At 46.8% G+C, this 121,896-nt stretch overlaps 6 protein-coding genes across 6 annotated transcripts; 3 read left to right on the plus strand and 3 right to left on the minus strand.

Annotated features, from left to right (window-relative positions):
* Positions 1–18,508: 18,508 nt before the first annotated feature.
* ATP2A2 (ATPase sarcoplasmic/endoplasmic reticulum Ca2+ transporting 2) lies at positions 18,509–58,539 on the plus strand. The gene is made up of 20 exons (XM_032229287.1): positions 18,509–19,171; positions 21,876–21,893; positions 21,991–22,073; positions 30,031–30,135; positions 32,441–32,579; positions 38,850–38,930; positions 39,426–39,511; positions 42,403–42,867; positions 45,962–46,050; positions 46,715–46,817; positions 48,287–48,418; positions 48,512–48,634; positions 49,573–49,791; positions 50,342–50,677; positions 51,263–51,483; positions 52,232–52,434; positions 53,961–54,046; positions 54,401–54,534; positions 55,153–55,270; positions 56,429–58,539. Exons 1-20 carry the CDS (start codon positions 19,054–19,056, stop codon positions 56,696–56,698), a joined length of 3,129 nt encoding a protein of 1,042 aa, XP_032085178.1. The 5' UTR covers positions 18,509–19,053; the 3' UTR covers positions 56,699–58,539.
* An 8,252-nt stretch (positions 58,540–66,791) lies between these two features.
* Positions 66,792–80,974, minus strand: ANAPC7 (anaphase promoting complex subunit 7). The gene is made up of 11 exons (XM_032229523.1): positions 80,765–80,974; positions 79,285–79,471; positions 77,598–77,717; positions 77,396–77,507; positions 74,460–74,613; positions 73,621–73,763; positions 73,097–73,214; positions 72,806–73,002; positions 70,388–70,612; positions 68,792–68,942; positions 66,792–68,032 (listed from the first exon to the last, which is right to left on the minus strand). Exons 1-11 carry the CDS (start codon positions 80,863–80,865, stop codon positions 67,843–67,845), a joined length of 1,698 nt encoding a protein of 565 aa, XP_032085414.1. The 5' UTR covers positions 80,866–80,974; the 3' UTR covers positions 66,792–67,842.
* A 1,833-nt stretch (positions 80,975–82,807) lies between these two features.
* On the minus strand, positions 82,808–90,439 carry ARPC3 (actin related protein 2/3 complex subunit 3). Its single transcript, XM_032229340.1, is given in 8 exon segments — positions 82,808–83,075; positions 84,432–84,526; positions 86,376–86,502; positions 86,752–86,820; positions 86,937–86,968; positions 86,971–87,011; positions 88,720–88,923; positions 90,435–90,439. Coding segments are annotated over 8 exon segments (636 nt in total). The 3' UTR covers positions 82,808–83,012.
* A 2,220-nt stretch (positions 90,440–92,659) lies between these two features.
* GPN3 (GPN-loop GTPase 3) lies at positions 92,660–97,643 on the minus strand. Its single transcript, XM_032229750.1, is given in 12 exon segments — positions 92,660–92,953; positions 93,658–93,676; positions 93,678–93,784; positions 94,386–94,399; positions 94,402–94,488; positions 94,936–95,044; positions 95,788–95,844; positions 95,847–95,923; positions 96,445–96,612; positions 96,878–96,941; positions 96,943–96,987; positions 97,596–97,643. Coding segments are annotated over 12 exon segments (858 nt in total). The 3' UTR covers positions 92,660–92,890.
* Positions 97,644–97,669: 26 nt separating this feature from the next.
* On the plus strand, positions 97,670–105,329 carry DENR (density regulated re-initiation and release factor). The gene is made up of 8 exons (XM_032229749.1): positions 97,670–98,023; positions 99,039–99,189; positions 100,191–100,210; positions 100,757–100,841; positions 102,287–102,370; positions 102,713–102,829; positions 103,692–103,831; positions 105,033–105,329. Exons 1-8 carry the CDS (start codon positions 97,760–97,762, stop codon positions 105,075–105,077), a joined length of 906 nt encoding a protein of 301 aa, XP_032085640.1. The 5' UTR covers positions 97,670–97,759; the 3' UTR covers positions 105,078–105,329.
* Positions 105,330–109,537: 4,208 nt separating this feature from the next.
* Positions 109,538–120,753, plus strand: CCDC62 (coiled-coil domain containing 62). The gene is given in 12 exon segments (XM_032229341.1): positions 109,538–109,543; positions 111,436–111,516; positions 111,518–111,622; positions 111,853–111,859; positions 114,169–114,335; positions 114,690–114,791; positions 115,436–115,607; positions 116,358–116,459; positions 116,717–116,805; positions 117,545–117,637; positions 117,739–118,403; positions 120,619–120,753. Coding segments are annotated over 11 exon segments (1,158 nt in total). The 3' UTR covers positions 117,973–118,403; positions 120,619–120,753.
* The last annotated feature ends 1,143 nt before the right edge of the window (positions 120,754–121,896 follow it).

A 121,896-nucleotide genomic window follows, 5' to 3' on the forward strand; every position in this document is an offset into this window, starting at 1 on the left:
CACCATTCTGGCTGGGGAATTGTGGGAATTGAAGTCCACCATTCTGGCTGGGGAATTGTGGGAGTTGGAAGTCCACCATTCTGGCTGGGGAATTCTGGGAATTGGAGTCCACCATTCTGGCTGGGGAATTGTGGGAGTTGAACTCCACCATTCTGGCTGGGGAATTGTGGGAATTGAAGTCCACCATTCTGGCTGGGGAATTCTGGGAGTTGGAAGTCCACCATTCTGGCTGGGGAATTCTGGGAGTTGAACTCCACCATTCTGGCTGGGGAATTCTGGGAATTGAAGTCCACCATTCTGGCTGGGGAATTGTGGGAGTTGAACTCCACTATTCTGGCTGGGGAATTGTGGGAATTGAAGTCCACCATTCTGGCTGGGGAATTCTGGGAGTTGAACTCCACCATTCTGGCTGGGGAATTCTGGGAATTGAAGTCCACCATTCTGGCTGGGGAATTGTGGGAGTTGAACTCCACCATTCTGGCTGGGGAATTGTGGGAATTGAAGTCCACCATTCTGGCTGGGGAATTCTGGGAGTTGGAAGTCCACCATTCTGGCTGGGGAATTCTGGGAGTTGAACTCCACCATTCTGGCTGGGGAATTCTGGGAATTGGAGTCCACCATTCTGGCTGGGGAATTGTGGGAGTTGAACTCCACTATTCTGGCTGGGGAATTCTGGGAATTGAAGTCCACTATTCTGGATAGGGAATTCTGGGAATTGAAGTCCACAAGTCTTAAAGTTACCAAAGCTGGACACCCCTGCTTTAGATTAACACGGATAGCCTCTCCAAAATGTATTGCTGCGAAGCCAGAATCCTCTTGGAGGTTTAGCGGACGGAAACCTCCATCCAAAGAGATTTCAAGCGGTCTGGGAACATAACCTGGGCATTGCGAGGATGTTCTGAACAGGTGGGACGTGAATCTGTCAAGCCCCGAAGTCTCCTGTCACCTGAAGAGTTGGCCGTGATCCAAAGCAGAAGGATGTGGTGGCAACGAAATCCTGCCCTTGTTTACTAGCAAGCATGCCCCCCCTTCCCCCTGTAACCATCAAGGTTTATGCCCCAACAATGCGTCTCCTCGGGGTTGCAAAGCCAAGGATGAACACTTGGCTGTTGCCAAAAAAAAAATCAGCCAATCTTTCGGCAACCAAAGTTGGCCAGATTTCTCCCTTCCCATTGCAAAGACGTTTCGTATCCTCTCACCGGTCCTAAAATTGTCCTTTTCTCTTCCCAGATAATCCGGTTGCCTGCAATTTGCTCCACTTGCCTTTTAAGGTCCTTTTGGATGTTTCCCTGTTCGGTTCTCATCTCTTCTGCAATCCCCCAGTGCCCTCCCAAGGACCGGGAAAGGGGAGGGGAGGTGGAGGGGAAGAGCCCGCCACATTTGTCCCAATCATTTAGATCAAAGTCCCCAATTAAAACAAAAAAGACAAGCGAAAAAAACAAACCGTGTTTTCCGTTAAGAGGGGATTTGGGGGCAAAGCTAAGGGAACATTCCCAGAGATACGGACTCTTCGCTGGGTTCCCTTGCAAAATGTGCTTGGTGGCTATTTTGGGAAGGTTTCGGATTTTACTTAGCTGGTGGTGGTGGTGGGGGGGGGGGGTATGTTTCTGTGTGCAGTTCCTGGGCTAATAATGGCCCAGTATTCCAGGCGCTCAGTTTATTGGGCCCTACTGCATGGCATACAAAATTATTTCCTCCCCCCCCCCCCCTCTTATGTTTTATTTGTTTTATTTATATTACTTTCCATTTCCATCAAACAGTGTGTGCGCTCTGGTAACAGTTATTTGAACGGTCACCATCCAACTTAAATAAGTTTTTATTTCTATTCTCTCATATATAGATCCAGGTATACATTCACAGAGTTATTGTTCTTGTTTATCTTTATGACTTTTGCATATTTATTTTTTCCCATATAAAGGGCTAAAATATACATTCTGGGTTGCTTTGCTTACCATCCAGTATATTTATTTTGTATTGTAATCACCCTATTTTTCCTTCTTTTCTCCCTTCTCTCTTCCTTCCTCCTCTCCTTTCCCTTCCCTTCTTCCCTTGCCTCTCCCCTACTCCTCTCTTCCTCCTCCTCCTGCCCTCTCTCCTTCTCTTTCTATCCCTTCCCTCCTTCCTCTCCTTCCCCTTTCCTTCTTCCCTTGCCTCTCCCCTACTCCTCTCTTCCTCTTCCCTCTCCTGCCCTCTCTCCTTCTCTTTCTATCCCTTCCCTCCTTCCCCTTCCCTTCTTCCCTTCTCTCTCCCCTACTCCTCTCTTCCTCCTCCTCCTCCTCCTGCCCTCTCGCCTTCTCTTTCTATCCCTTCCCTCCTTCCTCTCCTTCCCCTTTTCTTCTTCCCTTGCCTCTCCCCTACTCCTCTCTTCCTCCTCCTCCTGCCCTCTCTCCTTCTCTTTCTATCCCTTCCCTCCTTCCTCTCCTTCCCCTTTCCTTCTTCCCTTGCCTCTCCCCTACTCCTCTCTTCCTCCTCCTGCCCTCTCTCCTTCTCTTTCTATCCCTTCCCTCCTTCCTCTCCTTTCCTCGTTCTTCCTTCTCTCCCCTTCCCTCTCTTCTCCTCTCCTCTCTTCCTTTCCTTTTCTGTTATCGTGGTTGTCTCTTTTCAACTCTGAACTGGTGTATGTTCGGGATGGCATTCCCACACACCCTGTTATAATTTCCTGCATAATCCACATATTTGTTATTCTATTCAACACAGTGATGTTAATAATATAACTATGCATTCATATAATTGCGATAATACATCATCTTCATCGTCAAATTTTCCCCATGTTAACATCTCCTCTTTTTATATCTCCTCTTTCCTAACTTCGGTTTCTATTGTCTCACCATTGATAAAATACATCCCACGTAAGGAAATATTCCTTTTCTTCTTTATCCTTAACAATAAGTGTTGGTCTTGTCCATTTCTGCGCATTCTAGTATTTCCTTAATTACAGCCTCCTCTGACGGAGTCTCAAAAATGATTTCCTTTTGACATACAGGTGACAAGCACTTTCTGAGACAAGACAGGAAAGGACTCCAAAATTGATGCCTGCTACTCTAGCTGTGTGTGTTTGAAACAAGGACACAAAAGAGGTAAATTGGTTGGTTCAAAACAATAGACTCATGTCCTTCAACCGTGGCACAGAAGGACTTCAACTCCTAGAATTCCCCAGCCAGCAAAGCTGGCTGGGGAATTCTAGAAATTGAAGTCCACAGGTTTTAAAAGTTGTCCGGGTCTAAAGGAAACACTGAAGATCAACCCAGGAATTGGGACTCAATACTTTGCAAAATACCCTGCCAACAAAAGTGCATAAAGTCAAGCCTTATGGTTTTCCCAGTTGCAACGGATGGCTGTGGAAGTTGGACCATAAGGAAGGCTGAGTGCCAAAGAATGGAGGCCTTTGAACTCTGGTGCTGGAGAAGAAGACTCCTGCATTGAGTCCCTTGGACTGCAAGGCCACCCAACCGGTCAGTCCTAGAGGAGATCAACCCTGACTGCTCTTTAGAAGGCCAGATCCTGAAGAGGAAACTCAAATGCTTTGGCCACCTAACGAGAAGGAGGAAGGACTCCCTGGAGAAGAGCCTCATGCTGGGAATGATGGAGGGCAGAAGAAGAAGAAGGGGACGGCAGAGAAGGAGGTGGCTGGATGGAGTCACCGAAGCAGCCAGCGTGAGCTTCAATGGACTCCAGAGGATGGGAGAGGACAGGAAGGCCTGGAGGAACGTTGTCCATGGGGTCATGATGGGTCGGACACGACTTTGCAACTAACAACAACAACAACAACATAGATGAGATAGATAGATAGATAGATAGATAGATAGATAGATAGATAGATAGATAGATAGATAGATAGATAAAGATAGATAGATAGATAAAGATAGATAGATAGATAGATAGATAGATATAGATAGATAGATAAAGATAGATAGATAGATAGATAGATAGATAGATAGATAGATAGATAGATAAAGATAGATAGATAGATAGATAGATAAAGATAGATAGATAGATAGATAGATAGATATAGATATAGATAGATAGATAGATGATAGATAGATAGATAGAAAGATAGATAGAGATAGAAAGAAAGAAAGAAAGAAAGAAAGAAAGAAAGAAAGAAAGAAAGAAAGAAAAGATCGACTACAAGGCCATCCAAGCGGTCAGTCCTAGAGGAGATCCACCCTGACTGCTCTTTAGAAGGCCAGATCCTGAAGAGGAAACTCAAAGACTTTGTTCCACCAAATGAGAAGGAGGAAGGACTCCCTGGAGAAGAGCCTCATGTTGGGAAGGATGGAGGGCAGAAGAAGAAGAAGGGGACGGCAGAGAAGGAGGTGGCTGGATGGAGTCACAGAAGCAGCCAGCGTGAGCTTCAATGGACTCCAGAGGATGGGAGAGGACAGGAAGGCCTGGAGGAACGTTGTCCATGGGGGTCACGATGGGTCGGACACAACTTTGTGACTAACAACAACGATGTAAAAAAAAAACTGGACCATTTGCAAGCATTGATTGAAAGGGGTTGTCAGAAAAGCGAAACACCCCCCCCTCTTCCCTCTCCGTGCCCCCCCTCCCTGCCAGATTACCTCACCGTGTACCCAAGTAACCTCCCCCAGAACAAAATGTCAAAGGATGAGCCAGTTAGAAGCCGTAAAGATTATTATTAGAGGACGGTGTTTTCTCTGGGCTGGACTTGCCACGGGGACAGCCGGCTCCGGATCACCAGCCGAGGTGGCCAAGAGACCGAGCGGCCAACTGGAGTATCTCCTTTCCCTTCAATGTTTTTTCTACCACCACCCCCCACTCTGCCCCAATAGCTTAAATTCCCCTTGGAGGGGCGGGTGCTGTGGGAGAAGACGCAGCGAAGGTATTGTATTCCTCTCCCTGCTCCAGAGGAGCCCAACAAGGAGAAAAAGCCAAGCAGATGCTATTATTACTCCAAGTCTCCAGTGGTTGGGGGCCTCCACGACAGAAGACCTCTCCCCTTCCCCTTTTGTTCTTTCCCACCTAGGGAAGCCACAGGGATGGACCTGAGGACTATTTATAACAGAATGAGCAAACCTGAAATATACACCGGGGACGCCAAGCCTGTTTCAGATGGCTTGAGGTCAACACAGATTTGAGTTTGGCTTGTGAAACAGGATGTGGGAACCAAGCCACTGAAGAGCCCATAAGCAACGGGCGAGCAGATTTCACCACCTTGCATGCAGAACACATAAGTGGGACGCGGCGGCTCGGTGGCTAAGGCGCTTAGCTTGTCGATCAGAAGATAGCGGCAGAGTTCGGCGATTTGAATCCCAGCTTCTGCCAACCTGGTAGTTCGAAAGCACGTAAAAATGCAAGCACACATGTGCCAGTCGTTCCTGACTCTAGGGGGCGTTGGTGCTCATCTCCGTTTCATAGCCGAAGAGCCAGCGCTGTCCGAAGACGTCTCCGTGGTCATGTGGCCGGCAGGACTCAACGCACGGAACGCAGTTCCCTTCCCACCAAAAGTGGCTCCTATTTTTCTACTTGCATTTTTACGTGCTTTCGAACTGCTCGGTTGGCAGAAGCTGGGACAAGTCACGGGAGCTCACTCCGTTATGCGGTGCTAGGGATTCGAACCGCCGAACTGCTGATCCTTCTGATTGACAAGCCCAGCGTATTAGCCCCTGAGCCACCGCGTCCCTGTGGCTTATTGCTTAACATAAAACAGTTAACCAGTGGAATGCCTTGCCACCAGACATTCTGGATGTTTTATCACTGGAGGTTATCTGAAATGGAATAGGGTCCCTGGGACAGGAAATGGGGAGGGGTTGGGCTAGCAGACCTCTAAGGTCCCTTCCAGCTCTTTCCTGATTGACTGATCTTATACGAATCCAGCTAGTTTATTTATTTTTTATTTTATTTATTTATTATTCTTTATTGAAGAAGCCTTGGTTTAATGGGGGAGGTGTGTTAAGCAAACCAAGGAGCCCCCCCTTATAAAAGAAGAAGAAGGGGCCGACGTAGCCTGCGCCCCTTTTTACAACACACCAGCCTCGCTTCCAGGCACTTCCCATTGTGGGATAAACAAGAACAACACCTGGTGATTCCTTATGAAGCACACGATTTTCACCGCAAGGAGCATCTTACCTATGAAAGCAATGCCTCTTCTCTACAAAACACTTAAAAGTGTTTTTTTTTTTCTCTTCCCGGCTTTAAGAGATGCCTCGTTTTGTGACGAGGTGGATTCCAAATCAGACAGGGAGGGTGCACAGAAATTCAACTCCCCCCTCCACTCCCAGGGCCCCCCCACAGCAAAACGTGACCCGCTCGGAGTCCTCTCGCAAACGAGGTTTGGGATTTCCTGGCCGCCCAAATCAGACCCAGGTTCCCATTGTGAAAGCAGGAAATCCTAACTGCCAGCGTTGAAGAGGGACGGGCGAATTATGGTTTACATTAGTCTCCGTATTGCTCCGGGATCATTTCCGTTCGTGGGTCAGGTCAGCCAGAGGGGGCCCCAGCACGCACGAGTCCCCGAGGCCTTTGCAAAGCGAGACGACCTCTGCTCTCCTCCACGCAGATCCTCACATCGTCCAGGTGGCGATGGTCCGCAAAGATGCTTTCCCCCCGAACGGTTTCTTCTCTTTTCTTGAAAATGTTGTGCTTCTCGTTCAAGGAGCTTCTTCAGAAACGTTTTCAAGAAAGAAAGGGGAGGGGGAAACTAAGTTGCCTTTTGAGAAGCACCTTTGCGGCCTCATCTCTCCCAAGACCCTTCCTAAAATCCTGCAGGTTGGCAGGCTGGGTGATGGTCCTTGCCCCCACTTGGTTATTGTTCTGACCGAGGCTTCCCAAGAGCGGGAAGCAAACTCCTGATCCCAATAAAAACCCCTTGTATTAATTGTCTGTGAATTCTGCTCCTTCACCTCCAGCAAAGTCTTTCGTGGGAGGATTTATGGTCACAGACCTCATCTGGCTTGGAGAGCTGCCAGGCGGAGATCTGCAGAACTTGGCAAGGAGCCTTGGGGAGTCACGAACTAATTAAACGAACTGATGGTCTCCTGCAAACTCCACTCCCCTGTCGCTCCTCTTTTGTTTCCTCGGGGAGGGGCCATTCACGGTTCACTTGTGGCCTTCCTCCCAAGTCGACCCCTGTTCTTTAGCTGTTCCCCTCATCTGGCAATTCTGTGCATGCAGAGCGCTCGGCCACCACAGGTGCCCCTGACATGAGTGATGTCAAGCTGGCCACGCCCAGATAGCCACGCCCACCCCGGCCCCCCAAGGCCAAACACAACCCTGATGCAGCCCTCAATCGAGTTTGTTACCCCTGATGTAGGGAAAGGAGTGGCATAAGCTGGGGGTGGAGTGAAAAGAGGCACTAGCCTAGAATCCCCTTTTGCTCCTCTTTTATTCCCTCTGGGAGGGGCCATTCACCATCCACCTCTGGCCTTCCTCCCAAGTCGACCCCTGTTCTTTACCTGTTCCCTTCGCCCCGACACTCTACGCATTCGCACACTGGGAACAGGCTCCAGCTGTTCTTCTGCCTCACTGATGTCTGACTCTGAAGGCAGCTGATGACTGTCTGACGTCCCTAGCCCCCTCTCTGCCTCCGACACAGAGCCCTCATCAGAGCCCTCCCCAGACTCCAGGACTGGCCCATCTTCCTCCCCAACCCTCCTCACTGTCCGAATCTGCTGCCAGCTCCACCGGCGGGCCGCAACAGTTACGGAGGCTTTGCCTGCCACTCCTCCCATCCTCCGATTGTTAGTTCCATATACAAATAGGGGGGGGGGGGATGCATGGCATGGAAGAGAGATTATGGAATTAATTTTCAGGCAGCCACCCAGAGCTCCAGGGGGACAGGAATGCAATCAACTGGTTTTTCTTGATTGCCCCGACAGTTACGGTAATGGAATATTAGCAGCTTTGCATCTAATGATTTCCAAAACGGATCCCCCCCTCGTTCACACATGCGCCTCTGGATTCTTTCGTTGGTTTTTGCTGCTCGCAGTTTATTATTTTCTTTCTTAGCATACTTTTAAGTACCAAATACGTGTTTGTGTGTGTGTGTGTGTGTGTGTGTGTGTGTCTGGAAATTTTCAGCCTTAACTCTTTACTATGGTTTCTCCTCCTGCAACAGACTTAAAAGTTAAAGGTTCCCCTCGCACATCTGTGCTAGTCGTTCCCGACTCTAGGGGGCGGTGCTCATCTCCGTTCCAAAGCAGAAGAGCCAGCGCTGTCCGAGGACGTCTCCATGGTCATGTGGCCACCATGACTCAATGCCCCCGAAGGCGCACGGAAGGCTGTTCCCTTCCCACCAAAGGTGGCTCCTATTTTTCTACTTGCATTTTTCGCCTGCTTTCGAACGGCTAGGTTGGCAGAAGCTGGGACGAGTCACGGGAGCTCCCTCCGTTGTGCGGCGGCTAGGGATTCGAACCGCCGACCTGCCGACCTTTCTGATCGACAAGCTGAGCGTCTTAGCCCCTGAGCCACCACGTCCCACTGGGACAGACCTAGGATCTCCGAATTGCCCGTTTAAAAACTCAGCATTTCAGCTGGGTATCATTTTGCTGTGACCAGTTGAGAAAGGGCACCTGGAGCATTTTGGCCATCGGTCAACAGTTGGGCAAGCCCAGAAGAGGATCCTGTTCTTAATTTGGGTGCCTCGAGTCTTCTCCCAGCCCATCCCTCACTGTCAACCTCCCGCCAGCTTAAATTTATTGCCCTAGAGAGCTTCCCAAAGGGTCTGCAAACATTTAGCAAAGGAAGCGCCTAACCTTTTATCTCCGTCCGTCCGAGGGAAAACCTTCAAAGGTGTCACTTCTGGATGAACCCAACCTTTAAAACTCAATTAACAGCCTCCTTAATTTCAAGCTTGCTTTTCCATGGGGAAAAAAAATCACTTTTCAGCTTTTGACAGGGCCCAGGGTGGAAGCTTGGCTGGCAGACCCAAAAGCAGAGAGAATAGAACAGAATAGAATAGAATAGAATAAGGAAAAAAGGAGGTAGAATAGAATAGGAATAGAACAGGAGTAGAATAGAATAGAATAGAATAGGAGTAGAGTAGAATAGAATACAGATTTAGAATAGAATAGAAATAGGAATAGAATAGGAATAAGGAAAGAAGGAAGAAAAATAGAATAGAATAGGGAATAGAATAGAATAGGAATAAGGAAAGGAGAATATAATAGAATATAATTGGGAATAGAATAGAATAGGGAATAGGAATAAGGAAAGAAGGAGAATAGACTAGAATAAGAATAAGGAAAGAAGTAGAATATAATAGAATAAGAGTAGAGTAGAATAGAATACATATATAGAATAGAATTGAAATAGGAATAGGAATAGAATAGGAATAAGGAAAGAAGGAAGGAAAATAGAATAGAATAGAATAGGAATAAGGAAAGAAGTAGAATAGAATAGGAGTATAGCAGAATAGAATAGAATACGGATATAGAATATAATAGAAATAGGAATAAAAATAGAATAGGAATAAGGAAAGAAGGAAGGAAAATAGAATAGAATAGGGAATAGAATAGAAATAAGGAAAGGAGAATAGAATAGAATAGGGAATAGAATAGAATAGGGAATAGGAATAAGGAAAGAAGCAGAATAGAATAGAATAAGAATAAGGAAAGAAGTAGAATAGAATAAGAATAAGAGTAGAGCAGAATAGAATACGGATATAGAATAGAATAGAAATAGGAATAGAATAGGAGTAAGGAAAGAAGGAAGGAAAATAGAAAGAATAGGGAATAGAATAGAATAGGAATAAGGAAAGAAGGAGAATAGAATAGAATAGAATTGGGAATAGAATAGAATAGGGAATAGGAATAAAGAAAGAAGTAGAATAGAATAGAATAAGGAAAGAAGTAGAATAGAATAGAATAAGAGTAGAGTAGAATAGAATACAGATATAGAATTGAAATAGGAATAGGAATAGAATAGGAATAAGGAAAGAAGGAAGGAAAATAGAATAGAATAGGGAATAGAATAGAATAGGAATAAGGAAAGAAGTAGAATAAAATAGAATAAGAGTATAGCAGAATAGACGGATATAGAATATAATAGAAATAGGAATAAAAATAGAATAGGAATAAGGAAAGAAGGAAGGAAAATAGAATAGAATAGGGAATAGAATAGAAATAAGGAAAGGAGAATAGAATAGAATAGAATAGGGAATAGAATAGAATAGGGAATAGGAATAAGGAAAGAAGCAGAATAGAATAGAATAAGAATAAGAGTAGAGCAGAATAGAATACGGATATAGAATAGAATAGAAATAGGAATAGAAATAGAATAGGAATAAGGAAAGAAGGAAGGAAAATAGAATAGAATAGGGAATAGAATAGAATAGGAATAAGGAAAGAAGGAGAATAGAATAGGGAAAAGAATAGAATAGAATATGAGTAGAATAGAATAAAGTAGGGGTTTAGAATATAATAGAATAGGAGAAGAACAGAATAGAAAAGAAATAACATAGCATAGAATAGAACAGAAGAATAGAATAGAAATAGGATAGCATAAAATAGAATAACAGAGTTGGAAGGGACCTTGGAGGTCTTCTAGTCCAACCCACTGCTTAGGCAGGAAACCCTACACCAGACAAATGGTTACCCAAGAGGAACGGGGAGAAATTAAAAAAGGATAAAAGCAAACTTTCTTTTAAAAAAAAAGCAATTTGGAGGGAGGTGGGAGGAAAGCAGATTCCCATCTGGGTGAGCCGATCAAGGTTCCTCGTAGGCCCGCCCTGCAGGACCGGCGTTCCTTCCCACCACCACCACCCCGTCTCCTGTTCATCCGTCGGGAGAGCTTCCCCTCTGCCCGTCCGATTCTGCAGGTTTCGGGGTAAAACAGAACCAACGAATCTGAAAATATCCGCAGGAGCCAGGAAACCGGCTGGGTCTAAAATAGAAAGGGGGGAGATGGGGGGGGGGGTGCTGGAGGTCAGGACAATTTCTACAGGCACACAAATGCCTTTGACGTCGAAGGGAGCCCGGGAGAAGTCAGAGAGAAAATCAGGACAGCCTGCCTGGAAATAGTTTCCTCTTCGACGGGGGGGTGGAGGGGGCAGGATGGCTCAGTTAGAAAACAAATCACGGTTTTCATTATTATTATTATTATTATTATTATTATTATTATTATTATTGTTGTTGTTGTTGTACAATTGTATCACAGCGGCCAGTTGTTTCGCCGGATTTGGCATTGGTTACTAGTCGGGCCCCACCCAACTAATAATAATTATTATTATTATTATTATTATTATTATTGTTGTTGTTTTTATTAGTAAAAGAAAAATACAACAGCCAATAGATTGCCAAAGACAATACAACATCCACCACTGTTTTGCTTTACATTTGACTACATTTCGAGACATTTCCATAATAACAAAATCGTTATGGACATCAAAAGTTAGGCATCTTCTTCCCTCCCTCCCTCTTTCCTTCCCTCGTTTCTTCTCTCCCGCTCCCCTTGCTTCCCTCCCTCCTTCTCTCCTTCCCTCCTTTCTTTTCTCCTTTTCTCCTTCCCTTCCCCCTCCCTTTCCTCTCTCCTTCCCCCCTTCCTTCTCTCATACATTCCCTCCTTCCTTCCCTCCTTCCCTTCTTTCTTTTCTCTTAGATTCCCTCCTTCCCTCCTTCCTTCTCTCCTTCCTTCCCTCCCTCCTTCCTCCCCTCCTTGCTTCCCTCCCTGCTTCCCTCCCTCCTTCCTACCCCACTTTCTTCTCTTTCTACTCTCCTTCCTTCCTTCCACCTCTCCTTTCCCTTCTCTCCTTACTCTTCCTCCCCTTTAACCTTCCCCCCTTCTTCCGATTCCTCCCCTCTTTCCTACTCTTACATTCCCTTCCATTCTTCCTCTGCCTTTCCCTTTCTCCTATTCCTCTCCTTTCTCCTCTCCTTCCTGTCTTTCCTTCTACCCCTGCCTGGAAATAGTTTCCTCTTTGACGGGGGTGGAGGGGCAGGCTGGCTCAGTTAGAAAACAAATCACGGTTTTCATTATTATTATTATTATTATTATTATCATCATCATCATCATCATCATCATTTTGAAGGCTGGAATCACTGGAATTCGTATGATGTTGTTAGAATCATAGCGCTAGGAGGGACTCTGGAGGTCATCCAGTCCAACCCCCTGACGGAGCAGGAAAACCTGTACAATCGGAGGCAAACGGCGTTCCATCCATTCTTTCTTTCTTTTTAAAAAATAGTTTTTATTGAACATTTTCAAATTTTAAAAAAAGCCACAAGAAAGAGAAAAGGAAAAAAAATACAAAACAGATAAAAACGCAAACAACACAACAATATAGTTTTACAGCTCCCCGGCTCAGCATAAATATTCTGCTTTTGTAGTTTACTATTTTGATTATTGGCTTCTGGTAGGCTTTAACACTTCTAATACTAAACTAGTAATTATATTGTAATATGTCCTTTCTTACTTATTTCTTTATATATATATGTGTGTGTGTGTTTGTGTGTGTGTGTGTGTTGTATTTGTGCTGATAAATAAATAAAGGGAGACTAGTATAGATCTATTTCAAGGTATTTAGCTCTCATCAGCTAGCTGTACCCTTACTGGGATTAGATTTAGCTGATGAGAGCTAAATAGCTTGAAATAGATCTATACTAGTCTCCCTTTATTTATTTATCAGCACAAATGCAACACAAATGTAACAAAAAGGCAACAGTAAAAATATTGGGTTTCTGTCTGGATGGTCTCTTGTGACGAGCCGATGGACAGAGAAAGGAAGCAGTAGACTTCCTCCCATATTTGGGCATACCAGGGGTTGTGACACTAAATACATCTATATCTATATCATCTATATCTATATCATCTATATCTATATCTATCTATCTATCTATCTATCTATCTATCTATCTATCTATACAGAAATATACATACATACATACATACATACATACATACATACATACATATACATATATGTACACACACAATATATATATATATATGATTTACATTTATATTATGTATGTATGTATGTTCCAGCATAACTCTGGAACGCCTTGAGCAATTTCAACCAAACTTGGTACACAAATGTTGTACTCTCCGGAGAAAAATACTGTGGGGATAAGACACCCCTAACACCCCTCGGGGTGTGTGTTCTGTTTAGATGCAGCCTGTTGTGCCTTAAAACGGCTTCTACTGTACAGCACAGTGGAATTGCCATGGTAACGCCTTCACAGTACTCCACAAGGGGGCTCCCTCAGGTAAGTGGAGGGGAAATCCAACATTAGAAATGACGTTTGGTCCGGACATTTCCCCCTTCTAAATAAACACCTGGGAAATGCCGGACTATCAGCTAGTTTCCTTCTAAAAAACGCCAAGTGATGAAGCACTCACAACTTCTGGAGGGAAGACGGCCCACTTGTTCTCCCCATCAGGAAATGTCTCTCAATTCTATGGATCAGCTCCCACCCATTGCTTCCTGTCCTGCCCTCAGGTGCGACGGAGAAAAAATTGACGCTTGCTTCCCCGTGGAAGCCCTCCAAAGCATTGGGAGACTGCTATCACGTCTCCCCTGAGCCTTAACTCTTCGTTAGGTAGACACACACCTGTGGCTGCCCTTGAAGAGTGTTCGGAGACTGCAGTTGGTCCAGAATGCAGCCGCGTGAGCGATATCAGTACACCCGTGTTACACCTATCCTCTATGAGCTGCACCGGCTCCCTATTAGTTTCAGGACGCGCTACAAAGTGCTGGTGATTACCTTTAAAGCCCTACATGGCACTGGACCTGGATATCTGAGAGACCTCCTCCTGCTACACACCTCCCAACGTCCGATAAGAACTCACAGGTTAGGCCTCCTCCGGGTGCCGTCGGCCGGACAATGCCGACTGGCGACCACTCGGGGGGAGAGCCTTTTCTGTAGCTGCTCCGGCTCTGTGGAACGAGTTACCAACAGAGATCCGGACCCTTCCCACCCTTGCGGCCTTCCAAAAAGCCACCAAAACCTGGCTGTTCTGGCAGGCCTGGGGTTGCTGACTCAAATCAGGTTCAACCCCCAATTAAACCGGATGTATGTTGTGTTTTTAAACTGTTTGTATTGTTTGTATCCTCCCCCTGTGTGTTATTTTATTTCATTCGTATTTGTAAGCCGCCCTGAGTTCCCTGGGATTGGGCGGCATATAAACCCATTAAATTGCGGATTGCAAATTTCCCTCAGCCCTAAATTCAAACATCCGGCTAAGCCTGGCTGACTGAAGTTCGGCGTCCCAAGGAGATGCGTGTTCCACCAGAGATGATGGTCCATGGGCTTCCTGGCGTCATTTGGGTAGGCCTAGAACCTGGGCGGGAGATTTGGTCCATTCCCTTTCCCCAACAGCAGCTGATGGGCCTTCTGCTGTTGGAGAAGTTGAAGTTTAATAAACTTATATGCCGCCCAATCCCGAAGGACTCCGGGCGGCTTACATAAAAGACAATTTAAAAAGTACTAAAAAGTTTAAAACGTAACTCAACAAAGCAGGTTAAAAACACAACACACTCAACCGTAGTGGGGCTGGACCTCATTCAAGAGGTCAACAGCCCCAGGCCTGCCGGAAAAGCCATGTCTTGATAGATAGGCCGCGAGAGTGGGGAGGGTCCAGATCTCTGGGGGGAGGTCGTTCCACAGGGCTGGAGCAGCTACAGAGAAGGCCCTCCCCCGAGGAGCCGCCAAACGACATTGTCTAGTTGACGGCACCCGGAGAAGGCCCACTCTGTGAGATTGTATCGGTCACTGGGAGGTATGTGGCAGAAGACGGTCCCCGTAGAAGAAGACTTCATAGGCCGCTTTTCCCGGTCTCCCATTGGGTCCCATCAAGAAGGCTAATGAGCACCAAACCCATCCCGGACCTTCTCCTCCCACCCATCATGTCCTGCCCATCATCGGCCAGCTGCGCGACTTATCTAAGGGTTGGCACCGAGAAAGGGACACATGTTGTACAAGAACACAAGGAATCTGGACAAGAGAAAGGGGGACATGGGACATAGTGACTCCATGTACCCACCGTGTCCTACAAGGGGGCAGGTCTGATCAGTATTTCAGCCCTTGTCCCTGAGAAGGGACAGCAAAGTCCTTTCTGATGCTCAAATGACAGATCAACGTCTAATAACTTCAGGGCTATGAGAAGCATGGGGAAGTGCCAGTCAAACCTCTAGGACGCTCGACCCACAACGCCCTTTCTATTCTTACTCCACGCTTCCTCCACCTCCCAAACGAGTAGCAAGATCGTCTACATGTCGGTGGCTTTGTTTTGTATGTGGGGCCGCGTCATAGTTGAACCGGTTTGAACCTGGCAGGATTCAGACGTAAACACGTCACGGGTGTCTGAATCAACTCCCCTTAAGCCGAGACTGGCCTGGTCTGTTGTTGTTGTGTTCGAGCCGTCGCGACCCCATGGACAATGTTCCTCCAGGTCTTCCTGTCCTCCGCCATCCTCTGGAGTCCATTGAAGCTCACGCCGGCTGCTTTGGTGACTCCATCCAGCCACTTCCTTCTCTGCCGTCCCCTTCTTCTTCTTTTGCCCTCCATCGTTCCCAGCATGAGGCTCTTCTCCAGGGAGTCCTTCCTCCTTCTCATTAGGTGGCCAAAGTCTTTGAGTTTCCTCTTCAGGATCTGGCCTTCTAAAAAGCACTCAGGGTGGATCTCCTCTAGGACTGACCGGTTGGATAGCCTTGCAGTCCATCTTTTCTATCTATCTATCTATCTATCTATCTATCTATCTATCTATCTATCTATCTATCTATCTATCTATCTAATCTATGTTGTTGTTGTTAGTTGCAAAGTTGTGTTCGAGCCATCATGACCCCATGAACCACGTTCCTCCAGGACTTCCTGTCCTCCACCATCCTCTGGAGTCCATTGAAGCTCACGCCGGCTGCTTTGGTGACTCCATCCATCCACCTCCTTCTCTGCCGTCCCCTTCTTCTTCTTTTGCCCTCCATCGTTCCCAGCATGAGGCTCTTCTCCAGGGAGTCCTTCCTCCTTCTCATCAGGTGGCCAAAGTCTTGGAGTTTCCTCTTCAGGATCTGGCCTTCTAAAGAGCAGCCAGGGTGGATCTCCTCTAGGACTGACCGGTTGGATGGCCTTGCAGTCCATCTTTTCTTTCTTTCTATCTATCTATCTATCTATCTATCTATCTATCTATCTATCTATCTATCTATCTATCATCTATCTATCTATCTATCTATCTATCATCTATCTATCTATCTATCTATCTATCTATCTATCTATCTATCTAATCTATGTTGTTGTTGTTAGTTGCAAAGTTGTGTTCGAGCCATCATGACCCCATGAACCACGTTCCTCCAGGACTTCCTGTCCTCCACCATCCTCTGGAGTCCATTCAAGCTCATGCCGGCTGCTTCGGTGACTCCATCCAGCCCCCTCCTTCTCTGCCATCCCCTTCTTCTTCTTTTGCCCTCCATCGTTCCCAGCATGAGGCTCTTCTCCAGGGAGTCCTTCCTCCTTCTCATTTGGTGGAACAAAGTCTTTGAGTTTCCTCTTCAGGATCCGGCCTTCCAAAGAGCAGTCAGGGTGGATCTCCTCTAGCACTGACAGGTTGGATCTTCTTGCAGTCCAAGGGACTCAATGCAGGAGTCTTCTTCTCCAGCACCAGAGCTCAAAGGCCTCCATTCTTTGGTGCTGGTGTTGTGCTCTCTGGCCTGGTCTACCTTCAATTCAACCCCACTCGTTTTACAAAATTCTGGGCTTCCATTAGATTTCCCCGAGATTTCGCAACTCGGCCAAAGAAGTCGTATAGCTCCCTGCCAAAGCCAGAAGGACTCCTCCGAGGCGGCGTGGTGACCTCCTTTCCCACCAAGGTCCCACTTTGCATTCACGCCACTGAGTGTTGTTTTTCGCGTGGCCTCCCATCCTAATTCTTGCTCCATTTCCAGAGACAATTCATCTCCCCCCATAAACCCGGCAGCCTTCCCCGGTTCCCAGCTTTCCCGCTGAGGAGCCAAAATCACTGGTGAAAAGAAGCAAGTGCAGCTCCTGGCTAAACTGCTGAGAAGCAAACGAGGGGGGATCTTTTTTTTGGGGGGGGGATTCAAGCCTAGAGATGGGTACTGGGCCTTTGGAATGCGTCTTTACCCATCATCACTCACCCACCCCACCTCGCTGCTTTTTAAACCGTCCCTGGAGGTTTTCACGAAGAGACTGGACAGCCATTTGTCCCGAAATGCTAGTATAGGGGGTGGGGGTGGGGGAGATCCTGTTTGAGCTGGGGGGGGTTGGACTAGATGACCTCCAAGGTCCCTTCCGACTGGTTGTTTTTTCTGTTTCTATAAGTATCTGGGCGCATTCGATTAATTGGGGTGCTCCACATCCCTGGAGGTTTTCAAGAAGAGCTCGGACAGCCACTTGTCCAGTAGGGTCTCCTGCTCGGACAAGGGGTTGAGCTAGATGACCTCCAAGGTCCTTTCCCAACTCTTGTTATTCTGCATTCTGTTCTCAGATCAGCCTTTATTCTACGTTCTATAATTCTCTGGGTGGCCTGAAGATGAAATTATGACAAACTATGTTATTCTGCATTATGTTCTCAGAGCAGATAAATCCTGCTCCAAATTCAAGGAAAGCTCTTCAAATGGGAATTTTCCAGCTCTGCTTCTCGTGTGTGTGTGTGTGTGTGTGTGTGTGTGTGTGTGTGTGTGTGTGCAACCCCCCCCCCCCTATTTAAAACCAGACAGTGTTTTTGCATTACAGGCACAGTTTGATAGCCGATGATCCTATCATTTATATCAGAGTTATAACTGTTACTCATTTGCTGAATGCAGCTCTCTATGGGGAGTTTCCAGAAAGTGGAGGTTCCAGGACCTGGATTTGCAAGGCCGGACAAACCACAACTCTCCGAAAAAAGCAGATAAAAAAGGTGCATGTGCGTACGTAGATTGAGCTGTTCAGGTTGACCCCATTGAGGCTAAACTGTCATTCTAAACTAGAATTAATATGAGTTAAGCGAGTGGAAAACCCGGCCAATTCCATTGCTTCCCGCAATAAACTCAGATTAATCAACCCAGATTAATTTTGCCTGCAAATCTAATGGAAGCCCAGATTAATTTTGCCCGCATTCACACGTTACGAAAGGACACGTGTTGGTTTTTGAGAAACCGGCCCCATCCACACGCGTATCCGAGGCGGCCCGGCCCACGTGTCAGCCGCCGCTCCAGCACAAGCCCCGCCCATCCACCCCCCCACCCCTCCGTCCGTTAAACGCTCCGCACTACTCGGCCCGCCCACGCCTTTCAAAAAAAAAAAAAAAAGCTCCTTTAAGGTTTCGGCGCCCGCCCGCCCTTTTAGGCTGCCTCGCCCTCCCGAGCAACAGCGGGCGGGCGATTAGCATAAGAAACCCGCCGATCCACAAAACCAAACGCCGGCTCGGTCGGTCGGTCGGTTCGATTTCCTTTTGTCCTCTGTTTTTTTTTTTTTCATTTTGGGTTCCTCTCCCCCCCCCCTCCACTCCCTCCTCCCGCGGCGATTGGCGCAGGCTCCCGGCGGGGCGTGGCCGCATCCGGGTTCTTTCCCCCCTCCGGCGTGACGCGAGGGGGCGGAGCGCGGGCCGGCCGTCCAATCGGCGTCGTCCACATGCCGCGGCCGCGAGAGGGGCAGCGGCGAGTCTCCTCGGATAAATTCTATTAGAGCAGCCGCTGCCGGTTCAGCCAGCGCCGGGCAAGGGAGCGACTCCCAAGACGCGGGAGGGCCCAGGCCGGCTTCTTCTTTTTCTTCTTCTTCCTCCTCAGCGGCTTCTTCAGCGGCGGCTTCGTTTTTGCTTTTTTTTTTTACCTCAGGGCCGCCTTCGCCCCCCCCCCCCCCCCCCCCCCACAGGCGCCCCCCCTCACTTTTCTGAGGTAAACTGACCCCCATTTCGACGAACTTTTCCCTCACGTGAGGAGAAACCGACGCTTCCCCCCCCCGCCTCAAGACCGGGAGGAAAAAAAGGAAAGAGCCGGCGGGGTCGAGGGAGAGGGGGGGGGCAGCCCGAGGCGCCCCCCGTTTTATTTTTTAACCGCCCCCCCCGTATTGCTTCCCCCGCCGCTTCATTTATTTATTTTTTCCCCCGTTGCCGCCGGAGAGGAAAGGGGGGGCCTTCGCCGCCGCCGCGCCTCCCCCCGCCATGGAGAACGGGCACACCAAGACGGTGGAGGAAGTGCTGGGCTACTTCGGGGTGAACGAGAGCACCGGGCTCAGCCTGGAGCAGGTCAAGAAGCAGAAGGAACGGTGGGGAGCCAACGGTAGGCGTGGGCGGCGGCCCCCTCCTCTCCCACCTTCTCACCCCCCCCATCCCCTTAGGACAATGGAGGAGGAGGGGGGGGTCTTCTCCATCCCCTCCTCACCTTCCTCTTCCTCTTCGCGATCGCCCCCCCCCCCCGGTCCCCATTCATCCCTCCTGAAACCCCCCCCCCCAATATTCCTCCTCACATTCATATTCAGCCCCCCCTGAATCCATATCTATCCCCTTCCTCCTCTTGGCAATCCCCCCCCCCGTTTATTCCCCCCTCCCCCCCATCTATTATAACCCTGGGCTGGATGGTCCCCCCCCCCCCAATCCTTATCTATCCCCTTCCTCCTCTTGGCAATCGCCAACCCTCCCCCCCTCTTGTCTACCCCCTTCCCCACAAATCAATCCTGAGCCTGGATGATGACCCCCCAATATTCCTCATTACATTCATATTCAGCCCCCCCTCAATCCATATCTATCCCCTTCCTCCTCTTGGCAATCCCCCCCCCAGTTTATTCTCCCCTCCCCCCCATCTATTATGACCCTGGGCTGGATGGTCAACCCCCCCATCCCATATTCCTTTTTATGTTCATATTAACCCCCCCCCCCCGAATCCTTATCTATCCCCTTCCTCCTCTTGGCAATCACCCCTCCCCTCCTGTCTACCCCCTTCCCCACCCATCAATCCTGAGCCTGGATGATGACCCCCCAATATTCCTCATTACATTCATATTCAGCCCCCCCTCAATCCATATCTATCCCCTTCCTCCTCTTGGAAATCCCCCCCCAGTCTATTCCCCCCCCCATCTATTATGACCCTGGGCTGGATGGTCAACCCCCCCCATCCCATATTCCTTTTTATGTTCATATTAACCCCCCCTGAATCCTTATCTATCCCCTTCCTCCTCTTGGCAATCCCCCCCCCTGTCTATTCCCCCCCATCTATTATGACCCTGGGCTGGATGGTCAAGCCCCCCCCAACCCCATATCCCTTTTTATGTTCATATTAACCCCCCCCCCCTTTGAATCCTTATCTATCCCCTTCCTCCTCTTGGCAATCACCCCTCCCCTCCTGTCTACCCCCTTCCCCACCCATCAATCCTGAGCCTGGATGATGACCCCCCAATATTCCTCATTACATTCATATTCAGCCCCCCCTCAATCCATATCTATCCCCTTCCTCCTCTTGGAAATCCCCCCCCCAGTCTATTCCCCCCCTATCTATTATGACCCTGGGCTGGATGGTCAAGCCCCCCCCCCAACCCCATATCCCTTTTTATGTTCATATTAACCCCCCCCCAAATCCTTATCTATTCCTTTCCTCCTCTTGTCAATCCCCCCCAGTCTATTCCCCCCTCCCCCCCATCTATTATGACCCTGGGCTGGATGGTCACACCCCCCCCCCCCGCAATCCCATATTCCTTTTTATGTTCATATTAACCCCCCCTGAATCCTTATCTATCCCCTTCTTCCTCTTGGCAATCGCCACCCCCCCCCCCCCCCCGTCTACCCCCTTCCCCACCCATCAATCCTGAGCCTTGGTGATGAAATCCCCCCCCTATTCCTCATTACATTCAGATTCGCCCTTGAATCCATATCTATCCCCATCCTCTCCTTCTTGGCAATCATCTCCCCCCCCCATCTATCCTGGGCTGGATTATCACCCCCACCCCCATATTCTTTATTGCATTCAGGTTTAAACCCCCCCCCCCTTTGATTCTATATCCATCCAGACCCTCCATCCAGGAAGATGGAGATCACGCACACCTTATATCAATCTCTCCTCCCCCCCCCCCAATATGTATCCATCTATCCTGACTCTCCGCCCGGGAAGATGGAGACCACCCCCTCCTACCCCTATGCCTCTCACTCCTCCGGGACCATCCGCCTGCACCCCCCCCCCCGCCCCTGCCCCCAATCTGGCAGGAGGGAAAAAAAAGTGGGGGGAAAAGAAGAAGATGGCTGACTTGGGCATCGACCTCGTGTGTTCCCTTCAGCTGCTGCCCCGGGCTGTGCAACATGGAAACCTGCCGGGCACGTTCCTGAGAAAGGGAGAAAGACTCCGAATTTCCTGTGGGGTGGGGTGGGGGGAATCAGGGGTCTCCTCTCCCCCCTCTTCCCCCCCCCTTTGATTTCTTCTTCCTTTTTGGCTCGATTTGACCTTTGTTTTCTCGCCTTTCCTGCCTGGCTCTGTTGCTTGGACTTTCTCTGCTTGTCAAAAGCCACCAGCTCTGGAGCTCGCAGGATGGGAAGGTGGGGGTGGGGGTGGCAGGCTCTACCCTAATGGGCATGGGAAGATTTAAAAAAAAAACCTTCGCCCCTCTCCTTCCTCTTTCTTCGGAGGAGTGAATGGGGAATGGTGGAAAGCATGGAGCTGCATTAGGAACCACGGGGAAGAGCAGTGATGACTTGGCTGGATTACTAACCCTTCCGAGAGCGAGAGCTGGATGCCGAAATGTTCTTGACGTAAAATGCAGGGAAGCCTGCGCCCGCCCGCCTCTCTCTCTCTGTGTGTCTCATTGAAGGAAGCCTAATTAACTATTGCATTGCTCATCCCCTTAGAACATCTCTTCCCTCGGCCCTGGAGCCTTTAAAAGCTGAAAAGCTCTTTGATCTAGCTCAGGCACCTTTACATTTCTAACAATGGTTGTCTTTGATTTTTCTCCCCCCTCCTGCTTGACGTGGTTCCTGCGACTCTTTGGCTTGGCGTTTTGAAGAACTACCAGCTGAAGAAGGTAAGCCGGCATCTGTAGCCTTGGTTTGCTTGACTCTTCCCCCCCCCCCGCCCTTTTCTCTGCTCAATGTCTGAAGTCTGATTTTTTTTCTTGGCAGGAAAAACTTTACTTGAGCTGGTGATCGAACAGTTTGAAGATTTATTAGTTAGAATTTTGTTGCTGGCAGCATGTATATCTTTTGTAAGTATCTTTTTTGAACAGATGGCTTTTATCTTCATTAAAATCCAGGGTTGCTGGATTGCTAGTGACAGTTAGAAAATGATTTTTTGGGTATCCTTATTCTGTCTTGTCATTGGCTTGAAATAAATGCTTTCCTTTTGCAGCAGGGTTCAGTAGCTTGCACCCCAGAATCTTGAGCAAGTTTCTTGTAACAAAGACAATGTCAGGGGAATATGATGGGATGAGAACACACAGCAGTCTAAGCCAGGCGTACTTGAATATTGTGACTAGACATGACTGTCTCTGTGTTTGAAATAGGTTCTTGCCTTTTAACCTTGGCCCCAGCCAGAAGGTGAACTGCTATAGGGTGGCTCTCTTTTTTTTTAGCTGGTGGTTGATTGTTATGAAACTCACCGAGACTGCTGGAAGTCTTTTTTTGGATGCAATGCAAACTGTAAATAGAATTTGTATGGGGGGGAATATGCCAGTTGCCTTCTCTTGCTGATAATAGCAAGGTGACAGTTGTTGCTCTTGACAGTGACAAGAATGATGACAGCAATGATGGCACTGTTTTTGACCAAATTTGGTCACTGACCTTTGGGAAGCCTCTGGTAAAGTAAACTCTTTGCTCCCTGGGCAGAATGGGGTAGGATGAGGGCTGTGAAATCGAGTCGGAATGTTAAAATAATGTGTAAAAGGATAGGGTCGTGTTGCCAGGTGCCAAGTATGCGTTTGGAGATGGCCGTGAAAAAAATGCATTGTAAGTGGGATACAACAGGGTGAGCCTTGCAAAGTATCTCCCTTCCTAGACTGTCCTTCAAGGTTTCGTTATGACCAGCAGTGTGCAACCTTGGTAACTTTAAGACCTGTGGACTTCAACTCCCAGAATTCCCCAGCCAGCTGTCTGGGGAATTCTGGGAGTTGCAGTCCACAGGTCTTAAAGTTGCTAAAATTGGACACCTCTGATTTAGAAATAGATTATTGGAGTGTTAAGTTCTCGGGATGCTACTCTCGAATAGATTTTGAGGGCCCCTGGAAACTCTTGTGAAAAGAGAAGCTTCAGATATCCAGATTGGCTTGTAGAAGTTGTCTGTGTAACTCAGTTCTAATTCAGCGGTTATTGATACACAGGGAGTTTTCTGTGTCTCTGTCCTTAGAGACCTTAAAACAATGAAACTAATCGGTGCACTCTTGACTTAACTGGAGTGCAGAACCAGGAATATGATTTAAAAACACACAAATGAAAGAAGGATCACCTCCTTGAACCATCAGAGTGTATGGTTGCTGGTTTTGAGCCAGTGAGAGTTTCCAGTTTCATGCTACTCTCCAGTTGGGAGAGTAGATTTTTTTGTGTGTTTTTTTGCATAGATTTTCTTCTCTGCAGCAACAAGTCATTCAGTCATTGTGTGTCAGCTTTTTCTTGGTGACTTTGGGGTGGATGAATGTTTAATCGACAAGTAGCTGCTGGTGCATGATGAAGTCTAATTATGGTTGCCCTAGGTGTGGTAGACTGCTAGGGTGCCCATTCACTTTCTAGCATTTAAAATGATATATGAACTGTTGAGTCCTAGATTTGTCCCACAAGTCTCAATTCAGGAGAGAAATATAGGTAGAATGCTGGTTTTGCAGTTAATCGGTTAAAATGACGTCTTTATTATGGTAGACGTTTCGCAGGAAAATTGTTGTTGCATCAAAGGCTTCAAGGTTTCCTCCTCACTCTAAATTTCTACACAGAACAATGAGATCTGGCAATTTATACACAAAAAACATACCGGTCTTAAAGATGATTTGACATTCCAAGCCCAGAACACTGCTCTTGTTAGTTACCATGACATGAATTAGCCTAGAGAACGATTTCCAAAACATTTTCTGAATAGTAGCGAGTATCTCTTTGTGGCCTGTTGAGCTATTCCTGAGTTTAATTGAAAGAGTTGTTAATTCCACAGCAGTAAATAACCTTCCATTCTTTGCGGTCCTTTCATTCCTTTACTTTTAATAGTTATCATTACAATCTTGGGTTAAATTTGACCTGTTTGTATTATTCCATGTTTATCCATTGTAAGTTGTACACTGCTTCCAAACTTAATATCCTTCTGCTTCCTCGCTTTTTCCTTGAGCTTGGGTTTTGATGACAAAACAAACTTTGATTCTCAGCAGGCATGCTGGTACCCACAGCCCACTGTCCTTGCTTTGATGTGCCTCCTGTTTTACTGACCATGATGTCTTAATGAAATTCTCTGATTTGCTGGGGTTGTAAGAAAGGATTCCACCCCCCCCCCCTCTTGATTTTATGGTGTCTTAGAAGAGCAATGGGCTAGAGATTCCTATGCAAGGAATATTGCTAGATTAAACCATGATTGGAGACTTCCTGATTTGAGAATACTTTTTCCTGGCAAAACGGGACAACTAGTAACCTTATTCATAATGAGTCAAAATTCTGAAATGATGTCTGAAGCATCCCATTTCATGCTGAAAGAATTATGGAAACAACGTACTGAAATGCCCTGGTTGCTGACTTCTTGGCGATTTCTAATGAGATGTTAGAATGGAGGGTCATTAAATTAGAATAAAGCACAACAGTCACATGCCCCAAAAGTGACCCCTTTCTAAGCTATTCTGGATTAGAAAATTGTGGTTGTCTGTATATGACCATATGACTCAGCCTTCCCTCCTTCCGAGATGGGTAAAATGAGGACCCAGATTGTTGGGAGCAATATGCTGACTCTCTAAACCACTTAAAGCAGTATATAAGTCTAAGTACCTTTGCTATATGCCAGTAGAAGACGTTCAGGTGACTTCCAGTGTTGGGAAGAGCTTTCCTTGTTTTAGATTTGGCAGTTTTGTGGGTGCAGAGGGAAAGGACGAGTCATTAATGGAAGAAAAATGGCTTTCTGCTTCTAAGTGTGTTGGTTGAATCCGCAAGGCCAATCCCTACAATTGTTCTTCTGAGGCCGAGGAATAACAGATGCAACAGAGATAAGTTTCACTTATTGGAATATGAGGGATCATCTTACTCGTCTAACAGAAATAAAGTCGAATAGGCGTTACTTCACGCTAAGCATCCAGACACCACGTTCCACCTTTGGCATTATCTCTTTTCTCTGGGCTGATATTCAATCACTCCCTTTGTAGCAGCTTCTGTTTGTCACTCCAGCAGGACAAGAGGTTGTCAAGAGCGAATTCAAGTGAAACCTTTTCCCAGAGAGCTGTGCAGAGAGGGATTTTAACCTGAATCGGAGAAAACATCCAGCTAATCAGATATATCATGTTATATACCAAGTAGTGAAACTAAGTTCAGAGTTTTTCTGCTGAGAGTGAATTTAAAGAAGAAAAAGGTTGTGGATCCTTCAGAGAACTCTTTCTCAACCTTGGGCGTTTTAAGATGCGGGGATTTCAACTCCCAGAATTCAGCCATGTTGGCTGGGGAATTCTGGGAATTGAAGTCCATGCATCTTAAAACGCCCAAGGTTGAGCAACCTTATTTCAAAGGAAATTGCAATGGGCTGGGAAAGAAAGGAACATTTGCAAAGCAGAAATCCAGTTGCACAACATTAACTGATGCCTTATTTTTCATGTACATTTCAACGAAATCTTTGATTGTAAAGACCTAAACCTCAGTATAAAAACCCAAGAGGAAATATTAGTTTGGGTCTGTAAAAGTTGCTCCTTGCATAAAAAGATAAGATAATTTTTGTTGTGTTCCCTAGCAACTGGTGTGCATGTTCCCATCAATCTTGCCTTCAAAAGGCATGATTATTTCATTCCCTTAATTTATTCCCTGCCTTTTAAGCCCCCCCACCCGCCAAACAAAATCCCCGAGGAATAGCTGCTGATATTCCCCATCAGCAGAACTAAACGAGAAATGTACCAGCCTTTCAGCAATTCCAATAAAAGATTTGAGCTTCTTGTGCCCTTGAGTGAGTTCAGACAAGCGACAAAATAACCCATTAAACCCATTTTTAGCCTAATGCTATTCGAGAACGTGAGAATTTAGATACTTGCGCTGTTAGACAAGCTCCGTTATAATGGATTTCCACCCCAGGGCTGCAGTGGAAAAAATTGCAGACCTCTTAGAATTTGCATCATCTTTAAATGGTGCGTAGCCTTGGTGGTTTTCTTTATTCCAAAGATGTCTCTATATCTAATAGTTTGGCATCGTAGCAAATAGTTCCCACCATTTCCTTCTCTTTAATAGCTTTATCTTTCTCCAACACTTGTTAGGGAGAGTTGAGTCATAAAAAAACATGGGGATAACTTAGATGGATGGCTGCCAATTCCCCCTGAAGGATTTATATGGAATAATTTGTCAGGATTATTTATTCTAGGAAATATTTCTCTTGTTTTAATTTAAGTGAAATATGGGCAAAGTCGGTAAGCTCCTGAGGGAGCCAGATGGTCCTGCAGAGAATATGAAAAAGAGGACAATGTTAACATTTAATAAGCTCCTCCGAATTCATCAAACGGACCAAAACAAGCCGAGATGGAATAGAGAAAAACGAACTTTAGCGACTCCTTTAATGAAAGGAAAGAAGAACAGATGTTCCTCTTGCCTTTTGTTAAATGCCATTAGACATTATGTCTCTCTCTAGACTGCATAACAGCATTTAGTCCCTTAATATCACCTGGAGTCAAGTATTGCAAGGTAACTCAAAATTAGATCAAGTGCTTAAAGGTGGCTTCATGGAGCTCTGTAGCTTTTTTTCAGGATTGTAACTCTTTGCATGTTTACCTGGGAAGACCTCTGCCTTTACTTGCTGTAGCTGCATTTTGAAGAGACGGGTGCAAATTTGTATATTGAATTCGGAAGGAGAGGGCGGACAAGCAATACTTACCAGGCACATGAAAAACTCAAAAATGTAGCTCAGTGGAAGTTCAGGCAAAGGAGCTCATTGTCCTTGAAAATGCTGCCTCCAAGTCCATTGCGGTGTTAGATCAGTATGGCAGCTTGGCACACTTGCCGTTAAAGCCGAAAATCGGTGCTGCTGGTATCCTGAAAAATTCACTTGTAGCTTAGGTTTACAGTACATACGGAACCTGGAGCTTCCCGGCCCTGAAATATGTTGGCCTACCTAATGACACGGTATCCTGACGCGTGATTGTCATTTCAAAAATCGACGGATGTCCCTCCCCTTCGCCAAATGCTTTGTAGACTCAGCTGCTAAATTGCTTTGACCTTTTTACATAGCCAGTAACCAACACTGGAAAGCAAAAGCCTCCATTGTGTTCATTTCAGCTCCTGGATCGCCTGGTCTTCCCCATCTCAAAGCGACGGAGTTAGATAAGTCCGGTCCGTGTGCTTTGCAGTGGGAAGCAAAAGGGATCTTCCTGAACCAAAAAATCAAAAGGAAAACATGCATACGATTTACCTCTGGTATATATTGCCAGCACGGAGCGTGCTGTAAAAGAGAAAAATCAGTTGTCTGCATCAAAGCTGTGTTACTGGCATTTCAGGGGGAGTAAATGACAGTTGCTGCACCCATTTATTTTTTTTTACAGAACCTGGGAGTCAAATTTTGGGAGTTTAAGTTTGGTCAGAGGCTCTTCTGTTGTTTCAAGTCTGGATCAAGACAGGATAGCTGATTTCTAAAAGGTTCAGGACTTGCCTTTTGCTTGACTCTGTGAGGATCTGTGTCCTCAGTGCAAATTTCGAAATTGCGTTTTACATTGCGGCCCCAGTAAGAAAAAAAAAACCCCTGGTGTTTCCATTAACACATTTTGCAGAAGTATAACCGTATGTTTACTTTGGACTTGGTGCGCTTCGTAAATCAAGTCGGAAGGGACCTTGTAGGTCATCTAGTCCAATTCCCCCACCCAAGAGTTAGGGTTCATTGTGTTGTATGAATTCAGCCAGCTTTATGGTGAACCAGGGCACTATCTACCATTTTATCAAACAGAAAATCCAGATATTTTCTCCCGTTTTAACACTTTTTTTTGGCCATCCAGTCTCTCTAGGCTTTATACTCTTTTTCCCAATTTCCTCTCATCTGGAAACCCACCGCGATGCCCCTTCAGCGGTAGAGAAGCTGCTCTGAATCTCGAGCTCCCCCCGCCCCCCACTTCTTTTGTTGCTTCCTTTCTTTAAAAGAGATCTGAACAATGACTTGCTGCTGAATGACTTCCAAAGACCAATTTCAGCATTCTTCAAGTCAGTTGCTCTGTACTTCCTGTTGCTCAATATATCCCACATAATATTAGCCCTTTTCTTCGTGAATCATTGCAGCCTTTGATGCAAGCTACCAAGTCACTTTCTGTTACTCATAAGGCCTAGATTGGCATTTTGCGAGTCAATTGTGGTCATCACCCCATGTACCTTTTTCAGTAACATGATCCTTGGAATTAGAAAGTTCGGTGTGTGTGTGTGTGTGTGTGTGTGTGTGTGTGTGTGTGAAAGAATACATGGCATATACATTCTTTTTCTTAACAGTTAAATTCCTAATGCTGAGTAACTCTGACGGTTGGGGAAATATTCCAGAATTTTCAGCTAGTACAAAAAACCTGGGGTATAGGACTTCCAAAGTCCTTTGATCAGTGCTTTGTTCTAAGAGGAATATGTTTAACTTCTTTTTGAGTTTTGGAAATAATCATTGTACGAAGCCGTAATGGAGCTTGTGGAAATATTGACATGCTGTCAGGACAATGAGTTAGCTTCAGAGAGGTGTCCCAGATTTTAAGGACGTCTTCCAGAGTGTCTTAACATTGTCTCCTGAGATATATTTTAGGATGAGTTCCAAGATATCCAAATCCTCATTAAAGCTGGCTTGCTTACGGCTTAGACTGCTGTGTGTCCTCAGCCAATGGCTTCATACAAAATGCATCACGGTTAAGTAATCCATTATTTGGTGTGATGGGTAGTTCTTAATTAAAATTAACACCCTTTTTGTTGGAAATCAGGGAAGAATGAAAGCTAATTTTGAGTCCTGTTGTGGGAGAATCCCACAGTAATGGTTTCACGGATCCTTTAGCCTTAAATATTAATTTTCTTCGGCTTTAGATGTAGTTCCCTCTTGATCCGGGGGACAGTGAAGCTGCTGTTACTAGAAAATGATGGGATCATATATTGGATTAAGCCATTAGTTACTACAAGTAAGCTTGCTTGAGCCAACTCTAGTTGGCTGGAATAGCATACCATCAAATGATGGTTTCCTGGATGATCCCATACAAAGGACTTGGTGGCTTAGCACATGTTGTGAACCAGACAAAAACCGCTCCCCCCCCCCCCCCCCCAAAAAAAAAAAAAGATCTTGATGAGTCTTGAAAGGGAACAGAATCCTTTGCCATCAGGAGCACTCAAGATCTCGGAAGCCAGCCAGCCTGAAGTTCAAATAGAAAGGAGGTCTTCAAATAGAAGCCTCTCTCGGCTCCTGGAAAAGGTGCTGGGGTGAGTAGCAGACCATAACGATAACAGGGAGCCCCGTGGACAGATCAAATCTGTCTGCCATTCAGTTCTTGGCAAGATGACCAAGCATGAAAACGCTAGTGGAGAATTTGCCCTCTGTTAAAGCCACCCATGCTCTTATCTTTAAGTCACTCTCACACAGATTGCGTCTCCTGATTTTGAAGAGCAGCTCCTTAGATTGCCACGTAGGTTCTCCTTAGGAAGGGATGATTTATTAACGAGGAATGCAGTGGTGGTGTTCCTGTCGGCCTTATTCTAACCCAGATGGGATTTATTTACAGCGTGTTAATTTGTTTTGAAAACAAAAAGCGAAGGGCCTAATCTGATCTGCAAAATTAGTTTGAAAGCAGCCAGCTACTTGAAAAGCGCAGGTGAGGCAATTACTTCCTGGTAATCGAATTGGCTCCTCAAGGTGCGCTCCTCAAGGTGCGCTCAAGTGAGTCAGCGGACATTTTGGAATTGCGCAATCGAGCTGGGAAATCACCCACGGAATAAACGCAGGGCGAAAATTCAAGTTGATGTGCAGAAAGTGCCACCGAATCGTCCCCGTAACTTCATTGAGTTTTCTAATCTCTCTTGCAGGTGTTGGCTTGGTTTGAAGAAGGAGAAGAAACAATCACAGCCTTTGTAGAACCTTTTGTAATCTTACTCATATTAGTTGCTAATGCAATTGTGGGTGTGTGGCAGGTAAGCAGAGACATGCTCGGAAAAATTGAAAAGCCGTTGCATAATGTGTGCTGTTTCAATAGGTTGCTTTAAGTTGCTTAGAGCCACCATTATCGTATTTATTAAGAAAGTTGAAAGCGGAGGCTAGCTCTGAAATTAGGTTAAACCTTTTCCATTCTTAGAAAGTTGTAAAGATAAGACAGGATCCAAATAACCGTGCACCTAATTCAGTCCGGCAAAAAGACTTTGGACTTTTTAATGCTTAACCATCAGTTGTATCTTTCCTTAGTAAAGCAGTGGTGAGTTCCACTCTCTGCTACTCTCTAGAGCAGGACTCTAGAATGTCATTAATAGAAATTAAGGTTGTGTGGATTGGATTATAGGTTAAATCTATGGGAAACTGAAGAGCCACCAATCATTTTAATTTCTTTGGTGAATATTCTGTCTATCCAGTAAACGACATCCTGTGCAATTTACCCAAGCCAATGCAGCCACCAAAATATATCCTCCTATTAGGGCACAGCCCATGTTTGCCTTCTATTCCTACTCAGTTTTTCCATGAGAGGATATCAAAACAAGTTACCAGGGTAATGTATCAGAGCAGCATTTCTCAACCTTGGCAAGTGTAAGACATGTGGACTTCAATTCCCAGAATTCCCCAGCCTGCAGCCTGGGTTGACCTCTGCTTTCCCTTACATGAGGGCAGGTGGATGTGGCTTGCTGCCAACAGTAACTTGGGCTCTTGTTTTGTGGGACATAACAGTTCAGTCCTGTGGTTGAGTCCTTCCACTCGGTTATACAGTACTGAATATTAATAGCTTGCTTCCTAGATGCGAGTGACATTTCTGGCATGAATATGCCCTATTTGTTCTCCCCTTTTTCATCTTGGTCGCATGAGAAAGCCATAATTTGCCCATAATTCATCTTTCATAGCAGGGTATTGTTGCCATAGGAACTGGAGGGTGCCATCTAAGGTGGCATGGGAGCACAACAGAGAGGAAGTTTTAAAATGATGAAAATAATAATTAAAAAAAAAATGAAGTCCAGTACTGCCCATTAAATTTAGAATTTAGAGGGATTTAATTTACAGTTGGTGCATTGGAATAGCTGAAAGTTGAAAGGCTTTCCAGTTAGATGTACGTCTATTAAAAAAGACAAATTGTTGCCTTCCCCACCCCAGTAATAATATGAAAACAGCTTTTTAAAAGCAAGAAAAATTCTTGGAGCTGAGTGAAAAAATTCTTCCGGCACTCAGATGAAAATGTAGCTGTTAGGATAGAACAAATGCTATAAAAAGCTTTAATATTCACTAATCATCTGTCTGCTAATGTTGGTGACAGTTTAATGTTTCTTGCTTCTGAAAATGAACGGGGTGACTTAAAAAATGTATTTCTTAGCTTGAAAGGCAAGAGTTGTGATTACCCTCCTTAGTCTTTATCTCCTGTTTCAAGAGGTCTGTGACAAGCGAAATACCTGCGAACACACATTGCTTTCACATGGACATATTTCCCACTTAATTTGGGTTCCACATCTCCAAGTGCCACAGCAAAAAACAAGGGCAGATGTTTCTCATTTGGCTGCTGGCCTTTTCATGACAAACTCATAATTTAGCAAGGTTTTAGCAGTAAGGTACAGTTGTATTGACTCCGAAGCCCCTGGGCTCTTTCTAAAAAAAATCAAATTGTTCCTGAGGCATTGCAAAGGTTTTGGTTTAAAAATCCCAACCCTGCCACCGTGTTGTGTTGATAGCAGGCACTTTGTTAGCAAGTCAGGAGTGTGAAATGTGTTGAAGTTGTGGGAACAGTTGTCTCTCTCCCCCCCCCCCCCTTGCTATTTTGGCCTCTCAATTGGAACAATGAGCACACACTGCCCAAGAGGACCAAATGCTGCGGGAGAAAGAAAGTATGAAGGAACTTAATTGCCCAGTTGTAACTCTTTGAGTTGTCAAATTTATCAGTTACCCATTTAGTCAAGAAGTACACTTTGGATCTGAGTTATTTTAAGAGAGATAAGCATCCGCAGTTAAAAGGGATCCTGGCTGTTGGGTTATCTCCTTTTTGGCTTTGTGCACACCAAAAAATTGCGCATTTAGACTGTGCATTTGACAGTGAAATTTTGCAGGCTGCTCCTTTAGCTTAACTGCAGCAGCAATACGATGCCTCTGTTTCTACCAGCGGATGATCCTAGATTATTTATTAAATGGCAAACTTTGGTGGCTATCTATCTATCTATCTATCTATCTATCTATCTATCTATCTATCTATCTATCTATCTATCTATCTATCTATCATCTATCATAACCCCTGCTGTTGATCCTGCGTTTTAGGAGCGAAATGCTGAAAATGCCATTGAAGCTCTTAAGGAATATGAACCTGAAATGGGAAAAGTTTATCGACAAGACAGAAAAAGTGTACAAAGGATAAAAGCAAGAGACCTCGTCCCTGGTGATATCGTGGAAGTAGCTGGTGAGAACTTTTATTTACTACCTAATAATGGAGTCTCAAAATGCTTTTTTTTTTGTATGCGTGCATGTGTTTGTGTGTCGCTTCCATGTTTTGAGCCTGAACTAGCTCTTGACGTACCTTTAACTCTTAGAAAGCAAGCGGAAGAAATCAAAAGCTGGGTTTTGGCTGCATAGGATTCCCTTCTTTTAGGGTAACCCCTTTCTTCCAAGTTTAAGTGTCTACTTTCTCAAGCACCCAGGTCATGGTTGTCCCCCCAAAGGTGCTTTTTCCAAAAACATTGAAAACATTTGAAAACATTTCCCTTCTCACCCAAGAAGCTTCTTTGGTTCTTCAGTTCCGAACTTAAAAGTATTGTATTGATGAGTTACATCAGGGCTCTCCAAACTTGGTGACTTGGCAGGGCTGGCTGAGGAATTCTGGGAATTGAAGTCCACAGATCTCAAGTTGCCAAGTTTGGAGGCTCCTGAGTTACATGATCCCCATGCTAAGCTCGTGCCCTTAAGAGAGCCTGGCCCCTATTTATTGTTCCTCCATATGGCTTGTATTATCAGCGGGCGGTTTCTGACCGTGGCCCTTTTTCCCCTTCAGTACAGAAAAATAGCCCAGAGGGGCTCCTCCTTCCATTTCGCCAAACTTCTTTGACCCCAGAAGGTTTCACAGTGGCCTTTTCAGCTCTTCTGTGTAGGCTTCAGAGCAGTCTGGGAGGAGACCACCGCCTCCCTCTGTGCTCTGCTGCCCCTGGAGGCCTGATATGCCCTCTCCTCGCCTCCTCTCCCAGCCCACCCAAGTGACTGCCTTGGATATGGCCGACTGCCAATGCCATGGTCACCTGGCACATCTTGTGTGTAGCACAGTTGGTGGAGAGCACCAGTTGTGTCACCTTAAAAAAAAAAATGAAGCATCCGGAAAAAAAAAGGAACTGAGGGAAAGCGGTGACAACTTCTAGAAAAAGCAGGCTTTAGATTAAAGGATGGGGTTTCTTCCCCAGGGCAGGAGAAAGGCCTAAAGCAGACTTTTAAGACTTGTGGACTTCAACTCCCAGAATTCTCCAGGCAGCTATGCAGGCTGGAGAATTCTAGGAGTTGAAGTCCACAAGTCTTAAAAGTTGCCAAGTTTGGGGACCCCTGGCGTAAATCCTGCCTTCTAGCGAAGAAAAGTGGGCTTAAACCTTTTGTGTCTGCTCCATCTTGCAGTGACCAGATCGGTTCCCTGCAGGACGCCCGTCCATCCGCTTAGCCACGGACGCAGGTCATAGCTCTCCCAGGGAACAGACACCGTGTTCCATAGCTGATGTCAAGACTCCCGAGGTGTGAAAGACGGTGGGCATGCCTCTGTCATAAGCCTAAGCGCGTTGGATGGCCTTTGACATGGCGCCTGCCAGCAGAGGACCATATAGGGAAGCAGCAGAGCCCTTGGTCGGGGGATGCGTATCTGATGGCGGAATTTTAGGCAGCGTGCCAGGGACATTTGCGTGTCCAAACAAAAGCTCCACGCTATTGATCAGCATAAAAGAAACCAGGTGGCCACCATCTTCCCCCCCCTAAGGTCAGTGGGGCCTAACAGCCAGAGAGGGTTTCTACAGGGAGCAGAGGGGCTGACCCTATAAGGCAGGGGTCTCCAATCTTGACAACTTTAAGACTTGTGGATTTCAACTCCCAGAATTCCTCAGCCAGCAAAGCTGCCTGAGGAATTCTGGGAGTTGAAGTCCACAAGTCTTAAAGTTGTCAAGGTTGGAGACCCCTGCTAGAATGGGTTGCACGGGGGTTGATCTTAACCGAGAACTTCATCCAGACAAGGCACCAAATTGTGGAAAAACACTCTTGGGAAGGGAGCAGAAAATTCTGCCCGGTTCTCTTGCAAAGGAGAAATGCATTGTGGGATGAAAGGGCCTCCCGAGTTTCTTGTAGGACCTCGTAATGGAGTTTAGGAACCAAGGTCCATCCCGACAACGCTCGGATGACTTCCAAGCCCTTCCTTGGCGCTCATTCTGAAAACTCTTGAGCCACTGACCTGATGTTCTGAGCTACAGCGTGGTTTCTTTGCTTTGGTCAAACCTAACATGACTTGACACGGTGCGTGTCTTGAGCCAACTTTTATGTTGGATCAATTGTAGAAGCCTTTCGCCACGGGGGACTGCTTTAATTTAGTGGCTTGCCAAACGCTGGACCTACTTCACTTCGGTGGACGAAGTAGTAGAATAAAACTCTATTGATTGTAAATCGACAGTAGCCTTAATTCTGGGCACTCCGTTGTAAACAGGCATCAATTTTCTACAACTGCTTGTAACGGTGGGAATTTTGGGAGCTCATATTTGTGTTTAACGTTCCTGTTTAATGTCAGTGTAAATCCCTGTCAGGCCTTGAAACTGTGTGTGTGTGTGTGTTGTGTAAATATAAATGTATAAATTTAATAGGACTAGTTGGAAAAGCTGGGCACTGCGGGGTGCGCTTGGCTTTCAGCGTGACTTGGCTCCCTTCTAATCTCTCTTTGAGTCACAATGTCAAACAGCGTTTTGTGGGTAAGAAATATGTAAATACATTTACCCAGAGCTTTCATCCTGCTTTGATGCAGATAGTAGTTCTTAAGGGAAGCAGTTCAAAGCAAAATAAATCGTAGGCTCATGCCGTAACCCGTTAAAATCTGTGTCCCCGTCCCCCCCCCCAAAAATGGCCCAGAGTTCAAACCAGGACACTGCGTTTATTTCCAGAATTATTTATAAAAGGGTTGTTGCATTTGACCTCTTGCCACATGGGTCCTTCCCCCCCCCCTTCCTGTGAGTTATGGAAGTATAAAGCCTGCAGAATGCGAGGCCTGCTACTCTCATGCTTTGAATTCGCAGAATGGTTGCGATCTTATAACCTGAGTAGAACCCGAGAGGAATTTATTATTGGAACAAAAGGTACCACCGGGCAGAAAATTCTTGAACATCAAGATAAGTTGGCCACCGATGTTTCATTCTGATTTGGCAAATGCACTGAATCAGAGCACAGAAACTTCTTTTGAATTGACAACTTGGCTACGAGATCTAACGGTTGCCTAAACTTCCTTTATTTTTTTTGCTCCGGTCCTTGTTGCTTGGTCCAAAAGCTATTCAGAATGGTTTTCCGTCTGTAAGGAAAATGTATTTCTGTCTTCCAGTCGTGCCACCGCACAAGTCTTGGCAATTATATTTTTCTTTCTTGTCTCGGTAAAACCCTCCTTGCATAGTTATTGCTATAATTAAAGCCTCCGCATTATTTTCAGATAATCAGTTTACGATTCTTAACATTGGGACAGGGACAATTATTGTTATTAAAGAGATGTGGAGTAACCAGGTTTATCGGGGAAGGGAGCCCGGGAACCCCGCAGTTGGCTGATTCACCGAGGCGGCCGCAAGCCCCTTCGCTAATATTGTGCAGTTGTGAATTCGATTAGGAGCATCTCTGGTGTTACAGTCGCAGCGTAAGCCTGGCAGGAATCTGATGGCACCCGGCCAAATTCTGTTGTGGAAACCATTAATGTGTTTGTGGGGAGAGGAAATGCATTTACAGGCTTAGATAATTTTGGTTTTCCCCTGCATTGTTCCTAAATTAATATAGAACTGTGTTTGAGGATTGTGTCCAAGGAAGGTGAAGGAAATCGGTTAGCAGAGATTGCAGGTAGTCCTCGATGTTACAACTGAAACTGAGACCAACCTTTCTGTGGCTAAGCGAGATATTGATTGCTTGAGTTTGGTTCCATGATCCTTCTTGCCACGGTTGTTAAGTGAATCACCGCACCGTGTTCTAAATTAGTCATGCAGTTGTTAGGTGAATCTGGCTTCCCTGTTGACTTTGCTTGTCAGACGGTCGCAAAAGGGGAAATCACATCAAGTTGCCAAGCATCTGAATTTTGATCAATGGCCAGGGGGATGATGCTACATCGGTCATCAGTGTGAAAAACGGTCATCGGTTGCCCTTGTAGCTTTTGGACGGTCACTAAACAAACTGTCGCGAGTTGAGGGCAAGATACTGAATTTTAGTGTAGGAGGTCACAAAATTGAGGTTGCCCGTAAGACATTGTCATAGTCTGTAAGTTTGCTTTTTTGCGAGGGCCAAATCCCAGCTGGGCCAAGCCAGGGGTGACCAACTTTGGCACCTTTTGAAGACTTGCGGACTTCAACTCCCAGAATTCCCCAACCGGCATTTCCCCATAGCTGGGAGCAGTGGACCTCATCTGTCTGCAGGGGTGCCAGGCTTTGGATGGGTGGCATCCGATAGATCCAGCTGTCAGGATTTTTGGCAGCCTTCCCTCCTTCCTGACGGACTGATGGTCTTTTTTTATCGCCCGTTGCCAAGTCTTCTCCACTTGGAATTGTGACTGCCGAAAAGCAGCTGCTGGACAAGGAGCTTCCTCGCGACACCCATTGGGGGGGGGGTTAAGTGAGTCTGAATAGTTTGCCCATGTTTGGCGTTGGTCATTGTTTGTCTTGTACTATTTTCTCTCTGGGGCTGAAGGGCAGAGGGAGCTTAGAATGCCCCCCCCACCTATTTTTCCTCTTTTCTTCACTGTTAATGCAGTAGAAAAGGGAAATGGTGACCAGGCAATATAAATAGACCCAGTCAATAAAAGGCCCTCTAGGGGAATTTTTCAGAACGGGCCACCCCACTTCGCTTCCCATCAAAGAGTACCCATAAAAATTACAAATATATATAATTTAATTTGAGAGATTGTACAGGACAGGACAGTGAACGTGCAACAATTCATTTAGTGACCGTCTGAAGTTACAACAGCCCTGGAAAAAGTGACTTTTAGGATCATTTTTTTCACACTTAACAACCGTTGCAGCATCCCCATGGTTACGTGGTCTAAATTCAGATGCTTGGCAATTGACTCGTTTTTATGACGGCTGCACAGTGTCCCGGGGTCACGTGATCCCCTTTTGCGACTTTCTGAGCAGCAAAGTCAGTGAGGGAGACAGATTCTTTGAACAACCTGCAGTGATTCACCGAACAGCTGTGGCAAGAAAGAACGGTCGTAAAATGGGCCAAAACTCACAAAAGTCAACGGGGAAAAAACCAGATTCACTTAATTAACAAGCGGGTTATTAACGGAACAACTGCAGTGATTGTGGCAAGAAAGGTCGGTAAATGAGGCAAAATAACTTCGCAAATGTTTCACTTAGCAACCTTCATGTTGGGCTCTGTCGTGGTCGTAAGTCGAGGACTGCCTGCAATTGCCTTTCTCAAAGGCCAGGCTAGTCCCCAAAGTAGCGTCACCTTCACCGATGAGTAAAGGATCCCATTTTCATGGTAACGTTGCCAACTTAACCATGACTACACCATGGTTTTCCCTCTGTGTCTCCGGTTGCTGCCAGTTGCATAAGCAGTTCCTGCGGGGATTTAAGCAGCTTGAGAAATTCCCTGCGGGAAACCCAGTGGTCTCTGGGATAGGATCAGTCGTTTACGAGTTGGTGCCGCCTGGAGCTCTGGGAAGTGAATTCTGCATAAATATTCCATACAGACTTTGGGTGCGTCTTAGGAGCTCCTAAATCAGGGGTGTCCAATTTTTAAGACCTGTTTGACACCCCTTTAAAGACCTGGCCAGTTTAAGAGCGGTGGACCTCAACTCCCAGATTTCCCCAGCCAGCCACTTCTTCCAGTTGCCAAGGTTGGGCACCCTGTCCTAAAGGATAATAATGTTGGTTGTCAGATGCTGGTTACTGCCAGTCTTAAGAACAAAGAACTATGCCAAATTTTGGCTGCTTTTGTGTTATTTTTTAGCCGCCCCCCCCCCCCAAAAAAAAACAAAACCCTAACAGAATACAGCCCTGTTTTACTCCTTCCACTTGGCTGCCTGTTACTAAGAAGATCCATACTAGAACAGAGCCAGGATGGATCCTGATCAGGAAACCGTTCCCATTGTCTCAACCAAATGCCAGCGGGAATCTAATCAACCCATTAGCACCTTCCTCCTTGTATTAAGAGTGTAAATATGGCCTTCGCAATTACAGTAAGCTGGGCTTACAGAATGAAATTTCTCTCTGAATTTAAAGCCGGAACTATGAGACGTAACATACCAACTTCTTAGAAGAGAAACTTCCGCACAGTGAGGCTTCCCATCACACGGGTATAAAAGCAAAGAAAGGCATGGAATAATATTCTGGAGAGAGAGAAAAATAAACCGGCAAGAGAGAAGTGCTTTTTGAATAAACACCCACTATTATTGTGTTTACTCCGATGCCCATTGCACATCTGGAAAAATATTTGGATTTAAACTCACACTCTTTTTTTTTTTTTCCTCAACCCACAGTTGGGGACAAAGTTCCTGCTGACATCAGAATTACTTCCATAAAATCAACAACTCTACGAGTTGACCAGTCCATCCTCACAGGTAAGGGGCGTCTCGGGAGAAAAGTGATGCTTCTTGGGGTTGCAAACATCTGTCCTTGATGACAAAGTCCATGATGAAGATGACTTGTCTTATTGTCTCTCCCTCTCCCCTTCTCTCCCCCTCTCCCACCCTCCCTTTCCCACTCCCTCTTCTCCCTCTCTCTCCCCTCCCCATGGAAAGTTCATTCTGAATGAAAAAGCCCCTCCTATCTGGCTTAAATCGAAAAGTTGGACCCAGCATGTTGTCTCAGCTTTCCTCTTTTAGTGTTGCAGTTGTATCTGGCTTATTTTCATTGTTTGATTGCCAAAATGGCTTGTTAAAAACAGATAAATTATATTAGAATTCTAATATAATGGTTGCGGTTGGGGGGGGGGGAAACCAATGGGGGTTGTTTTGCTTCCAAGTTGGTTTGCTAAACACTCCAGGAAGTATGTGTCCAAAGTGCAAAAAGAAAATGTAACACTTCTGTGCTACGGCATCTGACCTTTTTTCTAGGTGAATCTGTCTCGGTAATTAAGCACACGGACCCTGTGCCTGATCCTCGTGCAGTCAACCAAGACAAGAAAAATATGCTTTTTTCGGTGAGTAAAATCTCGACCTGTGTGTTTTTTGTACATCATCTGGTGCTTGCTTCATTTAAAAACAAAATTAGCTTTTCCTCGCTCTGTTTAGGATGCCCTGACAACGTCGCATCTATCTCGATCATTTAAATCAGTGTTCTTCAAACGTGGCAACTTTAAGCCGTGTGGACTTCAGCTCCCAGAATTCCCCAGCCAGCCATGCTGGCTGGGGAATTCTGGGAATTGAAGTCCACACGGCTTAAAGTTGCCACGTTTGAAGAACACTGATTTAATGGTCACCTTGAACTTAGCCTTAAAAACTCAATATCTATTGTTAATGTCTGAACTGCTACAGGGTTGTTGTTGTTTTTTGCCTAAGCAGGGGGTTGGACTAGAACAGTGTTTTTCAACCTTTTTGTGCAAAGGCACACTTTTTTCATGAAAAAAATCACGAGGCACACCACCATTAGAAAATGTTTAAAAAAAATTAACTCTGTGCCTATATTGACTATATATAAAGTAATTTTCCCATGGCACACCTTACACTATGTCATGGCACACTAGTGTGCCGCGGCACAGTGGTTGAAAAACACTGGACTAGAAGACCTCCAAGGTCCCTTCCAACTCTGCTATTCTATTCTATTCTTTCATATTTTGATAATATTCTTTCATGATTCTATTCTATTCTTTCATGATTCTATTCTATTCTTTCATGATTCTATTCTATTCTTTCATATTTTGATCCTATTCTAGTCAAGCATGGTTTGATCCAAGTTTTTTTAAAAACTAAACTTTGTAGATTATCAGCCATAAAATGGAAAAAAATAATAATGGAAATCTCTTGCAAATGCCCAATGCTCCCCTCCTTATCTGTGGTTTCCTTTTGGGGAGAGTTTTAAAGAGTTCTCTTTGTGCCGAGAACAAGAGGCTTCTGGTGTTTGAGTGGGGAACTTCCACATCACCGATCAATTGCTACTCAAGAATGTCATAACTGGTGTCCTGGGCTATTTATCTGATTTATTATCCTGGCCTTAACCACTCCTGCTGTTCCTGCGTCTGGCAAAACAGCTGAGAACCATTCCCTCCCCCCCCCTTCCTTTCCCCTGCCTCTGTTCTGAGGCAGTCACCCCAATTAAAATTGATGTCCTCTTCACCCAGCCCCTGGATGAACTTCAGAAGCTGTTCCTTGAGAACGTGGAGTGAGTCCTCAGGAGTTCACAATATGTACACCGTCTTTTCAAATATTGGCCGGCTTGTGCCAGTTCACCGAAACCGGTTTGGTTGCTTTGAATGGGAAAGGGCGTTGTGTAAATACCATTGCTGTTTTGTTTTTTTTAAGAGTAGTGCTGGCACCTATAAACTCAGGTCCTCCTGTGGGATTCAGATCCTCTTTTGCACAGTGATCTCATTACAGAATCGCAGAGCAAGACCCCATCAAGCGAGCCTGTTTTTTTCAGGAGCTGTTAAGACATGTCTGGACCAGGCGTGGTCATATATTGTCTATAAAAACTGTATTATATATTTTATATATTCCTCTTCACTCTGTGGGCAGCCCAGGCTTGCTAAAAGATTGGGCACGCCTGGTCTAGTTTTTGATCTCATCCATCCATCCCTTCACCCGTCCAACAAATTTCTATACTGCCCTCCTCTCTTGGTCAGCCCTGATATCCGTTGCTTGTGTGTTGATTTCCTTTGCACACTTAATCGACGCTGCTGCTGGTGCTTAATACTTTAAATCATCAACACAGATTTTTTTGCAGTGCTGCAGAATGTGATAATGTACCAGAAGAATGAAGTAATGAATGGGGAAAGGGTCTTCACCTTAAAACTGCAATACTGCAATGTGCTCTACATGGGGCTGCTCTTGAAGAGCATTCGGCGACTTCAGCTGGTCCAGAATGCGGCCGCCCGAGCGATCGTGGGTGCACCTCGTTTCACCCACGTAACACCCATCCTCCGCGAGCTGCACTGGCTGCCTGTTGATCTCCGGGTGCAATTCAAGGTGCTACTTATCACCTACAAAGCCCTTCATGGTACTGGACCTGGGTACTTGAGAGACCGCCTACTGCCAATTACCTCCACTAGACCGATACGATCGCATAGATTAGGCCTCCTCCAAATTCCATCATCCAGCCAGTGTAGACTGGCAACTACCCGGAGGAGAGCCTTCTCGGTGGCTGCTCCGACCCTCTGGAACGAACTCCCCGTGGAGATTCGGACCCTCACCACCCTCCAGTTCTGCGCCGCCCTAAAGATCTGGCTGTCCCGGCTGGCCTGGGGTTAAGATTCTAACCCCACTCGAATTGTGTGACTGTTGTGTTTTTAATAATGATGTATTGTCTTTATGTTAGAATTGTTTGTCCTCCCCCCCCCCCCTTTTTTTTGAACTGTGAGCCGCCCTGAGTCCCCCCAGGGAAAAGGGCGGCATACAAATAAAGGGAAAATGAAAATGAAATGAAATGAAAATGAAAACCTAGTTAGGTTAAAGAGAGAGAAGCCATAGATGTGTATATTATTGTCTGCCTAAAAATTCCTGCTTTTAAACTGGGGGGGGGGAGGGGGCAGCAAGGCACCGATGAGGGCCAAAAAAACCCAAACAAGCATTTTTGGAGGCAGGAAGGGATTATATGCAGTATCAGCGAATTCTTTTGGTAAAACATGTTTGGTTGGTAAGAGGAATAAAATACATCAGATGACAATTACCTACCTCAAAGTCTGTTCCCAGTTGAAGAAGAAAATCACGTGCAAAACCTTGAGGACTGTGGCCTTAGGTTACGAGCGCTGAATTAGATCAGCTCAAATGAGATTCTTCCAGTTAAGACTGCACTGAAATAGTATCTGAAATAATGAACTTTGGGGAGCGGTGCGCTAATAGTCTTGGAATGCCTGAATCCGATGGTTTCCCCATCCAGGGTACGAACATTTCTGCAGGCAAAGCCATGGGTGTTGTCGTGGCTACGGGGGTGAACACGGAAATCGGCAAAATCCGTGACGAAATGGTGGCCACCGAGCAAGAGAGGACGCCCCTGCAGCAGAAGCTGGACGAGTTCGGGGAACAGCTGTCCAAGGTCATCTCGCTGATCTGCATCGCCGTCTGGATCATCAACATCGGCCACTTCAACGACCCCGTCCACGGCGGCTCCTGGATCCGGGGCGCTATCTACTACTTCAAAATCGCCGTGGCCCTGGCGGTGGCTGCCATTCCGGAAGGCCTGCCCGCCGTCATTACCACCTGCCTGGCCCTGGGCACCCGTCGCATGGCCAAGAAAAATGCCATCGTCCGGAGCCTTCCCTCAGTGGAAACCCTGGGCTGCACCTCGGTCATCTGTTCCGACAAGACGGGCACCCTCACCACCAACCAGATGTCGGTTTGCCGGGTAAGCTGCTTCTTTGGTTTCTGTGGGTTAGGAAGGGGGGGGGGTGGGAACCAGTGAAATGGGAGTGAACTGTGCCTCTTGGTCTCCGTGGTCCTAAAACTGATTTGATTTTTAATCAATTACTCTTGCGAAGTTAGGGACGTGGTGGCTCCGGGGCTAAGACGCTGAGCTTGTCGATCAGAAAGGTCGGCAGTTTGGCGGTTCAAATCCCTAGCGCCGCGTAACAGAGTGAGTTCCCATGACTTGTCCCAGCTTCTGCAAACCTAGCAGTTCGAAAGCACGTAAAAAATGCAAGTAGAAAAACAGGGACCACTTTTGGTGGGAAGGGAACAGCGTTCCGTGCGTCTTCTGCGTTGAGTCATGCCAGCCACATGACCACGGAGACGTCTTCGGACAGCGCTGGCTCTTCGGCTCTGAAACGGAGATGAGCACCGCCCCCTAGAGTTGGGAACGACTAGCACGCATGTGCGAGGGGAGCCTTTACCATTACTCTGCAAAACAGGGTTAGAGAAGCTGCCTTCATTTTGAGGTCATTCAGGAAAAGCTAAGATACAAGTTCTAATTTAAACCATAGGCTTTATTGACTCCTAACTTCTTTTTTTGGAGCCAGAAAAAGAAAGAAGTTAAAGTGCTTTTAATATGCTCCCTTCTTCCTATTAACCTAGCCAGTTCTGTTCACTTTGGGAAGGCTGGAAAAAAAAATCAGGTCTTAGTTTATAAAACCTAATGGTGGGAGGTTTGTTCTTGTCACAGGCAATTCTTTAGGGAAGATAATCAGAGCCACCGTGAAATATGGATTAAATTGCCTTTTTTCAAGGCAGTCCGGAGGGAAGGAAATTGCATTCTTGGGTAGCAAGGCATTCTGCTCCTTGAGAAGAAGAGACCTCCAGCCGTCCTCGGAGCAGGAGGATGTGGGGATGGCGAGGCGAGAGCCTCCAATGAGTCAACGGGCCATAAAGACGTCAATAGATTTTTCTGGGTCTTTTTCACGGCTGAAATGAATCTCCCTTCTGATGGGCTGCTTACCTATGCGCCTGGCTTCCTCGCCCTCTCCCGCATTTGGCTCGCTGAAGCGTAGCGCACAAAGAGCGCACAAAGCCGATGCTCATCTGTATTCCGAGAGAGGCGCTTTGCAGTGATCTTGCATAACCACCCACCTTTCAGTGGGTAGAGGCCGAGCAGCGGAATGGCTCCTTCACAAAGCAGCTCCCGAACCTTTTCTTCTTCTTCCAGAAAGCATCTTTTGGCAGGGCAGGAAAAATCCTTGCTTTGCCTTTAAAAAAAAAATAAAATAAAACAACTCCCTCTCGTCCTATAGTGTCCGATCCATCAGGCAATGCAGAGGAACATTTCCTGGAGATTGTGGGGCTGGTGAGGAATGGCCCTGCGTGTCAAAGCTACTTTATGTGAAAATATCTCTTCGGCAAAGCTTAACGATGCTGGGAAATATTTTTTCCTCCTTTAGGGTCTTTTGCCAAACCGTAGCTAGTCCAAGTGGGTGCAATTTAAATTCTAGAGACTTACACGGAGCTGAAGCCAGCTAGTAACAGCAAAGTGGTCCAAGTTAGATGTTGCTTGGCGAGTGGACTTGGGGGAGGACATAAATTAGGACCGCATCATCGTTATGTTCCTTTTCTACATTTTTGGATCCCCTAGACCTGTGGAAGTGGAGGGAAATTTCACATGCTTTTGCGTGCTTTTCATCCAAGATGTTTGCATACAAAATTAGAATAGAATAACAGAGTTGAAAGGGACCTTGGAGGTCTTCTAGTCCAACCCGCTGCTTAGGCAGGAAACCCTACACCACTTCAGACAAATGGTTGTCCAGTCTCTTCTTAAAAGCTTCCAGTGTTGGAGCATTCACAACTTCTGGAGGCAAGTTGTTCCACTGATTAATTCTAACTATCAGGAAATTTCTCTTTAGTTGCTTCTCTCCTTGATTAGTTTCCACCCATTGCTTCTTGTTCTGCCTTCAGATGCTTTGGAGAATAGTTTGACTCCCTCTTCTTTGGGGCAGCCCCTGAGATATTGGAAGACTGCTATCATGTCTCCCCTAGTCCTTCTTTTCATTAAACTAAACATACCCAGCTGCTGCAACCGTTCTTCGTATCTTTTAGCCTCCAGTCCCCTGATCCTCTTTCTTGCTCTTCTCTGCACTCTTTCTAGAGTCTCAACATCTTTTCTACATTGTGGCCACCAAAACTGGATGCCATATTCCAAGTGTGGCCTTATGAAGGCCTTATAAAGTGGTATTAACACATCACATGATCTTGATTCTATCCCTCTGCATCATTGGAAGAGCTTGCCTTTCAGCTGGTTTCTGTAAATTGAGCTGAAGCATCCTTCTGTCAGAGCTGCTATCCTTCCACTCACTAGATACCAGTCTACCATACGTTATGGGGGGGAGGGAGCAGGGGGAACCTGAGGGGAACTTGGGGGCTGCAGTGGGGAGATGGGGAACCTAAGACAAAGACCTGGGAAATCAAAAGTGATAGTTGAGACATCTCAAGTCCAAGATCCTAGGAATGGACCATCTAACCCATCCATCTAACCAACCCCAGCATGGACAATTACCAAAATATCTTCTCTGCATATGACTGGACAATTTGGTGATAACGGGGGTGGGGCAGGGAAGGAAAAGCTAACTAGGGAGATTTTCACACTCAAACTCTTAGTTCCGGCTTTGCATGCTGTAACCACTTGGCTTTAGTAAGAGAAACCTTTTTGTCACAAATGGGAGTCGAGGGTCTTTCTTTTCTAAGAGGCCAAGTTGGGGCAGGTCTGACACTGTCTGATTATTGAGGTGGAGCCCTCATTTTGAATGGTAGGAGCACAAGAGAAGGTGGCTTTGTGTCTTGTTCTAGTCAGATGAGAAGGAAGGAAGGAAATAGGGCAAGGTGTAATTTCAAGGACATCAGCTGGAAGAGCTTATAGGTGACCTGTATTCTCAAAAGTACAGCTGGATCTTGCTTTGAAGTTAAATGTGTTTAGTTCCTAAGGGCAAGCAGACTGATCAATTTTCCGTCTTTAATGTGAAAATATTCTAGCTGGCCTCAGCTAGTTGAGCGTAATCACACCCTTGTCTCTCTGACAGATGTTCATTGTGGACCGTGTGGAAGGGGACAGCTGCTGTCTGAACGAATTCACTGTGTCTGGGTCAACGTATGCGCCCGTCGGAGAGATGTGAGAACCTTCATCCTTTCTGCTTGCCAGCTTATCCATCTCCTGGTCTCTTTGTGTGCGGTGTGGCCAAGCCTCGAATGATGGGGCCTGGAAGGCAAATGGATGCCAAGAAAGAGGATTGAGCTTGAGATTTAAACCCTCTCAATCTGTAGATTGAAAAGTAACAATTTTCCTTTGGGAAAGCAGGAAAAGCTGCACATGATTTGAGACATATTATTAATACTTGCTCTCTGTCTCTTGCCTGGGCAGAATACGATAATTCTCTACTGTACCTTTTTATTATTACTTTATTTTTTTTAAAAAAATATAATCCAAAAGAGTCTTTCAGAGTTAGATTTTTGTTCTAGAAGTGTCAGGCCCACAAGTGACCATTCTGTTAATCTGATTTATTTGCTAAAAGCCTATGTACCGGAATCTTCTCGACTAACAGTCCTTTTGATGGCATTCATCCAATTCTGTAAAATTCCCAGCTCTTAAAAGCATTTTTTTCATCCATTTGCTGCCCTCCACGATTTTTATTTTTTTTATTTTTTTGAACTTGCTCCAATTTGTCTGACTCCTCCTAGGATCCAATCACTTCACCGATAAATGAGGAGTCCTTTCAATTGTCTGAAATTTCGTCTCTTTTCTTTTTCCTCCCTGATTCCTCCCCAACCCCAAACAGTCACAGAGACGATAAACCTGTCAAATGCTGTATGTACGACGGCCTCATTGAATTGGCCACAATCTGCGCCCTCTGCAATGACTCCTCGCTGGATTTCAATGAAGTGAGTAGAATTCATGAGCAAAACACCTTCTGTGCTCTTGCTTGTAACTTTTCCGTGCCCTTTTGGAACACGCGAGTGCTCATCAAGAAATCATAAGCCCGTTAAACTAGCACAGAGTATAAAGAAGGGGAATTGGGGGCAGACCTCTTGAGTCCTGGAAAATCTATGATAAAAGGCTTGGTCCCCCATGGTTCTCGGCTAAAACCTGCGTACACGCTTAGTGAAATTAACGTAACTCGGGACTTCTGATACCACTGCTTGTGTTTGCGTGTTTCCTAGGGATCCTATCTCACTCTTTCATGGACCTTAGGGATATTTTTACGAGGATCGTAAGCCAGTCAGAAATGCTGAAATGATATAAAATGTCAAATGGCCAAATAAACCTGAGATCTTCTCCTGATTTTTTTAATCGGCCAAAGTTACGTCCGATGGCACTTTGTCTTAGCATGCTTTTTTCCGAGTGTCATTTCCATCCCTCCCTCCTTGTGCCACATCCCGTCATCGGACATTGGCAATCACGTTGACGATCCTATTTTTATCAACGGCCGCACGAAAAAGGGCTGCTGAGTTTTGTCCAAACTGGTCCCTTCCATTTGGAAGCCATGATGGTGATCTTCTTCAAGGATGCCTGCAGTCTTTCCCTGGAGGATTAAGGGAAGGATGCCGTATTTTCCCGGGTGTCGCATCCCATGTCCAACCTATTCTTTCGCTTTTTAATGATTTTGATGATCTCCCTTGGCTTTCCCAAGTGCCTCATCCCCTCCTCATTTCCATCTTTGGAGTTGAGTTGCGAGTCCATGATGGCGAACCTATGGCACGCCTGTCCGGAGTGACACACGGAGCCATGTCGCCTGGCATGCGGGGTCATCGCCCGTTCCTCTTCTGGGTTTCTGGCACTGATGCGTGCGCAATGATCAGCTAGCCTTCAGTGCAGCAGTGCCGGGAATTGGAAGAGCTGGTCATCCGTTTTCCGGCGCGAGCATGCGCTGGTCGTTGCCAGCGCATGCGAGTCAGTAACCAGAAGACTAGCTGGCCGTCACGTATGTGTGCGCCAGAAACCGGAAGTTCGTTTCCCGGTGCGTGCATGCCCCTTGGGCAACTCCTCTTCCGGGTTGCGTCCCAGATGACTGCGGGCACAACACACGGTTTTCGGCACCCAGTGCCAAAAAGGTTTATAGCAATAGCAATAGCAATAGCAGTAGACTTATATACCGCTTCATAGGCCTTTCAGGCCTCTCTAAGCGGTTTACAGAGTCAGCATATTGCCCCCACAGTCCGGGTCCTCATTTTACCCACCTCGGAAGGATGGAAGGCTGAGTCAACCCTGAGCCGGTGAGATTTGAACCGCTGACCTGCTGATCTAGCAGTAGCCTGCAGTGCTGCATTTAACCACTGCGCCACCTTGGCCCCCGTCGCTGCTGGGGGATGGTGATATTAACACTAACTTTTTTTTGTTTGTTTAATTATAGGCGAAGGGGGTTTATGAGAAGGTTGGGGAAGCCACAGAGACCGCCCTGACCTGCCTGGTGGAGAAGATGAACGTGTTCGACACGGAACTGAAAGGGCTGTCCAAGATCGAGCGCGCTAATGCTTGCAATTCGGTCAGTCCTTGTAAAACGCTGGGCCTCTGGAGGGGGGTGTGTGTGCTTCCTTGCACGCTGGTTGCAACGCGCTTCTGCCTCCTCTCCATGCAGGTGATTAAGCAGCTGATGAGGAAAGAATTCACGCTCGAATTCTCCCGGGATAGGAAATCCATGTCCGTTTACTGCGTTCCAAACAAGCCCAGCCGGACGGCTATGACCAAGATGTTTGTCAAGGTAAGTACCCGAGGGGGGGAGAGACATCACTGAAGGGGCATCACAACAGATAGGCCAGATTGCAGGTAGTCCTGGATTTACAGTTGTTCTGACCGAGGCTTCCCAAGAGCATGAAACAAACTTCTGGTTCTGACAAAAAAGCCCTTTTATTAATTGGCTGAATTCTGCTCGTTTAGCAAAGTCTTTCAAGGGAGTCACAGACTTTATCAGGCTTGGAGAGCTGCCAGACGGAGATCTGCAACACTTTCACCAATGAAGTGAACTGATGGTCTCCTGCAAACTCCACTCCCCTGTTGCTCCTCTTTTATGTCTTCTGGGAGGGGCCATTCATCGTCCCCCTGTGGCCTTCCTCCCAAGTCGACCCCTGTTCCTTAGCCGTTCCCTTCATCTGGCAGCTCTGCGCATGCGCACACTGGGAACAGGCTCCAGCTGTTCGTCTGCCTCACTGATGTCTGACTCTGAAGGCAGCGGATAACTGGCGTATGACTCTGGTACCCCCGCTCTGCCTCCGACACAGAGCCCTCCTCAGAGCCTTCCCCAGACTCCAGGACTGGCCCAGGTCCCTCCCCAACCTCCCCAGCCTGCATTTATGACCGTGGCCGTGTTCCTGGGTGATGGGATCCCCTTTTGCGACCTCATGAGCAAAGTCTACGGGGAAACAGATTCATTTAACAATCACGTGACTGACTTAACACCTGCAGTGATTGACTTAACAACTGTTGTTCAAATGGGGCGGGGGGGGGATTCACTTAGGAACTGTCTCGCTTAGCGGTGGATATTCTGGGCTCCGTTTTGATTGTACGTTGAGGACTACAGTACACCAAAACACAACTCTGGGTTTAAGCGACACCTTCACCACCTTCGTGAAACAGCTCTGGGGTGATTCTGTGATGAAAAGAGTCTGCAGCTGAATCGGTTCCTCTTTCTCTCTCCCACAGGGTGCTCCAGAAGGAGTGATTGACAGGTGCACCCATTTCCGAGCAGGAAACATGAAAATACCTTTAACTCCGGGGATTAAGCAGAAGATCATGACCGTCATCCGTGAATGGGGCACCGGGAGGGACACGCTGCGTTGCCTGGCCCTGGCCACCCACGACAACCCACCCAGAAAGGAGGATATGAACCTGGAAGATTCCACAGGCTTCATTACCTATGAGGTTGGTCTCCTATCAGGACAACGTTTCCATTGTTGGAGTCTTAAACAGGTGGTTTGACCCGCTGGGTAGAAGTCCCAGATTGGATGGACAGAGCTCCTTGGAGTGAGCTGAGTCCCTGCGTACGAAGCTCTGCGTTTCATCATCTAGCTTGTCCCAATCATGCTATGCCCTAGACCGGGAGACCAAGATGAACTCTCCCTGTAGTCTTTGGTTTGGGCGGAATGATAAGTTCTCTAAAGGAAGGAGGGAGGGGGAGAGAGAGAAAGAAAGAAAAAATTAGTGGAGGGAGAGAGGAAACTTGGAAGAAGGAAGGAAGGAAAGAAAATTAGTGGAGGGAGAGAGGAAGGAAGTTAGAAGGAAAGAAGGGTGGGAAGGAAAAAGGGTTAAAAAGAAGGAGAGAGGAAAGAAAAGAAAAAAAAGATATGGCAGATTACATGTTTAAAAGTTGCAAAGTAATAAAGAGATCTACATTGTTGTCAATCTCCTGCGGGCAGTTTCCTTCTGACTGAGACCCTTTGACCCCCCCCCTCTGGCCTTGCTCCCCGTTCAGACCAACCTGACCTTCGTGGGCTGCGTGGGAATGCTGGACCCGCCCCGCATCGAGGTGGCCTCCTCCATAAAGCTGTGCCGGCAGGCGGGCATCCGGGTGATTATGATAACTGGCGACAACAAGGGGACGGCGGTGGCCATCTGCCGGCGCATCGGCATTTTCGGGGAAGACGAGGACGTCACCTCCAAAGCCTTCACCGGCCGGGAGTTCGATGAACTTTCGCCAGCCAGCCAGAGAGATGCCTGCATGAACGCCCGCTGTTTCGCCCGCGTGGAGCCCTCCCACAAGTCCAAAATTGTGGAGTTTCTCCAGGCCTTTGACGAAATCACAGCAATGGTAAGCGTGCGTGTGGGGAGTGCAAATGAGCAGCACAGATAAGCGTGTGATGGGATGTTGGGTCATACAGCTTACAGCCTTGGCTTACAACCTTTCAGTTCAAAGTGATAAAGACCTTGAAACAGGTGACTTACAACCGTTTCCCACACTTGTGGCCTTTGCAGCAATCCTGTGGTTACGGGATCAGAGTTTGGAGGCTTGGCAACTGACGTCATTATGACAGTTGCAGCATCCCGGGGATCATTTGATTCCCATTTTGCGACCTTCGGACAAGTAAAGTCAGTGGGGAATCCAGCGTCACTTAACAACCAAATTACTAACTTAACAACTGCAGTGATTCACTTAACTATTGCAAGAAAGGTCGTAAGATGAGGCCAGTTGACTCACTTCACAGCTCTCTCGCTTAGCAACAGAAATGTTGAGCTCAGTTGTGGCCATAAGTGGAGGACTTGCTTTTCAGGGGAATGGATCAAAATAGAATTTATTAATCTATTCTGAGACCCAGAGACTCTGCAGCCAATTCCAGGGGGCCCAACGCTAAACTCTTTGTCTGGGCATCCTGACCCGACCCAAAACGTCTCCCAGACAGGAGACGGCGTAAACGATGCCCCCGCTTTGAAGAAGGCAGAAATCGGAATCGCCATGGGATCCGGCACGGCCGTGGCGAAGTCGGCATCGGAAATGGTGCTGGCAGATGACAATTTCTCCACCATCGTAGCCGCTGTGGAGGAAGGCCGGGCCATCTACAATAACATGAAGCAGTTCATTCGCTACCTCATCTCCTCCAACGTTGGAGAAGTGGTCTGGTGAGTCGGCCTGTGTTTGCAACTAGGAGCAGAGCAAGGGCTGGAGGTTGTGAACTAGGCTTCCGCTTGGTCCCCAAAACCCTATTTTTATTTCAAAGGCTGTGAATTACCGTATTTTTCAGAATATAAGACGCACCGGACTATAAGACGCACCAAGGTTTTGAAGAGGCAAATTTAAAAAAAAAGTTTTTGCACTCTGCAAACCTCCCCAAAATGGCCCGTTTTTCGCAAAAACGGACCTGTTTTTTGTTTAAAAAAAGGGGGGGGGATTAGGAAGTTTATAGAGTGCTCCTGGGGGCTGGGGGGGGGCAAAATTGAGTAAAAAAATGGGCCATTTTTTCCCTCCCCAGCCCCCAGGAGCTCTCTAAAAGCTTCCTAGAGGCTCTGCACGGCCATTTTGGTGAAGGGGGCGTGGTTTCGGGAAGCCAAAAATGCTGTGTTCAGTGTATAAGACACACCCAGATTTTCAGCCTCTTTTTTGAGGGAAAAAGGTGCGTCTTATACTCTGAAAAAATACAGTATGTCCATTTGGAGTGAATTATATAAGAAGGGAACCCAGAGATCTCTCCCTATGGGGGACACTTCACCCTCTCAGGCAGGGTTCCAGCCTGCCTTTCCGCTGTCTGCTTGCCCAGCTCTGAGAGCGTGAAGAACCAGAGGCCAGCTGTGGTTTAGCTTTTAAGCATCGTAGCTTATTGGCAGGAACATGGCTTAACCTCTGCTCTTTCTTCTCTTCCTCCTCCTCTAGCATCTTCCTGACCGCCGCCCTGGGCTTCCCGGAAGCTTTAATCCCTGTCCAGCTGTTATGGGTAAACCTTGTGACCGACGGACTTCCGGCCACCGCCCTGGGCTTCAACCCCCCTGATCTGGATATCATGAGCAAGCCACCTCGTAACCCCAAGGAGCCCCTCATCTCCGGCTGGCTCTTTTTCCGTTACTTGGCGATTGGATGTGAGTGTTTTTGCCTGAGTGCCACGGAACTAGAGAGAGCAGAGCTGGTTCCCTTTCCCCTTAATTCAGTATTTCCCCCCCCCCCCCCCCCCAATCTTGGCCACTTGGACGTGGGTGGATTTCAATTTCCTGTGCTGGCTGGGGAATTCTGGGAGTTGAAGTCCCCCCCCTTCTTCAAGTGGCCACGGTTAAGAAAAACAGTACCATAATCAAACAGTCATAAAAATCAGTTTTGTAGCAGAAACCCATTTTGTAGCAAGTTAAGATAACAGGAGATTGTCTTTGGGTGCCAAAATCAGTTCCGGGGGTGGGGAGGGGGGCTGCATCCATTTCTCCTCCCAGTTGCAGTCAAGTCAGTGGTTCTGTCAGAGCAGGGCCTCCAACTGATCTCCTCCTGCAATTGCTTTGCGTTAAAACACAAATTCAAGCCTCGTTATTACACCAGGCACTGAACTAAGGATGAATGCAACAAGCATCCCAAAAGACAGAGGCCTCGTTGTAGCAGAGTCCCCACAACTCATGGCTTCATGCGGCAAACTCTTCTCACTCACACAACGTGGCCCATTCACTACGGACCCTCTTTAAATACCTTGGGGTCCGTGAACCGTGACCACAGACCACCAAAATTTAACTGAAGATTTACAGCATAGACTGCATCAAACATATGTGGGCACCCTGGACCGTTGCAGCTCCTCCCCCCCCCCCCCGATCTGCAGACCACAGGTTGAGAACCGCTGACCTAGCCACTTTCCTGGATTTGTTCTGAGTCAAGAGATCCAATGTGGGAAGGAGTCCACTTGTGAGGACCTTCATGTTCTGACCGAGGCTTCCTGAGAGCCTGAAGCAGACTCCTGGTCCCGACAAAAAACCCTTTTATTAATTGACTGTGAATTCTGCTCCTTCACATCCAGCAAAGTCTTTCAAGGGAGGATTTACAGTCACAGACCTTCTCTGGCTTGGAGAGATGCCAGGCCAACATGCTGCAGAACTTGGCAAGGACTCTTGGAGAGTCACGAACCAATGAAGCAAAACTAATGGTCTCCTGCAAACTCCACTCCCCTTTCACTCCTCTTTTATACCCTCTGGGAGGGGCCATTCACCATCCACCTGTGGCCTTACTCCCAAGTCGACCCCTGTTCTTTAGCTCTTCCCTTCTCCTGGCAGCTCTGCACATGCGCACACTGGGAACAGGCTCCAGCTGTTCCTCTGCCCCACTGATGTCTGACTCTGAAGGCAGCTGATAACTGTCAGACGTCCCTGGCCCCCTCTCTGCCTCCGACACAGAGCCCTCCTCAGAGCCCTCCCCAGACTCCAGGACTGGCCCAGGTTCCTCCCCAACCCTCCTCACTCTCCGAATTGGCTGCCAGCTCTGATGGCTGCTGGCGGGTCACAACACTGACCAATGAGAGCTAAGCCTGCTGAACGATGGCAGTGGGAGACCCCAGTAGCCGTGGCCCATTGGTGGGATGTCTTATTAATTCAGTGGCGCAAGACTTACCCTGCTTCTTCTTCTCCTCCTCCTCAAGGTTACGTCGGAGCTGCCACAGTGGGCGCTGCCGCTTGGTGGTTCATAGCTGCGGACGGGGGCCCGAGAATTACCTACTACCAGCTGGTATTTCCTTCTTGATATTTCGGTTCTTGGCAACTTGTCTTCCAAACGAAGCTTAGCGGGGTTTGGGATTTTTGTTTTTTTTTTGCAGCCTGCCTACATGGCGTGTCATCGGAAGGCTTAAAATCTTGTTAAAACCTATCCGCAAGTGTTGTGGAAAATCCTCTTCTTCGTCCCTGCTTAACAATAATAGCCTGATTAGAAACCTTTGTTTTATTAAAACAAAGCATTGTTCTTAGCGGTATTGTACCGTGAAGGGTGCTTTGATGAATTTGGGGTAGAGAAAGAGAGCGAATTGGCCCCAGGGTTTTGTTGTTGTTGTTGTTGGGATTAAGGTTGCCTTCTGCTGTGTTTCAGAGTCATTTCCTGCAGTGCAAAGAGGACAATCCAGACTTTGAAGGGGTCGACTGTGTGGTGTTTGAGTCTCCCTATCCTATGACCATGGCGCTCTCCGTCTTGGTCACCATTGAGATGTGCAACGCCCTCAACAGGTTAGGATGCCTGAAATGAGGAAGAGATCTTCTCTTCCTCCACCTTTTCCTTCTCCTTTCCCTTCCCTCCTCCTCCTCTTCCTTCCACTGTCATTCTCCTCCTGCCCTACTCTTCCCTTTCTTCCTCCTCTTCCCTCTTTTTTTCCTTCCCTCCTCCCTCCTCCTCCTCCTCCTCCTCCTTTCCCTTCCCCCCCCCTCCTCCTCTGCCTCATTTTCCTTCTCCTTTCCATCCATGGCTCCATATGAGCCACGATGGGACAGTGATTAGAGTGCAGTACTGCAGGCTAATTCTGCCAACTGCCAGCAGTTCAATCCTGACCGGCTCAAGGTTGACTCAGCCTTCCATCCTTCGGAGGTGGGTCAAATGAGGACCCAGATTGTTGGGGGAAAGAGGCTGCCTCTGTAAACCGCTTAGAGAGGGCTGTGAAGCACTGTGAAGCAGTATATGTCTTAAGTGCTATTGCTATCCTCTTCCTTCTGTCCTCTGTCTCCTCCTGCCCTCCTCCTCTTCTTCACCACTCCGTTTTCCATTAAAGCAACCTTCCCCTTCATAGGCCCTCCAGAGGGATTGAGCTGGAAGCCCTGTACCCAACCTTTTCTCTTTTCTCCCCCCCGCAGCCTCTCGGAGAACCAGTCCTTGCTACGGATGCCTCCGTGGGAGAACGTCTGGCTCCTGGGCTCCATTTGCTTGTCCATGTCTCTCCACTTCCTCATCCTTTATGTAGAACCATTGCCAGTAAGTCTCTGCAACACACACATTGGAGGGGGTGGGGTGGGGTGGGGGGGCGGGATCGGGAGCATCAGAAGCCCACTTGCTAAACCTTAGACTTCTTTCCCAGTTGCTCTTTGCAGAAGCGAAAGCAACTCGTGTGCCCTTCCGAGCACATCACCCGGTCATGTGTCACTCCACAAGCGAGCTATGGTTTACTGCTCCAAAGTCTTAAGGCCTTCACCCCATTCTAGGGTGAAGGAAAGGCAGAAGCCCATCCTGCCTTCGCCTGGTTCGCCAAGGTCTCCCCAAACATCTGGCTAAGGTGTGCTTCTCAAACCCGGCATCTCTTAAAATGGGTGGAGTTCAGGGGTGAAATGTTACCGGCTCAGAGCAGTTCACTCGAACCAGTAGGAAAAACGCCCCCCGTTTGTCCGAACCGGCAGTTAAAAAAAATGCTGCTGGTTTGGGCGAACCAGTTTTCCCGACAAGCAGCTGTGACGCACGATTTATATAGCTAGAAAAGCAAGATTTCTAAATTGCATGCCACAGCGGGTTCCTCCCCCTCGCTTTCTTTTACCTTTGCAAGTGGTGGGAAATAACCGGTACGCCCCAGTACGGGCGTACCGGTGCCTGCTGGGAGCACCAGATACCATTCCGGTACAGTGCTCTGGAGGGCCCGCCTGTCTGCCCTCCTTACCTGCATTTGAGCCGATTGGGGCTTTCGTGCATGGGGCGTACGGCGCCTGTGCAACACTCCGCCGAGCAGCTGGAGCATTGCGGGTGGTAGTACGCATGCACGTGGTGGACGCGGGGCCCCGTTGCAGCGTTTACCGGTCGCAACAGGATCCGGAACCCACCACTGGCGCCCGCTCACGTTGCTGACGAACCGGTAGGAAAGTAAATGGATTTCACCCCTGGTGGACTTAACAAGGATTTCCCAACCGTCACGGGAGGGGAGTTGAAGCCCCCACAACATCCAAACGTTGCCGGGATTGAGAAAAAGTTGACCTAGTGAATTCTGGGAATTGAAGTTCCCCCGTTTTAAAGATGCCGAGGTTGAGAAGCGTTGACCGTAACGAATTCTGGGAGTGGGAAGTCCACCCGCTCTAAAGACACCCCCCCCCCCCAGGCCCTTCACGCGAGCTCCCGCCTGACCCTCCCTCCGCCTTCTCTCTTCCCCAGCTGATCTTCCAGATCACCCCTCTGAACCTGACCCAGTGGCTGATGGTGCTCAAGCTCTCCCTGCCGGTGATCCTGATGGACGAGACTCTTAAGTTTGTGGCCCGCACTTACCTAGAGCCGGGTAAAGATATTGTGCCAGCCGCCACCAAACCACGTCCTTTGTCTGCATGCACCGAAGGGATCTCCTGGCCGTTCGTGCTGCTGTCCTTGCCGCTGTTGATTTGGCTTTATAGCACAGACACTAACTTTAGTGACATGTTTTTTTCTTGACCTAAAGTCCTCTAGCGGTAGCTGGGCAAGTCAGAGAGATGTTTAACTTAAAAAAAAAAGAAAAGGAAAAAAAAATCGGATTTTTAAAAAAACAAAATTGTTCCAAGCAATTTGTCTTATTCTGCTGAATTTTCACATGAACATATTTTGCCAGTGACTGAGGTTTCCATATTCTAGACTCTGGGTTTTCCCTCTTTTTCCCCCTTTTTTTCTTTCCTCTGATCCCTTGTGGGGAGGGGGGGCGTGCATCCTCTTCTCCCCCCCCACTCCCCCACTTCTTTTATACACAAACTAGGGTGTCCATCGACATGTACAGAGAAATTAAACACTATTTTATGCAAATATTTTTTGTAGAGGAGACGCATGTACAGTGTTCTGTTTCATAGTTCACTCATCCTTGTAAAAAAAAAAAAACTACGACAGCGCTGGGGGTTGGGGAGGCGGGGGGGTCACATTTTGAGAAAACCGTGATGGGTAGGTAGCAGATTTTAGGGAATGAGTGTCCTGGGGGGGATGTTTCCCTCCCTTAAAACCAGAAACATGCGAACTCTCTTCATGTCTGCTGCATGGTTGAACATCTAATCCTCATTTTTATCATTCAGTTGGGCGTTTTCTGCACTGGTCAGACCAGACCGCTGCCTCAATTATTCTCCCCTCTCCCCCCCCCCGGCCGCCTTTTCTTCCTTTACTTCTTTCCTTTTCTTTTTGGTTTTGCTCTATCCTTCTTCAGAAATCTCTTCCTGATCTCGACGGTGCAGAAAAACGTCATTTTGAGAGGCATCCCGCTAAAAATTTAAGTTGTGGTGGTTTTTTGTTTTTTTTTCTTTCATTCCTTTGTTCGTTTCTATCCCCGAAGTTTTTGTTTTTCTTTTTTTTTAAAAAAAAAAAATCAAAAACAAAAAGCAGAAACAAAACTATTTATTTAAATATCATCTGTATTTTTACTTGTAACAAGGTTGTTTCACGCCAGCATTGCCCACTCTGGGAAGGGATGGGAGAGGGAAGGAAGGAAAGGAAGGAAGGAAGGAAGGGGGGAAGTGATCTGGATGGACTTTAAGTAAAGAGCAAAAAAAAAAGAGAGGGAGAGAGAATAAATTTTCTTTTACAATCGAGACCGTTCTGTTTGGCATTTTCATTTCTAACCTAAATTCCATTTTAAATCTTGCGTCAGGTTTTTATTTTTCTTCTCCTCCCTCCCCTGTTCCATTACTGTTATTAATCGGGGCATCGACAACCAAACCTGATTCGTTGGCTCAGAATTTTTGTGGTGTTTTTTGTTTTTTGTTTTAAGAGCTGGGATTTGCCTCTGTCCCCCTCCCCTTTTTTTCCCCCTTTGGTTTATTTAATTCTCTATAGAATTAGAATTCTAATTCTAAGTTAATCCTCCGTGCCACCTTGTCGAGGTACCATCTGCTAGCCACATCTCGGGCTGCAGCAAATAAGTTAACAACTTGTGTATCCGTGTGTGTGCGTGTTGTAAAAAAAATTGTAAATACCACGTAACGCAATGAACATGTTGTAGAGAACTCTATTTTGTGTCCCTCTGCCCCCCCGCCCCCCCCCCCCCCGTGGCACTAACCACCATCGTTCTCTTGTGACCAATGTCTGTGCATGGTGTCTGTTTATTGCCTTTCCAAACTTGAGTCCTGTTATTGATATGTAAGTTCATTAACAGTCTAACTGTGTGGTGTTTCTCTCCAATGCCTTCCAACATTTCATCGGCTGAAGTGAGTATCTCTCTCCCATTTCGATGGTGGTGCGTGCAATGTATGTAACACGAAGGGATCCTATGCTGTGTGTTGCCCTTCCAGAGACCTCAATAAACAGATTTCTGTAGCCTACATTTTTCTGCCTTAGCCTAGCCCACAAACTTTTCCCCTTTCCCGCCTTTCTGCTGATTTAAATCTCGAGATTTATTCTGAAGTCCCCGGGGCCCCCTTCAGACCACATTCCCTTCTCAAAACATTTGGAGTCTCTGGGGTCCTTGGTACTCTCTGAGCTTGGTGGTTTTCTTGCAGACGTCTCATGACCAAACTAGGGAATATCATCAGTGGTGAAAGGGAGAGGGGCTTGCAGAATGGAGGAAGAGAAAGGGAGAAAGAGGAGAAGGATTGTATGGTCTTTGGTGCTCTCTGAGTTTGGTGGTTTTCTTGCAGACGTCTCTTGACCCAACAAGGGAACATCATCAGTGCTGGAAGGGAGAGGGGTGGAGGAGGAGGAGGAGGAGGAGATGGATTGTAATCCTCAGTGCTGTGTGAGCTTGGTGGTTTTCTTGTGGAGTGGAGGAGGAGTGTAGGTTCTTGGATGCTCTCTGAGCTCGTTGTTTTCCTGCAGGCGTTTCATTCCCTGACTAGGGAACATCATCAGTGCTAGAAAGGAATGGGATTTGTGGAGAGGAGGAGAAGGGAAGGGGGAGAACCAGCCTCTCTGAGAGGCTGACCTTGATGCTCTCTTGAGTTTCGTACTCTCTGAGCTTGGCTGTTTTCATGCAGACGTTTCATGGCCCAACTAGGGAACATCATCAGTGCTGTCTAGCAGGATTTCTTTGTCAGCACTTGGCTGTTTCTGGGCTTTGTTTGAAAGATTGCTAGGAAGAGAAGGCTTTGTACGGAGGGACGCGACTTCTTCCATTGTCCAAACCTAATTTTGGCCTACGTTCTCGGGACATGCTTGATTTAGAAGGCGGCGAGAGAGTTGGACTAGCTGAGGCTGGAGGATTAACTTGGCTGTCAGGTCAAGGTGCCAGTTGGTTCCCTCTGCTGTTCGTCCGATGGTGTTTGGGAGGGCATTGCTTTGGGTCTCCATGGCAGGGGATCCTGCAGGAGGAATCCAGCGGGTTTCTGAATCCTCTCCCAGGAGAGGCTGCTTCCTGGAACTCCAAGCACATCCATGGGGCTTTTCCTGGCATAGTTCGGATCCATAGGCCCCTGTTGTGGTCCGCCAGCAGATTCGGAAAGAGAGGAGGTTGGGGAGGAACCTGGAGTCTGGGGAAGGCTCTGAGGAGGGCTCTGTGTCGGAGGCAGAGAGGGGATCAGGGCCGTCTGACAGTTATCAGCTGCCTTCAGAGTCAGACATCAGTGAGGCAGAAGAACAGCTGGAGCCTGTTCCCAGTGTGCCCATGCGCAGAGTGGCCAGACGAAGGGAAGAGCTAAAGAACAGGGGTCGACTTGGGAGTAAGGCCACAGGTGGTGAATGGCCCCTCCCAGAGGGAATAAAAGAGGAGCGACAGGGGAGTGGAGTTTGCAGGAGACCATTAGTTCGCTTCATTGGTTCCTGACTCTCCGAGACTTCTTGCCAGGTTCTGCCAAGATCGGCCTGTTAGCTCTCCAAGCCAGAGAAGGTCTGTGACCGTAAATCCTCCCTCGAAAGACTTTTTGTCGGGAGGAGTCTGCTTCAGGCTCTGGGGAAGCCTAGAACAGCCCCTTGCTTCCCAAAGGATGCGAGTCTCTGCTGTTCTCCCATATGCACCAACAAAGAGAGTGAGTTACAGTTGCAGACGTTCTTCGTTCCCAGGTTAGGCTCGGTTTTGCAAATAGCACCCAACCCAGCGTCCTCCTTCCCTCTCCACGTGCCTTGGGGCCACAACCGCTTCTAAGACGGCAGCGGGATGATGTATTTTTAATAGCTGAGCTGAGCTGCCCCTGGTTATTTGTTTCTCTCCCTTTTCCTTTTATTTACACAATACAGCTGTCCTCTTAAATCAGCAGAACGTGGCTTGTTGCTGTTTCCAAATTGCTTTGTGTACAGATTTACAGCTGCTCGGTTTTGAACTTTCCTTTTTTTCCCCCCTCTCTCTCCGGGGAGCATCAGAAAGGGAGGTGGGAGACCTTGTGAAAATAACACAGGACAATCCCCCCTCACCCCCTTAAAAAAAAATTAGCTGCCTGCAAGGAGAAAAGCAGGGAGGATTCCAGGAGAGACAAAGCATGCAACAATAATGCAGATTGTCTTGTGTCCTCACACCTGTCTTGTTTATACATCTTGCACTGCTTAACCATTAGTTCATGGCTTAGAAGCACATTTTTTTACCCATCAGCCCCCCCCCCCCCAAAAAAAAAATCCCCCAAAAGAGATGGGTATTTTCTGGCACACTCCTCAGTTTACGACAAAAAAAGCAGATTGGAAATGTTTTATCCAGAGGGAATGGTTCAAACAGGGACTGTAGAATAAACGGTCAAAAAATTTCAGGGGAAAAAAACCTAATAAGAGCCAATGAGCCTCGATAGGAAAAGCCAAACGGTTTAAGACCAGGTTGCCTTGAAAGAGCTGTTGGTTATGCCAAGCAAACGAGACCCAGGAATCTGGAAATATGAGTGGCCTACATGCCAAGGGTGGATGTAGATTTTCCTGGAAAAAAAAATGGCTATTACATTGCTAGGCAATAGTAACAATGCTGTTTGAAAGTTGCCTGCGCTTTCAAAGCCCTTAATCGGACTCGCTCTTAAATAGTGAATATGGAGGGATGGATTAGATTTATTTGGGCTCCAGGTGTTGAGGGTTCAACCCTCCCCAAGGAGAGGGGTTACAAACCCCCCTCTGTTTGTACTTTGGGGGTCTTAAAAGGGAAGGTACAATTCTGAAGAATGTCTCGACTCCACAATTGTCTGTATTTGTGTGTGATCCGCTAAGCAGCTTGCAGCTTTCGGGTGGATGAAGGAAGCCTCTTAATTCTAAATGTCCTCTTAGCTTTTTAATGCTTAGTTCTTTTTCCACTAATCTGTATTTTCCTGTTGGCTCGTGGGAAGTTATGATCAATTGCCTATCGCTACTAAGTCTTAAAAAGATTTTAAAAAGGCAATCTTTTGCTTTGATTATGCTCTCTTTTATCTGTCTTTTATCACTAATGTTTTCTTTTCTCTCTCTCTCTCTCTCTTTCTCTCTTTCTCTCTCTTTTTCCTTTGCAGTGAAACTGGAGTAAATCATTTAGTCCTAAACCAATTTTTGCCGAATTGTAAGGTTAATTTTCTTGCATGTGTCTTTAGCAACGCGTCTGCTGAAAACATCTGCATGAGTCTTGTACATGGAAAAAAAAAAAACTTTTTAAAAGCCTTCCCAAAAGTGAAGGAGAAAAAAATAATAATTGAACTGCAAACTTGTGTTCCGTGAAGGAAGTGTGTGGTGCTCTTACAACTAAAGGTTTATATATACAGATCTACCAAACTGTGCAATATAGTTTTTAACTGATAAAAAACAAAAACTTCTGCAAAAGATGTACTGGGAATGCATGAAGACGAGGCTCCCTTAACCTGCTGAGCAAGAAATATGAGTGATGATCCGGCCAAGATTTCCCCCTCCCCTCCTCCTTTTTCCATATTTCATTGTGTAAAATGTTATTGATCCTTTATCAAAATGTACAGTATTAGACTGTCAAAATGCATGCTTTTCAGTTGTACGTAGCCGATGAACCTCTATTGTATCTTTAAAAAAAAAAAAGAAAAATTTAACAGTTTAAACAGCTCTGTACAATATGCAGTTCTATTTATACAGATCATTTGATGGATGGTACCGTTCCTGAAATGTTTTAAGATAACTCTTAAACCTTCAAATTCCATAACTTCAGTTTCTTTTTTTAAAAAAGAGAAATAATCACCCGGAGTGTGCAAATAGACTTTTTCTTTTTGCAACGTAGTCGTGTAACTTATTTTAAAAATCTAAAAGTCGTTCAGTGCAATACACGAGTCGTGACGCATTTTATCCGAACAAGAGGGGGGGGGGTGTCAACTTGGAAGGGCTTCCCAACGCCAGCAAAGCAGCAGGCAGGACCCCTCCCTCCCTCGGTTTTCCTTCCTTGATACTTTTCTCGGATGGATTTCCAAACCCACAGGAGACGCGCCTTCGCCTGGATCCTACCTCGAAGGAATTCCCACGGGCAAAGTGTGGCCGAGGGTTTATTGGCGTGGCTCCCGGCGTGGTGGAGCCCCTTCGGATCCATTTCTAAGATAGCATGTGTGACTTTTTTTTTTTTTTTTTAGAAGTTGTAAATAACGTCTGATGGAACATCACACTACCATCCTGGTTTCGGGTAAAATAAAAAACTTATTCTACAGTAAACACCCTTTTTGCCTTTGATGTATTTTCAAGATCTGGAGTTGGATGCTTTGCAACTTAGGCAGAGAGCATCACAATCAAACTTTGATTCTCCGTTTCCAGTCATTAGATGTCTTCACCGATTAAATATCATTCTTGTAAGGAGCTACAGGACTTATGCGGTGGCTCAGTGGCTAAGAGGCTGAGCTTGTCGATCAGAAAGATCGGCAGTTTGGAGGTTCAAATCCCTAGCGCTGCATAATGGAGTGAGCTCCCGTGACTTGTCCCAGCTTCTGCCAACTTAGCAGTTCGAAAGCAGGTTAAAAATGCAAGTAGAAAAATAGCCACCTTTGGTGGGAAGGGAACAGCGTTCCGTGCGCCTTCGGCGTTGAATCATGCCGGCCACACGACCACGGAGACGTCTTCGGACAGCGCTGGCTCTTCGGCTTTGAAAGGGAGATGAGCACCGCCCCCTAGAGCCGGGAACGACTAGCACAGATGTGTGAGGGGAACCTTTTAAGTAGCATGTCTTCCAGCTTCAAACGATGGGACTCTTTCACTAGCCAGCCAATTACAATTTAGTTTTTTAAACGGTGGCTGGAACTTAAAAAAGAAGTGAATCTTTTGAACTTGGCATCCGCAGCCCCAACATTTCATCTGCTCTTGAAGAGCATTTAGAAAGCGAAATTTAACGACACAACAGTTGCCATCCTGATAGGACAACAAAAGAAAGAAATCCTTCCCTCCTTTGCAAATGAAAATGGTGAGGCTTCTTTTTTTTTTTCCTCTTGAATATTCTTTTATACTCTCTTGCAATTGGAATTCGTATTTTTTATTGCTTCCAATTGTGGCATTAATGGATTAGAGCAAGGGATTTTTTTTCTCCCGCATGGCATCTGCTTTGAAGAGAAGAAGCCACGAGAAACAGAAGTAATTATAGTGGGGACTTTTGCTGGTAATCCTTGGCAGAATGCATTAGGGGCTTCTAGGCTGGGAATAAAGTGTTATTTTAAGAGATTTCCTATAAAAAGATTTCAGCTTTGGCTTCCAGCTTTGCAGTCCAAGCTTTTGTGATGGCTGTGTCGCCGTTACTGTACTTGAGCTAAGGCCAACAATATTAAACATTGAATCAGTTTTATTTATACTTGGGAATAAAACTTTCCCTTGGAGGGTTATTTCAGAACAGGAAAATTCATTTCCAGGCGACCTACGTTCCTGGAGGATATTTTATGCCGGGTTAATTTAGCCACCTCCAAGTTGGTTAACGCCAGAAAGAAACGAAGGATTTTAGAGAGAAATCAAGAGGAAAAATTGGCAGCTCATCTTTTTGTCAAATGAGGCATTCTCCAGATGTTGCCCGATTTATGTTCTGTGAACTCTTTGTTTTCTAATTCCAATGTTTCCCTGGTTTTTTGCTCCCCAAAAACCTTCGTTTGGAAGAAGCCAGGGACTTCGGCGAGCTGAAATCCACCCGTTTGGAAATCTTCAAGTCATACTTGTCCCAAAGGTAACTTTTGTTTCCCAAGAGACAAATTGGACTTTGTTTTTTCTTGAAGAGGTTTCACTTCTCATCCAAGGAGCTTCTCCAGAAGGTTCACTCTTGAAAAGCCACCTTGGCGAAGTCCACCCATCTTACGAGGTTGAAAAACATCTGCTTAAAGCCAGGGGTCTCCAACCTTGGCAACTTTAAAGACTTGTGGACTTCCAACTTCCAGGAATTCTGGGAGTTGAAGTCCACAAGTCTTAAAAGTTGCCAAGGTTGGAGACCCCTGGCTTAAAGCGTTGTGTGAACCAACCCAATTGAGTTCCAGCAACCATAGAGTCTGTTCTCTAGAAGGGCCAGGCTCTCTAGCATCTGCAGTAAACAAACTCTGGGTGGTGAAGCCTAGAAAGGGCCGTGGAAGCAATACCCCACGTTATGGGTAAATCAAGAGGGGTGCAAATGAGCCCCCCCCCCATTGGCCCAACCCTAGCATTCTCAATTGTTGGGAGTCTTCCTCCAACAGAAAAGGCTGTCTGGAGGGCTTTCCCCCCCCCCCCCATTTCTGGGGCTTTTTCCTTATTGTTAGTTGCAAAGTTGTGCCCGACTCATCACGACCCCCTGGACAACGTTCCTCCAAGCCTTCCTGTCCTCTACCATCCTCTGGAGTCCATTCAAGCTCACGCCGGCTGCTTCGGTGACTCTATCCATCCACCTCCTTCTCTGCCGTCCCCTCTTTTACCCTCCATCGTTCCCAGCATGAGGGTCTTTTCCAGGGAGTCCTTCCTTCTCCTTAGGTGGCCAAAGTCTTTGAGTTTCCTCTTCAGGATCTGGCCTTCTAAAGAGCAGTCAGCGTTGATCTCTAGGACTGACCGGTTGGATGGCCTTGCAGTCCATCTTTTCTATCCATCCATCCATCCATCAATCAATCATCTATCAAATCTTTTCTATGTTGTTGTTGTTAGTTGTGCAGTTGTGTCCAACCCATCGTGACCCCATGGACCACGTTCCTCCAGGCCTCCCTGTCTTTCACCATCCCCTGGAGTCCATTGAAGCTCAGGCCAGCTGCTTCGGTGACTCCATCCATCCACCTCCTTCTCTGCCATCCCATTCTTCTTCTTCTGCCCTCCATCGTTCCCAGCATGAGGCTCTTCTCCAGGGAGTCCTTCTTCCTTCTCCTTAGGTGGCCAAAGTCTTTGAGTTTCCTCTTCAGGATCCGGCCTTCTAAAGAGCAGCCAGGGTTGATCTCCTCTAGGACTGACCAGTTGGATGGCCTTGCCGTCCAAGGGACTCAATGCAGGAGTCTTCTTCTCCAGCACCAGAGCTCAAAGGCCAAACGCTGAAACCAACCTGTGGTTTCCTGGGGTGGGGGTGGGGAAACACCAAGCAACCACCAACCTATGTCAAATTTTTGTTGCTTGGGGAAATGGGGACACTTTCTCCCCATTTTTGGTCTGGGAAATAAACGTCACTCTTCGCTACATACAATGCTGAAAGCTTTTTGTAGCAGCAATTCATAGCCTTGGGGGCGTCCAAGCCACAGTTATCATGACAATTATAATTGCGAAAAGAGAGCCTGCATTGAAAGGCCCAGATCTAAACACTCTCATTTCTCAAGTCCATTAAAGTCCGTTTCTTTCTACGCCCGGAAGAAAAGCTGTCGGTAATTTTAAACACGGGTTTAACGATGTAAACATCTGTCACAGGCCTTGAAACATCCAACGCTCCCACCGTTAAGTGTTAGTGATTAAGCCCACCCACCCTTTGCAAGACCACAGGTGGCTGGTAAGCAGGAATTATTCGCCCTTACCTGTCGGCTGCCAAGAGCTCAGCCCGGCTCCGTTTGATGTTAAATAAATTATAAAAATTGTCACCAAATGAAAATAAGCTAAGAGACTCTGAGGAAGGGAGCGGGAGCTCACTCCGTTAGGCGGCGCTGGGGATTCGAACCTCCAAACTGCCAACCTTTCTGATCGACAAGCTCAGCCTCTTAGCCACTGCATAGCTCCTTACAAGATACATGGATTTCAGGTCTGATAGATTTAAGATATTTAAATAAACAAAAACTTTTAGAGTGTCTTCATTCTTATTTGTGTTCAATCAGAAGAAATAGACATTAAAGATAAAGGTTCCCCTTGCATATATGTGCCAGTCGTTCCCGACTCTAGGGGGCGGTGCTCATCTCCCTTTCAAAGCCGAAGAGCCAGCGCTGTCCGAAGACGTCTCCGTGGTCGTGTGGCCGGCATGACTCAACACCGAAGGCCCACGGGACGCTGTTCCCTTCCCACCAAAGGTGGTTCCTGTTTTTCTACTTGCATTTTTTACCTGCTTTCGAACTGCTAGGTTGGCAGAAGCTGGGACGAGTCACGGGAGCTCACTCCTTTACGCTGGGGTTTGAACTGCCGACCTTTCTGATCGACAAACTCAGCGTCTTAGCCCCTGAGCCCCCACGTCCCTATTAAATAAACATTCGATAACCGAATAAGCTACACCTGTAACATACTGAGGTAAAAATCCACTGAGGAAAACGGACAATAAAACACTTTTACGGACACGACAACAACGCCACAGGTCGAGTTACAAAAATGGATGAAGGCGGTTTTATTTCAATGGTACACATTTATTCTCAAGAAATGGGTGAAATATTACAAGGGTACGTTCGAGAAGGCCCCCCCTGAACATTGCCAAGAAATAAAAAGTTCTGAGGGAGCAGAAAAACGAGTCCCGGAGACTCGGACGAAAGTTTGAGGAAACGCTAAAAGCCATTCGCCCGCGAGCGACAAGACAAGCCCCACGTGGCCAAAACCGACTCATTTAACGGGAGCCAAATTGGAAATTTGTAGCAGAAAATCAAGGGGGAAAAAACATTTTAATACTCCCCTTTTTCTAGGGATGGGATGACGCTGAATCAAAACTACTTGGGATCACACCTTGGCACGGCGGCGGCTTTCTTGGCGATGGTCCCTCTGGCTAAATCTAACAACCACAATATCCAAAAGGAAAGTCACTCGCGCATTAAGCTTTGTTTTTTTTAAAAAAATGACGTGAATTCTCCGGATATGTTTTCGGCTGCCGTTGGTCAATTAGGTATCCGGAAGCAGCACGCTTCCGTCTCAAAAAACGAATGCGCTAAACCTCACACTCGAGACTCAGGAGTTTGTGGGGGCAGAAAAGCTGGGAAAAACTGTTCCCCCACCCACCCAATTCCCCCCCCCCTCCTGCCAGTCCCTGGGGGCGTTTGGGCCTCTTAAAGGGTCAGAATAAAAGACCCTCTTCCGCCACAGGAGAAAAGCTTCCCACTTTCAACGCCGCTGGGGGGAAAGCGTAATGGCTTTTTTGCAACGATTTCCAAAGGCGTTTTGTGGAAAAGGCTTTCGAAGTTCCTTTGAAGGGTCTAATTTTAGAAAGGACTCCGAATTGGGTCCCGGAGTCCCTAAAACACAAACCGCTCAGCCGTCGCGGTCCATGAATAGAAATGACAAGCGTGATGGAGAAGCAGAATATTTCCTTCCTTTTTTAATGGATCCGGGCCTCGGCCTATCCTGCAAATCCACGTTTCCTGTCCTGGCCACGGAAGGCGAGAACACCAGCCGCCCCTGGCGTGTTAAGTGCTGCCTCGTGCGTAACAACGGGGACCTCACTGCCCACGGAACCACTGCTCCTGATCGACCCACAGAGCCGCCTCGCTGTCACTGCCTTCCAGATCCCCTTCCTCTCCGCTGCCCTCCATGTCGTCCACGTCCTCTTCCTGGGTGGCGTCGGTGGGACTCTCTTCCTTCTCCATTTTCTGCATGCCTTCCAGCGACTTCTGGTCGTTGGGATCCAAACTGGGGAGGGGAGACAGAAAGATCAGGGCCTGGAGGGCTGGAATCCTCACCTGGCTTGCCACTGCTCTGACCGAGGCTTCCCGAGAGCCTGAAGCCAACTCCTGGTCCCGACAAAAACCCCTTTTATTAATTGACTGTGAATTCTGCTCATTCACATCCAGCAAAGTCTTTCAAGGGAGGATTTTCGGTCACAGACCTTATCTGGCTTGGAGAGCTGCCAGGCCGAGATCTGCAGAACTTGGCAAGGAGCCTCAGAGAGTCACGAACCAATGAAGCGAACTAATGGTCTCCTGCAAACTCCACTCCCCTGTCGCTCCTCTTTTATTCCCTCTGGGAGGGGCCATTCACCGTCCACCTGTGGCTTTACTCCCAAGTCGACACCTGTTCCTTAGCTGTTCCCTTCATCTGGCTACCCTGTGCATACGCACACTGGGAAGAGGCTCCAGCTGTTCTTCTGCCCCACCGATGTCTGACTCTGAAGGCAGCTGAGAACTGTCGGATGGCCCTGGCCCCCCTCTCTGCCTCCGACACAGAGCCCTCCTCAGAGCCTTCCCCAGACTCCAGGACCGGCCCATCTTCCTCCCCAACCCTCCTCACTGTCCGAATCTGCTGCCAGATTAAAATTAACATCCAGTTCTCCCGAACCAGCCTGAACTGGCTGAGTCCCACCCGTTGAGGCCTTTCTGCATCAGTGGCTGTGAGTTAATGAGATGCAGAGCGGCGTTAAGAGAAGGAGGGGAACGAAGGCAGAAGGGCTACCTTAAAGCGATGCTGTACTGGTCCATGGCTTCCTGATATTCATTGACGGCCACAAGGAAGTCTCCCAGCATCCGATGTAGGATGCAGTCACTCTGGTTGGCCAAGGCGTTGCGGAGCAGAGCGATCCCGTCATCGTACTTCTGCTCTCGGCCTGCCGGGAAAGGAAAATGAAATGCAGCGGTGCAACAGACGGTTTGTAATCTGGTTTAGTGGTTGCAGCGCCAGGCTGTGGGAGGAAGGGAGGCAGGAGACGGTGAATTCGAGTCCTGACTTAGCCCTGAAAGCCAGCTGGGTGATTTGGGGCCGATCGCCAGGAGACTGGGAGTTCTAGTCCCACTTTAGGCACGAAAGCCGGCTGGGTGATTTGGGTCCAATCGCCAGGAGACTGGGAGTTCTAGTCCCACTTTAGAACCGAGGTGGCGCAGTGGGTAGAGTGCAGTACTGCAGGCCACTTCAGCTGACTGCTAGTTCAGCGGTTCAAATCTCACCGGCTCAGGGTTGACTCAGCCTTCCATCCTTCCGAGGTGGATAAAATGAGAACCCGGATTGTTGTTGGGGGCAATATGCTGACTCTGTAAACCGCTTAGAGAGGGCTGAAAGCCCTATGAAGCGGTATATAAGTCTAACTGCTATTGCTATTTAGGCACGAAAGCCACTCCGGTGATTTGGAGCCAATTGCCAGGAGACTGGGAGTTCTAGTTCCCACTTAGCCACGAAAGCTGCCTGGGTGACTCTGGGCCAGCCCCTCCCTCTCTCAGCCCAACTCACAGAATTGTTACTATGGGGGAAACGGGAGGAGGAAGGAGGATGGTCCGTGTTCGCTGCCTTTGAGTTATTTATACAAAATAGTAAAGGCAGGATATACATAAACACACAAACAAGCCCACCAACCAACAGGAAACACTCCCCCCCCCCCCGTGCAAATCCCAGAGCGGACAGGATCATTTCGGAGCCCGTCTAAAAGGGCCGGGGGGGGGGGGGACTTGATTCTGCACCTAATAACGGCAGCAAGACTGTTGGTGGCGCAATACTGGAAGAAGGAAGACCTGCCTACAACCCAAGAATGGACATTGAAAGTTACAAACTTAGCCAAGATGGCTAAAATATCGGCATATCTTAAAGATCACTCAAACGAGAGATATAAACGAGACTGGAAAAAATGGATTGACTATATACAAAATAAATACGGGACCAAGGAACTCCAGTTAGCCTATGCTTAAGATCAGAAATGATTTAAATTGTTTAAAGTTAGTTCAGCAAGAAGAAGCTAAGGTCAATGTAGAATGTTATTAATTTTTTTATTTTATTTTTTTTCTCAATAGATTTTAGACTGTGTTTGTTAGAAATCCATACCCTGTACGGGTTCTGGGAAGTCGGGGGGGGGGGGGAAGGAGGAGGGGGGGTTGGGGGGAGGGAGGGAGGGGTATATATTAGGCTAGACAAGAATTTGGTGGTAAACTAGAATTATTTTGACACACAAAAAATTGTACTTCGATGTCTTACTGATTGAGGAATGATGAAATGTTTGTTTTAAAAGAAATAAAACTTTTGAACATAAAAGGGCCGGAGGGGGGGGTGGGTGGGAAGCCGACTTACTGAGCAATTCGGCCTTCTTGACCACCGCTTTGATGTAATCGGGGCGTTGCATCAGGGCTTTGTCCAACAAGGTCTTGGCTTTCTCCTGGGCCACGGGATCCTCCAGGCAGACGGTGGCCAGGAGCGTCAGCGTCTGGGCGTTGGCCCCCAGGGTCTTGTAGACGTTGTTGGCCATCACGGTGGCCTCCCGGAGGCTGTTGGAGGCCAGGTAGCACTCGATGAGACCTGGAGGGCAGAAGGAGGCGGATGAAGGAGGGCGGCTCAGGAACAAAGCAATGGACAAGGAAAAAGAAACCCAACGAAGTAGCAATAGCAATAGCAGTTAGACTTATATACCGCTTCATAGGGCTTCTAGCCCTCTCTAAGCGGTTTACAGAGTCAACATATCGCCCCCAACAATCCGATAGATAGATAGATAGATAGATAGATAGATAGATAGATAGATAGATAGATAGATAGATAGATAGAGTAGATAGATAGATACATAGATAGTTGATTAGATAGATAGATAGATAGATAGATAGATAGATAGATAGATAGATAGATAGATAGATAGATAGATAGACGGACAGACAGACAGACAGATAGATAGATAGATAGATTGCAATAGCAATAGCAGTTAGACTTATATACCGCTTCATAGGGCTTTCAGCCCTCTCTAAGCGGTTTACAGAGTCAGCATATTGCCCCCCAACAATCCGGGTCCTCATTTCACCCACCTTGGAAGGATGGAAGGCTGAGTCAACCTTGAGCCGGTGAGATTTGAACAGCCGAACTGCAGATAGCAGTCAGCTGAAGTGGCCTGCAGTACTGCACCCTAACCACTGCCCCACCTCGGCTCTTAAGTCCCGTTGCCTTTTGGAAAAAGCACCTCCGGGACAACCATGGATGGTTGAGATTCTCAAGGTAACTCTAGCGACGTCCACCAATTTCTATGCAGAAGTTTAACAGATTAACAGAGTTGGAAGGGACATTGGAGGTCATCTAGTCCAACCCCCCGCCCAAGCAGGAGGCCCTACATCATTTCTGACAGATGGCAGTCCAGTCTCTTCTTGAAAGCCTCCAGGGATGAAGCTCCCACAACTTCTGTTCCATGGGTTGATTGTTCTCACTGTTAGAAAATTCCTCATTTCCAGGTTGAATCTCTCCTTGGTCACTTTCCATCCATTCTTCCTTGTCTGGCCTTCAGAGATGCTTTGGAGAATAGCTTGAACCCCCCCCCCCTCTCTGTGGCAGCCCCTCAAATATTGGAAGATCCTCTCCTGTCTCCCCTGGTCCTTCTCTTCACTAGACTAGCCATGCCCAGTTCCTGCAACCGTTCTTCCTATGTTTTAGCCTCCAGGCCTTTGATCATCTTAGATAGATTCAGATTAACAGAGTTGGAAGGGACCTTGGAGGTCACCCAGTCCAACCACCTGCTCAAGCAGGAGGCCCTACACCATTTCTGACAGATGGCAGCCCAGTCTCTTCTTGAAAGCCTCCAGGGATGAAGCTCCCACAACTTCTGTTCCATGGGTTGATGGTTCTCACTGTCAAGAAATTCCTCCTTATTTACAGCTTGAATCTCTCCTTGGTCAGTTTCCATCCATTCTTCCTTGCCTGGCCTTCAAAGATGCTTTGGAGAATAGCTTGAACCCCCCCCCCCCCCTCTCTGTGGCAGCCCCTCAAATATTGGAAGATCCTCTCCTGTCTCCCCTGGTCCTTCTCTTCACTAGACTAGCCATGCCCAGTTCCTGCAACCGTTCTTCCTATGTTTTAGCCTCCAGGACTTTGATCATCTTAGATAGATTCAGATTAACAGAGTTGGAAGGGACCTTGGAGGTCACCCAGTCCAACCACCTGCTCAAGCAGAAGACCCTACACCATTTCTGACAGATGGCAGCCCAGTCTATTCTTGAAAATCTCAAGTGATGAAGCTCCCACAACTTCCGAAGGCAACTTCTGTTCCACGGGTTAATTGTTCTCACTGTCAGAAAATTCCTCCTTATTTCCAGGTTGAATCTCTCCTTGATCAGTCTCCATCCATTCCTCCTTGTCTGGCCTTCGGGTGCTTTGGAGAATAGCTTGACCCCCTTCCTCTCCGTGGCAGCCCCTCAAATATTGGAAGACTGCTATCCTGTCTCCCTTAATCCATTCTTTTCATTAAACTAGACATGCCCATGCAACCGTTCTTCATACATTTTAGCCTCTGGTCTCCTAATCCTCTTTGTTGCTCTTCTCTGCGCTCTTTCCAGAGTCTCCACATCCTTTTTATAGTGTGGGGACCAAAACTGGACGCAGTACTCTTAAGCGTGGGCTTACTAGGGCTAGAGTGGTATTGAGTCAGAGATCCCTCAAAAGGAAACCCACAGCCTCCGTTTCCCACCCGGTGGGGGATTTGGAGGCTTCTCAAAATATTTACCTTGGGCAGCCTCTCACCTTCGTAGCAATCCAGCCTGCACGGGGCGAGCCGGATCGCTTCGCGGAAGTGGATGATGGCCTCCTGCACTCTGCCCATGTTCCGTAGAGCGGCGCCTTTCAACAGCAGGGCCTGGACGCTGTTGCTGTTCAGCTGGATGGCTTTGGCCCCCAGGTACAAGGCCCGCGAGTAACGCTTGCTGTAGAAGCTGTGGCAGCTGCGGAGGGAGAGGAGGGAGAGGAAAGGACTTGGAAGGGAGCCCGGGTGGATTCCGAACCCTTTGGAGGGAAGTTAGGAAGGGTCATGGTTACCCTGAGACAACCCAAGGCTCGGCGTGCTGATCGGAGATGTTGAAGAGCCGGCACCCGAGGTTCTCCACATCTTCCAGCCGACCCTCTCGAGCCAGTAAGTAACCATAGACGTCCATCCCTAAGAAACACAAACGGAAAAAAAACAAACTTTAGAAGAACCACAAGGTAAAAAGTTCCCCTCGCACATACATGCTAGTCGTTCCCGACTCTAGGGGGCAGTGCTCGTCCCTATTTCAAAGCCGAAGAGCCAGCGCTGTCCGAAGACGTCTCCGTGGTCATGTGGCCGGCATGACTCAATGGCGAAGGCGCACAGAAACGCTGTTCCCTTCCCACCAAAGGTGGTTCCTATTTTTCTACTTGCATTTTTTACCTGCTTTCGAACGGCTAGGTTGGCAGAAGCTGGGACGAGTCACGGGAGCTCGCTCCGTTACGCGGCGCTGGGGATTCGAACCGCCAAACCGCCGGCCTTTCCGATCGACAATCTCAGCGTCTTAGACCCTGAGCCACGGCGTCTGACGCCTTACCTTTGATTAAATACGGATCCAACATCTGGGCCTGTTCAAATTTTAGGATGGCATTCTTGTTGTCGCCGGCTCTGAAATATAAATCTGCTAAACTGCCCAAAATATCCACGTTGTCTCTCAGGAGTGACTTTTTCTCCAGCGAGCTTTTGGGTGGGTGGGTGGGTGGGTAAACAGAAATGGGGGGAAATTTTTTTTTTAATTTTATTTTATCAATTTCATATATACATTCACAATTATATGATCTCATAACTGTTATTAATAATATGTATTTATAACAATTTTTCCCTACTGTTGACAATATACTTGAAGATTGCTTTTTTATCATCCCATAGATCCATCTTATCTTACAACGGTCCTACTTCTTCTTCCCTCCCTCCCTCTTTCCTTCCCTCGTTTCTTCTCTCCTACTCCCCTTCCTTCCCTCCCTCCTTCCCCTTCCCTCCTTCTCTCCTTCCTTCCCTCCCTTTCTTTTCTCCTTCTCTCCTTCCTTCCCCCCTTCCTTCTCTCCTACATTCCCTCCTTCCTTCCCTCCTTCTCTCCTTCCTTCCCTCCTTTCTTCTCTCCTTCTCTCCTTCTCTCCTTCCCTCCTTCCCTCCCTCCTTCCTACCCCCCTTTCTTCTCTTTCTTCTCTCCTTCCTTCCTTCCTCCTCTCCTTTCCCTCCTTCCAGAAATGGGGAAAAATTAGGATGGGTTCTAAAACAAGATTCCGGAATCCCTATCTTTAAAGAGTGAAAGGAAGGAAACATCTGTAATTGGGGTGGGTGGGTGGGAAATAACATGCGTTCTAAATCGGATCCTAATTGGATCAAACCACCGGCGTCTCAACCTGGGGGGCTCACCAGATGGTGTTGATGGCTCGGGTGTTATCGCCCGTGTGCACGAAGGCGTACGCTTTGATCCACACCGAAAGCCAGTCCAGGTTTGGGATGCTCTGAATGACGTTCATGGTCAAGGAAGCCACTTCTGCCCCTTTCACCGAGAGCGACAGCAAGCCTATCGAAGGGGACAGACTGTGGTTACGATATCCAGGCTGACAAAGAAAACCAGGCTTGTTCTGGCAGCTGAATGCGACCAGACCAGATTGGAGAGTTTGGTGGGAGATGAAGTGGGAGATGAAGCCCACCCAGCGTGGCCAGAGGGGACCATGGGGTGTGTGTGTGTGATTTTAGAATAGAATAGAATAGCAGAGTCGGAAGGGACCTTGGAGGTCTTCTAGTCCAACCCCCTGCCTAGGCAGGAAACCCTACATCACTTCAGACAAATGGCTATCCAGCATCTTCTTAAAGACTTCCAGTGTTGGGGCTTTCACAACTTCTGGAGGCAAAGCTGTTCCACTGATTAATTGTTCTAATTGTCAGGAAATTTCTCCTTAGTTGCTTCTCTCCTTGATTAGTTTCCACCCATTGCTTCTTGTTCTACCCTCAGGTGCTTTAGAGCAGTGTTTTTCAACCTTTTTTGTGCAAAGGCACACTTTTTTCATGAAAAAAATCACGAGGCACACCACCATTAGAAAATGTTAAAAAAAATTAACTCTGTGCCTATATTGACTATATATAAAGTGTTTTTCCCACGGCACACCTTACACTATGTCACGGCACACTAGTGTGCCGCGGCACAGTGGTTGAAAAACACTGCTTTAGAGAATAGTTTGACTCCCTCTTCTTTGGGGCAGCCCCTGAGAGATTGGAAGACTGCTATCATGTCTCCTCTGGTCCTTCTTTTGCTTAAATTAGATATACCCAATTCCTGCAACCGTTCCTCATATGTTTTAGCCTCCAGTCCCCTAATCCTCTTTCTTGCTCTTCTCTGCACTCTTTCCAGAGTCTCCACATCTTTTCTACATCGTGGCCACCAAAACTGAATGCCGTATTTTATTTTATTATATTACTTTATTTGATTCTTCTTAGTTTTATTTTTTTTTTTAAATGAGGTTTTATATTCTGCAAGCCGCCTTGAGTTGCCACGTGCAGATAGGCGACAATCTAAATTCATATTTTTTTTTAAAAAAAAGGACCAAAATAATTGGTAAAACTAGTTTCCTCTACACTTTAATCTCCTGATCATAGGATAGAATAGAATGAATGAGACGGAAGGGACCTTGGAGGTCTTCTAGTCTAGCCCCCTGCTCAAGCAGAACCCAATCTCGGGTGATGGCTAAACTTTTTCTTGTTGCATGCTGAAAACGGGTGAATGTGCCACAGCGTCCATGCGCACCCGTAAGGCAATGTGTGTGCAAACACCCCCGACACCCCGTCCCCCCCATGCATGCGTGTGGCCGCTCTACACACGTGACCCCCACCTGCACCGTGACTCCCATGGATGCGTGGCAAAGGCCTGAGACCAGCTGGTGGTGCAGTGGTTAAATGCAGCACTGCAGGCTACTGCTAGATCAGCAGTTCAGCGGTTCAAATCTCACCGGCTCAGGGTTGACTCAGCCTTCCATCCTTCCGAGATGGGTAAAATGAGGACCCAGATTGTGGTTGGGGGCAATATGCTGACTCTCTGTAAACCGCTTAGAGAGGGCTGAAAGGCCTATGAAGCGGTATATAAGTCCACTGCTATTGCTATTGCTATTGCAATCTATCTATCTATCTATCTATCTATCTATCTATCTATCTATCTATCTATCTATCGGATTGTTGGGGGCAATATGCTGACTCTCTGTAAACCACTTAGAGAGGACTGAAAGCCCTATGAAGCGGTATATAAGTCTACTGCTATTGCTATTGCTATTGGTTGGCGGGAGGCGTGGGTAAATGGGCAGAGGAGCTGAGCTAAAGAGACAGCTCTCCTGGCCGCAGAGAGGACTCTGCACGCCACGTTCCATTCCAGATACTAAGTGAGAGTAAGGCCCAAGTACTTTACGCTCACTTGGAAGCCTTCCGGCCTCCCTTCCCTGAGAGGTTTGACCCTTCGCCATGCCTTTTTGTCAAACTATTATTTATTTATTATTAAAATTTATATGCTGCCCAATCCCGAAGGACTCCGGGCGGCTTACAAAAAGGAGGAGGAGGAAAAAATAAGAAAAAAACAGATTTAAAATCACAACAAATGCATTCGTTCTAATCGGGGCTGGACCTTAACAATGAGGTCAACAGCCCCCAGGCCTGCCAGAACAGCCAGGTTTTAACAGCTTTCCTGCAGGCCATGAGAGTGGGTAAGGTTCGGACCTCTGGGGGTAGCTGATTCCACAGGGTCGGAGCAGCCACAGGGAAGGCCCTCCTCCGGGGATACGCCAGCCGACATTGTCTGGCTGAGGGCATCCGAAGGAGGCCCAATCTGTGGGGTCTTTTCAGCCGCTGGGAGGTATGTGGCAGTAGGCGGTCTCACAGGTACGCTGGCCCTGAGCCATGTAGGGCTTTAAAGGTAATAACCAACACCTTGAATTGCGTCCGGAGATCAATAGGTAGCCAGTGCAGCTCGCGGAGGACAGGTGTAACGTGGGTGTAACCTCGGTGCACCCAATATCGCTCGCGCGCGGCCGCATTCTCGACTAACTACAGTCTCCGAAAGCTTTTCAAGGGTTGCCCCATGTAGAGCGCGTTGCAATAATCCAGCCTTGAGGTGACAAGGGCGTGAGTGACAGTTAGAAGTGTATCCCGGTCCAAATAGGGCCGCAGTTGGTGCACCAGGCGAACCTGGGCAAAGCCCCCCCCCCCCCTCCGGTCACAGCCGACAGATGGTGTTCCAGTGTCAGCTGCGAATAAAAACTAGCCAATTTTACTCCTTGCCAACGGCGAGAAGCGATGGAAGAGGAAGGAGATAGGGGAGCTACCTAGGATGGCATCGAGAGCCAGCGGGCACTGCCTCAGCACCTCCTTGTAACTGGTCACCGAGGAACGCTCTTGCCCCGTTTTTTTGTACAAGCTGGCCAGCATCATGTTAATCTGCAAGAAGAAAAGCCACAGCAAGAAGCTTTCGACTCAGAGAGACACACAACCTCGCCCAGGGGGTTCAATCCATGGAGAGGAACCTACCTTGGGGGTCCTCTGTCTGGAAGGGATGCCATCCAGGACGGCGATGGCATCTTTGTCTTGCTTTAACATGGTGTAACATTCGGCCATTTTGTATTTCACTTCGATTTCAGAGGGCAGACACTAAGGGGGGAAAAAGAAGCAGGCGTTATCTATCTTATCTATTTTATCTAATCACCTATCTAATCTATTTTATCTCTCTCTCTCTCTTATCTAATCTATCTTATCTATCTACCTACCTTCCTAATCATCTAATCTCTATCTATCTCTCTATTTCTCATCTATCTCTCATCTATCTAGCAATGTATCAATGTATCTATCTATCTACCTATAATCTAATCTGTCTATCTCTCTTCTCTATCTCTCATTTATCTATCAATCTACCTACTGTATCTATATGTCTGTCTGTCTACCTACCTATCTACCGTATCTATGTCTGTCTGTCTATATATCTACCTATCTATAATCTAATCTGTCTATCTTTCAATCTATCTACCACCGTATGTATGTATGTATGTATATTATGTATGTATGTATGTATGTATGTCTATCTACCTATCTATAATCTAAACTCTCTCTCATCTATCTCTCATCTATCAATCTACCTACTGTATCTATGTCTGTCTGTCTATCTATCTATCTATCTATCTATCTATCTATCTATCTATCTATCTATCTATCTATCTCTATATCTATCTACCTGTCTATCATCTAATCTCTGTCTATCTCTCTATCATCTATCTACCATCTATCAATCTATCCACCTACCGTATCTGTATATGTATGTATGTATGTCTGTCTGTCTGTCTGTCTGTCTGTCTGTCTGTCTGTCTATCTATCTACCTACCTACCTACCTACCTACCTACCTACCTACCTACCTACCTACCTACCCACCTACCTACCTACCTACCTACATATATATATATCCTATTATATCTATCTATCTATATCTATCTTCTCTATTATCTACCTATCTATCATATTATATCTATCTATCTATCTATCTATCTATCTATCTATCTATCTATCTATCTATCTATCATCTATCTATCTATCCAAAATACCACTCACAAAATCTCCAAAGCCATGAAGCCTACAAACGTGAATTCTGGCCTGTATGTTCCTCTTGGCTTCTAGCTAAGAAAGGATTTTTTGGAAATGACCATCAGATCATTGGTATTTCTTATATTATTATTAACACGCTCTGATGCTAAGGACTTAGACGTTCTACTCCCCCTCCCCAGCTGAAAAGAATTCTGTTCCAACTGCCACTTGGGTGTGGGCGTGGCTGGCGCGTGACTCATCCGGCCTGGCGGTCTGGGAGTTTAGACATCCTGCTCCCCCTCCCCACCTGAAAAACGCTCTGATGCTAAGGAGTTAGACTGAGGGGGAGAGAAGGGGATAAGATGGGAGAGATCCAACCTAGAACTAAGGAGGAATTTCTCGACCGTGAGAAGAATGAACCAGTGGAAGTTAATCCAGAAGATGTGGGCGCTCCATCACTGGAAGTCTCCAAGAAGAGGCTGGACAGCCCATTTGTCCCGAATGCTAGAGGGTCTCCTGCTTGAGCAGGGGGTTGGACTAGAAGACCTCCCAGGCCCCTTCCGACTCTGTTATTCTGAGCGTCGAGAGGGGGCCGGCTTCCCGAACAATCGGGGTTTGACTCGGGCGGGTGGGCCTTGCACCCACCTGGCTCTGGGGAGTGGAGGCTGCGCCGCCGGTGGAAGGCCGGACTTTGGAGGTCTTGCTCAGCGCCTTCTTCTGCTGGAGCGCCATGGTGTACTTGCTGACGGCGTTGCGGTATTCTTTGTCGTGGAAGAGGGAGTCGGCGTGGTGGACCAGCAGCTGGTACTTCTGCGAGGGGGAGAAGAGCTCCCTGCAAGGAAGACACGTCCCGGTCAGAGTCCGCCTCTTCCAGGCACTCCCTTCCCCCGGCACACCCACCCTGCGAGGTAGACCAAGCTCGAGAGAAAATACAAGCAGGACCAGCCTAAGGAGGCAAATTTCTACCGCAAATATTGGCAAGGGAAGCTTTCCCCCCACCCAGCTTCTTTCTGGTGGGTGGCCCCCCCCCCGCACTACAACTCCCATCGTCCCCAGCCTGACCACTCAACTTTTGATGCCCTCCCTGACTAGATTCCCTATCCCATCCTCCTGAGCCTTGCGTCCCGTGTCTAGAAAAGCAGTGCTTCTCAACCTCAGCAGCTGGAAGATGGGGGGGATGCTAGAACTCCCATCATCCCCAGCCAGTGCATCCATCTTCTCACCGGATTGCTGCCCACCCTGCCTATCCCATCCTCCTGAGCCAGCCTCCCATAGCGTCTAGAGCTGTGTTTCTCAACCTCAGCAGCTGGGAGATGGGGGAGATGCTAGAACTCCCATCATCCCCAGCCAGTCTTCTCGCTGGATTGCTGCCCACCCTGCCTATTCCATCCTCCTGAGCCAGCCTCCCATAGTGTCCACAGCTGTGTTTCTCAACCTCAGCAGCTGGGAGATGGGGGAGATGCTAGGACTCCCATCATCCCCAGCCAGTCTTCTCGCCCACCCTGCCTAGATTCCCTATCCCATCCTCCTGAGCCTTGCGTCCCGTGTCTAGAAAAGCAGTGCTTCTCGACCTCAGCAGCTGGAAGATGGGGGGGAGATGCTAGAACTCCCATCATCCCCAGCCAGTGCATCCGTCTTCTCGCCGGATTGCTGCCCACCCTGCCTAGATTCCCTACCCCATCCTCCTGAGCCAGCCTCCCATAGTGTCTAGAGCTGTGTTTCTCAACCTCAGCAGCTGGGAGATGGGGGAGATGCTAGGACTCCCATCATCCCCAGCCAGTCTTCTCTCCCGACCCTGCCTAGATTCCCTATCCCATCCTCCCGAGCCAGCCTCCCGTGGAGCCTACAAGAGCAGGTCTTCTCAACCTTGGCATCTTGAATATGGAGGGACGGGGGAGGACTACAACTCCCAGAATCCCCCAGCCAGCAACCAAAGCTGGGAGTTGTAGTCCTCCCCCGTCCCTCCATTTTCAAGCTGCCGGGGTCGAGAACAACTGCTCTGGAATCTCCACGCCCATCATCCCCAGCCCAGGGCTGCTTGTTGTTGTTGTTTTCCTCCACGGCCGATCGCTGCGTGGTCTCCTTTCCCCGCTCCGCTCCAGCGGGGGGGGGCCGCCACACTCACGGGTTGTTCCCGCTCATAGTGAGCAGGAGGCCGCTGAGCAGCCGCACGTTGGAGTGCAGCCCGGCGGCCGCCATCTCCCGCACATGGTCCACGACGCTCATGGCGGCGGAGAAGCGAAACGGCGGCGGCGAAACTCGGGCGAACTCGGCGGAACGGCTCTAAAATGGCGCCTCCTTTTGGGGTCCTCGCGCCGAGGGCGGCCATGACACCGCCCGCCACGCCCCCTCGCCGGGGCTGCCTACTTCTCGCCTGCCCAAAAAAAACATCCAGCCACCCCAGGAACGGCCGCTTTTTCCACACCGCGCCTCCGTGCCGTGGGTTTCCCTCTCCTCTTCTAAAAAATAAATAAACGGATCTCCATCATTTGTACAAATCGGGAAGGGTTTTCATCGGGCACTGACTTAGACTACCTCGCCCCCAAACCGGTCTAGGACAGTGTTTCTCAACCTTGGCAACTTGAAGATGTCCGGACTTCAACTCCCAGAATTCCCCAGCCAGCGAATGCTGGCTGGGGAATTCTGGGAGTTGAAGTCCGGACACCTTCAAGTTGCCAAGGTTGAGAAACACTGGTCTAGGAAATAGGAAACGGGAGGGAGACCGGGACCGTCTGAGCATGCGCGGAAGTGTGCGACCGCTTTTTTTTTTTTAAAATGTCTCTCGCTTCCTTCGCCAACCGGGCGCCCGCAGCACTGCATTGCAAAGCATAGATGACGGCAGACAGGCGGTGTGGAGACATACCGGATGACTTGACCAGGCGTTTTTAATTTGAAAATAAATAAGGGTGGGAGGGAGGCGGCACGTTTTGCCCCTTGTAGCATTTATTGCTAAAGAAACAGAACTATTTGTGCATTTAATAGATGCATACGGCCCCCAACTCCCAGTTGTTCACCTTTTATGCACGTTTTCTTAGAGGCGACGGCTTTGTGTGATGCAGTTGTTGGAGTGCTACATTTTTGCCCTGCAATGCTTGCATTATAGGACTTATTTGGAGCAAATGTAGCCTGCAAATGTGGAGCCTTCCCTACCCAATGCCTTCTGGACGTCAGACACAGATTAACAGAGTCGGAAGGGACCTTATAGGTCATCTAGTCCAACCCCGCACTCAAGCAGGAGACACTACACCGTTCCTGACAATCCAGCCTCTTCTTGAAAGCCTCCAGTGATGAAGCTCCCACAACCTCCAAAGGAAACTTCTGTTCCATGGGTTGTTCTCACTGTCAGGAAATCCCTCCTTATTTCTAGGTTGAATCTCTCCTTGGTCAGTTTCCATCCATTCTTCCTTGTCTGGCCTTCGGGGGCTTTGGAGAATAGCTTGATCCCCCCCTCTCTGTGGCAGCCCCTCAAATATTGGAAGACCGCTGTCCTGTCTCCCCTGATCCTTCTCTTCACTAGACTAGCCATGCCCAGTTCCTGCGACCGTTCTTCCTATGTTTTAGCCTCCAAGACCTTTGATCATCTTAGATAGATTCAGATTAACAGAGTTGGAAGGGACGTTGGAGGTCATCTAGTCCAACCCCCCACCCAAGCAGGAGACCCTACACCATTTCTGACAGATGGCAGTCCAGTCTCTTCTTGAAAGCCTCCAGGGATGAAGCTCCCACAACTTCCGAAGGCAACTTCTGTTCCATGGGTTGATTGCTCAGTCAGAAAATTCCTCCTTATTTCCAGGTTGAATCTCTCCTTGGTTAGTTTCCATCCATTCTTCCTTGTCTGGCCTTCAAATGTGCTTTGGAGAATAGCTTGACTCCCTCTTCTTTGGGGCAGCCCCTGAGATATTGGAAGACTGCTATCATGTCTCCCCTGGTCCTTCTTTTCCTTAAACTAGACATACCCAGTTCCTGCAACCGTTCTTCGTATGTTTTAGTCTCCAGTCCCCTAATCTTCTTTGTTGCTCTTCTCTGCACTCTTTCTAGAGTCTCTGCATCCCTTCTATAGTATGGAGACATTGCCTGCCTTACTGTAATTCTCAGCCATTAAGGATAATATTTGAGCCCTTCTGAATTTGAGCTGGACGGTCTCAGAGCAAATATAGACAAAAGAGCATTAGAAAGAACTTTTGCTTTTATTATTTTCAAGCTCGACAAAAATTGCACATGATTTTTTTTTTAAACTCCATCCCATCAGCGGCCTGGCAATCCAGAAATATCTTTCCTCTTTCAGTAGAAAACGTATATTAAAGCAGAAGCGATAATCCCAAGAACCCTGGGAACAGAGAATGCTGTAACCGCAGAAGATCTAACCGTCGTCTTCACTGCCCTGGGCCCGACAGGCTTTTATTCATGAACTGCCTTTTCACAAAACAGGTCCACCACTAGGAGAGAAGAAGAGATAAGTAACAGAAAAGCAGTTGTCACCAAAACCCACCACCGTCACTGAAACCAATATCCAAGACCCAAAGCTTCCTTTCAGGGGCTGAACTCCGAATAAGCTCTCTTTAAGATTGATGGGGAGGAAAGCGATGTCCAATCTAGACTGTATTCTAAAAAAGGCAGAGACATCACCCTGCCAACAAAAGGGCATCTAGTCAAGGCTTATGGTTTTCCCAGTTGCAACGGATGGCTGTGAAGGTTGGACCATAAGAGAGGCTGAGCGCCAAAGAATGGAGGCCTTTGAGCTCTGGTGCTGGAGAAGAAGACTCCTGCATTGAGTCCCTTGGACTGCAAGGCCATCCAACCGGTCAGTCCTAGAGGAAATCAACCCTGGCTGCTCTTTGGAAGGCCAGATCCTGAAGAGGAAACTCAAAGACTTTGGCCACCTAATGAGAAGGAGGAAGGACTCCCTGGAGAAGAGCCTCGTGCTGGGAACGATGGAGGGCAGAAGAAGAAGAAGGGGGCGGCAGAGAAGGAGGTGGATGGATGGAGTCACTGAAGCAGCCGGCCTGAGCTTCAATGGATTCCAGAGGATGGTAGAAAACAGGAAGGCCCGGAGGAACGTTGTCCATGGGGTCGTGATGGGTTGGACACAACTTCGCAACTAACAACAACATAGAAAAGATGAGGTAGGTAGGTAGGTAGGTAGGTAGGTAGGTAGGTAGATAGATAGATAGATAGATAGATAGATAGATAGATAGATAGATAGATAGATAGATAGATAGATAGATAGATAGATGAGATAGATAGATAGATAGATAGATAGATGATAGAGAGATAGATAGATAGATAGATAGATAGATAGATAGATAGATAGATAGATAGATAGATAGATAGATAAGATGGACTGCAAGGCCATCCAACCGGTCAGTCCTAGAGGAGATCCACCCTGGCTGCTCTTTAGAAGGCCGGATCCTGAAGAGGAAACTCAAAGACTTTGGCCACCTAATGAGAAGGAAGGACTCCCTGGAGAAGAGCCTCATGCTGGGAACGATGGAGGGCAGAAGAAGAAGAATGGGATGGTAGAGAAGGAGGTGGATGGATGGAGTCACCGAAGCAGCCGGCCTGAGCTTGAATGGACTCCAGGGGATGGTGGAGGACAGGAAGGCCTGGAGGAACGTTGTCCATGGGGCTGTGATGGGTCAGACACCACTTCGCGACTAACAACAACGAAGATTGATGCAGTCTTGAAATGTACCCAATATTTCAGATACTTTTCTGTTCTTTTCTATAAAAAGCAGCCTGCTACGGTTATGTCCTTGAACACAGCCAAAGCTCAACCAGGAAGAGGCGCTCACCTTGCTGGGCTTGTCAGTCTGGGGATCAAAGACCTTTTCGCAAAGCCTCAAGCCGGTTTCTTGCCTCAGTTGCTGCAAATACCCTCGCATAATCTCTGGAAGTAGAAAACAGCACAATTAGCTAGAAGGGGATTCCATTAAGAGTAGGAATACCCAACCTTTCGAACCTCCGGGACCACTAAATTCATAGTTTTAAATCCCGCGGACCACTAATAGGATCTGCCTAATGACCAGCGTGGCGGGCGTGGCTAGGTGGTCATGTGACTGGGTGGGCGTGGCCAACTCCATGTCATTCACGTCAAGTGGCGCCTCGCCAGCCTCTACCCGCCCCTCCTCGCCTGCCCGCCAGGGCTCCTTAGGGCCCCAACAGGAAGCAGTTGCTGGAGCTAAGCAGCCACCAGGAGAAAAAGTCCAGTTCAAATTGGATCTGGCCGAGAAGGAGGCTCAGCAGAAGCAACTCACTGAGGACTAGGAGCATGGGTTTTCCAAGCAGAGGGAAGGCCTGCGGGAGTGGCAAGGCCAGGTGCCGGCGCCTGGAGGCTCAGTGGGCTGAGATGGTCAGGCAGTTCCAGGCCATGATGCAGTCCCACTGGAACGAGGCCCTCCGGCTCTTCCCCACCAGCGGCTCTTCCCTCCAGCCTTCGCCCAAAGCCCCCCACCAGGAGGCTGAAGCAGACCCCAAGTCGGAATTCCTGTCCCCCTCCGACCCCCACAAAAAGACCCCAAAGGGGGAGACTCTCTGCAGCAACACAAGCGTTCATTGCACGTATCCATCCCAGGGGCCGCAGTTTGAGGGCAACAGATTTAGTGCAATGTAAAAAAGGCAAATAATTTTTCTGCGGACCACCAACATTTTCTCACCAGTTGCTGACTGCTGTGTTAGAGCACTTGAAAGTCAAAGAATTAAAGCTTAGGATTCTCCCCTTCCTCCCAAACCACCAGCTTCTTAGATTTTATTTATTTTATTTTATTTTTTGCAAAAGATCTGGCTTTCAGAGACCATATTAAAGCACGATTTAAGACTCTTTTTAACGGATGGATTTAAACCAGCCAGCCATGGAGCCGAAGTGGCGCAGAGTGTTAGGGTGCAGTACTGCAGGCCACTTCAGCTGACTGCTATCTGCAGTTCGGCGGTTCAAATCTCACCGGCTCAAGGTTGACTCAGCCTTCCATCCTTCCGAGGTGGGTGAAATGAGGACCCAGATTGTTGTTGGGGGCAATTTGCTGACTCAATTTGCTAAAAATCTGTAAACCGCTTAGAGAGGGCTGAAAGCCCTATGAAGCGGTATATAAGTCTAATAAATTAAATAAATAAATAAATTAAATAAATTAAATAAATTAAATAAATTAAATAAATTAAATAAATAAATAAATAAATAAATTAAATAAATTAAATAAATTAAATAAATAAATTAAATAAATTAAATAAATAAATTAAATAAATAAATAAATTAATTAAATAAATTAAATAAATAAAATAAATAAATAAATAAAATAAATAAATAAAATAAATAAAATAAATAAATAAATTAAACAAATTAAATAAATAAATAAATAAATAAATAAAGAAATTAAATCAACAAACAAATATTTCTGATGGCCTTTTTAGATGGATGTTTAAATCGGCTGCTCGGATGCAGGGAAATCGAGCTCTGGCATCGATCAGCAAACTGATTAATCATCCAATCCAATCGAATTAAAATAAACTCGGCATACTTTTGCCGACAGGAGTGGAAAAGCGTCCAATTAAACCTGGATTTTCAGTGACATGGAAAAAGCAACTAAACCATGGCTCAGCCACATATCATCCCAATGCTGTACACAGAATTAAGCTGCGCAAAACTCAGGTGTTCTCACATCTAACTAGCTGTGTTTATGAATGAGATTTGGCTAAACTAGCTTGCAATTTCCCCTTTTTTTTCCCCCTCCCCATAACCTGCTTACCTTCCTCCTGCTTATTGCTGGGTCTGGCATAAAGAGCATTCAGTGGGAATCCTGGTTCTCCGGGAATCGGGAAATTGGTGATCCCTAAAGTATACATTTCTTTTTCCCCTTGCCCTTTGGAATTGCACTGAAAAGAAAATCAAAAATGAAATCAAAACCAATTGCGGGTAAATTGTAACTCTGTAAAATAATCCCTTTTAAGGAGCAGGCTGTGTTTAGGGCGGGGGGAAAAAAATATGTCCCAATCATCTTACGATCTGCATTGTATTTTATTTATTTGGATTTCTGAGCTCATTTTTCCTTTTTTTACTTAAAAAGAGGCCCTGCTTTTTATTTTAAAGCACCGTGAAGCCCCCAGGGCCCATCCCCCCCTTACCTTCTGCAACTTTTTCAAGCACTCCGAAATATAGAGAGTTATGTAGATCAAGGTTCGGTCAGCTTCATTCTGCAAAAACGAAAGAATTCAAAAAGGAACTTATTTCCTTTTTCCCTTTAATTTCCCACCAAGAGGCTTCTTGGGGTGGGGGCACCTTTTGAGACCCCCCCCCCCTCTTCTCTTACCTTGATTTCGTAATTTTTAAAGAACACGTTGGCTTGAAATAGTAGATGGCCTCGTCAATTATGTCCATATCTTTGCTGGTGAGAAAGAATGAAAACCCATCATCTTTTGAGTCATGTGAAAGAAAGGACATTTTATAGCATAGCACTCAGACTTATATACCGCTTTACAGTGCTTTTACAGCCCTCTCTAAGCGGTTTACAGAGTCAGCCTCTTGCCCCCAACAATCTGGGTCCTCATTTTACCCACCTCGGAAGGACGGAAGGCTGAGTCAACTTGAGCCTGGTGGGATTTGAACTGCCAAATTGCAGGCAGCCCGGCAGTTCAGCAGACGTAGCCTGCAGTACCGCCCTCTAACCACTGCGCCACAGAGACTCAACATTTCCTAAAGATCACCCATAAACGTCTCCACGCAAGGAAGCTGTTGCAGCATGATACAATCCATAGAAGGGACCTTGGAGCTGGGAGGGACCCCAGGAGGTCATCTAGTCCAACCCCATGTTCAAAGAGGAGACCCTTATAGACTCATAGGAGGACAGAGCCGGAAGGGACCTCGAGGAGGTCATCTAGTCCAACCCCATGTTCAAAGAGGGGACCCTTATAGAATCATAGGAGGACAGAGCCGGAAGGGACCTCGGAGGTCATCTAGTCCAACCCCATGTTCAAAAGGGGGACCCTTACAGAATCAAAGAAGGACAGAGCCGGAAGGGACCTCGGAGGTCATCTAGTCCAACCCCATGTTCAAAAGAGAGACCCTTATAGAATCTAGAAGGACAGAGCCAGAAGGGACCTCGGAGGTCATCTAGTCCAACCCAATGTTCAAAGAGGAGACCCTTATAGAATCATGGGACAGAGCCAGAAGGGACCTCGGAGGTCATTAGTCCAACCCCATGTTCAAAGAGGGGACCCTTATAGAATCATAGGAGGACAGAGGGAAGGGACCTCGAGAGGTCATCTAGTCCAACCCCATGTTCAAAGAGGAGACCCTTATAGAATCATAGAAGGACGTAGCCGGAAGGGACCTCGGAGGTCATCTAGTCCAAACCCCTGTTCAAGGAAGAGACTGTTACAGAATCATAGGACAGAGCTGGAAGGGACCTTGGAGGTCATCCATCCCAACCCTCTGCTCAATACATCCCCCTTATTATTAACACTTCTGTGCTGCGCCAAAAAACCAGAGAATTAACAACAGCACAATGACAATCCAGTACCTTATCTTAGAATAAGGCCACAGACCAACAGGCATGGGTGCAAAAACCCCAAATCTCCCCAAATATTTTCTCTTAGAACAATGATTTTTCAAGCCATAGGATTAGCTGGCAGGGGAATTCTGGACTTGAAGTCCACCCATCTCAAAGTTTCTAAACTGAGGAAGCCAATATTGGATTTGATGAAGGGACAGGGGCTAAGACCCAGAGCTTGTTGATCAGAAAGGTCGGCAGTTCGACGGTTCGAATCCCCCAGCGCCGCGTAACGGAGGGAGACCCCCGTTACTCATCCCAGCTTCTGCCAACCTAGCAGTTCGAAAGCAGGTTAAAAATGCAAGTAGAAAACAGGAACCACCTTTGGTGGGAAGGGAACAGCGCTTCCGTGCGCCTTTGCGTTCAGTCATGCCGGCCACATGACCACGGAGGCGTCTTGGACAGCGCTGGTTCTTTGGCTTTGAAACGGAGATGAGCAGCGCCCCCTAGAGTCGGGAAAGGACTAGCCCATAGGTGCGAGGGAACCTTTAGGGTTTAATCTTGGACACAAGGATAAGCTAGAGTAGATTCATCCAGAGTGGACTTACTTTCGCGAGGAGCCGGTCCTTTGAACTGACTTCGGATGGGCAAGAGAGCCATGTTCCCCACCAGTTTGTTATCGGGGTCCATCAGAGTGGAGTGATAGGCCTGGGAGGGGAAGAGAGGGTGGGGGTGGGTTGATTGCCAGCGAAGGAAGGACCACGCACGGGGCGAAATAGTGGGGGGGCTTCCGGATCTCCTTCGAAACCTTCAGAAGATGCCGCTCCCCCCCCCCCCAGATCTGCTTTGAGAGCCGAAAGCCGCTAGGAATGCCGAGGTGGGTCGGCAACCTACGGGCCCACCGGCTCCAACCTGGCCCATAGAAATAACCGCAGTCCAGCATTTTGTTCCCTATTCAGGGGGAGAAAGAGGGAGCCTAACCTTCCACCAGACTCGGGGTTCTACCCATGGATTGATTTTTCTTCACAGGGAGCCCCAACCTGGCGCCCCCCCCCCCAATGTCCTGCCCCACATCCCCCCCTCCTCTACAAGATCAGAAATGGGAGTTATGGGGTCGCCCCTCTGCCCTGGCAGCCCCTCCCTGTGCCCTGGCCCCCCTTCTGCCCTGGTACCCCCCTCCATGTATCCTGGCAACGCCTCCCTCTGCCCTGGCATCCCCTCCCTGGTGTCCTGGCAGCCCCTCCCTGTGCCCTCGCCCCCCCTTCTCCCTGGCACCCCTCTATGTGTCCTGGGAGCCCCTCCCTGTGTTCTGGGAGCCCCTCCCTCTGCCCTGGTACCCCCTCCCTGTGTACTGGGAGCCAAGGTGGCGCAGTGGTTAAATGCAGCACTGCAGGCTACTGCTAGATCAGCAGTTCAGCGGTTCAAATCTCACCGGCTCAGGGTTGACTCAGCCTTCCATCCTGCCGAGGTGGGTAAAATGAGGACCCGGATTGTTTGGGGGCAATATGCTGACTCTCTGTAAACCGCTTAGAGAGGGCTGAAAGCCCTATGAAGCGGTATAAGTCTATGCTATTGCTATTGCTTCCTCTGCCCTGGCAGCCCCTCCCTCTGCCCTGGCCCCCCTTCTGCCCATGGCACCCCCCTCCATGTGTCCTGGCAGCCCCTCCCTGTGCCCTTGCCCCCCCCTTCTGCCCTGGCACCCCCTCCATGTGTCCTGGGAGCCCCTCCCTGTGCCCTGCCCCCCCTTCTGGCCCTGGTACCCCCTCCGTGGTGTCCTGGAACCCCCTCCCTCTGCCCTGGCACCCCCTCCCTGTGTCCTGGGAGCCCCCCCCCCTCTGCCCTGCAGCCCCTCCCTGTGCCCACCGCCCCCCTGGTTCTAGAGAAAGAGATGGAAGTCAGGGGAGGGGCAAGCAACCTCACCCCCTCACCCCCCCAGCCCCCCTCCAAGCCCAGGATGGGCAGAGAAACAGGATGGGGGTTCTTCCCCCCCAAGGGCTGAAATGGGTGGGTGGGAGAGAGCAGGCAAGACCCCCCCTCCCCACCTTGCCCCAATCCAATGACAGCCATGTTCAGCCAAGCCCTTCCGGCCCCACCCTGGGGAGCAGACAAGCACCAAACACCCACCGCCGCACCCCAAAAGGCACACTCAGCTTTGTGTTAAGTTGTGTGTCCATCGTCCTTCCTGCTTTCTCATTCCCCCCCCCCAACTCAACCCCCCCCCCCCACAAGCCTGCAACGCCTCCGCCTGGCCCGGTTGGGCTTGCAAGCAGCAGGCCCCTCCTCCGGGCGACCCCCGGCCCGGCTGCCCCTTCCCCTCACCGCATCTCGTGGTTCCTCCGGGCAGGGAAGCAGCTTCGGGAGAGGCGAATCTCCGGTGCAGTGGCGGCGGCGGCCTCGCTTCCTTCCTCTTCCAGCTGCGCGGGGAGGAGGGGGCCGGCAGGGGGCGCCGGACAGCAGCGCGGCTGGCCGGGCTCGGCGGACTTCCACTCCGGCATGCCCCGGATGGGCGCGGAGCCTTGTGGGAAGCGGAGGTCCGCACATCTGCCTCTGCTCAGGGCTGGAGCCACTCAACAGCCTCTGTGCTAATTTACTCAGGCAGATTTTTGTGGCAATATAATATAATAATAATATAATATAATAATATAATATAATATAATATAATAATAATATAATCTAGATAATATAATAATATAATATAATATAATATAATATAATATAATAATATAATATAATATATAATATAATATAAATAAATATAAATAATATAATATAATAATAAAGATAAATAATATAATAATATAATATAAGATAATAAATTATAATATAATATAATATAATATAATATAATATAAATTATAATATATGATAATATATCATAATAAATTATTAATTGTAATATAGTATAATATACATATATAATTATTACATAATTTATTATTTCTCATTATTATTAATCATGAAACTCAGCCAACTGAGCATTTTTGAATGTTCAGTTGGCTGAGTTTTCATGTTTAATAGCAATAGCAATAGCAGTTCGACTTATATACCGCTTCATAGGGCTTCCAGCCCTCTCTAAGCGGTTTACAGAGTCAGCATATTGCCCCAACAACAATCGGGTCTCATTTCACCCACCTCGGACGGATGGAAGGCTGAGGTCAACCTTGAGACCGGTGAGATTTGAACCGCTGAACTGCAGCTAACAGTCAGCTGAAGTGGCCTGCAATGCTGCACCCTAACACTGCGGCTCTTGATTATAACTGTACAATCTGTAATATCACCTAGCAAGAACAACTGAGGAGTAAACTTTATTCTCTTTTTAAGAATATTTTGAATAATCCACCATTATTTTTTTATCTAAATGCTTTGACCTGCAATTGTGATTATTAAATGAGATGAAATCTATGCTATTCAGTCAGCTGAAATGGGCCTGCAGTACTGCACCCTAACCACTGCGCCACCTCGGGTCTTTAATTTAATAATAATAAAAAAATTATATAATAATTATATATTATATTAAAATATTGTTATTATTATTGAAACTTTGTAGGTCATCCAATTTTCAATGACTGGTCAGCCAGATGTTCAGACTGGATTTGGCATTTCTGTTCACTCATCGACTCCTTCTCAAGGCAGATGTTATTGTTTTATAATATTAATACGATTGTTGATAAAATAACAATATTTAATATTGAACACTAATTGGTTCAATATTAAAGCTATCAGCATAGGATTATTATCACTAGGTAAAGGTTCCCCTTGCACGTATGTGCTAGTCGTTCCTGACTCTAGAGGGCGGTGCTCATCTCCGTTTCAAACTGAAGAGCCAGCGCTGTCTGAAGACGCCTCCGTGGTCATGTGGCCGGCATGACTCAATGCCAAAGGCGCACGGAACGCTGTTCCCTTCCCACCAAAGGTGGTTCCTATTTTCCTACTTGCATTTTTTTTACCTGCTTTTGAACTGCTAGGTTGGCAGAATCTGGGACAAGTCACGGGAGCTCCCTCCGTTATGCAGCTCTGGGGATTCGAACCACCGAAGTGCCGACCTTTCTGATCGACAAGCTCAGCATTTTAACCACTGAGCCACCACATCCCTCTTCCTATCATTACTGTTTATTAAAATTGTATGCCACCTGATTCTCAATGAGCTACCCAGTAGCTCACACACCAACAAGAAATGACAATAAAAATATTTTTTTTTAAGTAACAAGTGCCATGAACTGGGGGGTGAGGGGAGGGGTCTCCTTTTTCCTTGGCCAGCATGAAAATGTTTTTGCCATCCCCTTTTCTTACCTGCAGTAGCCTTTAAATAAGGACTGACTGTGTGAGGTCAAAACTACACCTGTTCAATTTCCGTCTGCACCTGGCTGCCACTGGCAGATGAGGAATAGTTTTAAGCCCAAGTCCCGAAAATTATACTGCACGCAATTGCCATAAAATAATAAACATTTCTGAATTTCGTTTCTCTAAGTAAACCAACCACAGAGCTATAAATTACACCTTGGCGTTTCTTTTCCACTCACTCAGGAAACCACCAAGAGGAAGAAAAACACGAAACACAATAATTTATTTCTTACAACGCGGACTTCGTGTCTTCCAAAAATAAAACTTTGTGGCGCGATCCGTTTTTTTTTAATGTTAAACCCCTTCGTGGGTTAAAAAAAAACCCCACCCCTTGTCCTTTGACGGCTCCAAGAGTTTGTGAATTTTGAAACGCAGCGTGGAGAAAAAAACGCGATGCCAATTTCATCTGGATTTGAATGAAATATCGAAAACTGTCATTCATCCACTCCATCCTGGAAGAATTCGTCAAAAGCTGAAGATTTGTCTTCCTCTTTATCCTGTACAAAAACACAACATTTTCATTTTAGAATGACGTAAAACCGCATTGTTGTGGCCCGCCAGTGGCCACTGAAGCTGGCAGCAGATTCGGACAGTGAGGAAGTTGGGGAGGAACCTGAAGTCTGGGGGAGGCTCTGAGGAGGGCTCTGTGTCGGAGGCAGAGAGGGGATCAGGGCCGTCTGACAGTTATCAGCTGCCTTCGGAGTCAGACATCAGTGAGGCAGAAGAACAGCTGGAGCCTGTCCCAGTGTGTCCAGACGAAGGGAACAGCTAAAGAACAGGGGTCGACTCGGGAGTAAGGCCACAGGTGGACGGTGAATGGCCCCTCCCAGAGGGAATAAAAGAGGAGCGACGGGGGGAGTGGAGTTTGCAGGAGATCATTAGTTCATTCCAATTATTGCGGCGTCTGAAAGATCTCGGCCTGGCCACTCTCCAAGCCTGATCAAGGTCGCTAATGGTGAACTATCTTGAAAGACGGTGGGAGAGGAAAGATTTTGCTGGAGAGGAATTCACTGTACATTAAATAAAAAAGGATTTATCGGCACGAGGACTCGGCTTCGTGCTGCTGGGGAAGCCTAGGCACAACGCTGAATTTCTAGGTGCTTAAAATAACCCTGACTTTGGTGGGTTAAAATTGGAGGGTGGATCCTGAAGGAAAATGACGCCGGCTTTTACCCAAAAGGATTCGGCACACCCTCCTCACCTTTGGCTCCTTAAATTCAGGTCCTCCCCGTACTGAAGGAGAAATCAATGTGCTGCAGGACGATGTTGATGCTCTCCTCGTCGGAGCGATCGAGTGGCAGGAAGCGAACCAGGCTGTAATCGTCGATCTAAACAAAACACAACGCCGTCAAAGAGAGGAAAAACCAAAACCTGAATCGGTTGTTGTTAACCTCATCCTTCGCGCAGTGGGACGTCTTATTCATCTCTTGTTCAGGATTCGGGGAACGATGTAAAGTTCCCGTGGTTCGTCCATGAGGCCAATGTGGAGAAAAGACACGGACACGATCTTTCTCGGGATGGAGCGACCCAGATTGGGGGTCTGAGAGCCCCTTTTATTGAGATAGGACAAAGGCAGGAGGAGCAATAGCATTGTGATTAAAACACGCTGTAAAAGTACAGTTTCTAATCTACTGCTCCGGGAAGTTCTGTTCTATATATGGTCAAATCCTGGGCTCATTGGTAGGGCACATCTCAGGATGTTATGTTATGCACTATCAGGATGTATATGGCGTTTTAGGAGTTTGTTTTCTCCTGTGTGGTCAGCGTGGCTCTGCATGCCCCGTTATGAACTGGGCCATGGGGTGACCCACACCTACACAAGGAACTATATTACAACAGAACGACTTTTCCCCATTTGCCACAAGTAAGGGGCACTATTAATCTTCGCTCCTCGGGAGCCACGCGTGGAAAGAAACAACCGCCACTTACCAAGCCACAGATCGCTTGGTTAACTTCTTAAACCGCCGGCTTTTGAGTAGATCTGTGGAATCGTCCAAGGCAGAATACATATCGGGGTCCAGATACCTGGAAAAAAATGGGACTAGATTCATTAAACCAACACAACTATCCATGCTGGCTTTAATATTCCTCCCTTCCTCCCCTCCCATGTCTCCTCATCCTTGCTTTTGTTAAGGTAATAACAATTTAATCGCCAGCCAGCTGTTGTAAGGCTGTAAACTGAGATGACGACAGGATGAGTCAGCACGGTTACTGCCCCTTTAAGAAGCTGTATATATACACGGGAGGCCATGTGAGGGCGTTTCCTCTCTCCTCACTATCTATCTTCATTGTACTTCTCCTGCAGAGTTGAGGATTGATTTGCTGCTAGTATTTGCCTAAAAAAAATTGTACTTCATTTATGCTCGGCAAGAAGCGAAATCTAGAAGGTCAAATGAAGTGGAGGGTTGAAAGCAACCTTCCCAGCGTCAAAATTCCAAGCAAAGTGGCAGCCGTTCCTCGCTCAGACTTACTTCTCGATCTTCGCTTTTTGCTTTCTTGCTCAGCAAATCCATCTTGGACATGACGTTGATCTGGGGGATCTCTAGGGAAACCATAGCGCTCAGAGCAGCCATCGCACCGGAAATAAACTACCACCGGAAGGAGACAGGGAAGAAAAAGAAAAATCACACGTAAGGTCTGAGTATGCCCATTCCCCAAAATGTTACTCATTTAATGCCCACAGAAGGGCCACTCTAAACGCAAACAAATAATTCTGCCACCATACAGGACAAACTGAAAAACATCTCGCCGATCGTCCACGGCGGGGGGGGGGAGGGGGGAATTCAATTTTTCAACACTTCTGAATCAGTACCATTATTCTGACTGAGGCTTCCCAAGAGCATGAAGCCAACCCCTTTTATTAATTTGCTCCTTCACATCCAGCAAAGTCTTTCGAGGGAGGATTTACGGTCACAGACCTTATCTGGCTTGGAGAGCTGCCAGGCGATCTCTGCAGAACTTGGCCAGGAGCCTCGGAGAGTCACAAACCAATGAAGCGAACTAATGGTCTCCTGCAAACTCCACTCCCCTGTCGCTCCTCTTTTATTCCCTCTGGGAGGGGCCATTCACCGTCCACCTGTGGCCTTACTCCCGACCCCTGTTCTTTAGCTGTTCCCTTCGTCTGGCAGCTCTGGGAACAGGCTCCAGCTGTTCTTCTGCCTCACTGATCTCTGCCTCTGCTGATAACTGGCATACGGCCCTCTCTGCCTCCGACACAGAGCCTTCCTCAGAGCCTTCCCCAGACTCCAGGACTGGCCCCGCTTCCTCCCCAACCCTCCTCACTGTCTGAACCTGCCGCCAGCTCCGTTAGCCGCTGGTGGGCCGCAACAACCATAAGATACCTTAAAGATTCCACCATGAATTGAGAATCTACAAGGAAAACCACCGCAGACAGTGGAATTCCCACTGTTGCAGCTTCTCTACAAACTGTTTCATCACCGGCAAGTGAGTGTAGAGTTCAATCTGACCTAACAAAAAAGGACAAATAAGTTTATTCGTTTCAAAATATCCTTCTCCCAATCCACAGAAGAAAACCTCAGGGAAGATATTTAAAACCAGAGGGGAAAAAATCAGATATCAGTCAAAAAACAATCACAGACTGACTGGGTATTTGTGTGTGCTGGAGAAACCAGAAAGAGAGAGACTATCTCTTTGACTATCGTAAAATGAGATATATCTTCCCTCTTTGCTTTTTTATCATACCAAAGTTTACATGTTTCTTCCACACTAAGATTTCAAGGCCACCAAGCGCCAGAAAGGTTTCTAGCCACTGAATTTCCGCCGCTTGGGACTTCTGTTTATTAAATAAAATTTAATACCTTTTATCAAACTTATTTACTTATCCACATTTTATGCTTCCTCTCCCCCTATAAAGGATAAATTTTCCATTTTTAACTGAAAACCAAACAAAATAAACCCCCAGAGATCCTCATCTTCATCCAAGGATACAGAAAAAAAAATATATAATCTTACACCTTTCCTCGCTTACCTGGGCAATCGAATAGGATGTAATCATCTTCCACGTGACCAAGGCATTCTTCCAGCCAATCCAAATTGTTTGCAAAATATTCCATGCAAAAAACTAAGCCGCCGTTGGGGCCGAACCGGAGGGAATCGTCTTCCATGACGTCGTCCACCTCAATCAACTCTCGGATATCTGAAAGGCAAAAGAGGGGAGACGGGGACCCAACTCTAATGAAACTCCGTACTGGCAACAGGAAGGGCATCGGCCAATAAACACTCACCCCCCGCAAGGGATTATGGGTCATTAATTGATGATGATGATGTTGGGACTCAAAGGAATCCCGATGGATACATTCTGATGAGCTGGCTTCTGCCTCAACCCAAATTAGCTCGTTGAATTGTGGGTCCCTTGATGTCCCAGGTAAATCCCAGTTTTGGGAGGGGGGGGGCATCCTTACCTGCCATAACATCGTAGTCGAAGTGTTCTGCTGCCGGATCCAGGTTCACCACCTGCACCGAACGGGTTGAGGGATTCGCAGTGCTGGACCATGATGGAGCAGTAGGTGCTCTGGAAGAGGAGAGACTCGGTTAGCCGGGGTTGGGGGGGGGGGGCTGCAACAAGCCTCCCACCCAACTACCCAGGATCTCAGGTTGGCAACTCACCTGCCCACAAGGGTGGAAATCAAGGCACGAGGGGGGAGAAAAAAAGGGTGGATGTGGAGACAGTGGAACTACCAGCCACTAGATGGAACTCCAATCCCCAGAATGGATGTGGAGACAGTGGAACTGCCAGCCACTAGATGGGACTCCAATCCCCAGAATGGATGTGGAGACAGTGGAGCTACCAGCCACTAGATGGGACTCCAATCCCCAGAATGGATGTGGAGACAGTGGAACTGCCAGCCACTAGATGGGACTCCGATCCCCAGAAGGATGTGGAGACAGTGGAACTACCAGCCACTAGATGGGACTCCAATCCCCAGAATTCCCCAGCCAGCATGCTGAAGTTGGAGGGGGGTTGGACTAGATGACCTCCAAGGTCCCTTCCCACTCTCTTACTGCCCCCACCCCATCTTTTAAGTTGCCAAGCTGGGAAAAACATTGCCCTGGAAGCTTCCCCCAACACACACACACAAGAGAGCTGGTAGCCCACCCACCCCCCACTCCCAGACTCACCTTCCCGCTCCCCGCAGGCCCCATCACCAGCTGGGCATAGCGAGGCATGGTGCCAAAAGGGGGGATTTAAAAAACAACAACGAATGTGAAGGCGCTTGGCCCAAAGCACGACCCGTAAGCCAGCCAGCCAGCCGCCTTTCTCGGCCCTTCCTTCCCGCCGCTCTATGGTTGGCGGCTCACTTCCGCCAGCAACAGAGACTCCTTGGGGGGGGGGAGGAAGAGGAGGAGGGGAGAAAAAAAAAAAAGCCGAGGAAGAGCAGCTGAGGTTTTCCCTCTGGTCCGGCCCTGCGGCTTCCTCGGGCGCCTCTCGCGGGAACGGCGGCGCTCTCGCGAGATCTCCCGCCTGCCTTCCTGCCTGCCTGCCTACCTGCTTGCTGTTGCTGCTGCTGAACGGTCGGCCAAGCGAACCGCCTGGAGGGGGCGCTCGGGTGAGGGGGCGCTTGGGTGGGGAAGGGGGAGGCCTGGGGATCCCCCGATTTCCCCCAGCCCGGGTTACCCCCTCCCCATTTTTCCTGGCTGGGGAATTCAGAGACGCTCCCCCCCCTCCAGCCACACAAGCCCCCCCCCCGTCCTCTTTCTTGGGGGGCTTTTTAAAGGTTTCCACCATTGAGCCTCTTGGGGGGGGCACCTGGGGGTCTGGCAGGCGGGGCGGGGGGGGCACCTTTCCCAGCTCTCGCCACCCCTTCTTTGGAAGGGGGGTGGTGGTCTGCAAGGCTGCAGACCCCCCCCTTTTGTTTTCTAGATTGGGGTGCAATTTTTTGGGGAGAGTGGGGGGGTGTCTCCCGTCCAAGGGGGGGGTCAACTTCACAAGCTCTCCTTGGATTGGACTAGATGACCCCCAAGGTCCCTTCCAACTCTTGTTACTGTTTACTGGTTAAGTAAAGGAGGAAAGGGAAGAAGAGGGGAAGGGTAGAGGGGAGGAAGGGGAAGGAGAGAAGGGAAAGGAGAGGAGGAAGGAAGGAAGGAGAGAAGAAAGAGAAGAAAGGGGGGAAGGAAGGGGAGGGAAGCAAGGAAGGAAGGAAGGAGGGAAGGAAGGAAGGAGAGAAGGAAGGAGGGAAGGAGAGAAGGAAGGGGGGAAGGAGGAAGGAAGGAGAGAAGAAAGGAGGGACGGAAGGAGGGAAGGAAGGAGGGAAGGAAGGAGGGAAGGAGAGAAGAAAGGTGGGAGGGAAGGGGGAGGAGGGAGGGAAGGAAGGAAGGAGAGAAGGAGAGAAGAAAGGAGGGAAGGAAGGAAGAAGAAGTAGGATTGTTGTAAGATAAGATGGGTTTATGGGATGGTAAGAAAGCAATTTCAAGTATATTGTCAATTGTAGGGGAGAAAAATTGTTACAAATACATATTATTCATAACAGCTATGAGATCATATAATTGTGAATGTATATATGAGGGGGAAAAAAGTTTCCTGCCTGACCTTGGAAGGTTCAACCACCACCTCTCTGTTCCTAGGTTTGGCGTTTGAAGGGAAGGTCTCCGGTTTCTGGTGAGACGGGAAGAATGGAGACGGCAGTGGAGCCTGTGGTCCTGGACTGCCGGGGAGACCAAAGGTGTAACGCCAGACCGGATGTAGACTATCCGCTTCGGGTGCTCTATTGCGGAGGTAGGCATGGAAAAGGCAACTTCGTGAGCCGCCAGTGGGTTTCCTTCCACGTACCCCAGTTAAGGTTACTTGCAGATTGTCCAGCTTTGGATAGCTGGAAAGGCTTTAACCTAGAGCGGTGTTTCTCAACTTCAGTAGATTTAGGAATTCTGGGAGTTGAAATCTACATGTCTTTAAAAAGTTGCCGAGGTTGAGAAAGACTTCAATAAAGTCAACCGTTATCTTCTGTGTGTCTGGGTTTTTAAAAATGGGAATCGGCGTTCGCAAAAAAGAGAGGAATTAATACAATGTAAGTTAGCTTACAATGTCTAGATCTTAGTGGCTAAGACAGCTGAGCTTGTCGATCAGAAAGGTCGGCAGTTCGGCGGTTCGAATCCCTAGCGTTGCGTAACGGAGTGAGCTCCCGTGACTCGTCCCGGCTTCTGCCAACCTAGCAGTTCGAAAGCACGTTAAAAAATGCAAGTAGAAAAATAGGCACCACCTTTGGTGGGAAGGGAACGGCGTTGAGTCATGCTGGCCACATGACCAGGGAGACGTCTTCGGACAGCGCTGGCTCTTCGGCTTAGAAACGGAGATGAGCACCGCCCCCTAGAGTCGGGAACGTCTAGCACAGATGTGCGAGGGAAACCTTTACCTTAAATTAGCTTATTGTACAAAACAGTGTTCTGTAACTAAGAAAATACAATTCATGATAGGAACTAAGGAAATAATTGCAACTATTTCTTGTAGCTAAGGAAATACAGTTTATGATAGGAATCAACACATTAATTAGAAAGATCGGTCTTCACCGTGGGATAGAAGGCGCGTGGGTTTTCTGGCGTTCTCTGATGATTCCACCATCTCTTTTTATCAGCCACGCTGGCTGGGGCTAATGGGTGTTGTAGGACAGGCGCAATTTCAGAGACCTCGTAGAGATGCCCATCTTAAATAAGACGTTTAAACTGGATTATACGGGAAAACATTATCATGGCTTTAAACATTTTTCCCGTTTTCTTCCCCAGTCTGTTCCTTGCCAACAGAGGTGAGTTGCTTTCATTTTAGCTTTTGCTTGGTTTGCCCAGTCAATGAAAACGCTAGAGAGCTTTTAAAAATGTTTGTCTTGTGTAATGATTTAACTGGAAATCAGTAGAGTAACACAGAATTATGCCGGCCAATTCACAGTTGCATTGATCTCTCTGAAGATGGCTAAAATTGTTGTTAGTCGTGAAGTCGTGTCCGATCCATCGCGACCCCATGGACAATGTTCCTCCAGGCCTTCCTGCCCTCTTGTCCAGGGAGTCCCTCCTTATCATTTGGTAACCAAAGTATTTGGGTTTCATCTTCAGGATCTGATCTTCTAAACCGCAGTCAGGCTTGATCTGTAGGACTATAGGACTGACTGGTAAAATGATGGCTAAAATAGCTTTTATTATAGAAAAGGATCATCAGAGCAGATTCCCCTGTGTGAAAAGATGCATCTGTCCAGAATGATTTCTCTACTCTTACAAGTCCTAAGGATTTGTGTTATGCTGTAAACATTTGGCCATTCTCAACCAATAACTTTACTCTGTTTTTTCCCCCACTCCAGTATTGTGAATACATGCCTGATATGGCAAAATGCCGGCAATGGCTAGAGAAGAATTTCCCAAATGAATTTGCGAAGCTTACTGCAGGTAAAATACTTTTGTCACCTTTGAGCATGGAATTTCTTCCTTAATCCCGTATCGTTTGTCTGGGGAAACGGCTGCGTTAAAATCTAGTAGGATTTTCCCGGGCTGCAAAAGGGAAAGTTGCATTTTTGTGAAGGGGAAAAAACAAACAAACTTAAATTTGCTAAATTGGAAACAACTCTCAATAGGGTCGTTGTAAGGGAGCCTTATAAAGAAATCTATATTTCTTTTTTTTTTAAAGAAATGTTAAGTTAAGCATCTGTGTTTCCTGTTTCCAAATTTCACCTTTCCAAAATGATTTTTTTAAAAACAGTTTTCACAAATTAAATACATTAAGCCTATTGTACCTCAAGCAACTTTGGAACTAAATTTCTAGATAGAAATGGCTGATACATAGTAAGGTCTGGAACTGTCATCTTTTGCTAATGCAGAACCACGTGGGCAAAGAGGTTTGTAAAATTTATTTTGCTTTTTAGTGGATTCAAAGGTCCCCAGTTTTATCTAGTGCAGGAGACTCATGGAGATGAGATTCAGAGGATTTCTGATTATTGGAAACAAGTCTACATAACGTGAACAGAAACACCTATTTCTTGATACTTCTAAAGTCTGTTCCCCCCCCCCCCCAAATAACAGTATATTTCTAGAGGAACTGTGTGGAGTGGAAGATAATTGTGTTATTGCTCTCATTAAAATATTGGAATTATTGACCAGTGTAAATACTACCTTATATACCAATATATATATATATATTATATATATTATATATATATATATATATATATATATATATAGATATATATATTATATATATATTTGTTATATTTATGCTGATAATAATAAAGGGAGACTAGTATAGATCTATTTCAAGCTATTTAGCTCTCATCAGCTAGCCATACCCAAGTTTGGGAATCGAACCTGTGCTCTATTGCCTCCCAGGCAGGGAGTTAACCATTTGAGCTGATGAGAGCTAAATAGCTTGAAATAGATCTATACTAGTCCCTTATTTATTTATCAGCATAAATATAACAAATGTAAAAAAAGGCAACAGTAAAAAATATTGGGTTTCTGTCTGGATGGTCTCTTGTGACGAGCCGAAGGACTGATGATGGAAGCAGTTAGCTTCCTCCCATACTTGGGCATACCAGGGGTTGTGACTTTAAGTATATATAATATACCTGCCTGGGAGGCAATAGAGCACAGGTTCGATTCCCAAACTTGGGTATGGCTAGCTGATGAGAGCTAAATAGCTTGAAATAGATCTATACTAGTCCCTTTATTTATTTATCAGCATAAATATAACATATATTATATATAATAATATATATATATATATATATATATATATATATATATATAATATACATACATACATACATACATACACCGCTTTCTTTTCTTCTTTGGCAAGATTCCGATATCCCTAATAACTCTGTACGTTTGAATTCCAGAAAACTGCCCTAAACAAGAATCTGGCATCGGAGAAGGCCAAGGAATGATCGGGGAAGAGGAAGAAAAGAAGAAACAGAAGCGAGGCAATTATTAGCTGGATGCAGCTTTTCTTTTCTTAAGAACATATTAAAGCACAACTCCCTTTTTTTTTAATCTCCTGGTCCTGTAAAATCCAGGATTAGAACTCCAGACACATCTTGAGCACCCCAGGCTGGGCAAGGCGAGCTCAGCTGTGGCTGGGGTGGTGAGAATAGGGCTAAAGGGACCCCAGAGGTCTCCTAGTCCAGCTCCCTTGCTCAAGGTGGCTTGAGGTGACTTGAGATGGGGAGAGAGCCGGAAAGCCAGTCGATTTCTTTTCGCCTCCTTCAAACCAGATTTCTGAAAAAGGTGTTTTTTATTCCCTTTCCTTTTTGCCCGCCTCCCAGGCGGAAGGGGTCAGATAAAACAGAAGAAGAAAACGGTGCCCCAGAAAGTGACGATAGCAAAAATCCCCCGGGCGAAGAAAAAATACGTCACACGAGTGTGCGGCCTTGCGACTTTTGGTGAGTTTAAGCGGAAGCACGGTTTTGCAGAGGTTTCTGGGGGGGATCAAATCGGTGGAGATCAGCTAGTATGAAAGAAATTTTTTTTTATCTTGCAAACTACTAAGGAGAATGAGATAGGATCAGTTTTTTCGCCGCTTATATGCTAAATGATGCGAAAGTTCCCTTTGAACTGTGAGCCCACAATTTCGGTCTTGAGGTCAGAATAGAGAGCTTCTTCGTCTAATTTGACTCAGTTGTTCCACATCTGGCTGGGATTCTGGGATGGCTCAGTCTTGTCACTGTGGAAAGGCATTGGGGGTTTAGAACACAGGTTTTTCAGAATTAGCAATGTTAAGACAGATGGAGAAGACTCCTGCATTGAGTCCCTTGGACTGCAAGGCCATCCAACTGGTCAGTCCTAGAGGAGATCAACACTGACTGCTCTTTAGAAGGCCGGATCCTGAAGAGGAAACTCAAAGACTTTGTTCCACCTAATGAGAAGGAGGAAGGACTCCCTGGAGAAGAGCCTCATGCTGGGAATGATGGAGGGCAGAAGAAGAAGAAGGGGACGGCAGAGAAGGAGGTGGCTGGATGGAGTCACTGAAGCAGTCAGCGTGAGCTTCAATGGACTCCAGAGGATGGGAGAGGACAGGAAGGCCTGGAGGAACGTTGTCTGTGGGGTCACGATGGGTCGGACACAACAAAGGCATCAACTCCCAGAATTCCCCAGCCAGCACAACATAAGTGGCTGGGGAATTTTAGGCGTTGAAATCCACCCGTCTTTTAACATTGCCGATTTTGAAAAACCTGGGCCTTAGAAACTAATAAGTAAGAATCCGTCTCTTGATCTCTTATTTCTTTTTCTTGTCTCTCCAAACAGAAATAGATCTTAAGGAGGCCCAAAGGTTCTTTGCTCAGAAGTTTTCCTGCGGGGCGTCGGTTACTGGGGAGGATGAAATAATTATTCAGGGAGATTTCACAGACGACATCATCGAAGTGATTCAGGAAAAGTGGCCCGAGGTAATACACTGGGACCTCATTGGACTGGCTTTCTGTTTTGTTTGTTTTTAAAGGAGATTTTTAATTAAAGTGGATTTTCCCTTGCAGTTAGGACTTTGCAGTAGAGCTTGTAAAGATAAAAATAATATCCTGGTGGGGAATTAGAAACCGACATTGTGTGATGTTAATTTGCTACGACGGTTGACTCTTTGCTGCAATGGATCGATTACATTCCATTAAGCAGCCATATCGATAGTTTTTTTTTTTTGCCTGTATTCCCTAAAAGTATCCCATAATAAAAGATCAGGGGATGAGAGGGAAATGGCTTAGAAACCTTCCGATATTTTGAGGGGCAAGAGGAAAAAGAGGTGGGGAGCGAAAGATTTTTAAAAAGTCAAGCTTGGATCAAGCTAGTTTTTGTTCCTTTTCCCTCCCCATATCTCTTTTCCTCCCATGCCACGTCTTCAGTTGTTCTGATCCAGGCTTCCCAAGAGCCTGAAGCCAACTCCTGGTCCCAACAAAACCCCTTTTTATTAATTGAGGGAATTTGCTCATTCACATCCAGCAAAGTCAAGGGAGGATTTACGGTCACAGACCTTATCTGGCTTGGAGAGCTGCCAGGCCGATCTCTGCAGAACTTGGCAAGGAGTCTCGGAGAGTCACAAACCAATGAAGCGAACTAACAGTCTCCTGCAAACTCCACTCCCCTTTCGCTCCTCTTTTATTCCCTCTGGGAGGGGCCATTCATCGTCCATTCCCAAGTTGACCCCTGTTCTTTAGCTGTTCCCTTCATCTGGCTAACCTGTGCATGCGCACACTGGGAACAGGCTCCAGCTGTTCTTCTGCCTCACTGATGTCTGACTCCGAAGGCAGCTGATAACTGGCATACAACCCTGGCTCCATCTCTGCCTCCAACACATCAGAGCCTTCCCCAGACTCCAGGACTGGCCCAGGTTCCTCCCCAACCCTCCTCACTGTCCAAATCTGCTGCCAGTTACTGGTTGTGGGCAGGCCACAACATCAACTAGTTTGTTAAAACTAGTTGGGCATGGGAAATATCATCTCTTGACTGATTGACTCTTCCCTTGGTAAAGCGTGGAATTAAACCAATTTAATTACCTCCCCTCCTCCCCCCTAATAATCTTTCAAAGTCAAGCCATTCAGTTCATTTCCATGTGATTGTTTCTCATGTAATAAACACGTTTGAACTTCTGTGCTGCAGGTGGACGATGACAGCATCGAAGATCTGGGAGAAGTGAAAAAGTGAGATTCCTTTGGAAAAGCCACAAATTCCGGCCTTTTTTTTGGACAGACGCCCAACTCTAGCCAAAACAGTCCAAGTGGGACTTTCCCTGACAGATCCGTTTGAAGAGGCTTGTTCCCCCAGTGGGATTTTTACCGTGGTCTATTTTTTTTTTGTCTGTGATCTTTCTTTGCCAAAGTTTAAATTTGGGGGATGTGAGCACATCCTGCTTTGGCCTGGAAATAGAGCGTTAATAAAGAAGTTACTGTTCTTGGCCGTGTGCGTCCTTGGTTTTCTTACCCCGAGTTTTTAACCCGAGTTGGCAGCTTCGTTGGAAGCAAATAAATGTACATGAGGGCCGGGCGTAATGTGTGAACGGAAACTCCTAGGGATGTGCCACACTCCATGGTTTTTTAAAAAAATTAAAATGATCAGTAAAGGAGAATATTTGTAGCTCAGGGTTGAAATGAGGAGGGCCTTGGTCCTTTCTGAGCTTGGCGGTTTTCTTGTAGACATTTTATTACCAAACTAGATAACATCATCAATGCTAAGAAAGGGGTTTGCAGGGAGGAGGATGACTGTGGGGTCCTTGGTGCTCTCTGAGCTTGGTGGTTTTCTTGCAGACGTTTCATTACTAAACTAGGTAACATCATTCATTTTCTATATTCATTTCTGTGTTCTATTCATTTTCTATATCTATTCTATTTATTCATTTCTTTATGCTATTGTATTCCATTCATTTCTATATTCTATTCTCTTTCAGGTTCCATTTCTTTCTATTTAATTCTGTTCCATTTATATTCTATTGAATTCTATTCTATATCCCTATTCTTTCAGTTTCTATTTCTTCTGTTCCATTTATATCTTTTCTCTTAGTTTCTATTTCTCTTCTATTTATATTGTTCCATTTATATTCTATTGAATTCTATTCTATATTTCTATCTATTTTTTCTGTTTCTATTCTATTTTGTTCCATTATATTCTATTCTATTCTTTCAGTTTCTGTTTCTCTTCTATTTATATTGTTCCATTTATATTCTATTCTATTCTATATTTCTATTCTATTTTTCTGTTTCTATTTATATTCTATTTATATTGTTCCATTTATATTCTACTGAATTCTATTCTATATTTCTATTCTATTTTTTCTGTTTCTATTTCTATTCTGTTCCATTTATATTCTATTCTATTCTTTCAGTTTCTGTTTCTCTTCTATTTATATTGTTCCATTTATATCTATTGAATTCTATTCTATTTTTTCTGTTTCTATTTCTATTCTATTTATATTGCTCCATTTATATTCTATTGAATTCTATTCTATTCTATATTTCTATTCTATTTTTTCTGTTTCTATTTCTATTCTGTTCCATTATATTCTATTCTTTCAGTTTCTGTTTCTCTTCTTTATATTGTTCATTTATATTCTATTGAATTCTATTCTATTGTATATTTCTATTCTATCTTTCAGTTTCTATTTCTCTTCTGTTCCATTTATATTCTATTCTATTCTTTCAGTTCTGTTCTCTTCTATTTATATTGTTCCATTTATATTCTATTCTATTCTATATTTCTATTCTATTTTTTCTGTTTCTATTTATATTCTATTTATATGTTCCATTTATATTCTACTGAATTCTATTCTATATTTCTATTCTATTTTTTCTGTTTCTATTTCTATTCTGTTCCATTTATATTCTATTCTATTCTTTCAGTTTCTGTTTCTCTTCTATTTATTTGTTCCATTATATTCTATTCTATCTATATTTCTATTCTATTTTTTCTGTTTATTTATATTATATTGTTCCATTATATTCTACTGAATCTATTCTATATTTCTATTCTATTTTTCTGTTTCTATTTCTATTCTGTTCCATTTTATTCTATTCTATTCTTTCAGTTTCTTTTCTCTATTTATATTGTTCCATTATATTCTATTGAATTCTATTCTATTTTTTCTGTTTATTTCTATTCTATTTATATTGCTCCATTTATATTCTATTGAATTCTATTCTATTCTATATTTCTATTCTATTTTTTCTGTTTCTATTTCTATTCTGTTCCATTTATATTCTATTCTTTCAGTTTCTGTTTCTTCTATTTATATTGTTCCATTTATATTCTATTGAATTCTATTCTATGTATATTTCTATTCTATTCTTTCAGTTTCTATTTCTCTTCTGTTCCATTTATATTCTATTCTATTCTTTCAGTTTCTGTTTCTCTTCTATTTATATTGTTCCATTTATATTCTATTGAATTCTATATTTCTATTCTATTTTTTCTGTTTATCTATTCTATTTATATTGTTCCATTTATATTCTATTGATTATTCTTTTCAGTTTCTATTTCTCTTCTAGTCTAAAGAAATCGCTTTTTGAACCTCCTTTGCTCCAAAATCTCCCTCCTTCCCAGCTGCAGGGAGGTGTTGGGCAGGTGGGGGGGGGTTAACGGGGGAGGGTCCCCACGGAGCTCCTTCGGGTGGGGTTATACGAGAGGGAGGGAAAGCCACCCGCCATGGGGCAGCCGAGAATCCCCGCTAAGGCGGCGCCAACCGCCCTCGCCGCTGGACGAACTCCCGAAGACTGAACTGGCGCGGACGTCAGGCTCTGCGGTCTTCCCTCCGGTCCGCCCCAGCTCCCCCCCCCCCCCCGACTCCTCCTCCGCGCCGCTGCCGGGACAGGTAAGAGCCGCTCAGGTTGTCCTCGGCCGAAGGAGGAGGAGGAGCAGCAGCAGCCGCCATGGGGAGCCCAGACCGGGGGAGGCGTGGACGGGAAGGGGCCCGGCGGGGGGTGGGAGCTCCTGGAACGCGAGTGTAGCAGTGTGTGTGTGTAGGGGGGGGTCCCTTGCGTGTACACGCGTTGTGGCTCTCCCCGTGGGCGTGGGAGGCAGGGTTAGGGCAGGGTGCCAGGGGTGTAGTGGGATGGTGGGTCTCTGCGGGTGAAGATGTGGGTTTCACTCGGGGTATTTTTTTTAGGTCTTTTAAAAGAAATTTAATTTAATTTATTTATTTTTAACTGTTAGATACAGTTTCAGCTATACGTTCACCTCGTTACAGTTCTTATTTTATCTTTTGTCACTTTGCACGTTGTTTTTCCGTATAAAGGTTAAAATATACTTTCTGGGTCGTTCCGTTTACCATCCCATACACCTAATTTGTATTATTAATCTCATACATACAGTTACATTCACATAGTAATAGTTCTTTTTTTTATATTTATCACTTTTACACATTTGTTTTTCCATAGAAAAGGTTAAAATATGCTTTCGGATTGCTGTGTTTACCATGCCAACACACCTAATTTGTATTATCACCACCCTATTTTTCCTTTCTTTTCTCCCTCATGCTCTACTTCCTTCCTCCTTTCCTTCTCTTCCGTTCTTCCCTTACCTCTCCCCTACTCCCCTCTTCCTCTTCCCTTCCTAACCTCTCTCCTTCTCTTTCTATCCCTTCCAATCTTCTCTCCTCACCTGTATCTTCCTTCCTTCCTCGTTCTCCTTTCCATTCCTTCGGCACGTACCTCTCACCTACTCCCTATTCCTACTTCCCCTTCCTACCCTCTCTCCTTCTATTTCTGTCCCTTCCATCTTCTTCTCCTCAACTGTATCTTCCTTCCTTACTCTTTCTCCTTTCCCTTCCTTCTTCCCTTACCTCTCCCTACTCCCTCTTCTTCTTCCCTTCCTACCCTCTTCCTTCTCTTTCTATCCCTTCCTTCACTCTCCTCCTTTTCGGTTGTTATGGTTATCTCTTTCATCTCTCAACTAGTGTATTTTTGGGATGGTATTCCCACAAGCGGGTTCCCACTGGTATTTGGGGTTTTTTAAAAGTTTTTATTTTTAATCTCTTACATACAGTTACAGGTATCCATTCACATAGTAATAGTTCATTTTTATATTTATCACTTAACCATTTGTTTTTTCCATATAAAAGGTTAAAATGTACTTTATCGGTTGCTGTGTTTACATCCCATACACCTAATTTGTATTATCACCATCCTATTTTTCCTTTCTTTTCTCCCCTCCCTCCCTTCTCTACTTCCTTCCTTCCTCTCCTTTCCCTTCCTTCTTCCCTTGCCTCTCTCCTACTCTCTTCTTCTCCCCTTCCTACCCTCTCTCCTTCTCTTTCTATCCCTTCCGGCCTTCCTCTCCTTTCCTCTTCCTTCCTTCCCTCTCTCCTCCTCTCCTCCTCTCTTCCTTTCCTTTTCTGTGGTGGTTATCTCTTTTTCATCTCTCAACTGGTGTATTTTCAGGATGGTATTCCTGAAAGCAGTTTCACATGGTGTGTGTGGTGTATCTATCCGGTGTCTAAGTAGCATGTAAGTAATGTAGACTTAATAATTCTTTATTGTCAGTGCACAACATAGGTACAATGAGATTGGTTGAGCTCCCTCAGTGCATACCCCTCCCCAAACACAATACAACTCACAGTGAAGGCAAAAAAATAAAAGTTGTGTGTTTTCAGGTGAGAGTGGACCTCTCCTGTGTCGATGTGGGTAAGCAGGGCCCCAAGAGGATTATTAATGCTGGAACACGACTAGAATGGACTCCCACACCTACACATGGGCACATCGATCCATGATGCCCTAATTGTACATTTCATCGTACAGCGTTTTGTTTGAGCACCAGATTTTGGAGATAACGTTTTGGAAGCTATAACGTTTTGGAGATAACATTCAATAAACGGAGGTGAAATATAAAATATACTCATCAACAGAATGAAACAAAACTTGCAAACTTAAATAAATAAGTAATGCAATTAGAATTCAATCAGTGGCATAATAGCTGATCACTGGGGTTTCGGATTAATGGAGGTTATGTCAAACAAAGTATATAGTTTGAAGTATATATCCAATATTGTTTTTCTGTTTTTTAAAAAATTAGTTTTGTAATTATTTATTTTTAATTTCCCCTTCATGGGCCTTCCTTCGAGCTCCATGGGCCCCGGAACAATGTACCAGCTGCACCCTCCTCTCCTCAGGCCTGGGGTTAAGGTCCTGTGGGTGTGTATCATGTGATCATACAACAAATGTAGGGATTTGTGTATAGAGATGGCTTCACCTGCCTGGATGTGTGTGTGTGTGTATTTACTGTGTATTTATACAGTGAATTTCCTCTTTTTATCCCTTGCACTTTTGACTTTTTTTTTTCTCTTTCAGTTTGTTTCGTGTTACGACTATTATAATCAACCCTAAATTAAAAGTCTATCTATTAACAAAACAAAAAAGTCACCGGATAATAAAAGTCTCTCTGCTTTGCATCCGTGCTACACCTGAAATGAAGTTGGCTTGTTTGATGCAGCTCTGATCTCAGAAACCTGATGAATTCTGCGTTGGATATTTCCGGTCCCTTTCCAGGTAGGGAAATGTGAAATATTAAAATGACACTGAAGTTACAGGTAACCTTCAGGATGCACATATTCACCTAGAGAATTAGTCAGGGGTGTTTGATAATCACAATAGTGTACTAAAAGTAAAGGTAAAGGTTCCCCTCGCATATGTGCGCTAGTCGTTCCCGACCTCTAGGGGGCGGTGCTTCATCTCCGTTCCAAAGCCGAAGGGCCAGCGAAGACGTCTCCGTGGTCATGTGGCCGGCATGACGCAATGTCCAAAGGCGCACGGAACACTGTTCCCTTCTCACCAAAGGTGGTCCACTATTTCTTTACTTGCATTTTTTACGTGCTTTCGAACGCTTCCACCACAAAACCACGCTCGACTAAACCGCGCCCGGCTAAAACCGCGTCGCTGACATCATCAACAGGGCGACAACAGCGCGGAGACAGAAGCACGCTGTAAACCTAAACCTAAATTAACCCCTAAACCTAACTTAACCCCCCTAAACCTAATCCTAAACCTAACCCTAACATAACCCTTAACCTAACCCCAAACCTAACCCTAAACCTAACCCTAACCTAACCCTAAACCTAATCCTAACCCTTAACCTAACCCTAAACCTAATCCTAACCCTTAACCTAACCCTAAACCTAACCCTAATCCCTTAACCTAACCCTAAAGCTAACCTAAACCTAACCCTTACGTTAAGTTGAATTGGCTTGCTTTCAACAGCGCTATTTAAAGCGCCCTTTCTCTTCTCCGCGCTGGCTGTTGTCGCCCTGTTGATGACGTCAGCGATGCAGTTTAATCGGGCGCGGCTTAGTCGAGCGCGGTTTTGACGGGTCATGCTTTCGAACGGCTAGTTTGGCAGAAGCTGGGACAAGTCACGGGGAGCTCACTCCGTTACGCGGCGCAAGGGATTCGAACCGCCAAACTACTGACCTTTCTGATTAACAAGTTCAGCATCTTAGCCCCTGAGCTGCTGCGTCCCTTATAGTGTATACTCCTCTTAAGTACTACACCTTTCCCTAAATCTCTTTTTCTCTCGTCGTTAGAACCTGGCCTCCAGATCAGAGAGCGACATCGTTCAGAAACTGAAGAAGGAACTCCAGCTGGTACTCGCGGAGCTGAAAGATCCGCGACAAGGAGCTGAACAACATGGTGGCTGTACACCACAGGCAATTTTTGGCTTGGGAGGAGGATCGTCAGAAAATACTGACGCTGGAAGAACGAAGCAGCAGGGTTGAAAGGTGAGTCTCAAAAGCCCAGGGCCAAGGAACTAAGACTGTATGGGCACTGATATTCCCATTTTACAGGTCGTAAAAACTGAGGCGTTGACGTAGGCACCCCAGGGACTTCTAGCCAAGGTGAGATTGGAGTTAGCAGGTTTGGGACAGCTAAGAGGCTTGCAAGCTGATAATCCCAGCGTTGGCTAACAACTTTGTGAGAAGTTTGTCTCTGAGGTCGTGGAGATTGAAAGTGCTGACATGTTAGGCTAATAGTTGGTCACAGCATCAGGTAAACAGGATGGTTTTTTACCATAGTTCTGGGTTTATGCTCTATCCCAGCATTCTAGAAAAAAACCCTCTGCATTTTCAAGCTATGGTTTCTGACGCATCTGGGTGTTGGCTCCACATATCTAGAACATCAGATGGAGGACAAATGTTCTACAACATTTGATTCACTAAGACGTTAAATGCAAATGCATTATACCCCACACTTGTCATTTTAAACAGCTAAGGTAAGGTTCCCCTCGCACATATGTGTTAGTCATTCCCAACTCTAGGGGGGCAGTGCTCATCTCCGTTCAAGCCGAAGAGCCAGCGCTGTCCGAAGACGTCTCCGTGGTCATGTGGCCGGCATGACTCACTGCCAAAGGCACATGGAACGCTGTTCCCTTCCCACAAAGGTGTCCCTGTTTTTCTACTTGCCATTTTTTTTACATGCTTTTCGAACTGCTAGGTTGGCAGAAGCGGGACGAGGTCACGGGAGCTCACTCCGTTACGCGGCGCTGGGGATCGAACCTAGGATTCTGATCGATAAGCTCAGCGTCTTAACCACTGAGCCACCTTTTTGATTCACTAGGGAAGACATAAATGAATTTAATGTGCATTTGTTGGCAAGGGGGAAAAACACCACATTATACCCCACATGTATACTACGCTTGCTTTTAAACAGTTAGCAAGGAGGATTTCAATAGTGGCTTGTCTGGTCGTAGAAATGTTGGCTTGCCATTCTAGTGAGGTTCCTTCTGCACCATGGCAATCCTGGAATGTTACGTTGGGCGTAGAACCCTTTCAAGAGATTTCCTTTAACAATACGAATCACTGCGGCTTCCCAATATTGTGTTAAATCAGTGATCAGATGCTCTTCCAACACGGAGCTGTATGTATGTCATAGAGCAATTGTATTTCTCGCCTTCTCTACGTGGAAACCTGGAACGAAAGTAGCAAAAGTTGCGCTGAGGTTCCCTTAACAACTCCCCGGTTTAAGGACAGAAAAATATGACAGGTAGAACAGTCTGAAAAGTGGGCAGCGAAACCAGGATGTGGGTATTCTTTGGAGGGATTAAATATTTATTTCCAATATTTATTCTAGATTGAACAGGAGGCTCCCAAGTGGCTTAATTTAAAGCCACTCTTGTCTCACCAGAACCACAGCGCGGGTGGGGAATTAATTTGATAAATAAACAATTAATTTGCGGGCATAATAATAATTGATTATTACAGGAATAATAAAATTAAATATGAGAAAAAAAAGACTCTGAAGAAAAGATACAACAATCAAAAAGAAGAAAAAGAAGAAGTTAGGAGAGAAAAGAAAAAAAGTAGAAGTTGAATCTTGAGAGCCCAAGAGAAAATTGTTAAAAGGGGAAGAAAGAAAAAGAGAGTTATCATTAGTAGATCAAGAGAATAGTTTTAAGATCGTTAATGCTATGTAACTAATTAAGAAATAAATAAATTGTAATAACATTGTTAATTGTGGATTAAAAAAATGGAAGGAAATGCTATCTTATGTTTAAATTGAACTAGAGAACATTTATGGTAGAACAGATTAATGGAGGAAATGTGAAATGGTAATTTGGTTATAATTTCAAAGGAGCAATGGGTTCACGTATTGTTTATGTATTAAGGGGAAATAAGTACAAAGGTGAACACATTAAAAGAGAATAATTTGGCAGGATCTGGAACCAGAACCATGATGTAAAATGGATTGTGTCAATGAGAGGATGTAAAAGAAAAGATCCAGACAATTATATAAGGTGTTAAAATTTGTATTAAAAATAAAAACCTTGAAACGAGGGGGGGAAAAAATGTGGGCAGCAGAGTTTCAAATCGTTAATTTTTCAAAACAGGAGGAGGTGGGGGAACGGATTAAATGTCGGTTTACCATTGTAACAAGATTTGATTTCCTTAAGATCAGAAATGATTTAAATTGTTTAAAGTTAGTTCAGCAAGAAGAAGCTAAGGTCAATGTAGAATGCTATTAATTCTTTATTTCTTTTTTTTTTCTCAATAGATTTTAGACTGTGTTTGTTAGAAATCCATACCCTGTACGGGTTCTGGGAAGTCGGGGGGGGGGGGGAAGGAGGAGGGGGGTTGGGGGGGAGGGAGGGAGGGAGGGGTATATATTAGGCTAGACAAGAATTTGGTGGTAAACTAGAATTATGTTGAGATACAAAAATTGTACTTCGATGTCTCACTGATTGAGGAATGATGAAATGTTTGTCTTAAAAGAAATAAACTTTTTGAATCCGGAAGATTTGATTTCCTCCTTTTCCTCCTCAGATGAGCTACATAAGAGAAACGAAATGATATCCACCTTGAGCCAGAGATTAAAACTTCTGGGGTCCCTGCAGAATGACTGCAGTTCGACACTCGAAAACACTCAGCAGAAGCTGCAGGAGTTGTCTCGAAAAGCATCCGACACTTCTCTTCAATGTCAGAGCCTCGAGGTAGGCCACTACCAGATTAAGAGAGTTGGGAGGGACCTTGGAGGTCATCTAGTCCAACCCCCCGCTCAAGCAGGAGACCCTACAGCATTTCTGACAGGTGGCAGCCCAGTCTCTTCTTGAAGCCTCCAGGGATGAAGCTCTCACAACTTCTGTTCCATGGTTTGATTGTTCTCACCGTCAAGAAATTCCTCCTTATTTCCAGGTTGAATCTCTCCTTGGTCAGTTTCCATCCATGATTCCTTGTCTGGCCTTCAGGTGCCTTGGAGAATAGCTTGAACCCCCTCCTCTCTGTGGCAGCCCTCAAATATTGGAGGACTGCTAGTTGATTTCTGGCCTTCCCTCTTGTCTCCTTAGGAGAAAAACCAAACCTTGGTTGGCTCCGTGATGGATCTTTCCAACCAAGTGGGTCAACTCCAGGCTAGAGAACAGGAACTTCTGACGCTTTTAAGACTCAAGGTATTTTATTTGGGGGTCCTTCAGATTTTGCTGCAAATCTTTGCCCATCGTTGGGAGGTAAAGGGGCCCCAAAGTGGATCCGTTTGATCCTTTCTAACCATCTTTCTCAACCTCAGCAACTTGGAGATACGTGGACTTCAGTCCCCAGGATTCCCCAGCCAACATGGGGAAGATGGGTGGACCTCAACTCCCAGGATTCCTCAGCCAACATGGGGAAGATGGGTGGACCTCAACTCCCAGGATTCCTCAGCCAACATGGGGAAGATGGGTGGATCTCAACTCCCAGGATTCCCCAGCCAACATGGGGAAGATGGGTGGACCTCAACTCCCAGGATTCCTCAGCCAACATGGGGAAGATGGGTGGACCTCAACTCCCAGATTCCCCAGCCAACATGGGGAAGATGGGTGGACCTCAACTCCCAGGATTCCTCAGCCAACATGGGGAAGATGGGTGGACCTCAACTCCCAGGATTCCTCAGCCAACATGGGGAAGATGGGTGGACCTCAACTCCCAGGATTCTCCAGTCCACCACGAGGAGTGAAGCTCTTCGCCAAAACAATACCTTTTTCAAAGAAGTTGAAAAACTTCTTTTCCAGCAAAGTTTCGCAATAAATGCCCTTTTTTTCTTTCTTGGTTTCGGTAGGATGACGATATCCTCGAAGCAACCAATCAAATCACCGAGTTTACCAGCAAATTTAAAAAGTTAGAAAGTGCCCTGTGCGCATACAGGACGCAAGAAAGAAGTTTCACCGAGGAGAAGCAGAATTTCAAACTCCGGCTGAAGGAAATTACGTCGGAAGCGAGCAGACTCAAAGGTAAATTATATACGTAGAGCCGGCGTGTCCAGCCTTGGCAACTTTTTAAAGATTTGTCGTCTTCGTTTCCCAGCATTCCCCAACCAGTCGTGCTGGCTGGGGAATTCCGTGGCACGACAAAACCGCGGTCCACTAAAGCGCGCCCGATTAAAGCGCGTACCTGACGTCATCAGCAGCGCGACAAATAAAATTAAAATAAATTAAATTAAAATTAAAATAAATTAAAGCAAGCCGATTCACATAAAGATAAGGGTTAGGTTAAGGGTTAGGGTTAGGTTTAGGGTAGGTTAAGGGTTAGGCTTAGGCTTAGGGTTAGGTTAAGGGTTAGCGTTAGGTTTAGCATTAGGTTAAGGGTTAGGTTTAGGGTTAGGTTTAGGGTTACGTTAAGCGTTAGGGTTAGGGTTAGGTTAAGGGTTAGCGTTAGGTTTAGGGTTAGGGTTAGGTTTAGGGTTAGGTTAAGGGTTAGGCTTAGGGTAGGTTTAGGGTTAGGTTTGGGGGGGTTAGGTTTAGATTACGCGTTAATTTTAAGTTTACCGCTCACAGCGTGCTGTTTTCGTCGCGCTGTGATGAAGTCACGTACGCGCTTTCGTCGAGCGCACTTTAGTCTACCACGGTTTTGTGGTGGAACCGGGAATTCTGGGCGTTGAAGTCCACAAGTCTTAAAAGCTGATTGAAATGGCAAGGGATTGTTTTAAGAAAACGCGAAGGGGGAGATCGGTTTGATGGTGGTTCTTCTTTTTTTGTTTTAAGGGGATCTAAGTGAAAAAACAAGGAGAAACAGTGCGCAGAGGGAAGAAATTATACAGCTCAAGCAAGAAAATGTTTATTTAAGTAACGAATTAATGCTTACCGGTGAGCAAGACTGAAGGTTTGCTGAATCTTGAATTCTAATGGCCCCCTTCACATCCCTTATACTGCACTGAAGATGTTACCCGTTCTGGAAACGTTCGGGAACCAACCCACAAGCTCGGACAAATGAGCCTTTGCACTCGTCCTTCACCCGAGCTACACATATTCCCCACTCTTGCAATGAGACCTTGATGTTTTCTCTTGGGGGGGCTTCTGGAAAAATAACCGACTCTCCCACCCCTTTCTTTTCCCCCCCGCAGCCGAGAGGGAAAATCGAAAAGTCCAGCTGCTTCTGTCAGCCAAATCGAAGCAGCTTCGGACGGACACGGAACTGAACAATTTGAGACAGGTGTGGCTCCCCTTTCTGGTTGTGTGAGTGCCTTGTATTTTGCAGAGGGGAACAAAAAGGGGATTTAACAAACGCAAAGAATTTTGGGCCGTTTCGTTTTGAAGCTGCTGTTGTGTCACGAAGCTGGCAGCCGATTCGGACAGTGAGGAGGGTTGGGAGGAAGATGGGCCAGTCCCGGAGTCTGGGGAAGGCTCTGAGGAGGGCTCTGTGTCGGAGGCAGAGAGGGGGACATGGCCATCCGACAGTTATCAGCTGCCTCGGAGTCAGAGATCAGTGAGGCAGAAGAACAGCTGGAGCCTGTTCCCAGTGTGCGCATGCGCCAGAGTTGCCAGACGAAGGGAAAGAGCGAAAGAACGGGCCCCGACTGGGGAGTGAGGCCACAGACGGACGGTGAATGGCCCCTCCCAGAGGGAATAAAAGAGGAGCGACAGGGGAGTGGAGTTTGCAGGAGACAATGAGTTCCCTTAATTGGTTTGTGACTCTCAGAGACTCCTTGTCAAGTTCTGCAGATCTCCGCCTGGCAGCTCTCCAAGCCAGATAAGGTCTGTGACCGTAAATCCTCCCTTGAAAGACTTTGCTGGAGGTGAATGAGCAGAATTCACAGTCAATTAATAAAAGGGGTTTTTGTCGGGACAACCTGCCATAGATTCGACATCGTAGTTCGAGGCTGAATGTCCCCGAAGTTAAAAATCTCCATCTTCCCGGGGCTCGATGGCTTATTTTGTCTATCTGTTCCCAGATCTACCTGAAGCAGCAGCAGGATCTCCAGTTCCTGCATTTTCCACCTGGAAACTTCCCAGGAGAAACACAGGACAGGATCGCGGGATGGAAGGTAAACAGCTTTGGGGGCGGAGGGTGGGAGCAGAAGGAATTATATTAACCTCAGCGCCGTCTCAATCGCATTACGGGCCTCAAATTTGTTCCTGTTTTCAGCCCAGGGATGGTTTTGGCGGATCTCGAGAGCAAGTGGCGGACCGAGATTCCCTCGGCGGCGACAGTCGGACGGGAGATCCCCACCCATTTCGTCCACCTCCCCGACTGCCCTTTGAAAAAAGCCGGGCACTCCTGCTCAGCCCAAAACAGGCAGCAAGAACAGCAGGCGAAGCATGGACACCAAGGGCCCTTTTCGCCATCCCAGGTGCCTCCGTCGGGAAGAGGGGATGCTGAGCACTCCCAGGAGCAGCGGGGAGATGGGAGAACGCTCGGACACGCAGCTGGACAATCCCCGGGCGTCCAGATCCAGGGAAACAGTTTGGACGCCGGAGCTGGCCCCTTCGCCGAGACACAAACATTGGCTTGAGGCCAACTTCTGCGCGGCGACCGTCGGATGTTTGGCGCCCAGGTTCTTCGACAAAGCCAGCGGGGACTGCAGAGATGCCCCCGCAGACCTGGGCAGGATCCCCCCTCGGCCCTGTGCGCCTCCTCCCCATCCGGGGAACCACCCCGCCTGCTCGGCCTGCAGCGCCGTCCGTAAAGCCAGCCTCTACCGCTCCAACAGGAGTGGACCGAAATGCTCAAGCCGGGGTGGAGAACGACAGCAGGGGCTTATGGAGCGGGGAGTCCCCCCCGAAGCCTCCGGATGGTCCCGAGTTGACAAGGTTCCGTGTTTTGGCTAAGCATCAGAGCCTTTGGGGTTCTATCCCTATCCCCATCCTAGCCAGAGGCAGATATTTTCTCTTCGTGCACATTGAGGATATATATCTGCTGAACAAAACTCCCCCCCTGGCAACATGAAAGGCATCCGGCCCTTAAAACACTCTGCTACCTCCATTTAGTTGCCTTTGAAATTGGAGATGAGCACTGTCCCCTAGAGTCAGGAACGACTAGCACATGTGTGCGAGGTGGGAACCTGGAAGGGATTTAATGGCTCCTTTTGGGAGGAACAACACACAGTTCAGCTTAAAGCTGGCCTGACCAGCATCCATCCTCTCCCAGCCACTTTTGAAGGCCACGTGTCAATAGTACGGAATGTGGCTGCGTCCTGTCGATCTTGCGAGCCAAGGTGGCGCAGTGGTTAAATGCAGCACTGCAGGCTACTGCTAGATCAGCAGGTCAGCGGTTCAAATCTCACCGGCTCAGGGTTGACTCAGCCTTCCATCCTTCCGAGGTGGGTAAAATGAGGACCCAGATTGTTGGGGGCAATATGCTGACTCTCTGTAAACCGCTTAGAGAGGCCTGAAAGGCCTATGAAGCGGTATATAAGTCTACTGCTATTGCTATAAGTCTACTGCTATTGCTATTGCTTGCTGGGGAATTTGTAAACAGTCTGTCCAGTTTTGCTCACAACGTGTCAAATGGCCCCTCCTTTTGGCAGCCTGCAAAATGAAAATGCCTTTATCCAAGATTCCCCCCTCGCACATCTGTGCTGGTCGCTCCCGACTCTAGGGGGCGGTGATCATCTCCGTTTCAAAGCCGAAGAGCCAGCGCTGTCCGAAGACGCCCCCGTGGTCATGTGGCCGGCATGATTCAATGCACAGAACGCTGTTCCCTTCCCACCAAAGCTGGTCCCTATTTTCCTATTTGCATTTTTTTTTTTACCTGCTTCGAACTGCTAGGTTGGCAGAAGCTGGGACGAGTCACGGGGGCTCCCTCCGTTACGCGGCGTTGGGGATTCGAACTGCCGACCTTTCTGATCGACAAGCTCAGTGTCTTAGTCACCGCATCGCCACCAGGAGGGTCCAATCTTAGCAGCTTGCAAGATTTGTGGACTTCAGCTCCCAGAATTCTATTCCAGGCTGGCTGGGGAATTCTGGGAGTTGAAGTCCACGGGGCTTCAAGTTACCAAAGCTGGACCAACCCTGCCTTATAAACAGGTTCTGACCATCTGCAGTTTGAATGGTCCGGGGTGGGGGGGACACAATTCAGATACCCCCCCCCCCCCAAACCTGATCTAGCATAGATCTCATTTTCCTTGGAAACAAATTGTCCAGCTATTAATAATCACAATTGCAGGTCAAAGCATTTTAGATAAAAAAATATGGTGGATTATTCGAAATATTCTTAAAAAGAGAATAAAGTTTACTCCTCAGTTGTTCTTGCTAGGTATAATTACAGATTGTACAGTTATAATCAAGAGCCGAGGTGGCGCACGTGGTTAGGGTGCAGTACTGCAGGCCACTTCAGCTGACTGTTATCTGCAGTTTCAGCGGTTCAAATCTCACCGGCTCAAGGTCGACTCAGCCTTCCATCCTTCCGAGGTGGGTGAAATGAGGACCCAGACTGTGGGGGGGCGATATGCTGACTCTGTAAACCGCTTAGAGAGGGCTGAAAGCCCTATGAAGCGGTATATAAGTTATGCTATTGCTATTGCTATTATAGAGACTAATTTGATTCTGAACTTAATAACGGCAGCAAGACTGTTGGTGGCGTAGTACTGGAAGAAGGAAGAATTGCCTACTATTCAAGAATGGACGTTAAAAGTAGTAAATTTAGCAGAGATGGCCAAATATCAGCATATCTCATTCAGATGAGAAATATACGTTGGAATGGAGAAGATGGATTGATTACATTCAAAATAAATATCGGGCCAAGAAATTCCAAATAGCTTATGAATGAACAAGGAATGTTATAATTTATTTAAAGTTAGCGTAATAAAAGGGGAGTTAAAGTACAAGAGGGAGGCAGGATGCTATAGTGAGTTAGCTTATGTTAGTGTATGATTGTTAAATGTTTATACCCTGTATTTTGCTCTGGGAATTTGGGGGGGAGGGAGGGAAGGGGAAGTATTTGTAAAATTTATTAAAACTCTTCATTAAAATAATAATAATAATAATAATAATAACAACAATTGCTCCTGAATTATAATTTTAACAGTGACCAGGATGGGAGCCTGAACGGTTTTGACTGGGATGGACCCTGTTTCACATCAACCCAGGACTAAGCCTCCTGAGATGCCTTCAGCCTCAAACCACGCTGCAGACCTCGGGCACCTACCGGGTGTAACCAGCTTCCACCATCGCGTAAGGATCTCCGATCAGAACCGACCCCAAGATATTCTCTCCGTTGACCCCCACTCAACCTGCCCCGATATTATTGGCGGTGATTTCCCCCAATTCTAGCTTTTTTTCGCCAGCCACACAGACATAAAACACAGCAAGATTTTCCTTGGTGCTCTCTGAGCTTGGTAGTTTTTACGCAGGCGTTTCGTGACCCAACTAGGTAGCATCATCAGTGCTAGAAGGAGAGAGGGGTTTTCAGAGCGGAGGAAGGAGATGGGGAGGAGGAGGAGGGAAGAGGAAGAAGAAGAAGAGAAAGGACTGTGGGATCCTTGGTGCTCCCTCAGCTTGGTTGTTTTTTTCTTGGAGACATTTCATGACCCAACTAGATAACATCATCAGTGGTAGAAGGGAGTGGGGTTTGCAGAGTGAAGGAAGGAGAAGGGGAGGAGGGGAAAGGCTAGGAGGAAAAGGAGAAGGAGGAAGAAGAAGAGGAGGAGGAGGAGGAGGAGGAAGAAGAAGAAAAGGACTGGCATCCTTGGTGCTCTCTGAGCTGGGTGGTTTTGTTATAGACATCTCACGACCCAACTAGGGAACATCACCAGTGCTAGAAGGGAGTGGGGTTTGCAGAGTGAAGGAGGGAGGAGGGGAAAGGCTAGGAGGAAAGGAAAAGGAGAAGTAAAAAGAAGAAGAGGAGGAAAAGGACTGGCATCCTTGCTGCTCTCTGAGCTTGGTGGTTTTCTTACAGACATCTCACGACCCAACTAGGGAACATGATCAGTGCCATAGAAGGGAGTGTGTGTTTGTCCTCAGTTTACATCCTAGTGGCTTGTCTTGTCACTGACGGGTTGTGGAGGTGGCCACCTCCGCTTAGCCTTTCTGCGTGGGCTGAATTTCCCCCCGGATGACGACCGTTTTCTCCGGCCTTCTCGTAGGATCCTCGCTCGACCGACGACAAGCTGCAGATGATGCTGGCCGAAACCCGGCAGATGGTGACCCACCTGGAGCACAGCCACCTGCTCAGCGCCAGCCCGCCTTCAGCCCCACCGGCAGCCTCCACACAGTAGGGTCCGCCTTTCCAACTGGGGTGGGGTGGTGGGGGTGTCCGTCGGAGGGTGAGGAGTTAAAAACAGCAAGATGGGGGCCGTCATGGACC

Source organism: Thamnophis elegans, chromosome 13, assembly GCF_009769535.1.
Source record: "Thamnophis elegans isolate rThaEle1 chromosome 13, rThaEle1.pri, whole genome shotgun sequence".
Taxonomy (NCBI): Eukaryota; Metazoa; Chordata; class Lepidosauria; order Squamata; family Colubridae; genus Thamnophis; species Thamnophis elegans.

What these genes read in the sequence shown, in the direction of transcription:
- ATP2A2 (XM_032229287.1), top strand. Translation starts at nt 19,054, where the DNA reads ATGGAGAACGGGCACACCAAGACGGTGGAGGAAGTGCTGGGCTACTTC. An exon ending in CAGGCTTCATTACCTATGAG is followed by an intron (nt 49,792 to 50,341) that starts GTTGGTCTCCTA and finishes CTCCCCGTTCAG; the next exon opens with ACCAACCTGACCTTCGTGGG. An exon ending in ATGTGCAACGCCCTCAACAG is followed by an intron (nt 54,535 to 55,152) that starts GTTAGGATGCCT and finishes TCCCCCCCGCAG; the next exon opens with CCTCTCGGAGAACCAGTCCT.
- DENR (XM_032229749.1), top strand. Translation starts at nt 97,760, where the DNA reads ATGGTTGGCGGCTCACTTCCGCCAGCAACAGAGACTCCTTGGGGGGGG. An exon ending in TCTGTTCCTTGCCAACAGAG is followed by an intron (nt 100,211 to 100,756) that starts GTGAGTTGCTTT and finishes CCCCCACTCCAG; the next exon opens with TATTGTGAATACATGCCTGA. An exon ending in TTCAGGAAAAGTGGCCCGAG is followed by an intron (nt 103,832 to 105,032) that starts GTAATACACTGG and finishes TCTGTGCTGCAG; the next exon opens with GTGGACGATGACAGCATCGA.
- ANAPC7 (XM_032229523.1), bottom strand. Translation starts at nt 80,865, where the DNA reads ATGAGCGTCGTGGACCATGTGCGGGAGATGGCGGCCGCCGGGCTGCAC. An exon ending in CAAGAAGGCCGAATTGCTCA is followed by an intron (nt 68,943 to 70,387) that starts GTAAGTCGGCTT and finishes CTTTCCCGGCAG; the next exon opens with GCCGAGAGCAGAAGTACGAT. An exon ending in CAGTACAGCATCGCTTTAAG is followed by an intron (nt 68,033 to 68,791) that starts GTAGCCCTTCTG and finishes TCCCCTCCCCAG; the next exon opens with TTTGGATCCCAACGACCAGA.